At 36.6% G+C, this 116,446-nt stretch overlaps 14 protein-coding genes and 1 long non-coding RNA gene across 20 annotated transcripts; 9 read left to right on the plus strand and 6 right to left on the minus strand.

Moving 5' to 3' along the window:
- Positions 1 to 8,032: 8,032 nt before the first annotated feature.
- LOC149588157 (uncharacterized) lies at positions 8,033 to 12,858 on the plus strand. The gene is made up of 6 exons (XM_089862994.1): positions 8,033 to 8,263; positions 8,747 to 8,950; positions 9,284 to 9,358; positions 10,764 to 10,802; positions 10,876 to 10,998; positions 11,568 to 12,858. Exons 1-6 carry the CDS (start codon positions 8,204 to 8,206, stop codon positions 12,762 to 12,764), a joined length of 1,698 nt encoding a protein of 565 aa, XP_089719120.1. The 5' UTR covers positions 8,033 to 8,203; the 3' UTR covers positions 12,765 to 12,858.
- Positions 12,859 to 33,311: 20,453 nt separating this feature from the next.
- LOC149588158 (uncharacterized) lies at positions 33,312 to 37,537 on the minus strand. The gene is made up of 3 exons (XR_016380020.1): positions 35,344 to 37,537; positions 34,717 to 34,996; positions 33,312 to 34,577 (listed from the first exon to the last, which is right to left on the minus strand). It is a non-coding gene; the product is annotated as an uncharacterized LOC149588158 (long non-coding RNA).
- Positions 37,538 to 37,673: 136 nt separating this feature from the next.
- Positions 37,674 to 40,030, plus strand: LOC149588159 (uncharacterized). 2 transcript variants are annotated; one of them, XM_089862999.1, is made up of 7 exons: positions 37,674 to 37,810; positions 37,869 to 37,965; positions 38,046 to 38,193; positions 39,071 to 39,150; positions 39,232 to 39,370; positions 39,432 to 39,521; positions 39,941 to 40,030. In XM_089862999.1, the coding sequence occupies exons 2-7, from the start codon at positions 37,891 to 37,893 to the stop codon at positions 39,943 to 39,945; spliced, it is 537 nt and encodes a 178-aa protein (XP_089719125.1). In that variant the 5' UTR covers positions 37,674 to 37,810; positions 37,869 to 37,890; the 3' UTR covers positions 39,946 to 40,030. The 2 variants fall into 2 exon arrangements, with proteins under 2 accessions (XP_089719125.1, XP_089719126.1); XM_089863000.1 differs by lacking the exon at positions 37,674 to 37,810 and having other exon boundaries at positions 37,817 to 37,965; positions 38,046 to 38,179; positions 39,069 to 39,150.
- A 199-nt stretch (positions 40,031 to 40,229) lies between these two features.
- Positions 40,230 to 44,123, minus strand: LOC149588160 (deoxyribodipyrimidine photo-lyase-like). Of its 2 annotated transcripts, XM_089862997.1 has the most exons (8): positions 43,965 to 44,123; positions 43,439 to 43,748; positions 42,140 to 42,468; positions 41,545 to 41,703; positions 41,278 to 41,482; positions 40,903 to 41,177; positions 40,591 to 40,750; positions 40,230 to 40,529 (listed from the first exon to the last, which is right to left on the minus strand). In XM_089862997.1, the coding sequence occupies exons 1-8, from the start codon at positions 44,007 to 44,009 to the stop codon at positions 40,384 to 40,386; spliced, it is 1,629 nt and encodes a 542-aa protein (XP_089719123.1). In that variant the 5' UTR covers positions 44,010 to 44,123; the 3' UTR covers positions 40,230 to 40,383. The 2 variants fall into 2 exon arrangements, with proteins under 2 accessions (XP_089719123.1, XP_089719124.1); XM_089862998.1 differs by lacking the exon at positions 43,439 to 43,748 and having other exon boundaries at positions 43,965 to 44,085.
- Positions 44,124 to 44,447: 324 nt separating this feature from the next.
- Positions 44,448 to 59,982, plus strand: LOC149588161 (uncharacterized). Its single transcript, XM_089862995.1, has 18 exons — positions 44,448 to 44,605; positions 44,789 to 44,946; positions 47,201 to 47,449; positions 48,043 to 48,271; positions 48,337 to 48,567; positions 48,640 to 48,850; positions 49,280 to 49,432; positions 51,413 to 51,529; positions 51,598 to 51,811; positions 51,873 to 52,049; positions 52,120 to 52,227; positions 52,344 to 52,463; positions 52,522 to 52,743; positions 53,598 to 53,779; positions 53,878 to 54,040; positions 54,921 to 55,121; positions 55,194 to 57,911; positions 59,713 to 59,982. The coding sequence occupies exons 2-18, from the start codon at positions 44,794 to 44,796 to the stop codon at positions 59,752 to 59,754; spliced, it is 5,490 nt and encodes a 1,829-aa protein (XP_089719121.1). The 5' UTR covers positions 44,448 to 44,605; positions 44,789 to 44,793; the 3' UTR covers positions 59,755 to 59,982.
- Positions 59,983 to 60,489: 507 nt separating this feature from the next.
- On the minus strand, positions 60,490 to 63,433 carry LOC149588162 (FIGNL1-interacting regulator of recombination and mitosis-like). Its single transcript, XM_089862996.1, has 2 exons — positions 63,296 to 63,433; positions 60,490 to 63,206 (listed from the first exon to the last, which is right to left on the minus strand). Exon 2 carries the CDS (start codon positions 63,170 to 63,172, stop codon positions 60,536 to 60,538), a length of 2,637 nt encoding a protein of 878 aa, XP_089719122.1. The 5' UTR covers positions 63,173 to 63,206; positions 63,296 to 63,433; the 3' UTR covers positions 60,490 to 60,535.
- Positions 63,434 to 63,946: 513 nt separating this feature from the next.
- Positions 63,947 to 64,634, plus strand: Polr2H (DNA-directed RNA polymerases I, II, and III subunit Rpb8). Its single transcript, XM_089863001.1, has one exon. It carries the CDS (start codon positions 64,086 to 64,088, stop codon positions 64,533 to 64,535), a length of 450 nt encoding a protein of 149 aa, XP_089719127.1. The 5' UTR covers positions 63,947 to 64,085; the 3' UTR covers positions 64,536 to 64,634.
- A 638-nt stretch (positions 64,635 to 65,272) lies between these two features.
- On the minus strand, positions 65,273 to 69,135 carry LOC149588164 (uncharacterized). Of its 2 annotated transcripts, none has more exons than XM_089863027.1 (9): positions 68,927 to 69,135; positions 68,335 to 68,641; positions 67,342 to 67,504; positions 66,867 to 66,981; positions 66,717 to 66,786; positions 66,463 to 66,648; positions 66,300 to 66,404; positions 66,019 to 66,130; positions 65,273 to 65,705 (listed from the first exon to the last, which is right to left on the minus strand). In XM_089863027.1, the coding sequence occupies exons 1-9, from the start codon at positions 69,016 to 69,018 to the stop codon at positions 65,413 to 65,415; spliced, it is 1,443 nt and encodes a 480-aa protein (XP_089719153.1). In that variant the 5' UTR covers positions 69,019 to 69,135; the 3' UTR covers positions 65,273 to 65,412. The 2 variants fall into 2 exon arrangements, with proteins under 2 accessions (XP_089719153.1, XP_089719154.1); XM_089863028.1 differs by lacking the exon at positions 68,927 to 69,135 and adding an exon at positions 68,760 to 68,871.
- Positions 69,136 to 70,087: 952 nt separating this feature from the next.
- LOC149588165 (uncharacterized) lies at positions 70,088 to 79,458 on the plus strand. Its single transcript, XM_089863012.1, has 14 exons — positions 70,088 to 70,322; positions 72,132 to 72,174; positions 72,330 to 72,424; positions 73,550 to 73,593; positions 74,094 to 74,142; positions 74,774 to 74,859; positions 74,929 to 77,735; positions 77,792 to 77,864; positions 78,060 to 78,093; positions 78,163 to 78,329; positions 78,389 to 78,489; positions 78,670 to 78,782; positions 78,852 to 78,977; positions 79,044 to 79,458. The coding sequence occupies exons 1-14, from the start codon at positions 70,294 to 70,296 to the stop codon at positions 79,201 to 79,203; spliced, it is 3,927 nt and encodes a 1,308-aa protein (XP_089719138.1). The 5' UTR covers positions 70,088 to 70,293; the 3' UTR covers positions 79,204 to 79,458.
- Positions 79,459 to 81,522: 2,064 nt separating this feature from the next.
- Positions 81,523 to 91,828, plus strand: eas (ethanolamine kinase 1). 2 transcript variants are annotated; one of them, XM_089863015.1, is made up of 9 exons: positions 81,523 to 81,700; positions 83,167 to 83,277; positions 83,347 to 83,606; positions 84,183 to 84,326; positions 84,421 to 84,563; positions 84,868 to 84,951; positions 85,602 to 85,762; positions 85,836 to 85,909; positions 86,406 to 91,828. In XM_089863015.1, the coding sequence occupies exons 1-9, from the start codon at positions 81,698 to 81,700 to the stop codon at positions 86,521 to 86,523; spliced, it is 1,098 nt and encodes a 365-aa protein (XP_089719141.1). In that variant the 5' UTR covers positions 81,523 to 81,697; the 3' UTR covers positions 86,524 to 91,828. The 2 variants fall into 2 exon arrangements, with proteins under 2 accessions (XP_089719141.1, XP_089719139.1); XM_089863013.1 differs by having other exon boundaries at positions 81,524 to 81,843.
- A 629-nt stretch (positions 91,829 to 92,457) lies between these two features.
- LOC149588167 (uncharacterized) lies at positions 92,458 to 95,462 on the minus strand. 2 transcript variants are annotated; one of them, XM_089862989.1, is made up of 7 exons: positions 94,707 to 95,462; positions 93,877 to 93,981; positions 93,593 to 93,748; positions 93,411 to 93,532; positions 93,201 to 93,339; positions 93,004 to 93,139; positions 92,458 to 92,653 (listed from the first exon to the last, which is right to left on the minus strand). In XM_089862989.1, the coding sequence occupies exons 1-7, from the start codon at positions 94,974 to 94,976 to the stop codon at positions 92,559 to 92,561; spliced, it is 1,023 nt and encodes a 340-aa protein (XP_089719115.1). In that variant the 5' UTR covers positions 94,977 to 95,462; the 3' UTR covers positions 92,458 to 92,558. The 2 variants fall into 2 exon arrangements, with proteins under 2 accessions (XP_089719115.1, XP_089719113.1); XM_089862987.1 differs by having other exon boundaries at positions 93,399 to 93,532; positions 94,707 to 95,457.
- A 530-nt stretch (positions 95,463 to 95,992) lies between these two features.
- LOC149588168 (uncharacterized) lies at positions 95,993 to 98,353 on the plus strand. Its single transcript, XM_089862986.1, has one exon. The coding sequence runs from the start codon at positions 96,334 to 96,336 to the stop codon at positions 97,414 to 97,416; it is 1,083 nt and encodes a 360-aa protein (XP_089719112.1). The 5' UTR covers positions 95,993 to 96,333; the 3' UTR covers positions 97,417 to 98,353.
- A 256-nt stretch (positions 98,354 to 98,609) lies between these two features.
- Positions 98,610 to 100,479, plus strand: LOC149588169 (speckle-type POZ protein-like). The gene has a single exon (XM_089862990.1). The coding sequence runs from the start codon at positions 98,817 to 98,819 to the stop codon at positions 99,849 to 99,851; it is 1,035 nt and encodes a 344-aa protein (XP_089719116.1). The 5' UTR covers positions 98,610 to 98,816; the 3' UTR covers positions 99,852 to 100,479.
- LOC149588170 (uncharacterized) lies at positions 100,297 to 106,451 on the plus strand. Its single transcript, XM_089862881.1, has 2 exons — positions 100,297 to 100,870; positions 105,852 to 106,451. The coding sequence occupies exons 1-2, from the start codon at positions 100,297 to 100,299 to the stop codon at positions 106,448 to 106,450; spliced, it is 1,173 nt and encodes a 390-aa protein (XP_089719007.1). The 3' UTR covers position 106,451.
- A 1,576-nt stretch (positions 106,452 to 108,027) lies between these two features.
- LOC149588171 (peroxidase-like) lies at positions 108,028 to 110,545 on the minus strand. Its single transcript, XM_089863046.1, has 8 exons — positions 110,295 to 110,545; positions 109,941 to 110,063; positions 109,666 to 109,883; positions 109,349 to 109,606; positions 109,084 to 109,283; positions 108,841 to 109,025; positions 108,688 to 108,778; positions 108,028 to 108,194 (listed from the first exon to the last, which is right to left on the minus strand). The coding sequence occupies exons 1-8, from the start codon at positions 110,509 to 110,511 to the stop codon at positions 108,092 to 108,094; spliced, it is 1,395 nt and encodes a 464-aa protein (XP_089719172.1). The 5' UTR covers positions 110,512 to 110,545; the 3' UTR covers positions 108,028 to 108,091.
- Positions 110,546 to 116,446: the final 5,901 nt, after the last annotated feature.

Raw genomic sequence — 116,446 nt, forward strand, 5'->3', positions numbered from 1 at the left:
ACGATTGGAAAGTTGTAAGACATTGGCTCTGAGGTTGCCCACCGCAATCGCTATCATTGTTTGAACGAAGGCATCCAGCAGAAAGGACAAATGCAATATTCTAATAGTAGCTAAAATCGTGTTAGCTAAAAACATATGTCGTTTCAAGAAACCCGAGTTAAAAAGGAACCATTTGATCATGGAATTTTGGATTTGGGCTTGTTTAAGTAAATCGATTACAACTATTAATACACTCAAAGGTATAATAATCATAATGAATGCTTGAAATACCAAAGGTCTTACTTTAGGCCTTGGACGAAACATCAACGCGTCTAATATTGAATTGATAAAAGTATCGTTAAATTGCGCCAAGTAAACTACGTAAGTCATCAAACAAAATGTGAAGTTTCTATAAGTTTCGCGCAGTATGTCTCTGAGTAGGATGTTTTTGTACGCGTATCCAAAACGATACACCGATAAGCACATGGAGTAAACGCACAACGTGACAAGAAAGAAATGCGTTATAAATTTCCCGGCGTGTAATCGTTTCTTGTTAAAAAGACCGAATTGGTTCATCAATTTGAAAATAAATTTCAACAATCGGCACACGGAAATATAATCTTCAGTTTTAATTTGTTTCTTCTTCCATTTCACACTCGTCTTAAATGCGCTGAACGTTTTGAAATTGTTCAATCTGTTCATGTTTCACTCCTCACGTGCAAATGGTAAAATGGCAAATTAAAAAGCTGGAAAAGGAAAAACAATTGTAAGTATTGTATAAAATGTTCTTAAAAACGATGTGTTATCAAAGAACGGTATTAAACTTACTGTCATTCTTATTGGCTCTTCATGGTAAACGTGTATATTTATAAACTTTTCATGGCGAAAATACATGCATTGTTTACTTTTAATTACAATGATGGACAATTAAAACTACTTTAATTCAAGCAATAAAACTTTTGAATTACAGAAAGTAAACGTAAAAATTTTAAATTTTAACGCGAGACTATTATCGTTTCAATAAATTATAATTAAAGTAGTTTTAAATGTTTATCAACGTAATCTTTCGTTTTAAATTATTAGAACATTATTTTATCACGTAGTAGACATTTTAAGAATCGATAAAATTAAAACTGGGAGAAAGTAAGTACTTTGATAAAATACCTCTAATATCAGAAACAAATCATCCGAAGTTGAAACAAAGAAAGAAATATTTCCCAGAGAAATGTTTGTATCAAGATTAAGCCAGGACTACGCGAATTATGACCATATTTCGTGAAAGAGCAGAGCTCATGTACGCCGATCTTCCTTATTGAGTGACCACATCTGGTGTTCAACGCTTCTTCTCGTAAAAAGGACATGACATGCACAGTACGCGTGCTTTAATTACATAAATATGTTATATTGACCAAGAAAGAAACAAAAAGATTTATTTTTCGAATTTATGTGTTTTAATTAACATGAATGTGTGACATCTTACAGCAGGAACAATATCTAAAGATTTACGTTCTCTTTACACGCAACAATTAATATTTTCTTAGCGTTTTGGTTCAGATACAGAATTCTTCAACAGTCGATATTTTAATATAATATTCTTTAGTTTATATACTTTATAAAGCATAAACGTCTTTAAAATACACTGTCGATTGTGAATGAGAAGTATATATATACGTTATATTTGTGTGGAAAAGCCAAAGATATATTTGTAAGATTAAGTACACCAAAAAAATTACTTATTGTTACGTAATGCATCAAATAGTTTGATCAAACTTTTGTGACGGAGCATCCGGTCTGTGGATCCAAAGACTGTAGAGAGGGCTTTAACATTGCCAGTCCACAAAAGTATTTTTGTTTGAAGCCATATACCTAGTCTTTTGATCCCCATAAGTTGTGTTCAGTCTAACAAATCAAAGTGGTCAAACACCACACTTTATTTTAACTACAATAAAGTATTGAAAATTATACATTTTTTATACCAAAAACTTCATAGAGGACTAAATATGTTTGTTAAGCCATTGGCCATAATATGCTCAGACTACGATTAATTACAGTCGAGAAAAATTGCACAAGGGATGCATTGGGGACTGCCTGATAACTGCTATAGTTACTTTAAGAATTATCAAGTTAGGGTACAATTGTTCAAAGCTGGCAACGCCTTTCTCTCAATCTTTACCATGGTATTAACAAATAACAAATAGGAAACGGCGCCCATAAAAACACTGCCAAGAAAACTTGCGTTAATCGGGAAACATTTCAAGAACAAAAATTCGATCTTAACACAGTTCAGTTTCATCAGCAAATACATCCATTCCGTTTGTTTCTTACTGGATATTTGGTTCAGTCTCGTTAATCGAAGGTGACAAGCTGTTAAGAGACAATCCTGACAATTGCATAACAGAAAAATACACGTAAACAAAACGACCCCACTAAGCACTGGTTGAAGAAACAATATTGGTTCTGATAAATTCCTTTCAGCACTAATGCTGATAAGAATCCGATTAAACCTGTGGCAGAAATGGAGTACTAACCCAACAAGCCACACGCAAAGTACTGGACGAATGTTCCTGTCAATTTCGTAGACCCTTTCAACGATTTCAGTGTGCCTTTTCCAAATAAAACCGGTATCAATTTCGATATTCGAAATATCAACTGCTAGCTTTTTAACTTTAACCCTTAACCTCTCTACTGCGAAAATTATAGTTAGTTGAATCAATGGGTAAAGGCTTATGATAAATGCAATATTTACTATGATAAAAATAAACAAAATGCGAACTAAATATGGATGTGTTTTGGTGAAGGGTAAGTTGAATAGGAAAACCGCTGCAGCATTTTCCCCTCCATAAAATGAGGAAAATGTTAATAATATCAGGCAGAACATGTTAAACGGTACGATTAAAGCTAAGCAAACGGGAAACGTCGAAGGCATGGTTTGACGCGACAACGGTCTTATTACACTCATTATGGAGTCGATAAATTCTCTCGAAAAAAGGCTCAAGTTAACCACGTAAGCTGTAGAGATGAAGTTGTAATTTAAATAAACCGTACTTAGTACTTTATCAATTATATCTTTCCTGTCGGAACTGAAGAGATAAATAGATATGGAAACACTGTACACGCATAAAATGTGGACGATTGCAAATGTTACAAACTTTCCAGGAAAACACCTATTTCGAACTGGGTGGAACAGGCCTATGATATATAACCACTTGAACAATATCAAACTAAAACATCTTCTATTCTTGCCGCGAGAAATTCCAGCTTCGACACTGTCATTCACTGGATTAGTTTTTAAATCAGATGAGCAGTGAACTTTTCTACTCTTAAACATGTTTTTAACAATTGAATACCGAATTACTGGAAAATATATAGCGATATTCGAAAATGCAAGTCAGCGAAAATATAGTCTAACAGCGAAGCTTGCTCTTCACTTTATGTTTTCCACTTGCACTTAACTGTAACTGCCAATTGCGTGTAGAAAAATGTATTGATCCTTCCTTCTGTTTTGTATAATGGTAATTACCAATAAAATAATGATAATGACCGAAGATTTCTTTATAAAGGGTTGTCCACACTAAACCCGTGGCTTTTTTTACAGGTGGGCCCCTTTACAATTTAAAGGAAAAGGCTACCATTATTTAAAACCTTCTTAAACAAATAGTATTACACGTAAAAATACGAAAATAGTAACGTAAAATAATAATTTGTATTATTATTCACATTGATATATTATTATTTATACATACATAATAACCCATTAACGCCATTATTTTAATAATTTAACGAGATTGTGATGTCACATGTGTAATTCGTTTTGATTAGCTAGCACAACGTCCAATGACAAAACAAAAAGGGGCAAACCGCTAAATTCTACGTCAGAGCCATTGGCTATGTCTCGATTTCCGGCTTTTCTTGGGTATACTCCGGTTCAAGTTCATATCCCTGTACTCTCCAATCTCGATAATGCAGCTTCAAAAATCATCTGAAATATTACACTATGGGGCGCGTATTGCCGACATTTCTAAATATACCAATAATAATAGCGCTATCACGTGACAGCGAAAAACGTTGACGAATCAACCGCCAAATCGCGTAAAACGTCACCGTTTAAAAACAGCAATGGCGCCTCATATCTTTCCATTATAAAGTTATAATTAAATGATTCTAATTCAGAAACACAAACTGCTAGCAAATTTTAGACCCTCATATCATGGAATTTGATATAATATTAATTTGCTAAAGTGGTGGTCCTTTCCTTTAACATTATCAACTGTCAACTCCAGAAACGCTCGATATATTTAAACTTAACTCTGACATCATGCCACGTATAATTTTTTGGTTAAAGTAAATAACAAAGAAATAATATAATTGTATTTTCGATTGGCAGCTGGCTTATTTCACGTCAATTTTAGTATTTTTACAAACGAATATTGCGTGTGCAAAGCTAAGAGTTAAATCTATATACGTTTGGTTGAATTGTAAAAGTCAACTGTGTACTGTTCGTGTTAAACTTGATTCCTTGTTTCTAGCAGATATCAGTACGCCAAGTGACTAAATAATTACAATCTCAGACCTACAAACAGAGAAACCAACACAAGGGGGTGAGGTCGCCATTGCGGTATTCTTTCTCTAGCTAAGAAACACCACCAGAGGTAGTGCGAGACGGTTAGCATCCTGCGTTTAGTGTTCATCTGGCGTTGCTTCTTGATACAAATTAGAATACCCCAATGACGGTCTCGCCATTGTGTATCTGTTTCTCTGATTGCAATTACATAACTTGAGCAGTCTAGCAAAATTACACAAGGGATGCATTAGAGACTGCATGACAACTGCTATAGTTACTTTAAGAATTATCACGTTAGGGTGCAATTGTTCAAACCTGGCAACGTCTTTCTCTCCATCTCTACCATGGTATTAACAAATAACAAATAGGAAACGGCGCCCATAAAAACACTACCAAGAAAACTTGCGTTAATCGGGAAACATTTCAAGAATAAAAATTCGATCTTAACACAGTTCAGTTTCATCAGCAAATACATCGATTCCGTTTGCTTCTCACTGGATATTTGGTTCAGTCTCGTTAAACGAAGGTGACAAGCTGTTAAGAGACAATCCTGACAATTGCATAACAGAAAAATACACGTAAACAAAACGACCCCACTAAGCACTGGTTGAAGAAACAATATTGGTTCTGATAAATTCCTTTCAGCACTAATACTGATAAGAATCCGATTAAACCTGTGGCAGAAATGGAGTACTAACCCAACAAGCCACACGCAAAGTACTGGACGAATGTTCCTGTCAATTTCGTAGACCCTTTCAACGATTTCAGTGTGCCTTTTCCAAATAAAACCGGTATCAATTTCGATATTCGAAATATCAACTGCTAGCTTTTTAACTTTAACCCTTAACCTCTCTACTGCAAAAATTATAGTTAGTTGAATCAAAGGGTAAAGGCTTACAGTAAATACAACATTAACTGTAATAAAAATAACCAAAATGCGAACTAAATATGGATGTGTTTTGGTGAAGGGCAAGTTAAATAAGAAAGCCGCTGCAGCATTTTCACCTCCATAAAATGAGGAAAGTGTTAATAATATCAGGCATAACATGTTAAACGGCACGATTAAAGCTACACAAACGGGAAACGTCGAAGGCATGGTTTGACGCGACAACGGTCTTATTACACTCATTATGGAGTCGATAAATTCTCTCGAAAAAAGGCTCAAGTTCACCACGTAAGCTATAGAGATGTAGTTGTAATTTAAATAAACCGTACTTAGTACTCTATCAATTATATCTTTCCTGTAGGGACCGAAGTAATAAATAAATAAGGACACGTTGTACACGCATAAAATGTGGACGATTGCAAATGTTACAAACTTTCCAGGAAAACACCTATTTCGAACTGGGTGGAACAGGCCTATGATATATAACCACTTGAACAATAACAAACTTAAACATCTTCTATTCTTGCCGCGAGAAATTCCAGCTTCGACAGTGTCATTCACGGGATTAGTTTTTAAATCAGATGAGCAGTGAACTTTTCTACTCTTAAACATGTTTTTAACAATTGAATACCGAATTACTGAAAAATATAGCGATATTCGTAAATGCAGGTCAGCGAAAGTATAGTCTAACAGCGAGACTCGCTTTTCACGTAATATTTTCCACCCGCACTCAACTATAACTTCCAATTGCGTTTAGGAAAATGAATCGATCCTTCCTTCTGTAACTTGTTTTTAAAATCTTAGACCGATGCTGATAATGCAGTTTCAAAAATCATCTCAAATCAGGGGCGTGTATCGCCTACCTTTCTAAAAAGACCAATAATACTGCGATGACGCCATCACATGACAGCGAAAAAACGTTGAAGAATCAACCGCCAAATCACGTTAAACGTCACAGTTTGAAAAAAAGCAATGGCGCCTCATATCTTTCCATTATAAAGTTATAATTAAATGATTCTAATTCAGAAACACAAACTGCTAGCAAATTTTAGACCCTCATATCATGGAATTTGATATAATATTAATTTGCTAAAGAGGTGGTCCTTTCCTTTAACATTATCAACTGTCAACTCCAGAAACGCTCGATATATTTAAACTTAACTCTGACATTATGCCACGCATTATTTTTGGGTTAAAGTAAATAACAAAGAAAGGATATAATTGCATTTTCGATTGGCAGCTGGCTTATTTCACGTCAATTTTAGTATTTTTACGAACGAATATTGCGTGTGCAAAGTTAAGAGTGAACTCTATACAGGGTGTTTGTGAAAGGTCCATCAATAATGAAAGGGCGTATTTATTGGGCCATTTTGAGTCGAAAATGTTCTATGACATTTTTCCGTTCGGGCCACTGTTTTCAAGTTATGATTGGAGTAATTTACGGATGACCCCTTAAATTTAATTAAGAAATTGAAAGACAGCGCTAATTTAATGAAGGGGTCATCCCTAAAATATTCAAATCATAACTCGAAAACCGTGGCTCGGACGGCAAAATGTCATAGAACATTTTCGACTCAAAATGGCCCAATAAATACGCCCTTTCATTATTGATGGACTTTTCACAAACACCCTGTATACGTGTGGTTGATTTGTGTAAAAGTCAACTGTGTACTGTTCGTGTTAAACTAGTTTCCATGTACTATTTTTCTAGCAGGTATTACTACGCCAAGTGACTTAATAATTACAATTTCCCATAGATCAATTCGTAAAATACAAACAGAGAAACCAACACAAGGGGTGAGTTTGCCGTTGGGGTATTCTTTCTCTAGCTAAGAAATACCACCAGAGTCAGTGCGAGACGGTTAGCCTCCTGCGTTTAGTGTTCGTCTGACGTTGCTTCTTCATGCAAATTTTGTGTATCTGTTTCTCTGATTGTAATTTCCGAATTGGTCTATTTCAATCAATGCTATGCTGGTTGAGTCTGTATTTCACGTTCCTATCACCTTACGGTGTTATTTAGGCTTGCAAACAACTATCGTATGTGTCACAAGAAATAGCCTACCTACTTCTAATATCGTCAGCGAGTGTAAATGTTAAATAAACCTATTTGCTCATGGAATTAGACATGCTATTTAATATTATACTTCTATCAAAGAGTGTAGAAAGAAGGGGAGTTGAAGCTAGCAACTTTGGCAAAGCATTTTGGGAGTTTTCTTTTTTAATTGTTTGTAATATTAAATAATATTAATATTATAATACCCGATTCACCTTATTTCAACCACTAAGAGTGCAGAGAAAAATGCGCGCACCGGAAGCTTAGGGGGAAAATTTCATAGAGCAAACACTCCAGCCAAGCCTTCTACTCCCCATCTTTATACTCTCTTTGCTTCTATGAAATGCTTTATTTTACTGGCCAATAAATAGGTATCATTTTTTAATATGATTGGGCCATTCTGGCTTAGTGCCTTATTTTTAGAAAAGCATCTCAGAGCAGCGTTCCACGACGTTTAAAATTAAAAAAATCATTTACTTCGTGATATAAAAAATTAAAATTATATCAAGTGCTTTCACAAGACAAAAAAATGAAAAAAAAAACCCCTGAAAATCTAGTCTATTTTGATATATTTCATTTTTTAGTCAAATAAACCGTTGATAAGGAAAATTTATATTAAGGATTGATATTTTTAGCACGCTTTAGTTTGCATGCTTGAGGTAAGTCCGTCATTTTTGAGGACTCGTATTTAGCTTAGCTTTCATCAGTGTTAGGGTATGCTAGAATGGTCAAGTGTTTCTGTTCAGCGAGAGCGGTTATTTACGCTTCTGGAGTTTTGAGGGAAGTAAGTATTTGAAAATCTTTATTAATTTGAGTATCCAGCTTTGAAACCTCGCGGTGTAGGAGTAATGTAAGCATTATTATAAGTTACGTGGCATTACAAGGCGACTTGAATAAGATATTGCGGGTTGTTTCTAGAAGGGTGATAGGACTGAAGTACATTAGGTTTTCTGGACGATCTTGAGTTGAAAATGTAAATAGGTACGATTGAAATAATTTAAGGAAGACCCCTTATACTTAAGTAAGGAACTGAAAGACAATGCTAATTTAATTAGGGGGTCATCCTTAAACCATTCAAATCATAATTTGTAAATGGAGGTCTACCAGACTTTTTGGGAAACCGTATATATATAATGTATAATTACGTTCAATGAGGAATGTTTTTGGTAAAAAAATCAACTTATTGCAACAGTTGCCATGCTTATTATTAAATTTCGTGTGGAATCAGATTATAACTGAACATTCATTGTGTTATAATAATTTCCAGCTAGTGTGCGCTGGAGTTGTTGTCATGATGGCTTTGTCAATCCTGGATTACATCGAGGAATCAATCCATACCAATCAACTCTTGTACGTCTGGAACTTTACCATTCTGGCCTTAATTAATGCCATAGTCGCTTTAATTCACACTGCCGTGGTCCTAGCTCTCCACTACAGCAAAGTATGCAAATATAAGTGGCAATTTAGGATTGTAAGTACCAAAAATTTATTTATACCATGGATTCACCATAAGTTTCTCACTGGTTACTGAGAGCTTGTCATGAAGTGAGGCAGACGAAAAGTTATAGATTCTTATGAAGTGACGCCTGGGCCTGGTAAGGCGCTGTTAAAGGCTTAGTATAAACTAAATGGGAAGGGCTGCAATTTAACCGAGTGTAGTCAATTCTCGCATCATTTTCGAACTAGCTCTAAGTAAGCCTCTAGTATTAAGAAATATAGGAAGTGTCATACTTATAGAACATATAAACTTATGGTATCACTTATTGGTAGACTAAAACTCATCTTAAATACATGATACTTTTAGATATTGATAAGTATTGCCATCGCTGGATTGTCTACGCTAGTCATTGGAGCAGTTACAACGTTATTGCCCACTAAGGTTAGTGACTGGATCGTTAGGGTAGTTCCCTGAAGTTACGCGACAATGGAGGCTACCTGTGTAGGCAGCACACCTCAACAAGGCTTTGATTAAATATCGGGGAATCATTTAAAATCTCACTGTAATCCAAAAATAGCCGTGCGCTTGGGAAATGTTTTTGTGGTGTACTGTCTGCAAAGATATCCTTCATTCGCAATGCCTTTGTTAACCTAAACAATGGTTTAGACTTCAACCCGCAGAGTTTAGAGATTTTTACGCACTTTCCATGTAGGCCTAGTACAAACATCAGAGTTTAATTTGCGTTTTAAGCTCATAAGATTCCAAACACATCGTTATAGTTTTTCATAAGTGCACTTAAAAAAGTAGTAAATTACTGAGTTTCAAAATGGTGTCAAGAACGAATTCGGGATATCCTGAATTCGTTCTTGATGGTGTCTATGAAGTGAATCTGAACTATACTATAAACCCATTAGAAATAGATTGTCCTGGTACATGAATTGTCTAGAACACTCTGTATCGGGCCTGAGAATTTGGAAACAGAAATAGATGAAGTCATGAGTGAATCATATACTAGCTCCCTATAAGTTACTCAGTCACAATGGCCTAATGTATCCAGCATTTTCTTCCGAATAGTCGAGAAGAGGGGAGGCGGGTGAAAGTGGTAGTAGACGGCGCCCTCTCTTAGAGCTTTGAAATTAATATATGGAGAAAGTTTTTCTATTCGTTCTTCTAGACGCATTATTAAATATAAATAGTTTAGTAAGGTTTTCGAGATAACTATTAAGTTTTTGTTAGCTCTTATTTTTTGATAAAGTTTGGTTCTCTCACTATAAATAGTTCCTGCCTCTGAACGTTTCCTACGGAATAAAAATTGTTATTCCGTAGGCAACGCTCTGAATTCAAAGGAGTTTCTTTCACTTGGGCTTTGTCAAAAAATATCCAAAATTTTGCCATATTAAGGCGAAAAAAAACTTCCTATTGCGCCAACCTTAACCCATTAAAATAATTTCAAAGATAAAATACGACTGTGACCCGCAAACAATCACAACATTTCTGAAACGTCGTCTGCTTATACTAACTACCTTCCAGTTCAAAGTTTCATTGGTTGATCCCCTTTTCCGGTTTTTCACCGGAAATACGTAAACGCCGAGAGTAGTGTTATTTTCTCTCACTGGGGGTCGCATATAGGTAACACTTTTTTGGCGGGAAGAAAGTGCTGGATACATTAGGCCAGTGTGGCTGAGTAACTTATAGGGAGCTAGTATATGATTCACTCATGATGAAGTATGATATTGGGGAAAAACTTCCCCTTTATTATTACGGGCTGTAAATTGTGAATTATTAACAAATAGTACGAGGTTTTGCTACAGGCTTAAATTGTGAATTAATAGCACCCCATTTTTAGGACCCTGCCCGAAAGGATCATTACATGGAAATTTGCAGTGTATGTCATATCTACAACTCCCTTATACATCCTATTAAAATGAAACTGAATCATACATTTCTCCCTTATTTAGAAAGCCGAATGTGGAGAACATCCCAGTACAAAATGCCAAAGCTTAAGAGAAATATGTAACAAATGGTTTATCGATTACGTAATGGGTACTGGATTTTCGCTGATGATAATCTTCTTTTTCTACGTAAGTGGTCACAGATACTTAAATTATTGCTTAGTCAGGTAGCGTAAAATATATCTTTAAACAATTATGGAGAACGGGAGTATTTTCATTTTTGAGATAGATTAATTCTGTATAAGAAGAAATTACACATTTTTTTTTGTTCTTCAGATAGGCTTTATAATCAAGAAGTGATATCTAGTATATTAGGGAGAAGGTATAAATTCGCCACATTTCCAGCTTTATCGCCAGTCCAAACGTAGGTCCGGAGTTAATCCCCGCCTCTGAATTACAACCAGCACCTCATTGGTTCTTGAGAACTCTCGTCAGCGCGATGCGAATGACTAAAATTACCTATTTTCCGACCGAGGAGAGGCGAAATAGCCCGGCCTACTTTTACGTCCCCCTTTGTATTTTGAAATGGGGAGTAGGACTGGCGCGCGAATACTTGGGTATCTGATACCTTCTCCCTAATAAACTAGATATCACTTCTTGCCCATATGTTTGCCGGATATTCCCCCACAGTTGACGTGGTCAAAGAATATATTGGGAAATTCACTTGTCTCACTATACTAAACGGCGTTTTTTAACAGGGCATTGACTTTTTGGCATTTTATGAAAAATATCGAAGTGCTTCTAGTACGACGACTGATAATGTGCAACGAGATCATTCAGTGGATGAAGACTTCCAGTTTACTACGGGGGCTTCCAACGCCGTTTTCGCGGACCCTGTCTCAGGCATTAAAGGTCGAAGACAATCCATTGAGGCATTGGCAGAGGACAGTGAACTAGAATTCGATGACGATTACTTAATGGAAATGGATTTTAGCCGACGACGAACACTTCCTTCCGCTAACACTTTCACGAACACAGATTTCAGTTATCCTCCACGCCAACGGGAACCTGATTTACCTTCATCACACTCTGACACGAGATTGAACCATTTGGCGTCCATAGGCAGACAAAGAGGAGCAGATTCCTCGTGGGACTATCTAAATACGAAATACGGCTACTCTGATAGTCCACGAGGACACCGTTCCGCTTCAGAAGGACACCGTACTGCTTCAGAATTCTCGTTTTCGGACTACCGCGATGAACTAGGTGCTTCCCCCGCTTCTGCGTTGGATAATCGTGTAAAACCAGGTGCTTCGTTGGATAATCGCAAAAAAATGGGTACCTCAGCCTTTGATTTGGACAGTCGCCAAAAATTGGATGCTTCTGCCTCGTCATTGGGTAATCGCAGAAAATCTGATTCTGCCTATTCGTTGGATAATCGAAAAAAATATGGTGCTTCTGCCTCATCGAAGGATAATCGCTTAAAACCAGGTTCTTCGTTGGATATTCGTAAAAAACCTGTTGCTTCCTCTGCCTCTGCTTTGGATTATCGCAAAGAACCACGTGCCTCTTTCGCCTCTGCGTTGGACATTCACGAAGAATCGGATGCTTCCTCAGCTTCCGAGTTGGACTATCGCAATGGACGTGATGCCTCCTACGCCTCATCGTGGGAATCCCTCCAAGTTTCGATGCCTCGAGGACGTCAACGAGTAGCTGGAACTACCATGGACTACCAGAAGAATGTATCGAATACGATGCCTCGCAGTCGTCAACGAGAAACCTCCCCTATAGACTACAAAGACGATGACGACGACGATGATTGGGCTTTAATTCCGAAGAGCGGCATTCCACGACCCATTTTGACGCGTGCTGAACGTCTGAGAAACTTAGAACGGGAAATGCAAGACATTCACGAAGTTAGCGAGGGATGGTCATCGAATTCAAGCGAGAAATAACCGTTTTTACAGCCGTTTTTAAAATGATCCCTCTTTATTGTTAATTACTTTGTACGTAATCGAAAGTAACCTAGAATAAATTTTTAAAACCATTTTCGTTGCTCATTTTTCTTCCGTTGTTTGCTGTTGAATTTGTCTCAGTGTGTTGGTGTCTGTTTGGAATGTATTTCCCCGAATACATTTTCCTACTTCATTTAATCAGATGAATGTCGTTACATTATTAGTAATTGATATGACGTTATTGTAAACTTTGTGACTTCGACATTTCCACAATTCTTGCTTCATAAGCTAACAAAAATGAATAAAGATGGAGTCCGACAACTGAACATTGGGAAAATTTCCTTTTCATACAGCAATTAGTCTCCGGCACGTGCTCAACAGAGAAGTAAGCCTAAAATTTGTATCAGCAGACACTCGTCAAAAAGCATTCACGCCTGTAATCTCCACCTGCTTGCATTGAGAATATACTGGAACATAGCAGCGGATGGTAATGAAAAGACTACGATCTGAACTAAATAGTCAATTTTATTTTAATATTATAAAGTACATTATACATGATTAGTTATTCGTTCAACAACTAGAAACTAAATGTTAAAAATTAACAAGGTTCAGAAAATTTGGGGTAACAAAACAATTTTCATAATCATGGAATTAGGTTAACTAAAACTGGTTCATGGGCTTCAGGAATTTAGCTATAAATTTATTATCATTATAGAAATAAAAATCGGGAATGAAGGAAATATCAGGAATTGTTAAACTGAAACAATTATAATTCTGGTTTTTATTACAATTGTTATAAAATGTTATCAGGTTATAGATTACATTTTATTAAAATTATACACGTCGGTAAAAGTTTAAGTTATCGAAAAGCCTTTAAGTAATTAAATTGTGTCCTAATTTATAAAGTTAAACTTAAACAGGCAATAAAAGGGATAACAATCACAAAAAATTGTTCATATTGCTAGTTGTTGAAAAGCTAGCTCAATTACAATTAGTTTGATTGGGAACAGAATTTTCAAAAGCAATCATAGTCTGAACAAATATCACGTATGAAATGGCCGAAATGATAACGCTACCAATAAAACTAAAGTTAATAGCGGAACATTTAAAAAATCTCAATTCCAATGAACCGTTAGCAATTTTGGAACAAAAGAACGTTTCCAACGCTTGTTCAACAGCCGAAACTCTCTCTAACGACAAGGCCCGAATATGACACGATGTAATCAGTGATTCTCGGCAGTTACTTAACAAACAAATAGTCGAGAATAACACGATACATGACAACATGGGCAGGAAAAGAACCAAGGCTTTGGGTATCTGCCAGTTTATAAACTGAAATTCGTCGCTTAAAATACGATTACAGTTAAAACAAAAGTAAACAACAGAATCTACCAGAAACAAACACAAAATATGTCGGAGTTCCGAGTCGAGATGGTATATTTTTGCCATCAGTTCAGTATGTAAAGTACAAAGTTCTTGCAAATTTTCTTGCTTGTTCTTGATACGAATTACTAAACTTCTGATATCAACTCTTATATTTTCCACTACTGAGGCCACTATGATTTGAATTAATAGGAATAATAGACTAGAATAGGTGTAGAGAAAATATATGGGAAAACACAATGTTTTGGCCAAACCTGGGTGCATTTTTAGAAACGAAGAGTTGAACAATATTTGAGTGACGTAGTTCGAAAAATTTTGTTCAGTATAAAGAACCCTATCAACAAATCCCGATACAAATTCAATAATATTGCACGGTATACTTAGCAAAATGCCGATTTTAAAAATCAATTTAATGCGCAATTCCAGATTTGATGAAACAGTCAACGCGTTCAAAATACACCTTTTAAATGTTTCACTGAAGATCGACAAGTTAACGACGTACATTATGGAAAACACTCGGAAGCCGTAGTATAAGCGACCCAATAAACTACCAATACAAACACCGTCTTCCAATATAGTTAAGCTGTATAATGTTCTACATACCACGTAAGTGCTATATAAGTATACAATTAGTATCGTTAAGTACTTTCTTACGCAAAAACCATTCTCGTGAAATAATCCTAAGTAGTTCGCGAATTTGAAAACGAAGTTGATATAATGATTTGCGGATGAATTTTTAATTACCGAAGTGCGAAATTCTGAACCCAATTTTATAAACATTTTATTGATACTCTTGAAAATACTCTTAAATCGGTCACCGAACGCTCGAAACACGAATAATTATTTAAAAACGAACTTCTAACTCATCGTTTCTGAAAATACAGGCGAGTAAACATTGCAATAACGAAGGGCGTTTCCTTCAAAAACAAATTGGAACGGAGAAATAGAAATAGTATTTTGTCAATGTCATAAAAAGCATCAGTGATAACGCGTGTTAAAGGCAATGAATGACACATTAAATGTTACACCCAACACCCTTTTTTACAAATATCGCGCAATTTTGATTAATGCAAACTTATTTTTAACACAACATTGAAAATCAATTAAGACTGATGTACAGTACTTCTGATCATCGAACGCTCAAAACACAATTATTTAAAAACGAGTTAATGATAATAGAGTCGAATAAACATTGCAACAACAAAGAGAGTTTCCTTAAAAACAAATTTGAAAGAAGAAATAGAACTAGCCTAGTATTTTGCCAAAGTCATATGAGGCATTAGTGATATAGATTAAATATCACACGTTTTTTACAAATATCGCGCAATTTTGATAAATACAAAGTTATTATCAACGCAACATTGAAAATCATTGAAGACTGACGTGTACTTCTGATCACCACATCTTGACGAAAAATTAAATTTTGTTTAACGTTATTAACATTTATCTTTGCGAATGAACTCAAGTTGTTATATTTGGTTTTTTGGTACAACCTTTAACAAAAAATACTAAACCGACCAATTTGACAGCAATGCCAATAGATTTACATTAATAAGACACGTTTAACTTCGATTTTATTTATAATCTCACATTAAAATTAACAACGCATTATTAACCTTATATGGTGATACCGATAACATAGACTATTTTGACGGTTAAAATTAAAGACTATTCACACCGTAGTCAGCATTTATCGGAGAGGCATTTGCAATAGTATTTACATTTTTAAGCTTTTACCCTTATTAATTGACCAGAGATGGTTCTCCCAAGTTCAAAATATTTGAAATAACATTAAATAAATTAATATTTAAAAAGTAATACTTGACCATTTCTGAAAATATTGTCACACATCGTTTCAAATTTTCAATTTTATATTTATACAAATAATTTCACATGGTTTCAATATTTTCTCATCAAATCGTAACTATTAATCACACCACAAACAGCCTTGGTTGTTAAAAATATTTTTTAATTTTTTGGTGTTAGTTTACTTCATAATTTATGATTCTTGATCATATAGCATTTTAAAACAGAATTTAATGAGTAATTCCAGAAAGAAACTATTAGGAAAATGAAAACAACGAGTTGGTTTCCGCCAATGTTATACAGGGTAGAACAGACCAGATTTATTTTTCATATTACCGATGAAAAAATAATTGTTAAGATGTTTGTCAGACCTTTAATGCTAGAAATAAGAGTGACATATCTAACTGCACGAGTAGTTTAGCGACGTTTACTCAAAATAAGTGATCGTCTAGTCTGTTTCACCCTGTATAGCCAAGAGGGACTAAATTACAAAGAAGTGCAATTAGAAGCTACAGAAATAGCGTTATTCTGCACATCAACCATCGTTCTTACGAATATCAAATATGAAATTGCCGCCATGATAACACTACCCATAAAATTTGCGTTAATTGGTCCACATTTCAAAAAGGACATTTCCAGGGGACCGCTATTTATTTTGGCCAATAAGAAGCTCAATTCTTTCGTTTGAGTATATCGCGATGATATCCTCCACAATTTGGACCGAATATGACAAGCGGCAACCAGCGAGCTGGGACAGTTACTTAACAATACTACGCTCGTGAACAAAACTACGCTACTCATCATGGGCTGAAAATACAATACAATATCAAAAAGAACCCTATTTGAGCCAGACATTTTATTACAACTGAAGCAAAAGTTGATAACGGCGTCCATTAGCCACATGCACAATATATTTCTGAGTAGGGAATCTAGTTGTTGAACTTTAGCCATCAACTCCGTGTGTCCAACGCATATGTCTCGCAATCCTTTGCTGTTATTGGCAATCTCAATAGCCAAAAGATTCCCTCTAAACCTTAAATTCTCTACCGCGAACGCTACGGTTATTTGAATCAATGAATATAACAGAAGGCAAAAGGCATAAACTGTGTAAATACAGCAGGCCGAGAAGTACGCCAACGTTACCGGTATCTTTGATATAGAAATATTATAAAAGAATGCGGCGCTTACGAAGCCTGAAATTTTTTCTCGTGGAATTAAACAATACTGTGCATATTGTTGAAGTAAGTTAACAAAGGAAGATATTACCGTTATAGCAACACTGATATTAAAAATCATAGGCAATCTCACGCAAGTTTGGAACTCGAGACAGTTAACGATAGTACGAATAAATCTTTGACTAAAAAGAGACAAGTCCACAACGTAAGCCACGGAATACATCCGACTTAGATAAAATATATATTTTAACAAAATAATTATGTTAACTTCTCCTTTCGCGTTCCTTCCACGCACTGCTAAGTTTTGAAGTGATATTGATGTAAGGTACACTGAAGCGGCTTGAACGATGAAAAAAGTCACGTATTTTTCAACCAAACGGCGTTTATCTCGAAATAAACCGAAAAAATGAATTAACTTGAATACATATTCGAAACAAGAGTTCCTTAACGGAAACGGTTTCCGAAAGGAATAAGGATCGTACATTATTTCAAGAGAGTTAACACGCCTTTTCATATTAAAAACCTGGCTATTGTTCAAACGAAAACCTTGTTACTGTTTCAAACTTTCTAGTATATTATAAAAAGGGAAAAAAAAGACCTGTGTGGTTGAGAAACAGTTGAGGAAGAAGGTTGTTTTTTCTTAGTTGATTTATAAGTTTATCAAAAGAAATTAATAATTAAATATGCAATGATCTTGAGTGGGGGGACGCAATGAGTAATGAAGGACCTCTCGTTTGAACGCAATTGCAAGATGACCGTAGGGATCCCACACCCATACACTACATACTTCAAGGACTGACTGAATTTCATAGTTAACACGGAATGATCGTGACAAAAATAAGAAAACTTACCAAACAATACAAAAGAAAGAATATTAATTTACGGAAAAGGCATTATTATTATTAAGATGTATAACAAATGCCTGAGTCAAAGTATTCTTGTATAATGTATTTACAAAAAGCCCTCTCTGTAATATGTTTCTGACACGTTACTGTTATTATAATGATGGCCCTTTTTTCTCTCATTCAATCTACATTGTTTGCGGACGGCTAGTACATAAAGTTAAACCTGAATGCTAAGCAAAATGATTAATGTCACGTATACAATTGACAACGTAGATCGTGTATGAACTGTTTTTAGAGTATCAGCATAATTTATATAAATACAATAGTTAATGACGTAATGCTATATACCTAAAGGAAAATATAACGGTGATGTTCCGTTAAGTTCTAAACAATGCATTTCTTATTATACACCTATTGTCTCTGCGAAACCAGGGGTCATTTTTACGAATGTTTTGACAGCGGAAATAAATTGTTAATCCAAAAAACCAACTTCGTTATCGTATCTCGTTTAGTGTCACTCTATTTTTGGTATGTTGATAGATACACATTTAAACGTATATCACTTGTATATCTCTAAGATTTACTATTCGTCGAATTAGAGTTCAGATCTTAAAAAGTTAGCCTTTGCACACATTATTGTGGATCACAGATATAATTTATAAAATATTAATTGCTTTCAATTATATTTTCGTTCATGCGAATGAACAACTGTGAAAGTCACAGCCGAAACAGTCACGAAGAGGAAACACACGCGTTTCTTTATTCTTTGTCGACCATTGTTCGCACAAACATCAAATAAGACATTGTGGCCATTATTATGTTACCCATAAAACAGGCGTCAATCGGAAAACATTTCAAAAACGTAAGTTCAAGTAAACCGCTTCTCATCTTCGAAAACAAGTAAATTTCTTTTGCTTGAATGTTGCGTGAAGTTTCCTTGGACGATTGCGCGCGCGTGTGACAAGCGGTGACTAATTGACTTTGTACATTACTCAAAAGAGTGATGGTAGTGAACAAAATAACCGAGCTTTGCATTGGCTGGAAGTACACGGTCATCCAATAGATGAAAAGCGCTTTATCTTTTGATTTATATTTTAATAACCAGTTCCAATTGCAACAAAATTGAACGATAGAGTCCATAAGCCACAAGCACACAATGTGACGAAGTTGTGAGTCCAGAAGTTGAACCTTATCCATAAGTTCAGTGTGAATATTGAATATTTCTTGTAAGTCATTTTCTCGGTTAGATATTTGTACAGTGACTTCATTGGCTTTCGCTCTTATAACTTCCAAAACAAATGCTACGGTTAATTGTACCATCGAATACAGAAGAAGACAAATTCTGTAGATTAAACCATCCGCAAAAATTATAGAGTAAGTGACGAAAATCGGAGCTTCAGATAAAGATACGTTAAATAAAAATCTTTTCGCTGTATTCAACACATCTTTATGCCCAAACGTAAATATTTCGATTTCATGGCATACAATGTTATAAATACCAAAAGGTATGACTGAATAAACGGACCAATTAAATATGACTGAAAGTTTTACACGTGATTGCAGTTTTGATGAAAATTCAAGACAGTCCAGAATATTGCGTATAAATGTTTGATTAAATATAGCCAATCTAACAACATACGCCACGGAGTAGAGGCGACTTATAAAGTACACTCTACTCAATATAAATGACACAGTAATAGCGGGTTCAATATAAATTGCTGAATAGACGGATAAAGCCGTTATATGAAAGAAGAATGAATGGACCAGAAATATTGTCAAGTATTTACCGAAATAAATGCGACCATCACGGAATAGACCACATAGATTGATCAGTTTAAAAACGAATTTAAAGTAGAAGTTGTCTTCAATTGCTTGAGGAAATGCAGCTTTATCACGTCGTTTAAAAATTAACTTCATATTATCCGTAAAATCTTTCTGATACGGCAACATTGTAGTTCGCGTTACAGCAACTCAATGTTTTCTCTGTTCGGAGCATTTTTACTTACGTTGCTGATGGGTTATAGATTTTTGTTTTTGTCTCTTATATTTGCTAATAAAACTTTATTTCGCTACAAACATTGTATCCTCAGACCTCAGGGCGTGACTTCATTTCAGCTTTAACAATGGAACTGTTTCCTCGTACGCTCCTGTCACTCGTATTCAATTTAAATTCAAAAGTTACCTAAATTTGTGATGTTTTAAAGGTGGTGGTATATTAGTTGAAACATTCTACATCCAACCGTAAATAATTACACTTATGCTAATTTCAACTATGAGTTTATAGTTTACAAATCTCTCCTCTATTAACCTAACCCAACTTTTCCGGTCTTAATGTTAAATTAATCATTATATATATAAATACTAGCTTAACTCAGATATTTAAGACACTTAATTTTCCTTAGGATTTGAACCCGAGTCTCTGAATCGGAAGCTTTACACTCTACCTTGGTACTGTGGTGATTCGAAATTCCAAAAAATACAACAAGTCTTGTTTCTGTCCATTTGGAAGTTTCGTCTTAATGGGATTGCTGTAAATGGGAATGTTCGTCCTAATGGGATATCTGTCCGTTGGGAAAGTTCGTCCTAATGAGATTGCTATCGACTGGGAATTTTAGCAAATGGGATTTATATCCCATGGAATTCAAGAGAACAGGATTTCTATCCAATGGGTTCCTGTTCAATGGGAGTGTGCTATTTACAATTGACGAAATAGAAAGTTTATGTATGCATATTGGTGTGAAGTTACAAAATTACTAACTTGAAAGTATTTTTAAATTTTAATCAGTTTAATTATTCTTTCTCTGCTGATCCGCCATTGTTTCCACAAAAGCCAAATATGACAAGGTCGCCATGATAACGCTACCCATGAAACTGGCATCAAACGGGCAGCATTTCAAGAACGTTAATTCGAGTAAGCCGCTTTTCATTTTGGCAAACAAGTAAGTCTCTTCAGATTGAACGTTGCGAGACGTTTCCTTGAACGATCGAGCTCGAATGTGGCAAGCAGTGACAAGATTATTTCGACAATTACTCATAAGGGTAATGGAGGTGAACAGAACGGCACAACTGTGTAATGGCTGCAAGTGCAAGACCATCCAATATATGAAAGAGCCTTGTTCCAAGTTTGGTGATAATAGAGAGTTCCAACTGAAGCAAAAATGAACAACGAAGTCCATAAGCCACAAGCACAGAATTTTGCGAAGGTGCCAGTCCAGAGTTTGAATCTTAGACATAAGTTCAGTGTGAAGTTTGAGTAGTTCTTGCAAATTATGTTCTCGGCTTGATATTTTTACCGCCAATTGATTTGCTTTTGCTCTTAAAACTTCCATGACAAAGGCCACTGTAATTTGAATCAACGAGTAAAGAAGGAGACTAAATCGAAATACGAAATCGTGTAGAATTGTCAGAAAGTAGACGAAAAAAATTGGAACCTCGGATAAAGATGCTTTGAACGAAATAGCTTTCGCAAAATTCAACACTTTTTCACGATCATACATAGTTTGCTCAACCACACGACATACTATGATATGAATACCGTATGGGATGACAGTAACAACGCATAAATTAAATATAATTGACATTTTAACGCCAGCTGATTCTGAGTTGCTTGCAAATTTAATAGAGTCCAAAATCGCTTGTATAAAAGTTTTTTTAAACGTAGCCAAATAAATCACATACGCAATGGAATACAAGCGACTAACGTAATACACTCCACTCATTATGACCTCAACTTTAATACCGTTTTTAAGTTGAGTGCATTCATTTGTCATTATACCAGTTACATAAACACTGAATCCTAGGACCGTCAAGAACGTCAAGTATTTACCGATATAAAAGCGACTTCCACGGAAAATACCAATTAAATTCATAAACTTGAAAACCACCCTAAAACAGAAATTATCTAAAATTGGTTGAGGAAATACTTCAATATCAGATTGTGTAAAAGCGCTGCTCCTTTTATGGAACATGTTCATTTTGTTAGAATTCTTTCGAACTGAAATTGCGCAGACCTGGTTACGGTGTGTTTCGAAGTACTTAAAATGGTTTCGTAACATTTCTTAGGGGAGGAGTTAAAGAGCTATTGATGTTCCTTTCACGTCTTCAAACAAAAAGAAAACGTTTGCGTCAAAAGTTAGCTTTGGGCGAGACTTTAATAACAAAACAATGGATAAATAATAATAATAATCATTCATTTTAGGCACCGCCTATATCGACACCATTTTCGATTATTTTCTGTCATTATTTGAAAGGAAAATGGAAGATTTCCGTTTTGTTATGTTAAAGATCAATGCGATGTTGTCTAAACTCAATAATTTAAGGTTCACGCTACCTTCACATTATTGAGAAAACATAGTTTATTATACATGGTATGCATATGATGATAAAATTATCAGTTTAATTAGCTTTTCTCTCTTTTTAATTTTCATCTAGATTAATTGTATCCTTAGCGCCCAGGGTGACGTTTTCAATGGCGTGGCTGGACCCGCTGACACAGCTAACCGATAGCGTCCTGTACTAAAAACTACCGTTAATGTTTTGATGGCAAGGAGAAAGCGGGTGGTACAGCGTAGAAAATTTCCTTTAATCAATGGGAAAAGAAAATGCTAACTCTACTCAGAAAGGTTTGATGATCCCATGTATCTAACCCGGTGCAACATATATAAACAGAAACACTTGAATGTTTTCCTTTACTATTAAATATGATACATCTTACATTAGAAACCATTAGCACTTGAATAACAATTTTTTTACATATTTGTAACTGATTTCGAAGTGAATATTAATTTTTTCAAAAATATCTCTCTTCGTTGTTCATACTAATTAATCAGCAATCATTATAACATAGTTATTTCGCAGTTCTGTTTTTTCATCTCTTGGTCCGTCATTGTTTGCACAAATATCAAATAAGACAATGTGGCCATAATTACGTTACCCATAAAACAAACGTCAATTGGATAACATTTTAGAAAGGTCAGTTCCAATAAACCGCTTTTCATCTTCGAAAACAAGTAAATCTCTTTTGCTTGAATGTTTCGTGAAGTTTCGTTGGACGATTGCGCACGCGTGTGACAAGCGGTGACTAGATTACTTCGCATATTACTGAAAAGAGCAATGGACGTGAACAAAATAACAGAGCTTTGCATTGGCTGGAAGTAGAAAACAATCCAATAGATGAAAGATCCTTCTTTCAACTTAGATGATAGCAGGTAATTCCAATTGAAGCAAAATTGTATAACGGAATCCATAAGCCACAAGCAAACAATATTGCGAAGCTGCGAGTCCAGAATTCGAACCTTATCTATGAGTTCAGTGTGAGTTTTAAATATATCTTGTAAATTATAGTCACGATTTGATATTCGCACCGCGAGTTGTTCGACTCTCTTCCTTAAAACTTCTAAAACAAATGCCACTGTAATTTGAATCAACGAATAAAGAAGAAGACAAATATTGTATACTAAATCGTTCATAACTGCCAGAAAATAAGCAAAAAACACTGGAGCTTCGGATAAAGATACATTAAACAAAATACTTTTAACAAAATTCAACACTTCTTCACGATCGTACATAATTTGGTTAACCGCGCAACATACTATGATATAAATAGCATACGGTATGACTGTAATGACGCAGAAATTAAATATTGGTGAGAGTTTTATGCCTGATCTTGAGTCCTTGGAAAACGTAAGAGAGTCCAAAATGGTGCGAATAAATTTCCGATTAAACAGAGCCTTGTGAACCACATACGCGACGGAATACATGCGAGTAACAAAGAACACTCGACCTAAGATAAATTCAACGGTAACACCGTGTTCAAGTTTAATCGCGCGATATACCGACAAAACCGTCATATAAATGCAGAATATCTGCACCATAAAGAACGTCAAGTATTTTCCGATATAAAAGCGACAATCTCGGAAAAGACCACATAAATTCATCACTTTAAAAACTAATTTGAAATAGAAGTTGTCTTTAATTGGTTGAGGAGACACTACCATTTCACTGATCAAAAATATGCGCCGTTTGAAAAATAATTTCATATTGGAAAACTCTAATGCTTAAGCGTTAACAAACGGTGACTACTTTGCAATGACGCGAGTTTTAAGATGGTATTCAGAAAAGCAGTTTCTTAGTCCGAAGGTCGTCTTACAGGGTGTGGTCAGTAATTCTATTGTTCTCCAAGTGAATAACTTTTTCGAAGTGAAAAAAAAACTATTTGAGAAAATATTTTTGGCTTTGGGCGTGAGGTCAACATGAAGAAAAGTTGCGTAATATTTATTCGATTTTCGTGCACACACAATATTCAGGTATTGCTTATTGTTTGCCAAGGTAATGGAAAAGTAACATTGATTCATTGTAAAGGTCAAGGAAATATTCCGTAGACACTTCTTCTTGTATGTACGTAATGGAAGTTAGTGTCCGCTTTGTCCTTACCTACACACGAAACATGTTTGGTTATAAAGGAAAAGTTGTTAAGTTACAACAGAAATAAAACAGATAGATGTAACTTATCACAATTTAATTAATATATTCAATAGCGTGAAATAATTTTTTAACAGTAGCAAACTGAGCAAATTGATCCAAAGTGGCCGTAGGATATTTTTATTGCGTTCGAAACCCAAACATCTTACTGAAGAATATGGGGCGAAACATGTACCAGACCCCTGTAAAGACTGTATGGTAAATTCAAAACCTCATTCTTTTAACGAGCATGTAGTATTTCGAGTCGAGTCTTGAGTACTGAAAATTTCTCTTATCGAGTATCGAGTAGTTGAAAAATTGGTTTCGAGTATTTATCAAGTAATTGGGAGTTGGTTTTCTAGTATTATCACACTTTCTGTTAATTGATCACTCTCATAATAGACATGTGTAGCAATTTTGATCATCGACAACTACTTCAAATAATTCCCAGACGGTATTAGTCTCGTTCCCTTTAAATTCAACAAGCTAATTCCTCATGAATATCTTTTTCGGAATGTCATTCCTCGCCAAAGTCACTGCAAGCCATTTTTATACTTCGCGCAAAGTCCCAAACGAAAATTACTTTTCTGAACTAAAAAATAATAGCGCCTTTAACTGTATTTTATTACTTTTACTTCCACTATTGAACCAGCTAGGAGCTACTACCCTACTATATTACACTGGTATTATGGTTTAAAGACTTAACTACGCAATCAGCACTAGCTCGGGCTCGTGACGAGTGCGCCGAGCCGAGCCGACTCTTTGGTATTTTTCGGATAGATTCAATGCCACTTAACTTGGAATGCTTCTTCTGGTTTAAGTTTCAAGGAAAGTCAAACTGGCATAAAGAGCTTTTTAAACAGATTTACGAAATTGCTTGTAAGATTCAAAAGGAAAACGTTTATTAAGTAAATTAATTATGTATGAAGGGGAAAGACAATAATATATTGAACGGTTTTTGAAAGAAAATTCGTCTGTCCTACGGAAAAAAACTAAGGTTTTCCAATGGAGTGGTCTCAGATATCAAGGATTAATGTATGGAATTGTTGAATCTTTCTGTTCTTTAGCCAATAATAAATAGCAAAACGTTTAAAGTTACAGAGCTTGTATTATATTTTTTGAGTCGATTTTAAGTGCTGGCAACAATAGCTTATATGGAAACAAACTGAATATTTTATGTACAAATAGAATGACGTTGAACAGAATTCGATACTCAAATGTCGCTAAACCATGGATATGTATAAATACTACGTAATATGAATTCCCATCTCTTGCCTTCCACAATGCATTTCGCTTTTTCAACTGTTCAGCAGAGAAAAAAATCTGACTTCCACCCCCTACACTGTAATGAGAGGAAAATTCGTATTTTCTCTCTTTTTGCCCATGGTCGATTTTTCAAACTCACGAATAAGAATTTTCGGGAGAGCTATAGTTCCCTTTCCCCCACGAGACCTAGCTACTTCCGACTCAATTTAGAGCCACCTCACATCCCTGAGTGTATCGCGTACTTGGTGGCCAGCTATTGACCTAGTTAGGGATCCAAAATACGTATTATTTATACATATCCATGGCTTAACAAACAAAAATCTCTTTCTGTGTGTAGAAGAGAAAAGGAACTATTTCACGTGAGGCGTGAGAAGTTTCAAAACTTGAAGAGAGACTGATCTTATTCGAATCCACGTCGTAGGAATGAGGATCATCTTAACTAGTTTATCTATATGAGATGTACATTTTGCAGTTAAATAATTAATCGCAGTTGATTTTTTAGAAATCGTTTAAAATTATAGTTGATTTATATTACATTCAATACATTTTAATAAACTATGAAACATTTTACGAAATTAGCACTATATTAAATAATTTATACTAATACAAATTTTATCTATAAAAACGTTTTAACTTCCGTGCTTGAAGGTTGAAGACATTAACTCAACGATGACACGAACAATAGAGTTGCGCACAGTCTTGTGGATATAATTTATTTCATCTATCCATAATGGTGTTTAAAATAATTCAAGAAACAGGTGTCTTTTTTCCCGACTATACTTTCGATCAAGAAACCTGCATTTGCGTTGTTTCCTCAAGTAACGGCGTGTTCGAAATAATCAATTTTTGAAAACGTTTCCAAATACCGGTGGACGTACAAGAAGATGTAAGGAAAGATATTTCATTGTGTAAGGTAGCTTCATGAGAATTTGAAACTATTTTGTATGGTTTAGAACGTTCTTTTAACATCAACCAAGTTTAAAATGAAATTCTGTAGACCTGAAAGACAAAGAAGGATTACTGTTCAAGAAATAGACAGAGCGTTCAAGAATGTCCCTGAAGAAAGTGTACCACGTTGCATCAAGGATAATCTTTGCTTCAATGTGGTTTTCAAATTCATGAATCTCCTGGGTCTTTTTCGAAAGGACAAGTTTTATAGAGGAAAATACGTAACTTTTTGTGTCATTCTGATTTATTGTATTTATAAAACGTGCATAGAAATATACCTTGTAGCGAAGCAAAAACAGAGCATTAAGGTGTTATTGAGTAAAGCGTATTACGTTAGTCGAATAAACGCCATTACGTACATGCTCTATTTAGTCATAATTAATCAGAAGTTTATCGAAGATCTATTGAATTCACTGATTTTCGTGACGGATCAAAAATTAACGAAAACTTCTAAGTTATCCAAGACATTTAGTTTTTTAACGGCTCTCGTTATACCCTACAGTATGTTTTACTTTATCTTTTTAACAGTAGAGACAATTTTTAAATCACAAGACGATATTTTAAACTTAATCAGTGAACGGTTGTTTAACATTGAGTTTGAAAATTATTCCTTGGCATTAGCTTTCGAGATTATTTTTAATCTGTTGTATTCGTATTCAAATCTTTTGTGTTCATTAATTCAAATAACAATGGCATTTGTAGTTGAGCATTTACGAGCCAAAGCGAAAAGGTTGGTTATTCAGTTATCAACAATCGAAAGTAATATAGAAGACCTCTACAAAATTCACACGGAATTAACGGAAAAAATTCAAACTCTTGACGTAAAAATTAGAGGTGTTACGTGCACGTGGATCATTCTTTTAGTTGTATTTTTTTGTTCGTTTTTGAATTATCTTCTTAATAGTAATTTAGCTCCCCGAGAAGTAGTACTTCAGTTAGCCGTGAATTTTCAAGTTATAATCAGTAATGTTGTTTTAACCGTTTGCATTTGTATGTTGAGTAACGCTCGTAACTTACTTATTACCGCTTGCCATATTCGCGCCAGTTCATTTACTAAACCATTATGCCACGTTAGTCTAGCGAAAGAAAACTACTTATGTTGTAAGATAAATAATGGTTCTCTGGAGTTAACATTATTGAATTGCTTCCCGATTAACTTCGGTTTTATTGGAAATGTACTTATGGCTGTGATTTCGTATTTAATGTTCGTGCAAACTATGATGGAGGGAGAACAGTCACATACGAAGAATTGCATTGCAGGGTTAAAGACTTAAAATACTCGCAGTGACTCCAATATCAATGGATTAACACCATTGATTAACAACGGTTATTGTTCCATAAAAACCGCGAACAAATCTATTTATTGATGTATGTTTTATATTAGTGAAATCCATCCACTGTATCTCTAGATTATCTTTAGCTAGATACGAGAAGTTTTACCGTGACTTCATTTTGCTCGTCTTTTTATCTTGCTCTAAAACATCACCCATACTAAACTGTATAGAGTTAAAAAGCTTCGTTGGTTGATGTAAACTTTCTGATGTAATCATATTTAGTACAACTAAATGTATACTCTTGTATCTGTATGTTTAAAATCAATGACCATGAAAGTAAAACTTCTGAAACCGCTGTTTATATTTTGCCTGTTTTGTTTAAAAACAAGTTGGGAAACCAAGCCAATACCTCTCCGACTCAAGAAGGGGATTACCTACAAACTTATTTACCTAGATATGTAATTATTCCTCTTAATTGACAAGCAAATGCTAATGTTAAAATTAACAAAATACTCTTGTTTTGAAACATATATATATGCAACTAGATTATATACTACAAGCAATATTTTTGAATGTGACAAAGCTTTTAAGGAAATTATTTTTAATTTTTCATAAGTCAAACGGGCATAAAGAGATTTTTAAATATATTGATGGCAAACAGTTGGACGAAACTGCCTGTAAGATTCAAAAGGACAACAATACGTAAATTAGTTCTGTATCAAGAGGTAAGACATTAATACCCTGAAAGTTTTTTGAAAGAAACTTCGACTGTCCTACGGGAAAAGCTAAGGTATTTCCAATGGTTTTTTCAAATATTAAAGAATAAAGTGTGGGGTTTATGAAAATAAAAATGGCCAACCTCTCCATATGAGGTTTATAAATCATAGATTCTATCCTATTCTTTTCTTGAGGTGTTATTGATCAGGTTCTAACAGTTGGTAGTCTCTTAGCTCTATGTTATAACTCCGAACGTTCGTCGTGTGTGGAGGAATCATTTTCCAGAATGGATACGGTATAGGGAACGTTTTTAATTGTTCAATATAAATAAATTCAGTTTCCTCGGTTAAACTTTCTAATCTGGTCGTAGATGAATCAGTCACAATTTTTATTTATAATTAGTCTATGAGACGTCTAGCCTGCATGCATTCCAAGATGATAAAATACTATAGTGAAAAGCTATACATTCTGTAGTAAATAATAAATAGCGTAATGTTTAGTGCTACTGAGCGTGTATTATATTTTTCGTGTCGATTTTAAGTGCTGGCAACAATGGTCTCTAAAGATACAAACTGAATTTTTAATGTATAAAAGAATGACGTTGAACAGAATTCGATTCTCAAATATCGCTTTCAAAACTAGAATTTCCCATTGTAAATGGAGAAAAAAGATCTATTTCACGTGAGGTGTGAGAAGTTTCAGGTCTAATGCCCCTAGAGGAAGACTGACATAATCCGTATCCACGTCGTAGGAGTGAGGATCTTCTTAACACGTTTATCTAAAGCGTAAAATTGGAATTAAATAAGTAATCGCGTTTGATTTTTTGAGAAATCAATCCACTTTATTGTTGTTTTAAAACCGAGAAAAGTAGAATTTCCCTATTATTTTAATAAACAAATTTTTCGCCTTCACAATGTATAAAAACATTTCGGGAAATTAGCGCCATAGCAAGGAATTTATACGATTTTTTTTCAGTAAGAACGTTTGACCTTTGGTCGTCGAAGGTTGAAGACATAAACTCAACTCTGACACGAACAGTACAATTTCGCACATAATTTATTTCATCTAAACATAATGGTGTATAAAATCATTCAAGAAACAGGTGTCTTTTTTCCGACTATACTTTTGTTAAGAAACACGCATTAGCATTGTCCACAAGTAAAGGCGAACCCGAAATAATCAATTCTTGAAAATCATTTCCAAATACCAGTGGACGAGAAAGGACACATAAGAAAAGATTTTTCCTAGTGCTGGGTGGCTTCCTGAGAATTTGAAACTATTTTGTTTAGTTTAAGACGTTCTTGTATTCAACATAAACCATGTTTAAAATGAAGTTCTGTAAACCGGAAAAACAAAGAAGAATCACTGTTCAAGAAATAGATAGAGCGTTCAAGAATGTCTATGAAGAAAAGGAACAAAGTTGCATCAAGGATAACTTTTGCTTCAATATGGTTTTCAAATTCATGAATCTCTTGGGTCTTTTTCGAAATGATAAGTTTTATAGAAGAAAATACGTAAATTTTTTTGTCATTCTGGTTTATTCTATTTACAAAACGTGCATAGAAATATACCTTGTAGCGAAGCAAAAACAGAGCATTAAGGTGTTATTGAGTAAAGCGTATTACGTTAGTCGAATAAACGCCATTACGTACATGCTCTATTTAGTCATAATTAATCAGGATTTTATCGAAGCTGTATTGAATTCGCTAATTTTCGTGACCGATCAAAAGTTTTTAAAAACGTCTAAATTATCAAAGACATTTAGTTTTTTAACCGCTCTCGTTATACCCTACAATATATTTTACTTTATCTGTATAACAGTAGACTCTGTTAGTAAATCACAAAACGAGACTCTAATATTATTCAGTGAACGGTTTTTTGACCTTAATACTGAATATTATCCCTTGGCTTTAGCTTCGGAGGTTGTGTTTAATCTTTTATATTCGTATTCAAATCTTTTATGTTCATTAATTCAAATAACAATGGCATTTGTAGTTGAGCATTTACGATCCAAAGCGAAAAGGTTGGTTATTCAGTTATCAACAATCGAAAATAATTTCGTAGACCTCTACAAAATTCACACGGAATTAACGGAAAAAATTCAAACTCTTGACGTAAAAATTAGAGGTGTTACGTGTACGTGGATTATTCTTTTGGTTGTATTTTTTTGTTCGTTTTTGAATTATCTTCTTAATAGTAATTTAGCTCCCGGAGAAGTAGTACTTCAGTTAGCCGTGAATTTTCAAGTTATAATCAGTAATGTTGTTTTAACCGTTTGCATTTGTATGTTGAGTAACGCTCGTAACTTACTTATTACCGCTTGTCACATTCGGGCCAGTTCATTTACCAAACCATTATGCCACGTAAGTCTAGCAAATGAAAACTACTTGTGTTGTAAAATATGTAATGGTTCTCTGGAGTTAACTTTTTTGAATTGTTTCCCGATTAACTTCAGTTTTATTGGAAATGTACTTATGGCCATAATTTCTTATCTATTGTTCGTGCAAACTATGATGGAGGGAGAACAGCCGCATCCGAAGAACTGCATTGACTTAAAGGCTTAAAAATGGATAAACACCATTGATGAATGATCGGTACTGTTCCTTAAAACTGCGAACAAATCTATTTATAGATGTATAAGAAAATTTATGTTTTTACAATATGTGAAATACATTCACTGTCTCTCCAGATTCTCTTGACCTAGATTGGTATAATTTTTGTAGGCAGGTTAATCTGAAGTGCTAGGTAAATGGTCTCTAAGAAGTCTTTCGTAAATTCGAAGCCATATTGGAAAATGGCGGAAGGATAAGTTAACTAAAACTTCCTAACGCTATAACAGCAGTAAATGTTTTGACTTTACTATCTATTAACTTTGCTTACATAGCTTAAAGTACACAAACAAAGTTTTTTGACTATGTAATGTTTGTAAATATGAAACGGCTTCACATTGTCTTTGCCTTTAAATGTGAGAAATGTTATCATGACTACATTTTCCTCGTTTTTTACAATCTAGCGCTAAAAAATCTGAATAAATCGGTTCGTATTAACTTCCTGATGTAATCATATTTGGTGCACCTAAGTGTAGCTAGTATCTGTATGTTTTAAATCATTAACCATGGCAATAAAACTTCAGTAACCGCGATTTATATTGTGTCAGCTTTAATTAAAAATAAAATAATTTACTCGACTAGAATTTAGTTCAATACGCTATGCGACTTCGAGCGATAAAGACGTATTTTAGGAAAAAAAACAAGATAAAAGCTTTAATTCCGTCTTTCAATTAGTAACCTTAATTGTAACATTGACGTTAACACGTTAGGCTTAACGCTTCCCGATTGTGCTAATTTTTAAATCCAAGTAATCACCCTAAATACGTAAAATTCCAAAATATAAAAACTTATTAAGTTTTCTCTCATCTTGATTCAGGCATAGACGGTGAATTATAAAAGACCAGCAAAGCAGTACGGCAAATCGATCAGGAAATTTCCTCGTACAAGGTCACCAAACAAATTGTACAATGGTGGACGTATATATGATTCTAAGGGTTGAAGAGAGCACGCAAAGATCCAAACATAACGTGGTACCAACGACCTTGGACCTTTACCCCAAACCCCGTACCTAACCTCCCTCGAGTTGATTTTTGTTCGAGATAGAAAGTTTTGTACTATTAAAGGCTAGTGAGTTCTGGTTCCCTAATAATTCATCGTCCATGAAATATGTGAAACATAAAACAAAATTCTAAAAGCCCAAAACCTTTTCCCCTGTCTTGTCTTTGGCCTCCCCCCTTTTAGTTTAGCCATGGAAGCAGCCTGCAGTCGCGACGCCAAGGGGTAGGCTGAGTAGGCAATAGCCTAGGTAGAAAAGTTCAGTCTACTCTACTACCAAATTTGGTCCAAGGGAGCCTCCTGTTTTTAGGTAGGCGAGCACCTCCATGGGAGCCCGAAGTGTTTAGCCTACTGGTCCTCGGGACAAGTCTATCAATTTCAAGTCTATAGAAAAAAATAAGGGGGTCAAGTCCTAAGGACCAGTTCACTATTGTGGACGCTAAGAGGATAACTGGTCCCAAGGACTATAGTTTAAAAAGTATTCTTATTTTCAAGGTTGAATAGAAGTACTAGGGGAGATAAAAAGGCGGCCTAATGTTGAAACGTTCGTCGCCCAAAAGTCAATATTGAACAGATGTTTTAGTTTCTGTCTTTGGCACACTGAACATATTTTTTTAATATTTTTATTGAATATTATATAGTTTCACTTTATACGTGAGAGCCTTGCGGTCGATTCCTGCTGTTCTATTTAAGTCTATTTAACTAAAACACCCGAGTTTTGTGGATACGCTAGCTGGAAGATGTGTAAAATAGTTTATCTTTACCTTATGGGATCTCTTCCAAGTTTATTTACGCAATTACTAAACTTCAACCATACCAGGCAATCAACTCACTTGTTGCCGTATTTCATGGAAAACCAAATTTAGTTTACGTCGATAAATTATCGATGGCTGACGAGAAAGGTGACGTAAAAAAGAGACTCTCACATAGTTACGGAATAGTAACGGTTTAAAGGTAAACGCAACAAGGTATGATAATGAAAATGCACGACGAACACGAAATATCCGTTAATGTTCAAGATTTATTACAAAATTTCATCAGTAATTAATTGCATGATGATGAGCTTTGTTCGAGTTAGAAGACGAACTATTGCGCGTGAATTAACGCTTGGACAAGTAAATGTACAAGTGGGTTTCAAAAACGAAACCTCTTTGCCTAAGTGCATTAAGGATAACTTATATTTCAAAATGGTTTTTAAATTCATGAATATCATGGGACTTTTCCGAGATGATAAGTTTTACGTGGGTAAATACGTGACTTTCTTAGTCGTTCAAGTATATTGCATTTACTTGACATGTACGGATGTGTACAACTCATCGAAGCAAAAAGAAGGCATCGCTATGATACTGAGCCGTGGCTACTACATAATTCGTATGCACGCTGTAACTTACGTCATTTACCTATCAATATTTGACAAAACGTTTAAAAAGACTGTAATGAAATCACTCGAGTTTTCGCAAGAATCAAGTTTTAAGGCAAAATTGCCATTGCTATTTAACGTACTGGTGGCGACTGTTATACCGTATAGTGTGTTCTACTTAGCTAGCATTACCGTTCAATATAATTACTTTACTACTCAAGAAGATGTTATATTGTTTGCGAGTCAGAAACTGTTTGACCTATCTATTTCAAAATCGCAAATCTCCTTAGCTCTTTTATGGACATTTTGGAATTATTTTTTCTACACATTTTCAACTATGCTTTTTTCCCTGACTGAAATAACGTTGGCGTTTGTGGTGGAAAATCTACGAGCTAGAGCGAAATATTTAATTTGTCAATTATCAACGACAGCAAATATTGATGAAATATGCAATACGCATACAGATTTAATGGAAAAGATTCAGGAACTAGATTCTAGAATTCGTAATATTGCTGTTATAATGCTGGGCTGTTTAACCGTTTACTTTTGTCATATTTTGAATTGGTTGCTTAATGACTTTGAAGGTGGTCCATTTATATTTAGAGTCTTGGTATACTTCCAGCCAATGTTAAGTACTTTGATGTTATTCATGTCCATATGCCTTTTGAGCAATTGCCGGAGCGCCATTATCACTAGTTGTCACATAAGAGCTCGATCTTCAATTAAACCACTAACCCAGATGAATCAAGCGGAAGAAACATATTTGTGCGCAAAGGCTACGAGTGGTCCATTAGAATTGACATTTTTTAAATGTTTACCCATTAACTTCAGTTGTATCGCGAGTGTATTCATGATAGCGACTTCTTATTTTGTTTTTGTGCAAACAATGATGATGGGGGAAAAATCCCCAGGGTTTTCCAATACCAATTGCACTTGCAAAGAAACTTAGAAGTGTACGGGGTTATCCGGCCTCCACTGTTGTAAATAAGATTAGTATCAATTCAAAAGTCATAGAAGAAAACAATGCAATATTTGTAGTTCTATTGACCACTGGGACCGTGAAGTAATAAACAAATCGTTTTAGTATCACATCGAGAGCTTTTCACATACATACCATTTGCGTAAATTCGACCAAAGAGGGTTCAATAAAGAGAAAGGGAGTAGAAGCTAGAGGCTTTGGCGAAGCATTTTAAGAGTTATCGATTTGTTTTTCATTTAATTTTCCTCATAATAGACGATTCACTATATTTTAACCAATAAGTGATAAAGATGCGGCCGCATACAGGAAGCCGAGAGGAAAACTTTCAAAGCGAGAACTGTACAGCCCCGCTTCCTGTTACTCCTTTGATCGGAGATAACTGTACAAACCGTACGTAGACGCACGCACGTATGAACTAAAGGAAATTAACATATAGATAGCATCATAGGCTTAGCATCATAGGCTTAGCATCATAGGTTTATAAGATATGTTCCATAAGTATGACACTACCTATACTTCGTAATGCTAGAGACTTACTGAACACGATAATTGATTACACTCCATCTTCCTATTTAGTCTGTACCAAGCCTTTGACTACGCCTCACCAGGCGTCGCTTTACGAGAATCTATGACGCTTCATCTACGTCACTTCATGATTAGCTCTCAGTTACCAGATCAGTGACAAACTTATGGAACATATCTTATGAGCTTATGATAGCATCATCAACGCTTTGTATAACCTGTAACAGCTTCTGAGCTTACCATTAAAATCCTCAAGCATCTAGTAAAATTAGCGTCTTAAAATGTATTCAAAAATTGATAGTTTCATAATAAATATTTAATTTTTCTGTAAAATGTGTATTTTTGTATTATATTTCATATTAAAAATTATAGCCGTTAGACACTGTGTTTTCTGAACCTTATGGAAAGCGTATCCAAAATATGGCCTGTTAAGGGTTAACTAATTCTCAACCAATAGTACCTCCACGGCCAAACTCCCTCGAACAAAATTACCTTAAAATTTCATACTCAATGGCGTCCAACAGAGAAAGGGAAGATTTTTTCCATTCTTGTATCAGAGTCACTATTTAGTAAAGGGCTATCATTATAGAGGTAAATAAAAATCGTTTCCAGCAGTGCAATTGTAAATTATCTTGAAAATAAAACTAGATGAATTTAAGTGTTGTCAAAAATGTGATAATGCTTGAATAATAACTCAAAATACGACTTGTTTTAAAACTCTTACCTCAACGACAGCATGAAATAGAACAATGGTTCCATTTATCCCAACATATACAGGGTGTTGCGCGCGAATTTGAGTGGAAAGTGTTCTACGACATTTTATTCTAACAGCTACCTTTTACAAGTCACCCTTCGAATGTTTTATGGGTTACCCTTTAAAATTAATTCAGAAAGACAATACTAATTTAATTAAGGAATCATCCGAAAAACACTTGATTAGGGTTGGGCCGGACGGCGAAATGTCATAGAACATTTTCAACCCAAAATAGCCAATAGAACCCACCCTTTTTGAAAAACACCCTGTATTTTTATAGAGATAAATATGTATCAATATTAAACCTTAAAATTGCAACGGTTTAGATTTGATAATTTAGAAAGTTTTCTAGAGTGCTTCCCTAACTCGATTGCGGGCCCTCTTCAATTAGTAAAAAGCCTATACGTAAAAATCTAAATAAAATATTCAGTCTTTCTTAATTAACGACCTTAATTTGGAATGGAAAGTGAGGAAAAGGGAGTCGAGGCTAAAAGGGAGCTATGAATTATGATCAGGCCAAACAAAAGATTCAATTTAAGGCACCGCCCTTAAAGAGGCTGTTGAAAATTGAGACATAAAATAAATAGCCCAATTTTAGGGGAATCACAAAGAGCGTGGGAGCCCGAGCCGCTCATTAGTCGCTCGTTTCTCATCTTTAGAAACCTCGAGTTCCGAACTCCGGCCGAAAGCCAAACGGAGCTCATCGTACCCCTTTTCTTCCTCGGCCACTTGGAAAGGAACTAGACTTTTGGATCAATACCTCCCTGGAGGAACCTTATAATAGGGAAATCAATTCTTGCGCCAAATGTATATTGTTTTTCAACCCTCCAATGGTTTCTACAGATTGCTTCTCTCGGTTTATTTTCGGAAAGAAAAGTCACCGAGCGAGCAAAAGTTGAATCGATAATGAAGTTCCGAGCGTCCAATTTACTTTTCAGTTCCACTTTTTTTTCATTAAAGGGATATTAAATAGGACCCGAGAATTCTGTGGATTCCACAAATATTCAGGATTGAGCATTTTTGCTCTGGAGTGCTCAAATGTATTGTTTTAGTACGTTTACAATTCGTATATGAAAAGTAGACTGTGAACATTTTAGGTTTCTTTAGTATTTAAAGACTAGAATATACCCTTTTGGTACTTTTTTTTCAACACCCAAATAAGCTTAACCATGACGTCAGGGATGACGTTTTTCACACGTCCGCCCCTTTAATTCAAGCAGAAAAACCCAGAAAATTTTCGTTAAACATTCCAAATAGAATAAATCTATGCGTTCCTGCGCGAAACTATGATATGAAGTTCAGATACGTACTACATTCTGAATGAGTAATATTCCCTTGCTACAACTATTCATAAAATAGCCTATTTTCAAGGTCGAATTCTTGACAGAAACCCTTTCTTGGAAAAAATAAATTATCTAGACCAAAGTTTGAAGGACAAATTCAGCTATCAGTACCGAGGGGCAAATCACTTCTAAAAAAAATCTGCCACTTTAATTCTGATTTAAATAATTTTTGCTGTCAAGACGATTTCAAAAACTTCAGCAATTTCCAAAAAATTAAATATTTTAAATGATGTTTCTAAAGATTTCAATATTTTAAATTATATTTCTAAAGATTTCAATATTTTAACTGAGATTAACAAAGATATCACCAAATGTTACGATTTTAAGTCAGACTTAACAAGCGATATTTTCAAAATTTAGAAGATATTTGAAATTGACTTTATATTTCAACAAATATTCCCAAAAATTTCAAAGGGAGCCTTGTACACTTGCATTTGCAAGTGATTGACCCCTCGATCAGTACTATCAGGCACATAACTATTAACACGTACGTGTAGAGCTTCGATCACGTGCTGCATTAATACGTCATAAGGGAATACTTTTAGTTTTGGTTTATGATCCTCCGAATTAGAGATAAGATAACAGACCTGTCGCCATCGCCATTATATAAGTAAATTAATTTGGGTGTTAGCTTGGGTTTGTCAAAAACTTAAATTAGTATTATTTAGGGGTTAATTGTTGTTTACAAAAATGGAAGCTACTCGCTTAAAAATGCAACAGGAACATAACAAACGCCTTGAGGAGGAGAAGAAAAAAATTAAGGAGGTACTTAACTTTAATCGCAATTTAATTTAAATTATTGGTATCTTTTGCAAAAATGATTCTACTCATCAATTGAATTACAGCGTGAACAACAGAAAAGACTGGAAAAAATTGAAAGATATGAACGGTTTCATAAACCTGGGCCATTTTATTCTGCCAACCGACTGGGAAGTCTACCTTTAGAATCGAAATCTGACGAAATTCACAGTTTTTCCCATAATAACCACGCAGGTTAGGAAAGGTTTTACATTATAAATTATCATAGGTGTAAACCCTAATCGCCCTACTGGCCAATTTGCGTGTTATTCAATCAGGGAGAAAAGAGGTAAGGTGGCGCGGTAATGATGGTGGGCGATCTGCGGCAATGGAAGCCTCCCAGTGTACCTTGCGGACACCCCTACCATTTGGCGATTGTTAAATGCTGCCGCGTAGCGCCATTGTATTTGTATAAGGACTAGCTTCCTTTTTAGACAGGGGACATCCCATAGATGGGGGTACAGACTGCAATGTTACAGTAGTTAGTTAAGGCTTTATCCCTCTATCCTTTAAGCTTTAATTGTAGTGCTTTGGCGATTGCGGGCATACATGAAATTATCCAATCTCTGCAGTAAAAAATCACTATTGAAGTCAAATGATTAAGAACCTGTCAACCTGAGAAAGCTTGCTAGAAATTCGAAATGAACATACTCTGAACATTCTCGACGTCGTGTATATTTGTTAAAACAAATGTCGCTACCTGAAGCGCCCCTAACATGCTGGCCAATCTTCTACACCCCTGAATACCAAGAACCAATCAGAACTCCTAAGGCGGGCCATTTAACTCCACCCCTCGATTATGGGAGCATCTAGCGGCATTTGTTTAAACGAAACCACAGCAGGACTTGCTTTAAATGGAGCATAATAAGAACCCTAAAAGACACACCAAAGTGTGATAGATGCAGTGATATGCTTAAGATTTCCGCAAAAAGCGCCTCATTAATTAGTAAATTAAAAGCAGTGTTATTGATAATGGTAGCATTGTCGAAGGTTTTTATTTAGGCACAGTGATAAGTAGGATTGTGAGTCTGAAAATTGTTGTAAATAATTTTTTTTTTCAATAATTTTTTAGAACCTATTAAATATACTCGGGACAATTTTCAAAATAGACACAATCGGTTGCTGGAACAAGAAAGTTTGAAAATCAAACAGGTTACAATGTTTCTTTTTTTGGTGTCACACGCATTTCCGAATAAACAGCCCAACGCATTTTGACTAGGATTTCGTTTTCAGAGAGAGCAAGAAAGAAGAGCTGAAAAGATAGCTCGGTTTGAAAAGTTGAATTCTTATAGAACAAATGGTTGCAAATTGATGGAAAACGCGGAAAAACCTGCAAGCTCTACACCAGAAACCTCGTTCACATCACAAAGTGGTAAAATACGAAGTCATAAATTATTATTGTGAATGTCGTGAAAACATACCTTGTAACATAGAGACAAACTACGCGGAAGAACTTAGGCGTGCCCGTTTAAGAATGCAAGAAGAGTACAACATGCGAGTTCAACAAGAACGCTTAAAAAATGGTAATCAACTCATCACCAATACACTGCTGATGTTCATTACAAGCAGTACGATAAATAAACTGCCATCGTTAAATATAATACACTATATGTACCCTGATATCTAGTGGAGCTTAAATGTCAAAGCAATATGTTTTAGATGCGTGTTTCCTGTAATGAACGTCTGATAGCACGTTAAAGCATGTCTCGGCTGTGGCTAATGCAAGTAGACACTCCCATAGTGGAGGTGTGGAGTTGATTGACTAGCAAAGGCTAGTTTTAGCTCCTCCCCCCCCCGAACGAATTTTGTTTGGTTCCTGCCTTTGACAAGGTAATATTGGAGTGCTGAAGATTAGCCAGAATGTTAGGGATGCCACAGGAGCCGACATTTGCTTTAAATTCGGTGAAATTTCGAATTAATCTTTTACTATGAAACTTTTCAGAGTGAAAATGAACACGCATGTCAAAAATTCACTGTTGACCCTCCAAAATTAATATTTACCAATTATTAGTAATAAAAACTGTAACTTCAACCCCCCCCCCAAATGAGGAGTGACCCCCTTGCAGGAAATCAGTATTTAATATATCTCTACGAGCTAATAAAATTTCCGTCAGTGGAAATTCAAGCTCTGTGTTTAAGCAGCGAAAGTTCAGCTCGTACAAAATTTTTTTTCGAGTTTATTCACTTTGTTCCTAATATGTTGCCAGTCCCGTTAATAATGACTTAAAGAGTGCACAGTGTGGTAAAAAGTTTATTTTTTATAAAAAGTACAAACCGAAATTGCAAGAAGTAATTGACACTCCGTTTAAAAAAATTTAAAACTCAACAAATGAATGTATGGTATTGCAACAATGTTTTTGGTGTTTTTTTTTATGATAAAATGTACTATTTATATTTTCGGTACTTCATAACAAAAGCTTCGACATTGAATTTTCTTTGACATCCTTTAAAGTTCATGTAACGTATCTTCCCAAACACTGGCCTTTCAGCCCAGCCTTGATCGTGAAGGCCACAGATTGACCACATGCAGCCTGCAAGAACAAAATTGACAATTTTAATCGTGGTTTAATTTAAAGTTGTATTTCAACTTACCAACATAACCGTTGGGATCTCTGCCATCTAGTTCGTATTTATCATTCAAGTATATCGCTGTTGACAAAGCTTCTTCGGGAGATTTGGTCCATTCCAAGATTTTCTTTGCCCAGTACATTCGTAGAAAACCGTGCATTTTACCTTCGTGCACCATTTGTCTCTGAATTTGTAAAATGTGTTAAATGCCTGACTACAAATGACGGGTAACCCTCATGCCCAGCCCAGCCCACATAATTCAAACTTTAATTAACACGGGGGATATGAAGCGCATTGAATCACATTATTCCTGGTGTAAGAAAGTATTTGACATACTTGAGCGGCATTCCACAGCGTATCGTGAGTTTTTGCATTCTCCAGAGCATCACGCGAGTACAAATAATCCCTTTTATCTTTAGCATGATCTCTCAGGGTTTTACGAGCCCATTCCCAGGCACCTTCCATATTATCATAATTTGGGCAGTAGTAACAAAAGTTGTCAGCGAGTTCTCGCCTAACCACCGCTTCTTCGATGTAAGCTTCCACAGATTTTGCGTATTTACTCTTGAAAGGTTGGACGCTTAGAATGCAGCGTTGAACTGATAATTGCCCTTAACATTTGAATTAAAACAGCGTGTTAGACTTTACACCTAAATTAACATAAGTCACATCGATAGTAATTAATATAAACAATAAGAAAACATTTTTCACCAAAGTGAATCCACGGTGAAAGGTTACTGAGATTATCTTTAGTTGGATCATTTCGCAAGTCCGCGAAACTTCTAAGTCGCTTATTTATGAAGTTGTTCAACTCCTTTAAGCCTTCGGAAGTTCCAGGTTTCGCCCATTCCACTTCACCAACACTTCTGTCGATTTCCAAAGAATCAAAAGCCGCTTGCCAATCAATCTTTGGGGACTAAAATCAATGGACTATAGTCAATTAATTAATTGATTGATTATATTTCGTGACAATTATACCCGCAGTTTATCGGGTGCTTTATGAGGGTGCGTAATAACTGGTGGAAACTCGGTTAAGTACTCGGGAAGTTTATCCATGATCTTTCTACGAATTGTTCGAGCTCCATATTCAAGCTTATCAGAGGCAATCCAACATGGTACGAGATTGTGACTGTCTACCTACAAATTAAACGATACCTTGAAAATAAGCTTTAATCTTGACTAAAATCACTTCAAATCCACTAAATTCCAGTAGGTTTCCATAAGGTTATTTTGTTTAGCTTGGTGAAGGCTAGTGGGCGGGATTTTTAAAGGGGCTAACCGGCGCTGTTGGGGTGAAGTCCTCCCTTAGTTCAGGGGGAAAACACCCAGCTCTTTGGCCATAAGGAATGGCGCCACCGTCGCTGTGGTCGGGTAAGCAATATGCTAACCAACAGTTTGACCCCCCCTTCACCCCAACAGCTCCGGCCAGCCCCTTTAAGTGCACTTATAAATATCGCCCAAAAATGCCTTCGCCAAGACAAAACTGGAGTTTGTAAGGAAAGTCACCTTGGACCTGAGCTTTGCTTTAAACAAAAGTCACCTAGGGGTCAAAAAAAAAACACCCTACATGTACCTGACACAGAGGTACATTAGAAGGCAGAGCCTTCTTGACATCTTGAACCCATTGCTGCGGAACTCTCAAAGGGGCAAAATCTGTGATTACACCACCAATACCGTGCTCCTTAACAAACTTTGGTAAAACATCTTTGGCATATCCAATTAAAAGATGAAACTGTATATCGAGGGTTTCGCATTCAGTCTCTACTTCTTGAAGACCTTTTAACATGAAGGAATAATGGCGAAGAGTTGCTTCCAAAAATTTCGGGACCAGACAAAAACAAACAACCAATGGGCAACCCACTTTTAGAGCTAGTCTTTGCGCGTATAGCAAGGCCCAATTATCTATGGATAAAAAACAAACAAATGTTTTGTAAAAAATTTGATTTTATTTTAATACAAGAAAAAGCTACGGCAATTAATTGTTTAAGTTTAGGGACATTAGATTAGGTGTTAAACCAACATTTTAATGAAAGCAACTTCTGGGCTATAAATTTAGTTTAAAGCATAGCGCGGCTCCTGTGGAACCCCTAAAAGTTGACTTTCCTTACGAACTCCAGTTTTGGCTTGGCGAAGCTAGAGGCATTTGTGGGCGGGATTTATACGTGCATGTATAAATCCCGCCCACTAGCCTTTGCCAAGCCAAACCCGGAGCTCAGGAGGAAAGTCCCCTTGTAGGGGATCCACAGGAGCCGCGCTATGCTTTAAACAAATGCCACTAGATGCTCCCATAGTCGAGGGGTGGAGTTGACAAGCTGAGCTTAGCAAAGGCTAGTTTTAGCTCCGCCCTCATGGACGAGTTCTGATTGGTTTCAACTTTCTGCCTTTGGTAAGGCAAAATTTGTGGGTAGCACATTTGGGACACCACAGGAGCCAAAATTTGCTTTAAAAATCATTTTCATAATTTCTCACTCAAGATTCATCCACTAGGGGTCCAAAACTTAAAGTTCTCTAACCGGGGTAGGGGTCAATAGGGAGCTAACAGCTCTCTAGGGGGAAGAGATAGTCTGACGTCACGCCGCCCCCCTCTGGTTATCATTTTCGCGCGTAGAATACTGTTTCCAACTGTTAAGGGGGATGAAACTCCAGTAAGAGATAGAAGCTAGGGTGTGACGTTTCATGGTCAGAACTCTTAAATCCCTATTACCAAATATGATGTCCCTTTCAAGGAAGGGAACATAATTGTCACTACAATCTTTTATATTTTTGACACTTGCATGGAGGTTAATTTTGAGTGTAGGAAATTAGCGGCCAGCATGCGTTGCTTCAATTATATTCCCTTAAACAGCGAAATAATTATAACTGTTTAGAAGACCTTGGACTCTTTGGTCTCTTGACATCCAATAAACAATGGCACTGCAATCATCTGGCACATCTTCATTCTTCGAGATGATTCTGACTCTTTTCTTGTTAAATTTAAATTCCTTTATAGATGGGCTGACGCCCTCTCTTTTTGCCTTAATACTTTGAAGAAAATTTTCATGGCTACCAGAATCAGTCGCGCTCGAACTTCCTGAAGCTACAGGGTTTTTTGCCTTTTTAATCTGCTGACCAATCTCTGTTTGAACTAATGGTCGTTTTGTGTTCTTAGACATATTTTGACTTGAATGCCTCCGTTGAAGAAGCTGAATTTATAGGACAAAGAATTTAATTCAAGTACTTAGGCTTAACTAGCCCATTATTTTCCCAGCTCTCGGATATGCTTGACCAACTAAAGCTTTTTATATGGTTATGTAACACGCATTTTAATGACCCATATTACGTAACACAGTGCACCGGATAATACATGCTTTAAGTGAGGTTAATTAAGAATAAAATAAATCAAATTCGCGCACGACAACCTGATATATTCTTCTATAAATTTCGATTTCTTTAACTTCTTTCATGAAACGAAAATACACGTGTTACGTCCGCATTCCAAATTTTAATTTAAATACCGTGTCACTGTGACGCCGCGACTTTGCAGCAAGGAACTATAAAGCTACCTACAAACCACATAAAAGAGAAAACTAACAACCGCAGCGCAGTTGGTGTTGTGGAGGTTTCAATGTAAGTAGGGCACATACGTCCGCGAGGACCGCGACAAGGATGCGATTTGGTCAGGGTTCAGTATGTGTTTAAGCAGGGAAGGAAATGAGGTTTACTTGGGAGGTGACGGAAGGGGTGTGGGGTCAAGTCACCTCCGGCGGACACGGGGCAGTCGGCACCTATAGGGTAGGATCGCCGACATGTGTATATTCCCTCAAACTTTGCCACCCAGAAGCTTGGCTTACAGGAGTTGCGCCACACTCCCGGCTGCACAGTTGGTGCTGTGGATAAGGAAATTGTGGACTGGCAGTTCTGTTCCTCTTCCCTTTAAAGAGAACCGTTTTGAAAATAATCGCGAGTGAAAAGCGCGGGAAAGAATTTGAAACTTTAGTTAAGTGGTGCTAACGGTTGGACTTTGCATTTCGTGGACGAAGGTTCATTAATGGAATATATAGTAATTGTTTTATTCTTCTATTTTCTTTTAATCGATTTATTTCAGATGTTGAAAGTTAATATTTTAAAGTAGCGTCGTATAGCGAATCTAATATAGTATAAGCGTAACCATAACGGCATTGTTTCAAATAAGCCTAACATTAGTGCGTGTAATGTTGAATCATGGTAATGTTGGTAATTTCAGGTTTCATGGTTGAATTAACTAATATGGAAGGCGCCACGAGAACAAGATCAACAGCCAGTTCTGGAAACCTTACGTTGAAGGATATTTTCACTCAATGCCAGGAAAAGAAGCAATCCCATAATAGACTTTTGGAGCATACTAAGAAACTCTACCAGTCTGTGAGTATTATTTGCATCATCACCCTAAATTAAGACAGACAATTTAAATGTAGAAATACGCGTACTTAATTGAGATCAATGTAGCCAATGTAAATTTAATCTTAAATTGGTTAAATAAGGCCTAAAATCAAAACACATGCACCTGCTGATTTGAACATGTTAAACTTAAAGTATCTGAATGGATAGTTAAAAATCAGAGTATCTATACAAATAACCATAAGTTTATATGTTCCATAAGTATGACTCTTTCTATATTTCATAATGCTAGAGACTTACAGCTCGAGCTAGTTCGAGAATGACGCGTGAATTCGCTAAACCCGGTTTTGCAGTCCATCGTCCTATTTAGTCTGTACTAAGCCTTTGACATCGCCTCACCAGGTGTCGCTTTACGAGAATCAATGACGTTTCACCCACGTCACTGCATGACAAGGTCTCAGTAACCAGTGACAAACTTATGGAACATACTTATGAACTTATGAAATGATTAAAGGGTGTATAAGTCCCTTCCCAAGAAAAACTTGGCAAAGGATGGTTACAGATACATTATCTAGCTTTAGCCTTCTCTTAGGAAGGTTTAACTACATCGTCTTGCAATACTATATTGCGCTACACAACTCTAGCGTCCACCAGGGATAGATTTAATTTTAGAAGCAGGAATGGAGAACGGTTTGTATTTACTTCAGTCCGACTCATAGACCACCCAGTATAGAGCCCCTCCCTCCAAGACGTAACGATAAGTTTAAATTATCTTATTGGCTCACTTAAACTACGTTTTGATGACGTTGCTCATTCATGGGGATGGCGAAAAATACGTAATACCCGGCTCTTCTTTCATACCCCCCCCCCGTTCTGGGGAAAGGGGGTCCTGGACTTTGATGCGCGCCCAGATTACTCTATTTTCCATTCCTACTTCCAACATTAAATCTTTCCCTGCGTCCACTTACGCAGCAAAGACCTGCAATAGACTCCATTTTGTAAGAAACATAAACAGACAGGGGGTTGAGCTACCCCTAAATTTTGAAGTCCCTATAGAGTAATTTCGGTAGAGAGGGGGAGGGAACTGTGTATCCCCAACGCTGGGGGCAACTTTTTAAGAGAGAATACTATTTTCCCCCAGAAGGGGGATATCACTAAGGGTTATGATGATGCCATATTATCAAAAGTAGATAGGGGGGAAAGTAAAGCACTTGGAAGATCCCCCGCGCCATGAAAACCTAGAAACCCCCTTTCCTCTCTCTCACAGTTCCTACCCCCTCGCGTAGGAGAGGCATTGCACATTGCCAGTGCCTATTTGCAACTGAAAATAGTTCTGTAAACAGTTTTAAAAGGACTCCTACTAGCCAAGGCTTAACAAGATTGCATACGGATATACGGTAAAGCAACATCTGTGAGTGGATACGTTAAAATTAATAAATGATCTTTTTACCACGGACGATACTGGAAGTAGAATTAGAATATTTAACTGTATGAAAGGTAATGGATCCATGAATGAACTGTTATATGATATGATTTGTGATCTTCTTAAGTCAAAACATGAAGAAGATAGTGGTGGTTATTCTGCATTTCTTTTTGCCTGGACTATTAAAGGATAAAAATCAGCGCCCCGAATTTTTAAACGATGTAACACTTGGTCGATTTGAATTTTCCTTTAGAGCAGACAATTTCACCGGCTACTGTCCCGGGGCGCTGCCGTCGCTATGAACTGCCTCTCAAAAAAAATCGATAAGGAGTTGGGGTGTTTTCTCAAACGTCATTGGCTAACTCGCATAGGGGGTAAGGGAGAGGAGAGAGAGCTTCTAAACTTAGAGGAAACCCACAGTCAAAGGTGGGGGACCATCCTCGAGCTTTACTTTCCCCCTATCTACTTTTGATATTATGGGAAAGAATTTACTCTTTAGAAAAGAGTTGGTTAAGGGGTGGAATTATCCCCCAGTAAACACCAGGCCTCTGCTTAGCCAATCAGACATATTCTGCCACTAGCCTTACACTATGTGAAGTCTGTGGCTATTTTGGAAGGAAGCGGAGGAACCATACTAAACCACATCCCTCCTACCCACCCTGCGGAGAACTTTCAGTTAGTAGAGGGACTAAGACTCATGACGTAATTTACACGCCATACTGGTGCGACGAATGCAGGGGCTTTAGCCTTGATTATCATGTTCTGTCCCAGTAAAGTGAAATAGAAGCCCCCCCCCCCTTTAGTCCTTTGACTGTTACGTTTATTAAAAACCCCTTAACTAAATATATCTTTCAGACACCATTCGCAGACTTTTGTGATGAGTTTGAAAGTTATCTTCTTCTGGCTCTTCAAGCTCAAGAAGATCATCACGCAAATATTGTTCTGGAGTTTGTGGCCAAGTTTGCCATAGGTCTTTATGTACCGCCTGAAAATAAAGAAAATGACGTGAATGGAAGTATTAATAGCGCTTGCAGTGATTTGGATGAAAGTGCTCGGGTTATAGAAAATCCTTTTCTCGTCAGGCTCATGAAGTATTTGCTTCAGGTATATTCTTCTTTATCAAAGACATTGCGATTATTCTACAGGGTTCATACAAACCTGGAAAAATCAGGGAAATAAATAGTTGACAAAAACCTCAGGGAAATCAGGGAAATTTGCGACAAACGGGCTGAATAATTAAGCAAAATGTTCATAAACATACCCCCCTCCATAGGATTAACATTACACTAAACTTTGGAGGCTCATAACTCTGGTTCTGCTAGAGATACGGGGAAGTCCTTCGAGTATCTTATAGTCCTATATGTCCCCCATCCAACCATACTAAAAACATAGGGCTACGGCAAACAGGGGCCGAGTAATTAAGCAAATTGTTCACCATAGGATTAACATTACACTATACTTTGGGGGCTTATAACCCTGGTTATATTAGAGGTACGGGGATGCCCTTTGATTATTTCCCCCCCCCCAACCTTCGTTAACATTTGCTCGTAGGATACTCCATATACGGGAAAAACCTGGAAAACTCAGGGAAGTATATGGGGGTAAAACCTGGAAATCTCAGGGAAATTTGTTTTCCAAAAGTTGTATGAACCCTGTTCTAGTGCAAGTTCCAGTTTTTAAAAAGTTTTTGTTTCTAGTACTACGATGTTGTCAATGTGCCTTTCCGTTTACACGCGGTTAAATTGTTACATCTTTTATTAACTGACATGAATACCGACTCTTCAATTGACGATGAGTTGTTTGAAAGTCTTACCGAGGCCTTACTCGTTTGCTTGAAAGATAAAGTCTCCGCAATAAGAGTCGCGGCTGTTTTGGCCTTATTTAGATTACAAGATCCCACGAATAAAGAATGTCCAGTCACCAAACGTAATTCTTTAATACGGAAAAGAAAGGCTACGTTATTCGTTTATTTACGAAACATTTCTTCGCAGAATACCTCCAGCACTTGAAATTAGATCCTAATTCTCAAGTAAGAGAGGCGGTCTTGAGTGTAATCGGCGCGACTACAATTACTCTCGAGTCGGTTATTGACCGTACGAGGGATGAAAAAGATAAAGTTCGCAAACGAGCTTACGAATATCTTGCTGAAAAAGTTCATATTAAAGCGCTAACTATATCCAGAAGAGTTCGGCTCTTAAAAGAAGGACTTCAAGATCGTTCCGGTCAGTAGCTATCTCTTAGAAACGTTTAATGTTACAATTGTAATCTTTATGGTTAATATTTTTACAAAACAGAACTTGTAAAGACTTGCGTTGCTAGCACTCTTGTTCCAACATGGTTGAAAATGTGCGGTGGAAGCATCGTCACCTTTCTTCGATGCTTGGATGTGGGTATTCAGGAGACCGAAGAGTCGCTGAATGTTACTAAATTGGCCCTGGATGCCATTCTGGATAATATAACGATGGAAAAAGCCGTTAATGATTTTATTAAAACTTTGACTGCCGAGTGAGTTTCTTAGGAAATATCATCTCGTAAAAGGACCGGGAAGGGTTCAAACTAAGACCATTAAACACGGATGGACTGGAATTGAGATACAGCGCGTGATTCTTATAGGGCAGCGCCACGCCGCGACCACTATTGAAACTTTACCGATTCAAAGCGTAGCCATTGAGTCAAATGGTTTATGAACTCTCCCTCTAGGGGCAACGACAGGCGATGCCATTAGGAGAACAGGGTTGTAGTCCTTCCGTGTTTAATGGTCTTAGGTTCAAACAAGTTGATTCTATTTGGTTTGAAAAGATGTAATAGGCACTTTGAAAATCAGTTAGATATCAATGATGATTAATTTGACGTTTTTAAGCCTATTTTATCATTCAAAAGCTATTAAAATCAACTCTTTTATTTTTCTGATATTTTGAACTTTGAATCTTGCAGGAAACAAATTCCACCTGAGGAGTTGAGTTGTGAAAATGCGTTTTACTGGCTTTACTTAATCAAACATTTGAAGAAACAAGATGCGGAAGATGGTGAAAGGTTTTTAGAACAGATGCAACCGGAGCTGATACAGTATTGCCAATATATCAAAAGGTTCATTCTATTTCGAGGGTGTAATAATCCCTACTTCTCTAGTTTATTTGTGTCTTCGGTCATCAAACGAACCTAAAATGGCGGCTTTTGCAGCAGAACTTTTATCTATATGCCCAGTAGATTAGAAGTGCATAGTTTCAGTAAGAAGTACATACGTTTTTGGCTGTTTTTCAAAAGAATATGATATGAGGCACTCCATGAGTTACAATTGCCCATATAGGCATAATTAAAATCGCTAGATTCACAATAGTCAAGAGAGAGAAAATAGTTCTACGGCAGCTCTTGTCTCTGCATTTGTATTGCTAGAGGCTTATTATTTTTTGTTAGATCACGCAGTGACTATGCGTATAGTTAATTCTGTATTTAATCTGAAACTTGAACTGTTTCCCATGGTTGTGTGGGTAGTGATTTTTGGCGGTCGGGTACTGGTACTCTTGAGAATTCCCTATTGTGTGACGTCGTGTATCCGGATTGTTGGCAGGTACTCGAATAATTAGGCCTAGCAAAAGTTCCAATTGTTGTGTGCATGGATTAACTAACGCTAGGGATTGTTCACTAACTGGGTTTCCCATGTAATTCTATCGCCAACTACATGTTCCGAATTATTCCTTGATTCCCCTCTTCATTCCCCCAATTTATTGCAGAGACCTGCACGGGCCGAGTTTTCCAGGCCCGACCCAAGCCCGGCCCGGTTTTAGAATTTTGAATAAGCCCGAAACCCGGCCCGAGTCCGAGTACATAGTTGGTTTTTCGGCCCGGTCCGGCCCGGCCCGTTACATGCATTAACCAAGCCCGGTCCGGCCCGGCCCGACACATTGCATGAATTGAACAGGCCCGGCCCGGCCCGGCCCGTTACACGTAGTTCAGTTGTAATTTTCATATTTTTTTTCCATAAAATCAATGATTTGAATTCATATTTGCTTTAGCGTCGTGTATTTTTCATTTCTTTTGATAATTGTTCGTTACATTTGTCCTTAGAAGCGTATACTCATTTAAATTATCTTTCATTTCAACTTTGGATTAAATGATAATCAAGTTCGGCCCGGGCCGAATTTTGAAAAATGAACAAAAGCCCGGCCCGGCCCGGACCGTTAATTTCCAAAATTTTAAAAGCCCGACCCGGCCCGGCCCGTTAATTTCCAAAATTTTAAAAGCCCGACCCGGCCCGGCCCGATACAATTTTCAAAAGTGGAAAGCCCGGCTCGGCCCGACCCGATCGGGCCGGGCCTCGGGCCGGACCGGGCTTGAGCCCGGCCCGTGCAGGACTCTGATTTATTGGACCAAAACGGATGTAGATATAGCGCCATCTCTAGGCTAAATAAATCGTTTTGCCCAATTTAGGCAGTATTTCAATTTTGACGTCATAGACCACGTAATATTTGGTCCAATTTTCTTATAACTTCCTGTTAGGGATAGTAGCTGCTGCTAGGGGGCGTTTGGAACATGTATGCGTTATCTTTTTGGGGGAACGAACTATCCCTAGCGTTAGTTTATCCATGTTGTGTGCCTTTGGGGTAGGAAAAATATCGGGTACTTGCTAGGTCAAAGTATTATTTGTGGCAAAATACGCAAGTAAAAACTAAAGATTTAATCTTTTAAAATTTTTACAAAACTGATTTGAATATGCGCATCCCTTTGAGTGCTTAACCAAATACCTTATTGATCTAAGCCATGTCTTGGCTAATGGGCGGGAAAATTTGTAATATTTTCGGGTAATTGCCGGGTATTCGCACAGGGCTAGTGAAATAAGTGAATACTAGAAATGAGACTTAGAAATCTGTGGAATGGGGTGTTTGGAAACGGACCTTGATATGTGGGGAAACATGGAACAGGCATTTTTTGGGAGTATAGTACTCCACATACTTAGCTAATTTAGAATGCTTGCTATGTTATGATATTACGAAAAGAACCCGTACAAGTAGCAATATTGTATTTTATTACAATAACGCTATCTAACATTATACCACTTAACACTTAAAGTTACATCACTACTGTTCATTCAACATGGGATTTAAATCAAAAGCTCGATCATCAGTTTATCTGCGAGCAACTTTTAGAGATAGCTAGCAATTATGATCTGGCTGATATGGCTGGAAGGTATGACGTCCTTCATAGTACTGATCAGTATTCGTGATTTCTTACTATAAATATGTATTAACCTATAGTCAAAGACTAAATGCAGTCGTGAATGATATCCTCGTCTCAAGTAGCTGTTCGGCATCCCTCGTCAAGCCGTTAATCTCTTGCATCATCAAAACTAAGCTCGACCCTGAAGAGAGGCTTGTAATGGTCGCTGAAATGATTTCAAATATTAAAGAGCCCATTCTTACCATGGAATTTGAGGTTTCCGAAGAAGAAAGGAAACAAGCGAGACTTAAGGTAAGTTTATAATATCCGACGTGACACTTAACCACCAGTTGAATCTCCCGATTTACTGTAGATTGCGAAGATTCGCGTCGAACTTAATGAACTTAACGAGAATCTGAAAAATTACGCTGAAAATGAAGAGTTTGCTAAAGCTCAAGAAACTAAAGATCAAATTCAACATCTGGAAGCTGAAAAAGTAACTTTAGAAAAAAGTCTTATGCCGAGCACTAGAGAAGTTAGGACTGAGAAGGTTGGTCACAATAATGAAAATTTTTATATATATATACTAAAGGTTTCTAAGAGTTAATTTAACTTTGTAGAATGATACCGATACTTTACTAAAATGTATGACTATGATTACTGAGCTGATGCTGCAAGCTCCTTTGAAGAAAATGTCTCCGACTCTGGAAAATCTCTTGACAACCTTGGTAAAACTAATTTATTTTTTCTTGGCTATTGTGTTTTAGCGAATGCCTGTTAAAGGTGTATGGATTTTATTCAGAGTTGCCCCGTGAATTGGTTTCTAACTGATTTTAAATTTTAGTTGATGCCTGGCGTACAACATCCTGATCCAGCTGTTAGAAGACAAGGAGTCCTTGGAGTTGGCCTGTGTTCCATTATCAGCGTTGCAATAGCCAACCAGAATTTCTCATTATATTTGCAGGTTGGTACTGATTGTAATAGGGAGTTATAAAAAAGCGTTGATCGATAATTGTCTTTAGATATCGCAAATGGACCATCCTATGATACAATTAATGGCTTTGAAAGTTATATTTGATTTGCTTCACATGCATGGTTTGGAGATGTTTCAACCACCCGAAACTGCCGATGATAGCAATGACGCTTTGGATCTAATGAATGCCGAGAGCTCGCCACATGGAGAAGGCAGAGCCCAAACTGTAACCAATGTCGTTACTATATTAAAGTCTCATTTAGATAGCAAAGTAAGTATCGTACAACATTTTTACGCTTGTAGAACTTTCTACCTTAGCCTCATAAGCATCTCTTTGATACTGAAAGATAATTTTTATTGACTTGTTAATTGGTGCCTTAAGAGTAGTTTTAATACGATTAGTCGAGTCTACAGTGCCACTATTTGGCATTGAAGCTAATGGCCGCGTTCAGCAGAGCTCACCACTTAGTCTGCTAAGTCACCACTGTTAGGAGTGTCTTACTGAACGAAATTTTTATTTTGGATTTTAAATTGACGCTGCTCACCAATGAGCCTACGATGTCAACCAAGAAAATAGTCTGTTTTTTTGGATCGCGTGACGTAAAACGCGTAGTTCCTAGTTTAGAGAAATATAAAGTGGAGGAATTATTGCAAATAGCCCTTGCTGATTCTGATGGGACTACCTATTTAATTTCCGTGAAATCTGCTGACAACGCGAGACTTAATTATTAAAGCTATTCTTTTTAATTTCTACAAATATGTATTCATCAAAGTTTTGTTAAGCCTTGGTACCTTGCCCTCTTTTTTTTGCGCCGCTTTCATTTTTAAAACATCGGATGACTGGGGAAAAGCGTTCAGCAAGGCTATGACGACATAGCTCGCTGTTTAAAATTTTGTACAATCCGGTTTTTTGCTTCCTGAGACCTGAGCTCTGGTGAACGCAGCCCATGTGTCTTCAAATATTTCCTTTTGGCTTTTAAAGCTGGGGAGGGGGGTGAATTGTTCTACCTGCCAGATGTAATTGTGTTGGCTTATATTCCAAGAAATGAAAGGAATATTTCCCAGCTGAAGTCTCCCTTAAAATTAAATTGGGGTTTAACAGTATTTTTTATGGTATAACCTTAGATTGATGATATTCGCGCTGTCACTGCGCAAGGCCTCGGGAAACTGTTACTTTTAGGGCATATCTACTCATCGGAACTTCTCAGTCACATGATTCTGCTTTGGTTTAATCCCACAACTGATTCAAATTCTCTTCTGCTGCATTTTCTGGGAGTCTTCATTCCAACTTACGCTGCACGTGGAAGGTTTGTTTATTTTTACGAAGACTAACGCTGGCTAGCGAAGAATATCATTCCGAAGAACTCAATCAAGTAAATTTCGGGGGTTTTTCTTTACTTTTCAGGCGCGGAAAGCAGTGTTTCGAAGAAGCCTTTTTGCCTACCATTAAAACAGTTTTGGATGCTCCGCATACCAGCCCACTTTCCAGGATTAATGTGGTCCACATGGCCAAGCTGATCTTACAGTTGATACAGCCCATAAATAATGGAGACGAAACTACTATTAGGGTTTGTTTTATGACTTCTTTCACCTTCGTAAGATATTCCACTAGATCGACTGCGTTTGTCTTCCTAAGATTCTTTATTGAAATAAAGTGATGGGCGCAAATAGCCTATTGTGAATTTTGACTTAAGTTTTTTCATCAAAGATAGTATAGAGGGGGTGTGGAAAGTGGGGCAGTAGTTGTTTCCCTTTTCTATCGCGCATCTTCAGCGCGCAGTACAGAGGAGTTTAAGTTTATGACGTCACACGTTGATAGTATATTGTAGGTGGCGCTATGCTAGGCCAATCAAAATCGAGCAAGCCAGGAACTCTCTCGTGCCTCTAGTTATATTTAGGGGCAACAAGTATTTTAGGCTTCCACTCCTCCCCTTTATTCTCTTTGAATACACGTAGCTAATAGCGAAAGTTTATACGGTATGTTACGTAAGTTTGACACTACCTGTACTAAGTAATGCTATAGACTTACTGACGTGAGAATTGCAGTCCATCTTCTCGTTAGTTTGTACTAAGCCTTTGACAGTGGCTTTAAGAGAATCTATGACGTTTCACCTATGTCACTTTATGACAAGCTCTCAGTAACCAGTGACAAACTTGTGGAACGTATCTTTTGAACTTACTCCCAATAGGAATCATTGTATAGCTATTTTCTCAACGTATCTAGGCGGATTTTGAGGGAAGAGTTAGACTAATCATTATGTATGACGTATTTTACCTTGGAAATGTTGGACCTCGCGCGCCTGACCTCGCGTTTCTACCAACCAATGAAATAACAGATAGAGCTCATTGGACACAAAACCCGTATAGAAATTTACACGGGATACTATGATTCCTTTTAACTGTACGTGTTCCTGTTTTTTCTAATAAGCCAATTATGTCTATTTTCAGAGCAATGAGCCCGAACTTGATGTACAAGAATCGAAGCCTCATGATAGACTGGCTGAGAAAATCTGTATTGAGATATTGAAAGATCCTGACAATTCCCTTTCTAATCAAAAGCTAAGCCAGATCATGACGACTTTATATTTGTCATCCACTTGTCTTCCTGTACATAAAAATATTAGTACACTGGTGACCAAACTCAAGAAGGTATTCTACTTTGTAATGTAATTGTTTTTTCCTTTACTGAAAATTCTCAAAATGTTTCATTGACATTTTCAGAGAGTTCGTGACAGACTGACCTTGCGAAATATCGATACTTTTACAAATATCATTAAAGCTATAATAGACTCGGAGCTTACCATCAATGGTGATAACACCCAAGGTTCTCAAAATGATATTGAAAGTGTCGACTCTCAGTCCATTGTAGAAGCTAATACCATTGTTCCTGAGAGCGACTTATCGACTGAATCGAGTCAACCATCGCCGGCTAAGCAAATGAGACTTCAAGAAGATCGTAACTTAGACAACGGAACTTCGAAAAAGAAAGAAGAAACTGTTAAAAAAGGTAGGCCCGAACGAAATGAGCTTCCTCAGTCGCATCCTAAATCCAAAGAAACTGCGGTGAGCGATTTGATGCTAACTCGATCGCAGAGAAAAATATTCGAAAAAGAAGCGACAGTCAAATTGGTTAGGTTGCCACAGAGGAAAAGTAAAAGAACCGCATTATCTTTCACGACTACCGATTCGGATAGCGATGTCACTCTGATTCAAAAAGGAGCCTCGAATAAACATAAAAACACTGGTGCGAGTTCTTTGACCAATGTGGATGGAGAAATTGAAGCCCCAAGTAAACCATCAAAACCAAGTGGCGCGAACAAAGATCAACAACTAGGTTCGAAGGAACTTCCGACTTCGACTGAAAGAAGGACTCGTCCTAGAAGTTCAAAAGGTAGTAGCAGTGAATCTTTGACAAGATTGCTTAATAAAAGCCAAGAGAGGGCAACTGGAGCCGCAACCAGAAGCCACGCAGGGCCTACCACTAAGAGAAACAAAGATCGCGCGATTAGAGTTGCTAATAGAAGCCACGATGGGCCTCCCAGAGCAACTAATAGAAGCCAAGAGCGAGCACGTAGAACTGCTAATAGAAGCCACGCTGGACCTCCCAGTGCAACAAATAGAAGCCTAGAACGGGCACGAAGAGCTGCGAATAGAAGCCACGATGGGCCTCCCAGAGCGACAAATAAAAGCCTAGAACGGGCACGTAGAGCTGCTAATAGAAGCCACGATGGGTCTCCCAGAGCAACTAATAGAAGCCAAGAACGGGCACGTAGAGCTGCGAATAGAAGCCACGATGGGCCTCCCAGAGCGACAAATAGAAGCCTAGAACGGGCACGTAGAGCTGCCAATAGAAGCCACGATGGGCCTCCGAGAACAACAAATAAAAGCCTAGAACGGGCACGTAGAGCTGCCAATAGAAGCCATGAAGGGTCTACCAAAGCGACTAATAGAAACCAAGAAGGACATACCAAAGCGACTAATAGAAGCCATGAAGGGTCTACCAAAGCGACTAATAGAAACCAAGGGTCTAATGTAAACCATGATCGAAATACCAATGAAAGCCAAGATGAACGTAGTACTAGCATGGTTAATAGGAACCAAGGTGTACAAACTATTAGAGCGAGTAATAAAAGTCAAGGAAAGACACCTGGAGGTAAAAGTCCAAGCGTGGTTAGAACGCCAACCAAAACCCCAGTGAGGCGCCAGAAAAGGGTCAGCGGATTAAATGATAAAACTGATAATGAAAGCGCGGATGAATCATCTTCTGGCGGTGATGATTCGAGAGTTCTAACTAGATCCAATAACAAAAGACCAGAAATGAAATCCCCGACAAGATCATCCGCGAGAAGGAATTCAAAGTCGTTACGAAACCAAAGTAATAAATCCGCAAATAATATCGTAGAATCAACAGTTAACCAAAGAAGTGTCAGAGCCGCTGTTGATTCGCACCTCCATGGAATGATCAAAGGCGCGTTAAATAGATTGAAGTCGCGCTCGTCGCAAAGGCTTAGAACTGACAGCGAAAGTAACGGCTCTCAATCAAGTTCACGTCCTAGCAGTGCGAGAAGAATTCCATCGCCAACCAAGCTTTTGAAAGTTCCAATTGTAAACTTGGAAAAAGTCGCTGGAAACCAAGAATCGGTCAACAGGAAGACCCGGTATGGAAATAAGGATGACCACCATAAATCGGAATCAACTCCGAAACACGCAAACTCAAACGAAAATTACGCTAAGCATCGAAGAATGAGAAAACCAAATGAATCTCCAATAGGCGATACGTCTCGTGATTCAGAATCCGCTTCACCAAGACCAAAAAGATCGTTTTTAAGTAATTCGGATAAAGAAATTCGAACATCGAAGAGGACCATACACAAGCCCGCTAGATACGTAGAGTTCAGTGATGATTCAATTTCCGCGAAATCACCGGGGAGATCGAGTTCAACTTCCCAGAGTTCAACCCCGAAAAGAATGTCAACTCGCTCTAATAATAGAAAAGCCTCGCTGACAGAACTTGAATCCGATTCCAGCAAGAGTTCTCCGACAAGATTACAGAAATCGAAAATGTCCACCGTTGACGGAAAAGCCGAAAAGCCTCGAAGAAGAATACCACCTTCTCAAACAGAATCTGATTCTTCTAGCCCAAAGACGAAAACGAGACTATCGCTTAGCCGTAATGCAGAAAGTAGCGCTGTTTCAAAATCTACTTCGGTTTCGCGGCAGGGACGTAAAAGTGATTCGAGCCCTGTATCACCTACTTCACCTCGTAAAACCCGATCACAGTGGAGTAGCGCTTCTAAAAGTATACCACCCAGTGAAAGAAGGTCCAAAGAACTTAGCCCATTGAGAAGCGGATCAAAATCTAGAAAAAATACGAAGCTTGTAGCAACCAACCAATCGACTGATGATGACAGTAGTAGATTGCGCCTTAGCTCTTCTGATGTAAGAACTATTATACTCGTGTTCAGGCACACTTGATCAACATTAATATTTTACCCGATATTTTTACATTATCAAGTGCTCTTGAACTTGAATATAGTAACTCCTATAATTTTAGATTGTAAAATTCATCCGAAATTAATGTAGTTTTAGCAGCTATTCTAGAATAATTCTTAATAGTTGAATGATTCAGTTTTATTGGTCTTAGTCTGACCTATAGGAAGCTAACAGTTCTGCATGGCCCTGAAACGTCACACCCTTCTATCTCTTACTGGAGTTTCATCCCCCCTGACGGTTGGAAATAGTATTCTACGCGCAAAAATGCCAACCAGAGGGAGGCTGCGTGACGTCAGACTATCTCTTCCCCCTAGCCAGTTGTTAGCTCCCTATTTAAGCTTGGAGGATAGGATCTGAATGAGATCAACGGAAATATTTGAAACGCGTCACCACATGTAGTAGGCAGCCTGAGATCGCTCCATATTTTCGTGTTACATCATCGCTCTAGCTCGGAGGACCGAATGTAGTTGCTCCCAATGAAAGAGAGCAGTTTTTCAGAGCGGTTTTGTGACGTCATCAGGCGCTCCATTTTGGTCGCTCCGTCTCTAGAGTCAGAGCGGTTGGGATCAATCCGGGAGGAAGCGACTGGGTTCGTCTTTCATTGTAGAAAAAAAAACGAGCGGCTCCGAGACGGAGGTGCGTCTTCCATTGTCCCAGTCCCCAACCACTGTGACGCGAGAGACCAAAATAGAGCGCCTGATGACGTTACCAAACTGCTTTGAAAAAACTTTGGTCTTTCATTGGGAGCAACTAGATGCGGTTCTCCCCCTTTGAGAGGCTTGTTCTGAAAAGGCTATTAATACCAATAGCATAAGTTCGTAAGATTGTTCCTTAAGTTTGTCACTGGTTACAAACTGGTGCTTGTCATGAAGTGACGTAAGTGAAACGTCCTAGATTCTCATAAAGCGATGCATGGTGAGGCGATGTCAAAGTCTAAATAGCAAGATGGACTGCAAAATCGAGTGTAGTCTGCAATTCTCGCTTGTCGTTCTCCAACTAGCTCTCATTAAGTCTCTAGCATTACGAAAGTAGTGTCATACTTATGGAACATATCTTATAAACTTATGCCAATAGGGAATGTCAGCCATATGGGGCGTTGATTGCTTTGTTCATCACTCACTGAAGTACCTCTCATAAATTCCGTATATTATAAGGTCCTAATTAATTCCGTGCCAAAAACACGTGAAACAAGTGGCAGTGCACTTTAAAGCAAATCGCCACCCGAAGTAAATAGCAGCGAATTTTTACAGAACAGTTGTGGGGATGTTTCAAGCTTGAGAACAGGGTTCATACAAACCTGGGAAAATCAAGGGAATAAATAGTTGACAAAAACCTCATGGAAAATTCAGGGAAATTTGCGTCTAACAGGGGCCGAATAATTAAGCAAAATGTTCATAAACATACCCTCCATAGGTTTAACATTACACTTTGGAGGCTCATAAGTGTGGTTATATTAGAGATACGGGGATGTCCTTTGATTATGTAATAGTCATATTTGCCCCCCCCCCTCCTTCGTTAACATTTGCTCCATAGGATACTCCATAAAGGGGAAAAACCTGGAAAATTCAGGGAAGTATATGGGGAAAAACCCGGAAATCTCAGGGAAATTTGTTTTCCAAAAGTTGTATGAACCCTGGAGTATAATGAACAAATTGAGTGCCCCTAAATTTTATTTCTTAGTGTATCACGTATAATTTTTTAAATTTGGCCCTACCGTAGTTTAAAGAGGTTTTGTTTCTACTTTCAGGAATCCGATACTGAATGGTCTATAACTAGACGCGGATTTTGAGGTGATTGTACGCCTTTCATCTTTGTTCTTATAGGATTAAGAGCTAACACATAGTATCCATTTCATATCGACCTAAAGACAAGGTTATAAATTCAACCACTTTGTGAAATATTTTATTATATAACAACATTTTTATTCATACGTCATTCGTAACTTCGTTGGGGGGGGGGTCTGACCCCATTTTTATGCTGTAACTATAAATAAATAAAGTACGTTCAAGAATAATAACTATATAGTTTAATAAAGAGAATTAAATCGTCGTCACGTGAGGATGGAAACTTAACTAGTAGATCTTGGAGCGCCTTGTACCATCAAAAGATAATGAAGACCTCTTTTTCTAGAAATATTTACGATGCACCATCAATAATAATAGCGTTTTCCATTTGGGGTGATCCGAGCGCTCCGAAAAAAAAATCTTCTTTCATTGGGAAAAAACGAGCAGCTACGTGACGGAGGCGCGTCTTCCATTGGCCCAGTCGCTCCCTCCCGGATTGAACCCAACCGCTCCGACGCCAGAGACAGAGATACCAAAATCGAGCGTCACAAAAGCGCTCTGAAAAAACTTCCATCTTTTATTGGAGCAACTAGATTTGGTCCTCCGAGCTAGAGCGATGACGTAGCACGAAACTATGGAGCGATCTCGGACAAAATACCGAGTGCACTTGATCGACCTCAATGGAAAACGCTATAAGACTATTTTACATAAGATTCAATAATGGACCCAGTGAAGCAATATTAAATTACGAAAGTTTAATGCTTAAGATAATAAGTAACACATTTTTTAAACATATTCCAACATTTTTTCCGCAATAACCCTTATTTTTTTACAGTCTGAGGATGATAAATTGTTTTCCAACCAAGTTTTTTCAACAGTTTTCATAACTTCTTCTAACTGGGCTATTGTATTATTAATGACGCTTGAACTAGTGGATATATTATCCATTTTCTGTTTCTTAAACGGCTGATCACACTTTTCTTCATCCTCATCATTTTCATACACGTACAAGTAAGATTTTTTGTTAAACATGAACGACGCGACGCTTTCAACCTCTTCAAGACTTAAAACTTTCTTACTGGGTATCTGTTGAAGGAACCTCGCGAAATTAGCCTTCAAATCGGGATTTAAAATGCTCTTAACTAACATTTTATGCGGCGTTACGCGAGCAAATAACGACAAAACCTCAAAACAAATTAACTTTAACACACGGTTATCACTTTGTAAAGTCCAGGTGAAAAATGAAGGTATTTCACTAAGTAACGTTTGAGGTAGTGATTTTGAACTTAAATTCTTCAGCAATAACAGTACAATTAAATCTAAACAGCTTTTTCTCGAATTTACGTGCATGTCCAAGTTTGTTACTGTACAATCCTTCAAAGACAGTAAAATCTGTCCAATATTTTGCGTGGTAGCGTTGAACTCCACATTTTTGATCATGATATAGACGCAAGAAGCTATCTTACGTAAAAACCATTCTTGAAAAGTGTTTTTATAGGTCAGTATATCTGACAAGCAGTTGGATAAAAATTTCGACGCGTTACTCGATACTAATGTATTAGGTAGATGAGCTTGAAATAACTGAATTAAATCGAGCTTCGATGAAATGGTCATTTCATTATCGGACGCGAAGGATTCACTTTGAAAATGCGTTTTGACTCGCGAGTAATATTTTTGCACTGCAATTTTAATATCGTCACTTGTAGTTAAAACTGAGAATAACTTCGGGTATATCTCGACAGGATAGTCCTTTATAAATTGTAATTGGTGCGATTTTGACAAAAAACTAAAAAGCTTGCCTAATAAATTTACTATGTTATAATCGTCTGGAAACTCTAAATGAAGTTTCAGCAAAACCCTGCAATGTTCAAGGCATAAATTTGACGTGGAGTATCTAGATACGAAACACCAAACGTCACTTGCTAAAATGTTCAGCCAAACGCAATTTGAGAGTAAAGCGTATATAAGAGTATCTTCAATTATCGAGGAATATTTGGCAGGGATACTCGCAAAAAATGCGCAAATGTGTGTACATAAATGTTGATATAGACTGTTAAAAATGGGCGGTTTCCCGTTTAACATAATTGCAGGCACATAAACGGGGTATATTAATTGGAAATACAGGTTTTCAATTAATTTAAACAAGAATGTTATAATATTATCACCTTCATCCGTTGCGTATTTTAACCACATCTCAAAGAGATCGTACTCCAAGTCGGGTATTTTATCTAAAATATGCGCAATTAGGAGGCAATGTGAAATTGAGTTGTCTTGGTGTTTCAGTACAAAATGTACAAATTCCCTTTGGGAAATTATACGCGTTAAAAGCGGCTCCATTCCAACTGTAACATTTTCATTAATAATTTTTTGTTCGTCATTAACACCTTCAAGGTTAAAACTAACGCGACTGTTATCAATCTCGTATAAAACGCGTCTTTTAGGTGTTAATTCTATCAAATACATTAAAAATATAACTAGATTAGGCCAAGCCTTATCTAGATTATCGCTCATTTTATCACATGTTAATATTAATATTTTCATTTGATAGTTACAAATTCGCATAATATGGGCTTTGTTTGATTTGCTTAAACTAGCCTCGCTAGATGTTAAAACGCGCGTATTGAATTTCGTCGTTGAGTTACATAAGTACTCTACAAAGCTACTAACGTCTAAGTCATCCTTTATATAATCACTAGAGTCTTTTAGTAAAACACCAAAAACTCTCAATATTGGGACAGTTTCTTTGGGGTTTACATCGCTAACTAAAATTAATAATTTGATCAAAAGGTTGCTACAGGTAACGAGCGAGTTTCGAACTTCATCTTCGTTTGAAATGGCGCTTAAATTAGTGTGCTCGAGAAAGTATAAAATACAGCGTTGCAAATTTTTACATTCTTGAAATAGTTTTCCGAGTTTATCTTTTAAATTCCGCTGTTTAAATTCGTTCAGTGATATAAAGTGGTTGTAACAATTTTCCACCGTTGTTAAACCAATTGTAGATACAGTAAGGTTTTTACGTAAGGGAATGTCAAACGATGATTTTCCAACGTAACAAAGAAAGCTTGTCATAGCCGAGATGCAAGTTGATGCATTTTCAGGATTTATTTCAAGGCACTGTTCATCGGAAGAAATTTCTATGTTTTGTAGGAATGTCTTCACAATTTTATAGTACCATGAAGGTATGACAATAAATAGTTCAGTAAATATGTCTTCCGACAGACTTGAGAGAAACTCTTGTCCCGCTAAGAGTTGAATGGCATCTGATTTTTGGTTAATAATATTCAAAGTTAGGGTCTCGGTAATGATATTTTTTAATCTTATGGATTTGGGATTGTTTTCAGGCAACTTGAGTTTCTCCGTGAATTCTTCCAATATTCCTGAAACTATTTCTTCACAATCGTATTTTAAATTTTGGCTTCCCATTTTAAGTTAAGTGTTTAATTAGAGGTTTTATAACCTGGAAATAAATACAGATATAAACAAATGAATTAATGAGAATTTCAGCGCGAAATACATATTATTATTAAGAAAAAGTCACAAACTCACAACTTGTTACTAAACTATTCTGAATATTCTCAATTTCTCATTCACTTTATTCCTTGTAAATCATAATTTGAATAATTTCCCACTTTTCTTGAAATTATGATTTAGTTCTATTCAGTTCATTTTGAGTCGCAGCTTTTAAATCAGGGATCAGGCTGAGAAATAAGGCGGTGGCCTAGCCTAGGAGCACTGCCTGCACGATTTTGACCAGGGATAAGGGAGTCAGATGGATTGGAAATGATGATGGGCGACCTGCGGCACCATATCTCTCCCAGTGTACCTCGCGCACGCCCCTACCCTTCCGTAGGCGATTGCCAAGTGCTGCCGCGTAGCGCCATTTTATTTGAATGAGAACTAGCTTCTATTTTTGAGATAGAGGGAGCGTCCTTTACGATTTCGTCCGGCACGACCCTACCTAACCGCTGGGGATGATGGGAGGACTATGGTGCCGTAGGTGGGGGTACAAAGGCAACGCTTAAGGTATGGGGGTTTCCACTCCATTACTCTCTCCTTCAAGTTTTGACCGACCACATAGAAGCTCCGTGGACCGCCCTTGGCCTAGGACTCTAGGAGGCGCTTGAGTTGATGAGTGCGTGATCGAGTAGGCTATGTCCGTATTCCCGGAGCGGCATACGGCTGGTGCCTTAGCCCATAGATAAATCGTCTGCTACTGCAGTTTCTGAAATTCGTGATCCAGGTATCGTGGCACGGTTATTCTTGAACTTTTAATGTCAAAAAATTAATTTATAATTAAGTTTTCGAAGTAATATTGAACTGTGAAAAATCTAAGACAATGGCAGGCTGTTTATTTGAAGATATATTCGATGTGAAAGACATTGATCCGGAAGGTAAAAAGTTCGACAGATCAAGTCGCTTACATTGCGAAAGTGAATCTTTCAAAATGGACTTGATTTTGGATGTTAACACCCAACTATACCCCGTTGATTTGGGTGACAAGTTCAGATTGGTTATCGCGTCTACTTTAAGAGAAGATGGTTTTCCCGATGATGGTGAATGGAATCCCGTTGATACTGGGCCTTCAAGGGCGGATAGTTTTGAGTATGTTATGTATGGTAAAATCTACAAAATTGAAGGAGAGGACACTGCTGGAGAGACTACTAAACTCTCCGCGTACGTCTCTTTTGGTGGTCTATTGATGAGATTACAAGGTGATCCGAACAATTTACACGGATTCGAAGTTGATAATCACGTTTACTTGCTAATGAAAAAACTCGCTTTTTGAGTTTTTATCACAAATAATGTTTGTTAATTGAACTTCATTACATCATCATTCATGAAAAAGAATTTATTTGATAAATAAAGACGCTACTTTACTACTATCGCTGACATGCCTAATTTTCAATTTAAATCAGGCAATTATATATCAGCAAAAGGGGATAATAGAAGAAGGATGACACTCTGTATCCTCTTAATGCTTTAGTTATGAAACGTCATTCTTCCCAGGCTCAGGCACCTTTTTGTTTGCTCTTCCGCTCATCCAACTCCAGAGGGGCATCGCACCGGAAGGTGAACTTTATAATTGTTTGGCACTAAATCCCCACCAATCATCCCACAAACCTTGATTGTCTTGACGTGGGACAAAAATGCACAAGCGCGTCTTGCCAAATATTTAAACGCTAATAGAGTAATGATGAGGGAACTATTTATCGCGCATGTGATTCGTTTTAGTAACCTTGCTCTAAATGTTCCAATGTTGGGAAGAGTGACGTTACACTTACCCCGCTTTGTGGTACACTTCTCTTGAAGAGAAGTATTATATACTTCTGATATCAGTGAATAATACATAGTTTACAGGCGTGGAGGATTCATACCATTTGCACAAGGAGACCGGGTAACTTAAGAGTGTAAAATAGCAGACGATTTTACGCTCCAAGTCGCTTGGTCTCCTTGTGTTAATGGTAGGAATCCTCCATGCCTGTAAACTATGTACTAAGTCTTTTTAAATATAAAATGATATACTAAAGATGTAAAAAATCTTTATTTCACTGGACTTAAAACAGAAAACTAACAAAAAAACTAAAATTACATAAATATTTTAACATATATTAAATTAAAAATTAACTAAACTAACTAGGTATACAATTGCTAATGCGCCTTTTTTAATTAGGTTTCTTACTTGGAGTTTTTTCAGTTTGAAATTTAGGAGATTTAGGGACAGTTGGCGAGTTCGGACATGGTTCTATGTAAATGGGAGGATAAACTGTGATGGGATTGGCTTTGTGCACTAGCCGTTTCCTTATTTCAATTTCTTCTAAGCGAAGCTCTTCTTGTCTCTGTTGTTCTTTTTGAAGTTTCAGAGCTTCCAATTTTTCGGCGACTTCTTTTACGTGATTGTCGTAGGCTTCTCTTTCCACAGACCTCTTCTCGGTTTCCAAATGCATTTCTATGGGTACTGTGAAGGAGCGCTTAATTTAATTTAAAGGACAGACAAACCCGAATACTTTTAGTTATTGCGCTTAAAGGGCGCCACTTGAGGATTACGGGGCTGTATGCCTACACTAAGACAATAGTATTCTCGCAGTTTTTGTGAAGACCTATTATGCCACTTTACATTGGCACTTTGTGTGGCGAGAGGTGCACATTGTTAATGCGGTGTGATATAGTTTAGCGTGTATTGGCCTTGTAGACAATTAGTAGCGTCCTAGCTTACCCAGACATTTTAAGATATTTTTTGGTACTGGTACTTAATATCGCTAAGGTTTTACCTGTGGGCGGTTTGTCACTTTTGGCCGGCTCAAAGGGAAGCTTGTAAAGAACGTCGCACGGTTGAGCATTGAAAACCCTAGCTTCCTCTTCCCTTCTCAATTGCTCGTCAACCTGGAATGCGCGATCAAGTTTATCAGAAAAATTTTTAGACAGTTTTTTTATGGTCCCTAAATGTTTCCAATAGGGATGAACCGGTACCGATACCATAGGACATGAGCTAAACCATAGTCGCGCTTTGCTTCGACTGTCATTCATTTCCACTTTTAAATTTTACGCTCACCTCTTTCTGAAATTTTTCAGCCATGATCTGCCTTTGTTGTTCACCTGGCAAGTGAAAGGGTTGTGGCTGGGTAGGTTTCAGTGGCTGAGCATTAAAATGAGGAATCTAAAATGTAATCATGATTAATCGTATTGTGTAGACGCGCTTTTTAGTTATTATCTACCTTCCCAGCAAATTCCCTTTCCCTTTCTAGGCGTTCATCTCGCAGGGCAAACCTTCTCACATCTTTGTCATGGAAACTGAAGGGTTTGGGCACCGTAAAATTCCTGCGTTCCGTTGGAAATATCGGTGACTTGTCCGACTTTTTAGGTTGATCTTTTTCTTGGTTAGCCATTTGCAGGGTGTCCTTCTGTATGGAATTTATATGGCTATTTTTTAGAAATGACTTCACTGGCTACTCAAAAATAGCGTACTTACCACAGCTCCCAAGTCCGATTCACAATCAGACTTCGGCAATTTTTTATGTTTCACGCACAAATTTTGTGAGCTTTAAAAAAAATAGAATGAAATTTATTTATAGAATCTGCGCCTTCAATAGGAATCTCTGTAGACCGACTGTAAACTTACTCTTTGCCGTTTTTCTCTTTTAACGCGCATGTGCAAGAGGATCTGCACGTTCGAGATTTTGTAATAAGCCTCGGTGTGACTGGTAAAGTTGGCTTATAATGTGAATCGGAGCTTTCTGAAATTCGTTAAACAATTATTTTTTCAACATTTGTTACAAGCACGCAATCCTTAGCGCAATAATATAATAATAGGAATCATTGCGTAGCCATTTCCTCGAATTATGCGATTGAATTATATAGGAGGAGCTAGAATAATCATGCATGATGAATTTCACATAATTCCTGGGTGCAGCATAAACGTATTTAACATTGCTCGCAAACTACGTCCCAGCCAAGGAAATCACAGTACGAAAGATTTAAGAACACGAAATACTAGCCTAAAGGCCGGCCCACAAAATTCAAACAGATATTAACAATGGGATACGAATGCATGATGATTCCTATTAGCTGTATGAATTCCTGGTGCTAAATATTACTTTTTATTGGTTTTCTGAGTCTTCTAGGCGACATATTAAATGATCTGGTTTTTTCGAACTTCTTTACGATCTCTGCCGTGGAAACGAATGGAGGACGGTTTTCTTCCAATTTTCGTTTCTTGTTTTCCAAACCGACTGATTTTACGTTTCCTTCAACAGTGTGCTAAAACACATCAATTCAATCAAAGGTACTAGCAAGAGACATACGATTTAAACAAGTTGGGAAACCAAAATAAACCTCTCCAAGTCGAGACTCAATTACGAGGGTTTTTCTTAAATAATTAAATATAATTGATATTAATTAATTTAACTTAATTCGAGTTAAATCGTTTTAAGATACTTTATTCCTAAAATAATTTTAAACATAGCATTTGTTGACGTTTAATTCAAGCGTATGCCTCTTTAACAATTTTTGAAAATTTAGGGTATAGGGTCTTTGCGCGTGACGTCAAGTTACCTACCCCCTTTCCTCTCCCCTTGCCGGCTGCCCGCTCTGGCCACGTTAGGACGCCATATTGACATCCCCTGAAAACCGGTTTTCGCCCCCTATTTCTTCTCCCTTTTTACTCTCGCGGAAACACCCTATATAAGGCGATTGATTCACAAATGATAAGAAAACGCGCAATAGCGTGAACCTTTGGTGGAAGGCTAGACGTTTCTCGTAACCCTAGCCGATCGTCGGGTACTTATTAATCCTAACAATTGGGAGTAGAAGCCAAAAAATTGCTTTCTGCGAACACGTTTGCTCCGATTTGCTATGTACGAACGCAGTGACAGACACACACGTCCAGTGTAATACCTCTCCGTGACGTTATCGTCACTCGGAGAGGTAAAAACGCACTGTTGGTATAAAAGCTATGAGGGTGTTTTAACGAGACCATCGATTGAGGGCCTATTTCATTTATCGTTTTAGAAATGTCTATACTAATTTATAAGACACAGTTCTCCCATTTTCAAGTATTAAAAACTGTCATTTACAATGGAGTTACTTACCGATTTGGGTGAAGCCTTAACTCCAACTGCGGCATTACTTTTTTCCTTCAAATGCACGGGGCTTATTAAGCTACAAGTATATTCTCCAAGTTTTATAACCTCGGGCTTGAGCAATGATGAAATTATCCTTTCAGGGACGCGAGACTTAGTCAATTCCTCTGATGAGGGAACGTCCAGATTTTGTCTTGGTCTCTTGACGACCGGGGGGCTTGACTCTGAACAATACCTCACCGGGTAATGTTGAAGCATCAGGGCTTTCATATGCAAGGGTTTAACCTTTCTCGAACTCGAATGAGTGGACGTTGACCTTAGAAAAAAAAGAGAGAATAAGGGGTTACAAACCCCTAGTTGTTATGCAAAAAAGAGTATAAAATTTCTCTTTCTGGATCAAGATTTAAGCGTTCATTTTAAAAATACGTGTTTACCGCGTCAAGCGCGAACAAAATTGTTTTCTTAAAGACCGAACGTTCATAGCAATTACCCAAAGAACTTAAACTTTCACTTTAATTTTAGTATCGAATGGAAATACTTCAGAACACTACTTCGTTGGGTCTTAGTACTTAATAGGCCTACTTAACCTATTTATTTTTACCTCTGTGATGGCTTCGACAGCGTTTCCCCTCCCTTGGCTTCGAAGATGAAGGGAGTGTTGCAGGTTGAGGGATTTCGAATTTGCCGTTGCATTGCAATCTATTTGGTTAAATAAATCATGATTAGATGCAATGCCTTCACCTTCACTGCCATTCATGACTGGAATAATCTCCCATCTAATTTAGTTCAAATTCAAAATCGTCATACGTTTCGTCAAAAACTACCTATTCTTTATAAATTAAGTTCTTAAAATTTTTGTTCTCCCACTCCCCTTCCCCCCCCCTTTTTGCTACTTAAATACATGTTTTTCATTCATAACTTTTTTTTTGTATTTGCATAGAAGCCTAGACATAAAAAGGCTTAGCGAATATGTCTACTTCAATAAATAAATAAATAAATAAATAAATAAACAAAGCAATAGCCTTTCGCTATAAACCATCAATTTGGAAACGATTAACATTTAAATAACCTCCTTCCTTTTACTTAATTACCTAGTTGTTTAAAGAGATGGTCTCTCGGGATTTGATTAAAATGAAATGAAGCGGTAGATTTTAAAATTTTAAAATAACTTATATGAAAACCTAAACTTAATTTGGTTGAAGGCAAAACCGAAAACGTTGAAGCAACCGAACGCGGAGTTACAATACAGAATGAAATGAAAAGCTTTTCAGTCACGCTCACGAAAGGTTTTCAAGTTGTGGCGCGCTTTCAAGCTGACGCCGCCTGGCGGGCTTTAACTGTGTAAGAAAGAACAACAACAACAACAAAAAACCCCCTATAAGTTGGACATTGGCCTATGCCACAGTGTTTTTTACTTTTTCTTACTGTATTAGTGCAATTAATAAACCTTTTTGACCTGAGGAAGTGTGCTATTTCCGGGACTGCCCTATAGACTCTTCGATGTAAAAAATGGGGTGGGCAACAGCGTGGGAAATAAGGCGGTGGTACAGAGCAAATGGCAATTTCAAATACAGCCTGGTCCCGTTTAAAAGTGAAATCAGAAGGGGGACAGTGGTCTACGAGGCCACACAGAAAATTCAAGGATTTTTCAAACCCCCACTACGACACCGAAGTCCTCTACTCATGCTCTACTCTAGTCTTCGCGTGATCGAGTGTGCTATGGCCGTTTTATGGTAATTTCCTTCCATCTAGCAGACGACACTCAAGGTTTACTTTATTTTCAAATTTCAGCGCGTTTTTTTACAACGGTTGTTGACACCAGTTATTTGGGTTACTTTACTTGACTAACTTGACTGTATTATTATTTTTCGAAAAATATTTTATTCATAACAAATGAATTATGAAAATATTCTATAATCAGAGCATTAAAATAACGAGTTTCGTAGTCTTTTTTAAAATCTGTGCGTAATGGATCCTCCAGTCCCACAATCTACAGCGTAAGTATGAATTTTTAATCTGAGAATGTGATGTGATGTGGTCTATCGTTAGACGTCGCTCGTGCCTTGTCGCGTTTAAAGACTGGTTCTGCTTGTGGACCAGATGGCATCACTCCTCGACTTCTCCAGGCGATGGCGCCGGCTATAATCGACCCCTTGGTGCAATTTTACAATAAATCTCTTTCGTTATCGGCTCTTCCTTCGGGATGGAAGCTTGCGAACGTTGTTCCGGTTTTTAAAGGATCAGGAAAGAGAAATAATATTTCGAACTATCGTCCGATATCTCTTACATCGGTAATTGGGAAGCTCTTGGAGGCGATAATAGCGGAGAAACTGAGCGGTTATCTTGAAGAGAACAATTTAATTCCTGCTTCCCAGTTTGGATTCAGGCAGGGACGATCTTGCACTCAACAGCTTTTGCAATCCTTTCATAACTGGGCCTCCACGTTGGATGAACGTAACCCCCCAGACATACACGTTGTGTCTTTCGACTGGTCAAAAGCTTTCGATTCAGTGTGTCACAAGAGATTGATTTTCAAGCTGGAGAAGGCTGGGGTATCTGGTGTGGTTCTTCGCTTACTCCGGTTACTCCAAAGCGTCTATCACCCTTTATCGATCTATGTGCCTACCTGTGCTAACCGCTCTCAACATGTCGTCTACCGTGGCGAATTTAGTCAGTGTCGCCCTGTCCTCTCTGGGGTTCCACAGGGTTCCATTCTTGGACCTCTGTTGTTCAACCTATTTGTGTCAGACTTGCCGGGTGCACTCTCCGAGGACTGTTCCTTGTATCAATATGCCGATGATAGTTACATATCTCTAGCTATACGATCCCCGGCGGACCAACTGACATTGCAAAATAACATTAACAATATCTTCACGTGGGGCCTTGCTAACAACATCTCCCTTAACATCAATAAGTGTTGTTTTATGGTCATCTCTCGACGGAGCCCAAGGGATAACGTTCACTATTTTATACAGAGCGTTCCATTAAATCGCGTTGTCTCCATGAAACTCCTAGGTGTCCAGATATCAAGCGATTTAAGTTGGTCCTCTAATGTCACTCGCGCTAGAAATCGAGCGCAACGTCTGTGTGGTCTGATTCGTCGAACCTCCGGTTACTCCAAAGCGTCTATCACCCTTTATCGATCTATGTGCCTACCTGTCCTAGAGTATGCTACTCCGGTGTGGAACCCTTACTTAAAGAAGGACATTGCTTCTCTTGAGGGTGTCCAGCGCCGTTTCACGAGTTTCTACTTGAAGTCACCCAGACCAGGAAAACCAAATCACATCCCGTATGCTAGGCGTCTACAGAATCTCCATCTCTTACCATTAACGACTCGCCGCGACGTGTCTGACTTAGTGACGTTTCTTAGGCTTGCGCGATCTCCGTTCTTTGATCTAGATGATTTTGTCCGAGTTAGCTCGAGGCATTCTGTCCCCACCTACTTCGTCCCATACGCAAGATGTCTGGCCTTAAAGAACTCGTATTTCTACCGAATAGTACGATTGTGGAATAGCCTGCCCTGCGACATTCGTCAAAATTGTACACTTTCAATACCACGATTTCGGTCTCTAGTGTCTAATTTTGTCTTCAATAATTGGTTACGTGAAAATTTGTAATTTTATTTATATATTTAATTTTTTTTTTTCTGTATAGTTCTCTTTATTGTTGTCTCGTTTTGTCCCGGTAACCACCACATATAGGCTTGCCTCTGTGGTTGCCAGCGAATTATTTTTGCGAAATAAATATTATTATTATTATTATTATTATTATTATTATGCTGAACTTTAAAATTTGTGTATTTCTAGGTACGTTCAAAAGAAAAAGAATGAAAAGGAACGGAGGTCATCGGTGAGTGTTGACTGTGTTAAATTAAAATTTATCCATTGGCCCATGGAAAATATGGTGTCAAAGTTAAGGGAGCTAAATGATCCATCCGCCAGAGAACTGACAGTTGCCATATGATGAGACCCATTTCTGTAAAATTTTATTTTATTTACTTATAGATACTCAAACCTTGTAAATTGGATGATGATTATGCAACCACTCAAACGGCGAATTTTGGCCGAAGAGTCAGTTTTGCTGACACTCACCAAGTTCAGTAAGGTCTTCGTAATAGAAAATATGTGTGAAAACTCGTGTCTTTAATAGGGATTTGGCAATTTGGGCTTAACTCCTCCCCCAGCGCCATTATGGTATGTTTTTTTAACAGAATAAAAGCTATATAAGCCCCTCCTCCTGGTATGTTTTTTAGCACTAGTGGAAGGTAGCGTGACGTAGTACTGCCAAGTCCCTATATGGCTAAAGATGGCCCCTCCCCTTTCCACCAAAATGGCGTAGATTGCTTGAAAAATGTCTGATAACTATAAAAAAATTTGGACATAAAAGATATGAGAATTCATTTTAAATTTGGAATTTTTATTCCATTTAAATTACCACTTTTCCAATTTTAAGGAAATCTCTATTTTGAAATTTTTCTTCTCTAAATTCATAAGAACATTGAAATATTTGTAACAGAGGTCAAAAGGTAGCGCCTCCTATCGGTCAGAGGCGGAGATTCGTGTGGGGCGACCTCTACCGTTACATATTTAATATTTCAAATTGGAACCATTTATATGTCTAAGACCATTAAAGACAGATGAACTGGACGCCTGTCATCGCCCCTAGCGGGAGAGTCCCGAAACTTTTCGACTCATAGATCATGTTAATTGCTATGGTTTGAGTCGAAAAAGTAACAATAATGGTCGCAGAATGGCGCTAGAGAGGCGCTGCTCTAAAAGAACCACACGCCAGCCGTATCTCCATTCTAGTCCATCTGTGTTTAATGGTCTTAGATATTATTGAAGAAACTATCGACTACAGTTAAGTTCAAACAAATAGCTCCCATAGTCGAAGGGGGTTGACTGTCCCGCTAAGCTTAGAATTGCGGCTCTGCAGGACTAGTTACGATTGGTTCCTCTCTTTGGCAAGGTAAAATTATTGTCTAAAAGATTAGCCAAAACCTTAGGCCAAAGAAAATATGTGAAATAAACTAAAATTCAAGGTGCTGCCACCTTATGTCCTACCTTAATTGATATAAAAAAATAATTCTGTACACAAACTGATATGGTATCGGTTACCGTCTAGGCATACCTCTAGAATTTATATTTTGGGTGATTTTGGCCCAATTTATGAGTAAATTTATTTTTCCATTCTTGTTCAGTTATATTTTTTTTTATTTGTTTAGGGAGTTTGTGTTGTGTGACTCTGGAAATTCTGAAAACTCATCTGGTAAGAATTTACCCGAGAAATTGGCCATAGTTTGATCCAATCGCCAGTTATCTTTCACCACACATAAAACAAATTGCATGAAGGGTTCATAAAATCCTGGAAAACAGGCAAAACTCGGGGAAATAAATATTTGACAAAAAAACTCAGGGAAATATTTAGTAAAATTCAATGAAATATGTGTAGTTTGAGTAAGTTTGCTTATAAAAAATCACTCCCGTTGTTACTCCATATATGGGGGGGGGGGAACTGGAAAACTCAGGGAAACTGGTTTTCCAAAAATTGTATACTATGAACCCTATTATTATATTATAAGTTTTTTTTTTTGAGTGTGTGATAATATTCTACTATTGCACAACAGAAAATCTTTCAAATATTTCTGTTATCCATTTAAAGTTTAATTTTAAACCCATAATTTTAATTTATGCCAGAGGCTGATTCTATATTATAAATTCTATAATAATATTTCGTCAAAAATCAAGTATTATAATTCGTATCTTTAGATTTTAAAGAGCCATGCCCTGTTGGAGAATATCCTGTCAGGTTCGACTCGTAAGTATCCCAACATGAAATTTATTTAAATCTGCAATGCGTGAAACGTGAAAAATAGGCTAGTGAATGGCTACACTGGGCTAGATCCTTCAATTTTGATCGAAAAAGTAAAATAAAAGAGTGAATATATCAATTGTAACCATAATTCTATCTACAATATTAAAGAAGATACAACCGTTAAATTTTAGTAATGGCGCGAAATGGGCACTACACATTGGGCTTCCACGCGAAGCACTGGGAAGTAGCCCTATTGGACACCTAGTACCACCTGACGGATTCGTTCTATAGGGGAACTCCCGGTGCTTTCCTGGATAGCGTAACGCGTATTGTCCATTACGCGTCATCACGGAAACTTAATTGCTTGTATCGTCTTTAATATTCTAGATATAAGCATGGTTCCAATTGATGATATTCATTATTTTAATCGCTCTTTCGATTAAAAAAAGTTGAGAAAACTAGCCCGGAGTATCTTTCTAAACAAATCTTCGATTTGAATCTCAAAGTTCAAAGCGCGAAAAAAAAACAAAAAACCCCCCAATGCTCTACCGAATTGCGTACTCACATGTGCAGAATTTAGCTACGTCCTTTGGTCGAAAGCTTCGTGTAACAAGCATTATTTGATTAAATTCAGGGTACTTACACCAAACTCGAGTTCATACAATGCAACTGAATTGAACAGCGAATTTCGTGCAGTTCCAGTAAAACCGACTTCGATTGGTAAATTTTATATAGGTCAATAAACCCGCCGCTTTACTTAAAGCATCTTAACCTTTCTAACTAATACAGATGATAATTCAGCGGAAATGTCACTGACACAGACCATCGACAACACAATACATTGTCCGAAAGGCATTACAATTACCCAAACTATTAACAAACCAAAACAAAGTAAATCGACTGATAATTATAGATTGGAGAATATGGATTTGTCGCAGGATATTGCTGTAAAAGATATGACCCTAACCCGGGTCATCAAAACTGTCTTAAGTAAAGATGATCTAGCGGTAGACGGGAGACATTCTAGATACAATGATACTAAAAATCAAACCCAGTATTCAAGAGATATGTCACTAGATGGAGCCATCAATAAAACTATAATAAGCAATGATATAAATGACGAAAATATCCCGTCAGATATGTATTCTGAAAAGGAAAATGTTAACATTAACCAGCTACCGGAAGTAATGCTTATTCATGAATCGAATAAAAGCACCAATATGGATTTAACCAGATTTATAAACCAAAATATTTATGAATCAAGTTACCATAATGATAATGATTTAGAGAAAACCAATGACTCTACGAAATACGGTGAAAACATGTCACTCGCGAGTCATTTCGACAAATCCATATACCAGCTTGATTACCCGGACAATGACGAGTGCTTTGAGGACCCACGAGTTTTAAATACGTCAATTACAAGCCAGCGGAATAACCAAGACAATGCTGTGTCCACGGAGAACTTTCAAGGATTGGGAATTGATGATAGTATCAAATACGAGGCTGATATGTCACTTACGAGGCATACCGACCACCCTAATCATCAAGATGATGTTGACTCTATGGTTAACTCCTCTCCAATTACGGAGATTGGAGGTACCACTAAATATTCGACTGATATGTCAATCACGAGACATATCAATAAAACCATTTTTATACCAAATAATCCTGAAAATGTTTTGGGATATTTGAAAGATCCTGTCAATGACAGCACACCATTGGTGATTGAGGAATCAAGAGCCAATGTTAGCGAAGATAAGGATAGCAATTTATTAATACCAAAATCAGACGCGACTGAAAGTAAATTTTGTCAATATGCCGAATTATCTAAACCCGTTTCTCTCAAGAAAAGGGTTAAAGTTGTTAAAGAGGTTCCTCGCGTTGAGGATCAAAGAAGAAACCCAAATGGGAATTCTATGGGTATTGGAATTGGCTTATTTTCAAAACAAAACCAAAATCTACGCGTTTATAAGCCTGGAAGTAGCGTAGCATCTAAGCTCGGACACAAATTAGTAGAACCCAAACGTGATTTGCCTCCTGAGGAAGTAGACGATGGTCAGCCGCCTGAAATGACAAACAGTGATGAAGACCCCGCTGTAGGGAATATTTACGGGCATGTGATAGCGGATAACGTTAAACCTATTGGTACTCCCAATAACAAGAATGGTAACGCTCCTAAACCAAATCGAAAGCTTTTTAAAATGCCACCACATATTTTAACATCAAACGTGGATCGGGCCAAAAAATTAGATCAGAAAATTCAGCAAAAGCAGAAGGAAATTATTAATTTGGAAACGGGTGTTAAAATTGATCAGGACAAGTTTATTTCACACGTTAATGAAGAAAATTATAGTGAAATATTGTTGAACACTAGCATGCCCGTTTGTAGTTTCCTAAATGAGTCTATTGAAATTGGTAGGTCCAAGCAATTATTTGATGAAGGTGACGATAAAAAAGAGGATTTAGTAAATGCTACAGCCGAGAATTGTAACCCACATTTGCAGACTGATTTAAAGTTGCTTCAAAGCCCTACCAAAGTTGGTAATGATAGTGTCCGTAATGAAAAGCGCGAAATTTGCGATTCCACGAAACTAGCCTGTAAAAACCCAAAAAATAGTGAAACAAATTCTCGTGTCATCGAAGAATTCCTCGCTTCATTTAGTGCCGAGGATGATGTTTCATGTAAAACTATAAAAACTGACATAGTATCGAAAACGGTCGACCACCCTTCTAAAATCGTCGCAACGTCGTCTACGAAGCCCAAAACGGTCAAACCGTCTTCCACTAAACCCAAAACGGTCGACACGTCTTCCACTAAGCCCAAAACAGTCGACACATCTGGCACTAAACCCAAAGCGATCGACACATCAGGCACTAAACTCAAAGCGATCGACACAGCAGGCACTAAACCCAAAGCGATCGACACAGCAGGCACTAAACCCAAAGCGATCGACACAGCAGGCACTAAACCCAAAGCGATCGACACAGCAGGCACTAAACTCAAAGCGATCGACACAGCAGGCACTAAACCCAAAGCGATCGACACAGCAGGCACTAAACCCAAAGCGATCGACACAGCAGGCACTAAACCCAAAGCGATCGACACAGCAGGCACTAAACTCAAAGCGATCGACACATCAGGCACTAAACCCAAAGCGATCGACTCATCTGCCACTAAACCCAAAGCGATCGACGCGTCTGCCACTAAACCCACAGCGATCGACTCATCTGCCACTAAACCCAAAGCGATCGACGCGTCTGCCACTAAACCCATAGCGGTCGATACATCGGGCACTAAACCCATAGCGGTTGATACATCAGGCACTAAACATAAAGCTGATGACTCTTCGTCCTTGAAAACGTCGAAACCAAAATTCAAATCAAAAAATTCCAAATGCGAATCTAAGAATGAAGTTGCAAAACGTAAGAACAAATTCGCAGTTCCTGGAAATAACGAACAGAGCGAAAAATATCCCCGCAAGCAGTTAAAATCGGAAGACCTTAACAAGCCAGAAAGTTCCGTGTTAGAGGATTTTAAAGATGATGACCTTTCTCTAGTGTCTAAATTCCACTGTATTGATGATGGCGACAAGGTAAGTAACTGCAAATAGGCTTTATAACGTCCGCGGTCAACAATAAATCATTTTAGGCTGAGTTTTCCGAAATTACTCTGGGAGATTTTAAACCATCTACTTCATCGACCGTAGTCATTCCAATGAAGGGTACCAGTAGTTTTACGAAGTTCTTTACCTTGAAATGCCAGTACATTCAACGATAGCCTCGTTTTTATCTCTAGCCTTAAGTGTGAGCTAGGTTAAAAAGGTCCTAGCTTTTCATATGCTGACATCTCAAAGTGAAATTGTCCATTTACCGCTGAATAATTCACTAACTAATAAATTTTACAACATTTGTAACAGATTTGAAAACTTGTATGAAACATATAATGGAGAGGTATTTTTAACAAATTATAAAAAAGAATGGAATTGCAGGTTATTTTATACAATGATATTGAATTTGCAGCAACAATGTTAAAAAATTGGCTTTTGTAAAAGAATATCTTGAAGGGGGCTGTGTAATATTTGGTTTTTTCGAACACCCATATGAGGTGCGCCTTACGTTTTTGGTTGTTAACAACGAATGGTTCAATACCTCAATATTAGCCGTTAATCTTCAAGAACCCCCTCACAGTAATGACTTCCATTTCATACATTGAACTTTCTTGAGGATATAACTATTAAAATTTCAGAATTGGATAAGTTCGAGGCGCTGGCATTTTCTATGATGAAATATCAAATGAAGCGGTTTAATTTCGAAAAGGAGAATTACAAAATAAATGAATTACCCAAGGTAACTTATCAATACATAGAAATTCGGTATTTGAAATCGTGGTTAAAGTGTAATGATATCATAGTGCAAAAGTGACCACCGTGTGCCACTAGTGTAAACGAAAGTTTTCGTCTACTTTTACGCTGATAGTTAGGCCAACTTCTTGAGCAGGACATAATTTAGCTTTCTTATCTTTCATAGTGTTTATGGAAAGTAAATGACGTCATGATTGTTGGCAGTAAACTTTTGAGAGATTGCAAGAAAATGGACGCGCATTACGAAGTTTTAATTAACGAAAAAGAAGACCATGCTGAGTAAGCAAATGCCTTTTATCAAAGCAACATCGCAATTTTGAATCGGAAATCATTTCTGATTTTTCATAGGATGATTGAAGAAATGCACAGCATATCGCACAGAATTATATATGACGTCATTTATACCATCAGTTACGAAAACTACTCTGTAAAACCCATAATACCAATATTTGTTGATAAAATGGGAGATTTCAGGTATCATAGTTATACCATAGGGTATGAAATAGAAACCCACTGCTTAACACTTTTTTTAATTTTCAGCCATGAACTGAAAGCCAATCTTTTGAAAGCGATTGAGAGTGAACAAATTGGTGACAACTGTATTTACAGTGTATCTCAAATCATTAAACAGTACCTTCGCAACAACCCAGTGTACAATAAACCACCGCCAAATAAACAGTTACTTTCCTGGTTGTATTAACGTCATCGTAGATAAATTTTCAAAATTAAAACCAGAATATTTTGTACGAATTTTCATCAGTACGAGTTTTAACTTTACATTTTTACAAAATTCAAATGATTTCCTCGAGTTTGTTCTCACAAAGCATGCATCTTATATTTTACAACATTTTCAAAATTTCAAGTTTTCAGACATTTTTTTTACAAATTTTATACATTTTCATAAATTTTATGTTTTGAAGTATTTTGAAAATAAAGAAATACATTTCGTGTTCGATGTTGTCGTAGGATTATCTATTGGGTTTAAGGGATTTAAACAGCGGTGAAAAACGGGATAGCTATGATCCTTCAACACCGCTAACACGTAAAGTTTATGGAGTTCCTCAATTTCTAGTTTCATCTCATGTTCATAGACGGTGGTAGAACAATCTGAGGTTTCTATTTTCGTTTGAGTGGCAACAGACCTATTAAGTGGATTCGAACTTTGAGTCGCAACAGACTTCAAACTTTCAGTCTGAGTTCCTTGGCTTATTTGAGCATGTGACAGTCGAGGAATAGCTTCCGTTGTAAAACGAGTTCCTTCATTCACACAATTTTCTTGAAAGGTTTTGTCAGTGTCTTTGAGGATGGTTGTAGGAAACGCGTGAGGGTAGAGTTTGTTTCGATTAATGAATGTTGGTTTAACCGGCTCAAAATCATGTTCAGCAAAATGTTTTACGCACACTCTGTATAAATATCGAGAATTTATATTTCTCAAGGAAATAATTTGTTCCTTTTCATCACCTTGAAAACATTCAGCATATAAAGCCTTAACGCGAGGCTTAGCGTACTTCACCCACTTTTTAGTCACTTCGGGATGTTTGTAAGGTATGTTAATAAAACTAATACCATACCGGGAGTGACTATTACAGCCCTGAATAGCGCAAACTACCATTTTCGGGTTTTTATTTTAATAAGGCCGTTATTTTAGGGTATAATGTTATGGTGCCTGAACGTTTCCTTTAACATTGCATTTTTACAAAATTCAAATGATTGTCTGAATATTTTTTTCCTCAAGTTTATTCTTACAAAGCATCTTATATTTTTTACACATTTTCCAAATTTCAAGTTTTCAGACTTTTTTTTACAAATTTTATACATTATCTGATTGTAATAACAAATTTTATGTTTTGAAGTATTTTGAAAATAAAGAAATACATTTCGTGTTCGATGTTGTCGTAGGATTATCTATTGGGTTTAAGGGATTTAAACAGCGATGAAAAATGGGATAGCTATGATCCTTCAAGACCTCTAATACGTAAAGTTTATGTAGTTCCTCAATTTCTAGTTTTATCGTATTCTCACAGACGATGGTAGAACAGTCTGAGGTTTCTATTTTCGTTTGTGTGGCAACAGACCTATTAAGTGGCTTTAAACTTTCAGTCTGAGTTTCTTGGCTTATTTGAGTATTTGGCAATATAGCTTCCGCCGCAAAACGAGTTCCTTCATTTACGCAATTTTCTCGAGTGATTTTGTCAGTGTCTATGCGGCAGGTAGCGTTAAATAGTGTGGGAATTGCGCCTTTACGAAGTTTTTTCTTGACAACTTTGTTCAGGAGCTTAGACTTTATATCAACTTCGATACAATCATCGGTAAAATGTACTTCACACACTTTATGTGGCCTGTTCTTTAGCACGTAACCTTGTTCAAACTCAAATTGCCTATCCTCTTGCGGACAAGAGTTAGGTGGTCTGGGTCTACTAGCCTTTTCGTAAAACGTTTTCACTTTATCATTCGCGTTTTGGGTCCATTTCAGCGCAATGTCAGGGTCTACAAGAAAACTCGGAACATTAAAGAATTTAAGGTTTTTATTTGAGGTATTATTCCGACAATTTTTAATAACGCAGTATGACATTCTGTAATACGCAATCCGAAAGGACCGAGGCTACACTCCGAGCGGTCGCGTCTAGTAGCTGTCATTAAAGGAAATACTACTAGCCAATCAAAACGCGACTCTATTGTGACGTCAATTTTCGAAAAATGGCGCTAAGCTAGACGGGTGGTTTAATATGTAAAAAAATATTAATATCAATTATGAAACACTATTGTTTAAACAACTTAGTTTTCATTAAGTGAATGATTATTTTCAATTAAGTTGCATGATATTTTTTCACTTATTTTTCCCACTCGCACGTGTCTCGCCAGGGAGGTCTGTGGAGGAGACATAAAGCTCAGACCAGAGACCACCTACCTACGACCAATATTGACGTCACGTCCACGCAGCCTCCTTTCTCACTACCACTCCATAGCGCGTGAAGCGAAAGCCTGATCGACTGGTTGTGTAACTTGTGTTCGTGGGTGGTCTACGGGCTTTTATAGCGCGTGCAGCAAAGCGTGATGGAGTGGGCTGTGCGCCAAGTAACTGTAGAGAAAAAAGAAACGTCGTCTGTCAAAACTTTATCTTGGAAGAGCGAGACTGCAAGGCTTAACGTAAAAGTTGAATCCGTACTCTCTTCAGTTGGGTTCTATTTTCTAAAATGGTATAATCCAAACATATTTTAGAAGTTGCTTAAATTCATTCATATTCATAAGCTTTGGAAGTCGTTGATGCTTAATTAAAGAAGCTTTCGTTTTAATTACGAATGAAATGTCGGGTTTTGAACCTAAGAGAACCTTAGGGAAGGTTGGTTGGTGTCATTTGGGTCATTGTGATATTAGTTCTTAATTTATTGCATCCTTGTAATTGAGTTCAATTTTGTTAATAGCGGCTTTAATGTGGAATCTCCTTTATTTTGCCATATTTGAGTTTCATTCGTGAACTAAATATTTTAATATAGTTGAAATGTATTGTAACATCTGGTAGTTGCCAAAATGGGAAAGCCATTTAGAAATTTACTATGAAAATCGGCCCTCGTGTATTTCGGGCACTTTGATTGTTATTTCCTGAAACTACGGCTCACCCAGTCATGTTTAAAAGACAAAAAAGTGCATGATCAAGTTGTCTAATCCTAAGCAAATTGAGCTTTCATGTCATTTGGATAAAGCTTGGAACATAGTAAGCTGCCAGAGAGGTGTGGCTTAAGAATGGCTCCTCCCATTTTCACCAAAATGGCGGCAAACTTCACAGAGTGAAAGGCTAGTGGGGGAAGGCTCCTGATTGGCTAAGTGAAGGTTTGACGCTTAGTAGGATAGATTTTCACCCCTTTGCCCACTCCTTTTGTGTACACTTTTTTGAGGAAGTAAATGCTTGCAGTCAGTACTATCCCATTTGTTGATATTTGAGGCTATTTTGAACCATACGTCCTTGTGCCTAATTTCACCAATGATAGGTTGGGTTCGAGACCTTTTCTACATACACTGCACATGAAACAAAAAAATAATTGCAAATCAGATTAGCCAAACTCTTTAGCATCTTGCAAGCTTTGTACAAGTGGCACAAAACCTTTGATCAGGATTAGCCACATTGTTCATGAACTTTTGCAAGTGCTGACTGTTCTTTAGAAGAAAAGTCAGGACGTAGCGTAACATTATACCTTGAAAGAATGGCCTTTTTCGAAATATAAAAGGAAAAATATCTCTTACTATAAAATAATTACCATTTAATTAGTCTTAAAAACGAGGACTACTGTGCCGCCATTTGTTTAGTGGCGTCTGCTAAATCGAACCACTTACCCCAAACAGGATTGGTTAAATTCTTACAGGCTGAGTCAACTGAAATTTACGTTCAAGCAGTAAAAATTTTAATCAGATTGAGAAGTAAATAGCAATCGCCCATTTCTTTAAAATTGATGTTGATAGATGCTTTTCGGTTGATGTTTGGGGCGGCTACTTTAATTTGCTTTAGTTCATTCTTCAACCATTAATGTCGTAATACTTCTTGGTAGATTTTGCACGACGTAAAATGTTGCTTAATTGCTAGTGCAACTATTATTTTGGAATATTTTTCAATTGCGAATGTTATGTGAATAATTCATATTCACAAGTATTTTCTTATACTAATTTATAGCGCCTGAATATCGTAGTACCGAGTGAACCGTTTGAAGAACTGTGTGATAGCGCCAAAAAAGTCCTACAACACGTGAAGACAGATTGGAATTCGAGCTTAATAAAATTTAAGGTAAAAATAATCATCAAAAAATATTCATCATCTATTGCTAAATAGCTAATATTAATTTAATTATTACAGCTTTTTACTGATGGGCACACAAATCGTTTGGTTGGCTGCTACCTGGAAAGTGCTCCCGATGACCTAGTGCTAATTAGAGTGTATGGCAAAAGTACGGAACTTTTCATTGACCGTAACCTCGAGGTGGCCAACATGAAATTTATGGAAAGGGCCGGTCTCGGTTCTCCCGTTTACTGTGGTTTCGCGAATGGATTGTGCTACGGATATTCGCCCGGTGAAGTTCTTGATGAAAATAGTGTCAGAGATCCTCTCATTTCCAAGTTAGTGAACTCGTATTTTACTTTTTTTTCCTTGCAAAATTATAACGCCAGAGGGTGCCGCATCTACAAAACGTTGCCTACGTTAATCAAGGCCTGTGCGCGAAAAAAAATCGGCGGCGCGCACAGGCAACGTACAAAATGAAGGGGTTTTCAATCAAGATAGCAAGGTTTTACTCCCCCCCCCCCCCCAAGCAAATTTCAGATCGCCTATGTCGCGCCTAACATGCTGCCTAATCTTCTACGCTGCAATTTTAGCTTACCAAAGGCAGGGAGCAATAATACACCAAGCTTAGCACATTATGTCGAATAAAAGCTATCTTAATTAAAGGAGCGCCAACTGACATTTCGAAATCTTACAACAAATCACGATATTTTTTGAAGATTTTAAAAGAAATGGCCAAAAAAAAGCCATATTGATACAAAATTTGGAACAGTTGGGCTAAATTTTTCTCATTGTCGCTAAACTAGGATTACTTGGTTTAGGCTTATGCAAACCCTTTAAAAAAAATTGAATACAAATTTCTCATTTCTATTAAAATATTGAGGGGTTTTTTGTTGCCAATATTTGTGTTGCAGGTTGATAGCGGAGGAGATGGCAAAAATGCACAGTGTAAGCCTAGACGAAGAATACAAACAACACGTGGATTTAAAAGCATGTATTTTCCCATTACTAAGGAAATATGTAGCGTTAGTACCAGAATACTTACCAGTGAGAAATAGGTTGTTATTATTCACCAAACACGTTTATATATATATAAGCCAATTTTAAGCATCTTACTAATATCGCAGTATTTTTAACGTTACACTCTTCCAGTTTCAAAACTGATATTTTACAAAAGTCTGTCTTGGAAGAAGAAATTACTATTCTCGAAGCTCAATTAACGAGTTTAAACTCTCCCATTGTCTTCTGTCACAATGATTTGCTCCTAAAAAACATTTTGTACCATGAGAAAACAGGTAAACCATGCTTTTGGTGTCTCAGGGGGAAGCTAGACATCACCAACTGAAATATTGTTTCGCGACTACGTTTGTCGTCCCGGTATTAGTAAATAGCGAAGTATTTTAAGAGACTATTAGCGTTTAATTTTGACTATCATATTGCTTTAAATAGTGGAAAATGTGAAAAGCGAGCTTAGTTAGTTTAAGGAGAATTTCAGGTGAATATAAAATAGGTGCAGTTTGATTGAGTGATGATGCAGTGTTTTGTTCTATCTTCAGTGTAATATGATCCGTATTTAATATCTATCACTGCACTTGTTAGGCAAAGTTTCTTTCATTGATTACGAGTATGCGGCGCCCAATTTCCAAGCCTTTGATATTGGTAATCATTTCTGCGAATATGCAGGTAAGCTAATGGGTAAAACAACAATGGTATGGACCATACTTTTAAAGCGAATTGCATTGGCGCACATTAAGTTTTTTTTTCCTGCTTGGAAAAGGCTAGTGACTTTTGTTAAAGTTCATTTCATTGGGTTCTTCTATTAGTTATCAGTCAGTCAGCAAGCGAGAGACGTCAATTAATTTTATACTGTTTCTTGATGTTAATGTTGATATTCTGCGCTTTAGAAGTTAATTTTATAAAATTGCAGTTTGGTATAGACCCAGATAGTTTAGAAGATTAAAATTCGTGGTAATTTCAGGTACCAAAATCTATAAATGGGTGGAGTGCGCGAGAGGTATGGTAATAATTTCTAATAAGATTGAAGTCGTTAAAGGGAGGGTGAAGTAGAAAATCAAGTGATTTTTTTATCGATTCTTCTACTAAATATAAGACCAGTCTGCATAGTGAAACATTCAGGATATACCAGCCTCGAATGATTTTAAAATTCAAATTGGGTTCAGATTTTAGGGATAATTTGAAATAAGGACCTCTGACCGATCGCGTAACGCCCTGCCTTCCGGTTAACAAAATTCTCGTGGCACATTTTGACGACGCCAATGGATTTGGCTGCACTATTCGAGCCTTCGGTTTTACATATTGGTATTGTTTATTAGGATTAGACACTTATATGCCGGATCTTTATCCGGACTGTGAATTCCAAAAAGTGTGGCTGAAAACTTATTTAGAAGCCAAAAGGAGGTGCGAAGGTAGCTCTAGTGACGTAACAGATCGTGATGTTCAAGTGCTTTACGTCCAAGTCAATAAGTTTACATTGGTAAATGTTAACTGATTGCATTCATTATATAAAAATAGTCTGAATTTAACGACATTGCATTCTCTTTGTTAAGGCATCACACTTAATGTGGGGAATTTGGGCTATAATTCAGGCTGCGCATTCAGCTCTGGACTTTGACTTTTTGAAGTAAGTGCCACTTATGCTGTTGGTAAATCATTAGCCTAGAAAAGACACACACACCCCCTCACTGAATTGGTTGAATCCGAATTGAGTAAAGTTCTTGAAAGTAACGAAGATGTTCAATTATCTTATATCTAATTAGTTTAAAAGATTGTTAGTGATCAATTTAACATTAAACAGGTTATTTTCAAAATCAATGCTTATGAGCGCATCATATGCTAAAGTTATGAGCCTCGGATTCTAGTATTTGTCGAGTATTTAAAAAGTTATAAAAAGCTACTCGAACCCTTCTTGTTGTTATTGAGTATCGAGTCGAGTACTCAGCTCGATACTCGAACCGAGTACTCGCGCAATATTGGAATTTTGCCTTTTGGGCTTCGATGTAATGATATTATATCATTACAAAGTTCGTTGTTGTCTTGTAGTAGAAACTAAACAATTTCCCGCGTAGTACTGAAACCAAGGCTTAGAATAATTATTTTCCCATCACCACCTCTAAAAGGTACGCGTATGGAAGAATCAGCGAATATCATAAGCAGAAGCATAAGGTTTTGTCTTTGAACTTCCCCGATGATGACCAAGTCCTCGTGAACGGCGGCGGCGACGGCATTGAAGCGTGAAAAGATGTTTACTACCTTATTTTTTATATTCCAAACAAACTATAATATGAAATTATTTTTTAAGAAAACCAAGAAAAAAAACCAAACAAACAAACAAACAAACTAAAGCACCCTAGATGAAATTTATAGCAATGTTTATATAAAGATTTAATGGTAAAAACTATTATTATTATTATTATTATTATTATTATTATTATAGGATATGAAATCATTAATTGTTATTACGAGTACTTAATTTACACGGCGATGAAATTATGTCATATTGGTATATATTTTAATTTAGAATGTGATATATTTGAAAAAACGTGTGTTAAGATTAAGAACGTATTAAGGAAGGTGAAGCCCTGGACTCGCAAAGGCCTAATTTGAAACTCGTTTCATTCAACTTGTAAAAGACGCCATTGCTTTCATATAGTTAACCTAGTTCTTTTGCCAATTTTCCAATTTGTTTTGAACAGATGCAATATTGCAAACTTGCAATTACAACCGCGTGGCGATAGCGTACTTTGCAAGTTGAAACTAACCGAGTTTTATAAAACAGATTTTTCAAAATTGTTTCCAGCTTCATCTTAAAGGAAAGTTTAAAATTGTTTTTTGTTGATTACATTTTTTTAGGGGGGGGGGGGGCGGGGGGGGCGAATTTACCGTAAATTGTTTTAGAATTAGGTTTGAAATTTTTTTCCCCTTTAATTATATATAAAAACACAAAATTTAAATTAAAGGTAATTGGCAAGAATTTAATTTAAGATATTAAATTTTTATCATTGTTATGAATTTATACACCCCTTATAGTCACTAGTTTATACAATGTTTGGTTATTGTGATTTTTTTTCTATGAAATAGTTTAGTTTTAAATAATAGTCAAGAAACATTTTAGTTTTAAATAATAGTCAAGAAACATTTTAGTTTTAAATAATAGTCAAGAAACATTTTAGTTTTAAATAATAGTCAAGAAACATTTTAGTTTTAAATAATAGTCAAGAAACATTTTTTTTTTGGGGGTAATTACTAATTATTCTTTTGAACCAAATATTTTTATTTTTGTACCATGCACGAATACCGGCCGTGTTTGTACTGTTTTGCATTTTTACACGCTTTGTTAGCTATACCAAAAAAAAAAACTTGGAGGATTACGATACTTGTAGCAACTGATCAAAGCTTCAGCTTGAAACGTGAGACGAGTTGTGTGAAGCTAGTGTGAGAAGTGGGGGATATCTATGCTTTCAGTTATACAATCTTTATAGACTAATCAGAGGCCAGTGTTGCCAGTCATTTATGAGTGCAATTCAACCGCTGAAAAGCTTGTAGTTCTGTTCAATTCAGATAATTCTGTTCCAAACCTGAGATGCTCTCACAAATTACTGGCAACGCTGAAGCTCAGCAAACACACAGGGAGAGCCCGCCATCAGAGGTATTTTTCTATTGCGACAAGAAGCACCGCTGAAGGCAGTGCGAGTTGGATAACCTCCCTCTGCCTGTGGTGAACTCTGGCTTCGTCTGGCATTGCCTCTCTTGCGGTTGGTTTTAACTGCATGCAATTTATGGAATGGTCTATGATAACGCACCGCTTGCCTAATAGTTTCGTTAAATCAATGCTGAGCATACACGTTCATTAGCTCTAGCTAACTTCAAATTTGTGCCAGTTACGATTTAGTTTAACCCTCGGGGTTTAATTTTAATATGAATGGCGATACTATTGCAATTACTCGCCCTTCGAATGGGCGCTTTTCACCTAATTTATATTAGTTTTGACAGTGCTAAAAATTCTCTACATCGCTGATAAGGTACTGCTTCTATCAAGCATGCTTGTTATATCACGGTTTTTCTTTTCTTTCTGTTGAATTTATTTTACTTACTTACTTTATGTATGTCAATTGATACATTGACATGCGCTTGCGGGTCTTATTAGGGGAACATGCGTCTTTTTCTTTATAGAGACGTGGCAATACGGAATAAACCCCTCCCTAAAAACGTCAGACCTCCTCTTACCCAATCATCTTTACTCCCAAACTAACCACCTACTTCTTAAAATCCCCCACCGTGTGGATGTAATTGGGAGGAGCTTTCTGAAGCTCCGCCCCTTACGCTGTTTCCCTATAATGCCTGCAACCAGTTGTCTAGTTCACTAGTAAAGTAGACCGTCGTGGGTGTCAGTTGCTACTTGCGATTTGTTACCCCCAATTATTCCAGGTTGTCAACCAATTAATTTCCTTTTCTTTTTTCCATATATTTCCGGTACATTTATTTGTGTTTGTAATTTTGGTTACTACATGGGACCACCGCTATAATATAACATTTTCAACTCCATATTTAACGTACCTAACTTTTTTTTAAAGTGGTATTGTACCATTATCTCGTACCATTGCGGCTCAAGCTAGCGCAATATAGAGCACACTACAGATTAGAGTCGCGGATTGTAAATGAAGTTTGTTGTTTGACTGATTCATAGCTTTAATTTTAAAATCAGTAGTTTTATGAAGTTCATTATTTCTCTTTGCAAGAAGTCAATATATTTCCCGAATACCTTTACTAGTCTTTTTTTATGTTCTTAATTATTGCTTACAAATACCGCATTGACCAAAGAAATACCTTTGAAGCAGTTAATTATAAATAAACAATAATTCAATAGCTGAATTCTACTACCTTGGCTAAGAAGTGTTAGAACATTACTCGTGATTACAAATCTGACGCTGTTTCTTAAGAACTTGTGTTTGTTCTCATTTCTTCCGTCTTATTTATATATTAGCTCTTCTTAGACAATGGCCGTTAAGCATTGCTCTTTATTTTCCTAATCGAGTAATGAAAACTAGATCAGAAATTGACCCTATCAAGTTTTTGGAGATAACTTTTATATCAACTAGAAGTCACGTCTCGGCTCGCATCCCTATCAGAATTGATATCAGTTTTATTTTAAATAACAAATACCTTGCAAGGGGAATTAAACCATAAACTTCATGTGTTTTACCAGGGATCCATGGAATTTTAGAAGTAGGAATGGAGAACGGTTAGTATTTAATTCAGTCCGACTCATAGCCTAGTATAGAGAGCCCTCCCTTCAACACGTAACTGAAATTTTAAATTATCTAATTGGCTCACTTAAACTAAGTTTTGATGACGTTGCTGACGGGACGGAGAAAAATACGTATTTCCTTTTTACCTCTGTAGCTCGCTATGACCCGCCTCTTCTTTCATACACCCCCCCCTCCCTCCGTTCCGGGGAAGGGGGTTCGGGACTTTGACGCGCGCCCAGAATCGCAGATATTACTCTGTTATCCATTCCTGCTTATAAAATTACATGGATCCCTGGCTGGTTTTTACGCAATATTTTCTAACCCTATTTAATGCAAGGAAATTTTTGGATTTTGCAATGACCAAACATTTTCATACTTTATAAAATTATATCTACTCTAATGTGGAAAATATTTTTAACAAATATTTTCTTAGCAATATACTTAGCTGTATTCTTAAATTTTATAGATTTTTTTACTTGATTTAGTAACGAAAAAACACAGTTTAAAACGTTTTTTAATACAAACCAAAGATAGCTGATTCAATATAAAGTTTGTGACAAGTCAGCTTTTTTTTTTGTTGATGTTATAACTAGTCCACGTTGTCAGTGATCCTTCAGCACTCGCAGCTCAACATACAGCGTAGAGTTTGTATCTTTTAATACCCCAAAAACCAAAAAGTAATTATTGAACTGCACATAAATATGTTATTACAAAAAAGTTGTAATTTACTGAGTGATTTTCTTCCAGCCATATAGAATGATTCTGATACGATTTTGCACACAAAAATAAGTAACTCCCCACCTAGGCCTAAATAACAAAATTTTAAATATTAAGTTCCCGAAATATATATAAAGAAATTCCTTGGACCTTTAAATCAAATAGTTTCATTCGTTCAATTAAATCGGGAGTTTGTGAATTTTTAAACAAGAAGGAATGAATAACAACCCTCTTTAGGGGCGGGACTTATTTTCCAAGGCGACCTATCTGACAAGTGCAGGACAATACGGGATAATCCCCAATTACCAAACGTCAGACTTCCGTTTACCCAATCATCTTTAGTCCCCACTAACCTTCTACTTCATAAAGTCCTCCACCATTTAAACCTAAATAGAAATCTTCCTGAATGTTCGCCCCCTTTTGCTGTTTCCCTAAACGTATTTTTCGCTACCCCTACGTCTAAAGCTATACAAACGTAGACTTTAAAGGGTCTGTAAAGCAGGTATCGGTGGGTGGGTAAATATTATTTGAATTACGTCATAGGCACGTGACTGAAGAAAGGCGTGGTTCGTTTTATTTCTAAAACTAACGCTTCGGGGAATTGGCGCTGCAATCTAGCGAAATACACGGACTAGGTGGTGCCTGTGACGTATTTCAAATAATTTTTACCCACCCGCCTATGCCACTTTACAGTCCCTTTAAGAGAGTAAATGAGGTATAGGTAGTGGGCTACTAAGCGTCAAACCTTCACTTAGCAAATCAGGAACCTTCCCCCAATAGCCTTTCACTCTGTTAAGTATGCCGCCATTTTGATGGAAAGAGGAGGAGCCATTTTAAGCCACACCTCTCTTGCATTTCGATACGTGTTTTTTTAGAGGTGAAGCTATTCATGAGGGCTATGATTTGGACTAAAGGCAAAGTTAACTGTTATTCATTCCCGCTCTTTTTAAAATACACGCATTCCTGGTTTAGCATATTTTTACAATATTATGTAACAAATATTTTAAACTAATAGGCCAGAATATTTTGAGTTAAATACAAAGAAGCTTTAAATTAATGTAGTGTTTATAAATGAAAAGATTGAACTGTAAAACTGCTCTGGTACAGGGCCGGATTAACAGAGTGCAATGGGTTCTGCCTTTCAGGGCGTTGGACTGTGTTAGTTAGGCACTGAGTCAAGGCCTGGCAAACTAGACAGAGAGAGGCGCTCATTTTTACGCTCATTGAGCGCTTTTCATTTTAATCCGCTCCTGCACCCGTTTTGTAGTATATAGTGAACCTATTTGTATTGTTACATTCGTGTATTGTATAATGTACCAAAGCCAAATAAGAGATTACTAAAATGATAAGATATAACCCTAAATTAATTAAGTCAAATATTGAAGAAGAAAAATTTATTCAATGCATAATGAAATTTAAGAAGAAGAAGAAAATTGTATTTAAATTAGTGTATTTCATGATTCTAATTTTGTTTGTTATAATTGATTATTTAATTTTTGGTTGATATTTGCTGCAAAATAATGTTATATACTTAGGTCAGCATACAGTTGGACTTGTATAAAATGATTTTCTGTTTATTTCATGCGTATATATTTTTAACCATGGTTTTTACTAGAATTTTAGACAATTCCTGGAGGTTGGAAATTATGGTAGAAAAAACTCCGGAATCTCGTAATGTTCATCGAAAATTAGCGCCGTAACCTCACGATAAGCAAGGACTAAGTGTCCAGTCCCACAGCGTGCGGAGTCTTTGTAGGCTGTAGCTTGACGTCACGCATTTAAAATAATTTTTACCCACCCGCCGGTTCCTTTAAACCGTACCAAATATAAACGCCCACTGCCAAAGCTAAGACCGTGACGTTTCACCTATGTAATTTTACAATTTTTTAACCGCACAAAACGGTTGAAGTTTAAAATTATTTTTTTTACATGTAGTTTTCATCATCTGCCCCTTTACTAATACCGTTTTCCTTTGGGTCCTCGCGGATCGCTCCCAAGGAGCAATAAAAATGGTAGTAGTAGTTTCCAGCTTCGTTAAAGACTGTTTTTGAAGAATAGGATCTCCTAGTTTTATTCCTCCATGGGAGCGCTCCGCGAGGACACAAAGGAAAACGCTATTAGTCTTCAAAACTGCGCCACATAATTTGGCTTCATGGTATGTATGTATGTATGATTTACATTTAGGGAATAATGAATTCAGAATGCGTTTGCCATTGATTTTCTTTATCAATATTCATCAATACATTAATTGTTCTACATTGTCAGTGGTATATTTTATTATGACGCGAAAAAGTAATTAATGACCATTCACGAGTTTAAGTAGCCAGTTGCGGCGATAGCCATGTTAGTTGAATTTGTTCCTGGACCATATTTCAAAATCCATATCCTTAATGGTACTAACACTAAAATGTAATATTACAATGTCACTATTACGTTTTTATATAGGGTGTTCAAAAAAGGGTCGCGGAACAGAAGTACAGTGCGTTCATTGGGCAATTTTGAGTCGAAAATGTACAACAGCAATTTTTCCTAAGGGCCACCATTTATAAGTTAAAATGGCCCCTTAAATTTAATTAAGAAACTGAAAGACTGCTAATTTAATTAAGGGGTAATCCGTTAAACACTCTAACCATAACGCCATTTGGGAAATATGTTACAGAACATTTTCGACTTAAAATCGAATAAACTTTGGTTCCCCTAACCCTTTTGAATCACCCTTATTATGAAATTATTTAAAAAGTTTTGTTTGAACCTATTTGGCCTTCTTCCAAAGTGAAATTTATATCGCTACAAGTTGATTTACACACGTCACGTGGTTGAAGTTGTATACGATTTTGCCCTACAGCTTGACCCATCCAAATGACATTAGTGCCTTCCTCAGTATCAACCTAAATTAATGTGTTCGAAATACTCGGACTCAAATGAAAAAAACCTTTCGAATGAAATTACCAATTTAAAATGTTGTCCTTTGTAATGGGACGAAATAAAAATCCAGTTGCTTCTGGTCATTTCAAGTCCAGCTGGTAAAAAGTATGGTCGTTGATAGAATCTTCTCAAATATTTTTGACTCACCGAGTCGCAGTTTTCCCTATGTTGGTGGTGTAATTGTGTTAAAATGTCACATGCTTGGATTAAAACGCGTCTTACCAGTGAGTATACCACTTTATAGGCCACGAACTTTGAGAAACTTTTGTGATTAAGTTTATGTGGTTCGAAACTCTCAAGTTGGTTTCAAACATGCAAATGGTCTCCTCGGTAATTGCATTGTTTTTCAAATAACCCTTAATTTTTTTTTATTATTCAAACATTTGTATTTTAATAGGTTGTGATTAGGATATTACTTTAGTTATGGTTTCTATGGCGTTATGGTCTGAAATTTGCCAGTTCGTCATTGCATCTGTTATGATTACTGGAATGTCATATTCTAGATATCGCTCGAGAACCACAGTTGGAGACACGTTCTTTCTAACATCTAGTTTTACTAAGTCTTCGCATGCCTAAAAAGAGTTACTTTATTTAGAAATTTTGGAACATAATGTGATTCGCTTTCTTTTGGTGTTTATAATGTTTGGTTTTTGTAGTTCTATCATTAACACCGTCTTTGGATCAAAATTAAACTTATTACTTCGCATTCTTTGGCCGTCACTTCATTCCTCTTGTTCTCGTATAGAGGGTTGTCGACAGCGCATGAGCTGTGATATAATGGTTGCCAGTCAAAATACGGCAGAACCTAATTTAAAAAGATGTAACTTTAACCTAACCCCAAAGTCGCAAGACCCGTCTATATGATTTTGGGAACCAGTGTGCCAAGTATTAATGAAATCGGTTGAAAGGCGCGGACGTTACGCCGTAAAGAAGGTTTTTCCCTTTCGGGTCGCCATTTTAAAAGATGGCGGCCAATCGAAACCAAGCCCGTCTACAGGATCAAAGAGGGTAGAAAGAGGGGGAGTTGAAACCAGGGGCTTTGGTCTTTGGATAGGCATTTTGGGTGTTCTCGCTTTTCTTTTTATTTATTTGTTATATTTTTCTCCTAATATCCGGTTCACCGTATTTCAACCAATAAGAGAGCAGAGAAAGATGCTCGCGCACACCGGAAGCTTAGAGGAAAACTTTCAAAGCGAGAACACTCCAGCCAACCTTCTACTCCCCCTCTTTCTACCCTCTTTGATAGTATAGTATAGGCAACCAGAATAATAAATATTATAGAAATTTGTTGAAAAGCGCGAACGTTATTCCATAAAAAAGGTTTTGACCGGCATTTTTCGAGATGGCGGCGTATTGGAAAAACCATTCTTAGTGTGTGACTACTGCTTAATAGTAACGTCCCTGCAATATTTTCAGTAGTTTGATTATCAGTCAGTCAGAACTTTGACTAGATTGTTTATTATTTATGCTTGATGCATTTGAAAAAAATTTTAGGTTTAATTTTTTCTGTAATTATAAATTAAACAGTACCTTGATGGCTCCAATACGACCATAAACGTAAACCATATCCTGAAAATACGCCTGCCGCGCCACGAAACCTACTACAAAGCATACCACGAATACTTGGACAATCTTTCTCCATCTAGCCTTATGCACGTTTATTTCAAAAGGAAGTAATAGTGGTTTGGCTAATCTTTTGATGTCTTCATCAGATAACCCGATATTTTTGCAATGGTTGTAAAGATCGGTTATTTCGTTCTCCAAAGCGGAAAGAGCCACAACATCCGCGGTTGAAGGCATCGTGTTTAATATTTGTGCTTGTTGGCTTCGCAAGCCAGGGTTTACGTGATATTGATTTTTTGCGAGGGAGTTCAGTGCTTTCGTATCGATTTAGTTCGTCGTAAGCAGCTACTACCCGCTGGAGAGAGATAAGTTAATCCTCAAGCTTATACTTAATTACACAGACGTGTTTTAGAGCCCACTAAAAGGGATGTTTATTATTTTGGTAACACTTGAAAAATGGTCACTATCAACCATGGAAAAATGTGATGGATGTTTCTATATCTATTGTGAAAAAATGGTATTCATCGATTCTAGCAACTTAATTTCTTGGTATTAAGAAACTGGAGAATGGCATATATGAAAGAATTGTTAGAGTTCACCGTTTTACGAGCTACAGTGCTTTCTTCTTATGGACGTGTCGATATACATGGTGCTTTGAAAATTGGGGCTGCAGTTCTTTTGGACGATTTTGAGTTGAAAATGATCTGTGATATTTTGCCGTCCGAGCCACCGTTTTCAAGATATTTGGAATGTTTTACGGATGACCACTTAATTAAATTAGAAATCATTGTCTTTCGGTTTCTTAATTAAATTTAAGGGATCATCCGTAAAATACTCCAATCGTAACTTGAAAATGGTGGTTCTGACGGAAAATGTCGTAGAACATTTTCGACTCAAAATCGTCCGAAGAACACCCTCTGACAGACCCTCAGAAAGACCCTGTATCTGGCAGGAATAATTAGGCCTATAAATGTGCTGCGGAACGGGATTAGTATTGAATATTCCTGTAACCATTTCGTGTAAAGCACTGAAATTATTATTTTTGATTGATTAGGTTAAATGAAATTTTATTTGATTAGGTTAAGTGAAATTTTATTTGATTAGGTTAAATGAAATTTTATTTGATCAGGTTAAATGAAATTTTATTTGATCAGGTTAAATGAAATTTTATTTGATCAGGTTAAATGAAATTTTATTTGATCAGGTTAAATGAAATTTTATTTGATCAGGTTAAATGAAATTTTATTTGATTATGTTAAATGAAATTTTACTTGACTAGGCTGATTAAATTTTATTAAAAAAAAACTCGCTGACACTCTAGTTAAAAAACCCTTCTGTTTCATATTTTTTTTCAAATGCCAAAAATATTAAAGGGGGCGTTTTAGTCTACTAGTTTCCCCAAAAGAAAACGGAGTCTATTTTTTTCCACCCACCTTAGAGTTCAAAGTTCTACCGAAACCCCTTTTTTTGAGTAGATGAATTTCTAGACGGGAGCGGGACGTCAAATCGTTCTCAACTCTGCCAATAGTCACTTAACAGTAAAATTCAGTTGTGTTCCGTTCTATAGCCAAAATACGGTGATAACCTTCCTTAGATGGCCATTAACAATGCTGCAGTGTCGAAAACTACTTTGAGAATACCCGGAAAACTTTTCATCGTCAATGGCGATGATGGTTTGGCTCTGGTTCAAGATGTGCGCTACTTTGAAATGGATTGGCAAGTTGAAATTCGTTTTGATAGGAGTAAACCTAATCCACAACATCCACCACCCGGGCAAATGTTCTTCGATCCCAGAGTGAAACAACAAGTAGACTCTTGCTGCTATTTGTCATTATTAGCGAAAACATCTGTTCAGTTAGATACGCGAAAAGCTGAAGAATATCAAGCTTTAGCTCCAATGGCAAAAATTGATATTCTCAACTCGAATGAAATACCAATTTTTACCTTTATTGGTCAATGGAAATATTCGAATCTTCAAAAGCTTGAAAAATTCTGCAACTGGACTGAAATTTCACGTCATCATACTGACCTGTACGTTAACGATAAATCTGGAAATACATTCTCCCAGAATAATTATTTTAACATGGTTTTGAGTATTGGACCCCTTCTTTCCCTTACACAATCGAATACTGGTAAATCACTCTTGCACTCGTTAAAAACCATGTGCGAAAAGGCGGTTTTAACGGACGCAGTTATAAAGACCGAAACCAAGACGTTTCCCTGTCATAAGGTTGTTTTGGCCGCAGCGTCTGATGTCTTTAAGACCATGTTCGACATTGACACGAAGGAAAGTACTGATAATGCCGTCCACTTAGAAGGGGTTTTCGAAGCTGATACCGTTCAGGATCTCTTGCACTACGTCTACACCATGCAAGTGCCTCCCAATATCGAGAGTACGTGTTCGTCTGTGTTTGTCGCCGCGGATTACTTCCAACTGCCTGTGTTGAAAGAACTTTGCGAAACAGAATTATGTAAAGCGGTAAAGGTAGAAAATGCCGCGAGTATTCTTCAATTGGCCGAGAAGTATAACGCGGGTGAGGTGAAAAGAGCTACCGTCAAGTTCATAGTCAGTAATTATAAAGAAGTGATGGCAACTTCCGGTTGGAATGACATTACTCCGGATATGGCTAAGTCCTTATTGTCAACCGTTTTGGTAACCGTGGCTGAAAAAAATTAAGCTTACTTACCGAGCATCGAGACTAACAATGGCGCAACCACGCCGATTTTCGAATCCCCGCTGGGGCAAAAGTTGAAAGGGTTCTCACTAACTGAAACCCGAAAATCGGCACGGTCGCTCCATTGTTAGTCTCGATGCTCGGTTTTCAGTTCGCTAGAACCCTTTTCGTTGGAAGTCGGCCTTTGAAATGAACATTGTTTTGCGCATAGTGTAGCTTCGTGCTTAGGCATATAAATACGCGTTGATAATTCTCATAACGAAATAAAAAGTAATTTTGATCAATACAGCTTGCACATGAGTAATATAAAAAAAAATTAACCGAATATAGACATAAAATCGTATTACAAGTTAAATATCGTTCAATCTAAAGAAAATATTACTATCAAAAACCAAGTTACAAGTAATAAAATGCTATCGCGCCAAGCGAGTTACAGATTTCTGGGTATTATTTTTTTATGTAGATGAACTACTAGATCTCTATTGAATTACAAAGTCATGTAATTTAACCGTTTTGCGAGCTATATGTGAATTTCATTGAAAAAAACAAAAAAAAATTATAATAAAATCAGGCATGATCTAAAGATGCTGTTAAAACTGTAAGCTAAAGCCATTGAAAAATTAGTCATGCCATTTTCGAATGACTGATTGCTATCTGCCACCAGGTGTAGTACTAGCTGCAGCGTAATAAAGTATTTTGAGTAAATAAAGTATTTTGAGTAAGCTTTCATTGTCATCTATATAAGAGCCAAAAACATATCTCGTTGTGTAGGTGTAGAAAGTAGCAACTCAATCTACTATTGTTTCGAGTCTCTGATTTCGTAAGCTTTATAATCTAGTACCGTTTATCATGGAGTAGTTTTTATCGAAGTGATAGTGAATGTTTTATTTGAAGTGCTTTGAACGGCAGCGCGGTATCATTAAATAATACTGCATGGTGGAAGACATCTGGCTGGTAATGGAAAACATATCGATATTATTTGCTTAAGGTTGTGTCACGTGTTAGATAGTATGGGTGCGTTGTGAACAAAGCAAAATTATTCAATAAAAATAAGCGTCATTTAAACCTTAAATCACAGTTTAATCAAAATCAACCAGATCTAAACAATCTAATTTAGATTTAAAAGATGCAACAAAATATAAATGATCTAACTAAACTATCAAAATATATTTAAACATGATTTATTCATTTCTAAGCGTAATTAAATCGTGTCGTTAAAGTGATTTGCCCCTCGTTTGAGAGTAAGCTGATAAAGCCATTAAAAATTGTACCTAAATAACATTGAAAAGATAAAGCTGTAAGCACCTAAACCAAAAGTAAAACTAAACTATATCGTTCAATAACTATGCCTTGTAACTTTTGTAGTAGCATTCATAATTTGTTTTTTAACTGGTAGAGTGAGATGGCTAGTAACAACGCTGAAGTGTTGAAGACGACTTTGAGAATACCCAAGGATTATATAACGCCTAGTTATGTTTATTCCCTGGCTCGCCCAGTGCGCTACTTTGAAATGGATTGGCACCTTAAAATCCGATTCGAACGATATGTAATAGTTTACAATAATAGTCATTACGGAACAAGTTATGCGCAGCAGCAAGAAGACCCGAATACCTTTATGACATTAGTAAAGGAAACCGGAGAGTTGGATTCCACAAAATCTGAACAACACCGAGCATCAACAACAATTGCAAAAATTGATATACTTAACTCGAATGAAATACCAATTTTTACCTTTATTGGACAATGGGGATATTTGAAACAACAAACATTTGAAAAATTCTGCAACTGGACCGAAATTTCACGGCAACATACTGACCTATTCAGTAACGATAATACTTTGAACATGGTTTTGAGTGTTGGACACCTTCAATGCCTAGCACAACCGTATACGGATAAGTCTCTCGTGCTCTCGTTAAAAACCATGTTTGAAAAAGGGATTTTAACGGACGCAGTTATTAAGACTGAAACCAAGACGTTTCCCTGTCACAAGGCTGTATTGGCCGCAGCCTCGGATGTCTTTAAGACCATGTTCGAGATTGACATGAAGGAAAGTGCGGACAATGCCGTTCACTTAGAAGAAGTTTTCGAAGCTGATACCATTCAGGATCTCTTGCACTACATCTACACCATGCAAGTGCCTCCCAATATCGAGAGTACGTGTTCGACTTTGTTTGTCGCCGCTGATTACTTCCAACTGCCTGTGTTAAAAGAGTTTTGCGAAAAAAAATTATGTGAAGTGATAGAGGTTGAAAACGCCGCGAGTATTCTTCAATTGGGCCAGAACCACAAATCGGATGAATTGAAAAAAACTGCCGTCAAGTTCATAGTCACTAACTATGAAGAAGTAATGGCAACTTCTGGTTGGAATGACATTTCGCCTGATATGGCTAAGCACTTGTTGGCAACCTTTTTGGTAACCGTAGCTCAAAAAAAATAATTACGTTTTATTATTATTTTTAATTTTTAATTTATCATGCGATTTAATAATTTTTCACGAACTTAAAATTAACGTAAGGTTGTTTACGATTGTAATTAGGGAATTGATGATTAGAGTTAATACATTTTTACAATTTGCACATTATGTAAGTTTATGGTACGCCGTGTTAAATCTCAAAAGTAAGAGATTTAAGTAAGAGATGGGTAGCGGCGTTCAAATGGACAAGTACTATATACACAGGATGAAATATTTCCCACGGTGGTATATTTAAGCTTTATTTGGCACGTAAAGTGTTGTTGTTAAAAATTTTCGTGAGATAAAAGCCATATGCCGATTTCAATATAAATATTTTAGTCCATAGATTCGCGATAGATATTTAGTCGCCAAGTTTAAGGACGATGTTTGTCATAAACGAAGTTAGTGGAGTTATTATTCTATTGTGAAAATGGAAGACTTTCGTGAATTACGGCCTATAGTTTACTCTTTTCACTTGATGGGTTTTTTGAGTGATTACACGAAATCTAACAGTCGTTTGACGAGAAAAGTTAGCGGTTTGCAATCGAGGAAGTTCTCGTGTAAAACAGTTTTGATACTCTTATTAATGCACGTGTATTTCGTTCACATGGTATTGGGAACGGTGTTATACGCTATGAAGAAACGTAAATTCATTATTATTTTTGATAATTTAACCGATTTGGTTCATTGTTTCGTGTCGATATGCACTTACGACTATTTCATGCTTAATGAAAGGAAAATATTTGATTCCGCTTTGAAAATTGTTCGACTCGAAACTACGGAGAATAATGAAGAAAAACGTGAAGCCGATCACCGTGAAAAGAGGTTTTGCGTTTTCATGACTGTACTAGCTTGGGTGTACTTCATCTTGCGCGGTTGTACAAGTTTCATCGAAAATTTCTTTAACATTGATATTGTTAAGGAAGTTGAGAAGTATTTTTATGACTGGGATATTCTACGACAATATTCATGGGCTGCCTACGTTTGTTGGATTATCGATTTAGGTTTGTATTTTATAAGCGTGGCTTTGTATAGAATACTTCCAGGCTCAGCTTATTTTGCAAAAGTACGGTATTCCAAAGAATGTATCTATAGTTTACGCCATCTGTAGATAGTCCCGGGTGAAACACGTTAAATAATCCAATGCAATGGTACCTAACAGTTTATCGAAATTTTTTATATCATTACCGTTTTTCCATATCGTATATACTGCATATAGCAGTCAGGAAGTTGCTTCTTGGGCCGCCATTTTAAAAGATGGTGGAGCCCCTAGTGGAAAAAATGATTGGAAACCAATTGGGAAAACGCAGTTCAGAAACCAATTGGGAACCAATAGGAAACCAATAGTGTTTTCGTCACATTTCCGATAGGATATACCAATTACTGACCGATAAGATTGACCAATTACCGACCGATAAGATTGACCAATTACCGACCGATAAGATTGACCAATTACCGACCGATAAGATTGACCAATTACCGACCGATAAGATCGACCAATTACCGACCGATAAGATTTACCAATTACCGACCCATTAGAATGACCAATTACCGACCCATAAGACTGACCAATTACCGACCCATAAGACTGACCAATTACCGACCCATTAGAATGACCAATTACCGACCCATTAGAATGACCAATTACCGACCCATAAGACTGACCAATTACCGACCCATAAGACTGACCAATTACCGACCCATAAGACTGACCAATTACCGACCCATAAGACTGACCAATTACCGACCCATAAGACTGACCAATTACCGACCCATAGGCTCACACAGAACATATGAAAATTAATTAATAATATGGCGAACAAACTAATTACTAGGCATGTGCGAGTACTCGAAAAGGTTCGAGTACTCGATCGAGCTTCGAGCCGAGTACTCGGCTCGAAGCTCGATAAGCGATTTTTGAAAAGCTCGATACGTTTTCGAGCCTTGACCCAAAGCTCGATTAAAGCTCGATAGCCAAAATTGAGTTCCCAACCATCTCTCAAAAACCCTGGATGCGCGAAATACTACTTTTTCGATCTGCGCAGGGGTTTATGTAAGCTTAATTCTTATTGGCTTTTGAAATGGTGTGACACAGAACCAGGTCCGATAAATAAGACGACTTTTGATTGGCTCTTATAGTTTGAGTTTGAGTTATTCGTAGCATGAACCATCAATATAGAAAGTTCATGCTCTGTTCGTAGCATGCATGATAAACATGATGCCAGACAAAGAAATTATTTCATCATCCTACGTTAGCCGCGTTGTTGGAGGAAATTGGCGCCATTTTTCCCGCCGAAAACAAGTATCAAATAATCAAACAGTCTTTAGTTTTTTAAAAACTTAAGGCTGTTTGATACTTGTTTTTATTTACTTTCGTGATACTGTCTTAGCAAACTTAGCTTAAGGTTAATGCCAATTAGTTCCTTCTGAAACAAGCTAGAATAATCAAAAGTCGTCTTATCTAAAAAGAAGAACATTCTTAAGGCTCGAAATCCGATTTTTCACTAACTTGAAAGCTCGATAAGGCTCGAAACCCAATTTTTGACTAAACCTTAAAGCTCGAGAGCTCGATAAGAAAATCAAAGCTCGGCTCGAAGCTCGATAAGAAAAATTTTCAAGGCTCAAGCTCGGCTCGAAACTGAAAATTCAGGGCTCGCACACCCCTACTAATTACCACAGGCTCCACAATACTAATAAAACCTTCACAATTGAAATATTTTATTTTAAAAAGGAATTTTTTTTTTTTTTTGGTTTTTTCAATTTGGCGCGGCAATAATTTTTTTTCGCAAATCGGAAATTTTTTGGGTCAGGGCGTGGTTCACTGCCTTAGCCGCCATCTCCTGGGCAGACTGATCTTTCCCCTTTTTCTTGGCGTAGTAGCGAACACTACCTGCAATAATAACAGTTACTATTGTATGATTGATACAAATTTTTAAGCTTTCATTTTTTTAAACTTACTCTTAATAGCCGAAACCTTTTGTGGAGTAAGAGATGGCCTCGCTTCTAACGCCTTAGTTGCCTCGCTTCTAACGCCTTAGTTTTTTTTGAACCTATTTGACGATGTTCCTGTCAAGCTTCTATAATGAAACTCCCCGTTAGATTTATTTGGAACACTTAGGATTGTGCAAAAGAGTTCAATTCATTTACACCTTATAACACTTTGTACATTCTGACATTTCAATATGAATTTGTGAGAAACTGAGAATGACACAAAAGCCTCCCAAAAAAAGCACACACACACCCACACCCACACTTGAAACATTAACATTAAAAATATGGCACAAGCAAAATGGTTTCAATCCACTTTTTTAATCTACAGAGTTTTTGAAAAACTATATGTTAAAGGGAGGGTAAGCGCGTTATGTAGGGGTGGAGCCTTTAATAAGCTTCTCTCTTGCATTTTGATGGAAGATAAAATTCAGAGAGAAGCTTACTATTTTTGACTTGTATATGGATTTAAAAAACAAGTAATTTGATCTAAACAGATCCATGATAATTATGATGTGGAACTCATAATTTTTCCAAAGACCTATTCGCTTTTAAGAATTTAAGAGAAAAAATATCATACTTTTACTGCGCATCTCCTCGTCATCACTAGACATATCATCTGGTAACAATTTAAGAGTTAATTTATTAGAAATTGAGACTATATAGGGAAGTCTACTCTTGTGTGTTAGAAGAAACTTACCGTAATTTACTCTCACTAACCCACCATCTCTCATCATCCCTTGGGGCTCATGATCTCTTATGCCTTTGACTATCTTTTTTTTTTTTTTTTTTTTTGCTCCATTTATTTGACGAGCTAGAACCCTATCAGAAGGTCATACAGCTCCATAGGGAAAAAAAAAAAAAGAAAATATACAGAAATATACAAAAATACAAAATAGAAATGCAAATTTACAGGTTAAGGTACAGTTTTAGTTTATGTTTAAATTCTGGGACTGACGTGACTGAGACCACGTCCTCGGGTAGAGCATCTCTTGAGGTTCATTATCACTAATCATCGTTTTACGTTCATCACTAATCATCGTCAATATAACTTATCAAAAATGTCTCGTTCATTTATAATGAATACGTTTCTAAAGGATATCCACCACTTTTCTAAAGGTAAAAACTACTTTTATGTCGTTTTAGAGATTCTACAAATTCAAACTCTGAAAACAAGGGCCAAGGCTTAGCGAGTAGCAGTACTTTAGAAGCTTCAAAAACGTGATAAAGTTGTTCTTACCATTAGAAAATTGCTGAATATCCTTTAGAAACCTATTTGGAGCAAGATTTAATCGGATTTCATGAATTAGTTCCAATAATAACGCTGAAATTGAGTCGAGTTGAGTTTATCGAGCGTTGTAGCGGGCTAAACCTTGACCAGAGAAACGAGCATGGCCATGGAGGAAGGATACGAGCTATGGGCTCTATAGGAGAGCCTGGAGGGGCCAACTAATAGGCGCGCGAGAAGCCAAAAAGGGTCACGGTGGCGCCGCCAGACGGCGAGTAAAGTAACTAAAGTTTTAATAAAAATTCAAAACCATGTCAAGAACAACAAATCGAAACATGTGGTTAATAATTGATTGCATCGCTCCTAACTCCAAAAATAATAAAGGAAATGCTAGAGATTTGTCTTTTTTCCGATTTCCCAAAAATACCTGTTTTTTCACACGTTATAGAGCCATAATTTGTTTGAACTTTAGTTACTTTACTCGCCGTCTGGCGGCGCCACCGTGACCCTTTTTGGCTTCTCGCGCGCCTACTAGTTGGCCTCTCCTATAGAGTCCAATAGAGTTCCCTGTTGGAAACCAATTGGAAATGAAAAGAGTTCCCTGTTGGAAACCAATTGGAAATGAAAAGGACTTTAATTTGAAAACATGACCAATACATGTCCAATAGAGTTCCCTATTGGAAACCTATTGGGAATTAAAAGGAACTTAATTTGAAAACATGACCAATACATGTCCAATAGAGTTCCCTATTGGAAACCTATTGGGAATTAAAAGGAACTTAATTTGAAAACATGACCAATACATGTCCAATAGAGTTCCCTATTGGAAACCTATTGGGAATTAAAAGGAACTTAATTTGAAAACATGCCCAATACATGTCCAATAGAGTTCCCTATTGGAAACCTATTGGGAATTAAAAGGAACTTAATTTGAAAACATGACCAATACATGTCCAATAGAGTTCCCTATTGGAAACCTATTGGGAATTAAAAGGACCTTAATTTGCAAAAATGACCAATACATGTCCAATAGAGTTCCCTATTGGAAACCTATTGGATATGTAATGGTCTTGAAATGGCAAGAAACCCCAATTCATTCCCAATAGAATTTCCAATCGGATGGTTATCGGAATGAAATGGACTTCTATTGGCAGATCATTTCCTATAGGTCGCCAATAGAAATCTTCAAACACCAATAGGATCGAATTTGTCACCGATTGGTTTCCAATCATTTTTTCCACTAGGGAGCATTGAAACCCAATAGTCATAATGCCAATCTATAAGTTAACAAAAGGAATACATAGATTTCTTCTACTTGGAATCTTTAAGCGACAATAGACACCATAATTATATTTGACTGAATTAGGTAAGGGTAACGGCTTATAACATTGTTAAACCGTCATCTCCTCCTTCTTCACCTTTCATTGGTTATTCACATATATAAGACCACCCACGACCCTACGTTTACTCGTTCAGAACACGCGGAGAGAACATGTTTCGGGTACGGCACACATAGGTCGCTAGCTACCTCAATGCCACGTGACCTCTAAGTTCAAGCCTCCCCTTTAATTCAAGCAGAAAGGCCCAGAAAATAGCGTGTTAAAGATTCCAAGTATAAAAATTCATTCCTAGTTACAGGCAACCAGTGGTTTCACACTTTCCAATTGCTGCTAAAAATATTTAAAAAAATCACAGATAATGCCCAATGCTGATTCTGGAAGCATTTTAAACTCCTAAATACTCAGCTAAGACATTCCTTCAAAATATAGGTTTGTTCAACTGCATTTGCAACATTTCCGTATTGGAATTCGGATTCGTCATGTGCTCTGCCCAGGTTTTGGGTCGGAAATTAAAGGTTTTCCAAAACAGCGCCCGCAATACTCGTTACCCAGTTTCAGATTTGTGCGTAATTCATTCTTGCATATTCGAAGCGACTTATTACTTCGATAAAACGGTTTCCATTTTATATACAATGTGGTTACTGGACTGGATGACCACTTTCTTTACGGAGATACCTAAGATTATCCTAACCATATTCGACGATAATTCTTTCAGTAGTTATTTACTGAAGTTTCAAATCCCAGTCAAACTAATTTATTCCTTGGTGATTTCCATTTTTATGGCTCGTATCAGCTCCCTTAAAAATGAGGTGATAAAATCGTCGCATTACCGAATTTCCAGTGAAAAGAATAAGGACTCTGATATTAGAAGCAATATTGAAAGTACATATTTCTTGTCAAAAATGGCCACTGCAAATTTGCATTTGACTATTTGTAATTGCGTGGTTATTACCAAGGCTGTTATTTTAAATTTGTATCTCTTCATAGTAATTTTCGTCATGTTTGAAATTCAAAAACTGGCTAAATAAATTGGTGGTAATAATTAGTGAAAATATGAACTTAAACGTAACAAAGTGAATTTAGACAAATTTTTTATTGTTCGATAATAATCGCGAGTATTTAGTTAATTATTTCATTTAAGTTCAAAGAAAGAATGTATGTTGTTTTAGAAAACCTGAAATATTTACTACTATATGTTATTTTTTAAGGAAAAGATCCAAGAACGGTATTATTCTAAATATAAAAGGAAAATTATTAAAAAATAAATTATTTATTGTTTCAATTAATTAGCCTTTATAAAAGAAGATAAAAAAATTGCAATACCTTCTTTAAAATCCTGTCATGGTGTCAGTTGAGTAACATATTCAAAGCTAAGCTCGCGTTTATTATTGGTATTGTAACTCTAGATCGAAAATGTTTTCATTGATAGAATTTTGATTGATCTGTATTAATTTTTCAAAGATACTTTTTACATTCTTATTTGATCTGAGAGCAAGACGGTCTCGAATAAAAGTAGCAACGTGATCAAACTAACAAAGTTCTATTTACAATTCGGACGTTTTCTATTTTGCAAGCTTATATTTGACACATTTTATTTAATTTTTCTAGAAAATTTAAGTTGCGGTTGGTCTAGGGGCTTGGGATTATTACTATACTTAAAGTTGTTTTGATCAACAAGAGTTCGGACATTAGAGAAAGTTCGATAAGCAAGCCATGTATTGATAAAGTTTGATAAAAGTAGTTCAAGTATATACACAATATTCTAGATATATAGGTAATGAAGCTACAATAACTATTTAACTCCAACATTGGATAATAAGGAGGGTAGCACGGCCCCGCATGGTATCGAACTAGCTATGGTCGAATTTTTTTGGGTGAGGGAATCACGGATGGGTTAGAATCGCAACCCCTTTTCTTCTCCTCTCTATTTTTCCTTCATGGTATTCAATCCGAAAAAAACAAGTAAAAAATTAAAACCAAAAATTAATAAATATATACAGAAAACTTCAAAAACATTTTATTTTTTAAAGGTTGTGACTAATACCTGTAAAAAATCACGAGAAAAATGACTAATCTTAATTTTTAATGCATGGATTCTCTCATTATTGAAGGTTAACGATGCATCGAAGAAGTTAAAGAGATTCGCTGATCTTTTTGTCATAATCGAGTCTAAAATGTTTATAAAGCGCGAGGTATGAGAGTTGGAAATTTTATACTTAGTACGGTCAGCGATGAACTAACTCTGTTATGACGTGGACCTTCATTACAACGTAGATAATGTAAGCTATTTAACAATTATTATTATTTTTATTGCTAAGAAAGAAACACTCCAGACAGTCAGACAAAGTACTGTTTCTTATTATAATATTAATTTTAAGATTAATCTTTCTATATGTTCATCTAATATTGTTTTGCTTACATAACACTTTTTACGTAACTTGATAGTCAGTTCTTTATTTTCTGCCCTCCGAGGATTCAAGTAAAGGTAGCTATTATGAACTATAAAAATTTATAAAAGGTTTTGGCTCGCAATCAGAAAGTTTTGTAGAAACTAACATTCGCATATCTTGGGTCTGTATAGACAGTTCAAATCAATTATAGTCCATTATCATATAAGACTTTTAATAATAAACACAAGCTACATTGATCTCCGCTGATTTAAATTTCTCTTATTTATACGTTATTGAACTTTCTTGTTGAGAAGGGATAAATTTGGAGACGTCAATATCGCTCTCGGTTATTAGTTTCGAACATGGTCTCTTCTTGCTTGTCCTGCAATTTATATGTTAATGGTTAAACCTTAATTACTTGAAACAAGTTGACCTTGGTTATGTTTAAACTTGTAAAAGGTGAAAGAAAGGTTTTTTTTTCTCACAAGTCTAAGCTATGTTCACATTTTCACGGGAAACGGTTCTGAAGTGGTTCGACCAATAAATTTTTATTACCAGTATCAACAGCCTGGATTCACACTCTAAAACGTTTCTATTAACATTGGCTGCTAATGCTGTAGCTGTCTCACTACAAGTGAAAGTATCCTTAAGACTACACTATATTTTAGGTGAAAACTAGAAACTAGCTTCCAAACCCATATAAAGTCGGTTCGCGAAGCTACTTCAAGAAACCGCGTTTGTAATTAGTTTCTTGATTATTAATTTTGGCTACCCTTAACATTCGAAGAGATTTGAATTCTTTTTGAAGCGGTTTCTCCATCCACTGTACGTGTGAACATGGCTTAATTATTTCGTAATAGGTCTTCAAAACTTACGAGTAAAATCCATTTTCGGGCGCTTCCTGCAGCTTAGTGTTCCTACATACCATTCCACTGATGGTTGTTTTTCTAATCTCTGCTAATTGTTCTGGAAAACCAATTCAGATAATTAAAGTATACCATTTTACAAATATAAGCGAATCCAGTTACCATCTGTGAATGAAAATGGTTGCCCAGCTCTTTCGTACCAATACCGATCACCGAATTTTAGCTTCCTAAACTCTTCTTCTATGATACACTTGTAAGTCTCGCCGAACATAATACCCTTGCAATTGGGTACTTTATACTCTGCCATAGATGCAAGATGTAGATCCAAATTTTCGACGCTATCATCCCTACAGTTAAGAATACAATAAGTTCATGTATTTTAATTAAGACACTACTTCAGTTTACCCATAGTATGTTTTAAAGTCTTCTATGATGTCTTTAGGCATTAATGTAGACAAACCATCGAGGTCTTTGGGTACCAGTAAATTATAATGTCTTCTAACAGCAGCGTATGACGGTACGCCATGCAACCTCCCTCTTTCTACATCAATAGCGGCCAAATCACCGAAAGGCAGATTATTAGAGAACTTAAACTGTTTCACCATCTAAATATAGAAAACGTAATTAAGTTGGAAAGGGGTAAAAAAGGAGTTAAAATTCTAAAACTAGCCTGGTCGTTATAATATTGGTCAGTTAGTTTTGCCCGATCGTTAAACATAGCTTCCATCTCCTTTTCAATGACGTCAGGACCAGCGGTGATGTATGGTATGACGCTGTATAGTTGTCCGAACGGTACTTGATCCGGAACGTCTCCCAAACTTCCATTGTTTTTCGGTTGTGTGTGTCCAAACCTGAACGCACCCGTTATGAATTCTTTCGTGATTGTGGCATCTATGCTGGAATCGTATTGGTAATTTTCACTTGGAACCTGTGTTGTAAAAGATGATTTGAATATTTGTAATATATATTGATGTGTTGTTGACTTACCTTCAAGTCCTGTTTCATGCATTCACCAAGAATACTGGGTAAATACTCGTTGTAGACAATATGTTGCATAAAAGCAATGTTAAGTCTTCGAGCTTCCTCAAACATTGTGTCTTCATCCTCGTAATGGTCTTTTAGTTTGTCGACTAGTCTGTTATGCTCTCGGACAAACAGCGTATTAATTGCTTGTAAGAACGGTGCGATATTGCCTTGTCCTTCAGCTACAAGCCAAAATTAATAATTCTATTTAATATTCTTCAAGTCTTAGGACTTAATACCTGACAGTATGCAAGGTCCTGTGTCATTTCTATTTGGTTGTATGCAAGGTGTTGCTGTGTCATTCTCATTTGCGGTTGCGGCTAGTGGTAAAAGATTGTCCTTTGTGATTGCGAACTTGGCCGCTAGTTAACGAGCAAATATTTTGATTAGAAGTCCTCCAAGTGTCAAAATTCCGAGGAACAGATTACTAACGACGCACTAGTCCGCTAATTAAATTCTAGTTAATTAACTCATGGCTTAAGGTTTAAATGACTATTATCCTGATTAAATTACTTTACTCTGTTAATTGCACACCTTAACTAAAAGTGACCTGTCCCTCGTTACGTGTAAGGGAGACTTTAATAATATCTTACTTCCCTTTTCCCTGATGTTCATATTCCTCTCTTTGTTAATGGCATACACGTTGGACAAATCGATGTAGGAAGTCATGAAGTTCAAGTGTTGAAGCTGACCTGCTGGACACGTTGAGCAACCGCAATTTTTAACGTCACTTCGGTCACAGTAACGTCCATAGTTAAACGTAAATTGAAGACATTTTTCATCGTTCTGATTTCCACCAGTGTTCATCATCTTAGTTAGAGGACACTGTAAGGTGCCTGTCGGAAATGTTGAACTTAGCCCAATGAACTTCGTTTGATGATAGGCCCTAATGATACTAACAATCAACTGCACTATTGTCTGAAGGGAAAGACAAGGCCATATCGTGAGCTAGAAACATTCCATAAAAGACGTGAAGCTCATCGATACCGTTGGGGTCATCTGGCTTATCGGACTGGTACATTACGTTCAAACTTAGGACTCTCGCTAAGGGCAGGCTTTTATTAGCAATCATGCTAGCCCTGGGACACTCTTTACCTATTTTGAATCAGAGGTGTATAAACAAAATTGAAGATGAAATTGTGTAAGTTTTAAATATGTATAACCATCTGCGTAAACTTGGGTTATTGAAGTACTGTGGGTTCTAGGTGAACTTCCCCAATACGGATTCTCTAAATTGTTACATTCTCCTGATAAAGTTCTGTACTTGGCATTTGGGTCGCAGTTTTGGGATTCCGCCAATTGAGTTATAGATAACGATATCACTTCAAATATAAATACTTGAAGTAGTCTAATAACGGTATACCGGCATCGTATCATTATTTAGTGCTTGTCAGGGGTTTAAGAGTATTTAAAAGGTTTACCTGGTCCTTCTAATCATTATCTCAACCACTTGAATGTGAAACTCGGTTTTAGTTAATTTTTCTGCGTGTGAAACGCTTTTTATTTCTGAAAATATACTATTAGGTCACACGTATACAGCCTGCGACTGCCGCTTTTGTATAAATCACCTACACTAAAAGTAGTTTTCCACATTCTGAAAACCTACATTTGCGATATGTGATTCACGCATAGCTATCAAGGACTCTCACCTGTATATCAGAATGAGTTTTGATGCGCAGTCCTCAGAAACTGCATTGGTACATATTTCAGGCTAGAAGAGCTTAATATTTCTGTCAAACTTGTACAAACCATAAATAAAAATTTATTACTACAATATTTTATTTGATAGGAAATAAACCGTATTAATTTCAGTTTCATAAAATATTTTTATGATTCAAAATTTATTATGACAACCTTATAATTTTAAATAATCATAGATAATAAAAAGACCAGAATTTAAAATAATTAATAATAATTATTATGGTTCATTCAATTTGTGAGTTAATTTAATAGCCATATAATTGTAAGATAATTAAAAAATTAAATAATAGTCCGTTTTTGGTCTTTTAAAGTAATTCTCATGACTGTCACGTATTTTAGAACAAAATTTTGTCACTTTAATTTAATAATCCTTTAATTGTGCAGTATTTTAGGGATTAATGGAAAAGTTCAGGTAACATATCATTATACCTTAATTGAACGGCCTTTTTCTAAAAATAAAAGTAAAAATTTAAAAAAAAATGATCTGTTATTACAAAATAGTTAGCATTTAATTAGTTTTAAGAACGAGGACTACTGTGCCATTCTGGTGCCAATGGTTTAGTGGCGTCCGCTAAACCGAACCCCTTACCCCTACGGGATTGATTGAATTCTCACAGGCTGAGATAGATAAGGGTAAGAGGTTTGGTTTAGCAGACGCCACTAAAGCAATGGCACCATTTCTCGTTTTTAAGACTAATTAAATGGTAATTATTTTGTAATTAGAGATCATTTATATATTTTTTAATATTTTTTCCTTTATATTTAGAAAAAGGCCGTTCATTTAAGGTATAATGAAATTTTTCTTTAATTGTACGGTAATTAAGGGATTAAATAATTAACATTTTTTTATCTTTTAAAGTAATTCTGATGTCAGTCACGTTTTTGAAAACAATATTTTTTTCACTTAATTTAATAATCAATTTATTGTACCTGAGCTTATAATATAAAAAACTGTTCGTTTATTGACTTTTTAAACAAATTGTTATGAGAGTCACGTACTAAAGTCGATTTAATTCTTACCCGCGGCTATTTTGCGGGAAACACTTTAGCGGGATATCCCTGTTTTCCTACGAATCAAACATTGTGAGGGTAATTCCCCAAAACCTTACCAAAAATGTCGACATCGGTTTATGTCGATAGACAGGAGCGTGTAAAGATGTAAATTTATGCAAGTAGTTAGTTCGAAATTTGTTTTCATTTTAATTTTACATCACATATTATCGGTCGCGAAAAGTGATTTGTTTACCTCTAAAGTTTGCAACGATCGCGTTGAAGTGTAACCGTTTAGTTTCTGAGCTTAGTTTATAACTGATCATTTGAACAGGGACGGTTTCAAAAACAACACAAATTGGATTACAGTGTATTTCTGAACTGTTATCGCGAACAATTTCGTTAACCGACGAAATAACATATGATCTGTCGAGGATTCTATGATAAGTCATCCTAAATATTCTCAATATCAAGTACGCTAAACACAGGTGGAAAATTCAACTCTGAAATACTGTTCAGGTAACCATAATTTTATGCCCAAACAATTTTAAAACACTATCGATGGGTAGATAAAATAGTTCGAAAACCATTGACAAAACAAATCTTGCCAACTAAATTTTTTATTTATATTTTATTTTATATGCTCTTTTAAAATGTTCAAATGTCTAACGATGATTTTTGATTAAGAAGCGGGAACTCTTGAGTCTTTTTATTCTCATTTCGTTAATCGTGTATTTTGTTTTTATTAAAATCAGAAGTAAGATGAGACTAGAAGTACTGAGCTAACCATATTCTTCACTAGGCGAAAGTGAATATTCTTGATGACGCACCAACGGTTGGCCCTCTGGTAGCGGTTTCTGAATTTTCCCTCCAAAACGTGAGACGCTCGCGGCGGTAGACGGCCGAACTAGATTCAAGCACCCGCGTCCGTGTTCCGCAGCTTTAGGTTGAGGGGAAGGGGGTAGGAAATGTTTCTGGAACTCGACCAATTTTTTTCTCTGTAGTGCAGGCGCGATGGAAGCGGCATAAAATCCTCAAATTTGTTCACTAGTGCCAGGATCTACTACCAATGCTAGAGCTCTTTACTTCTAGTCTCATCTTACTTCTGTTAAAACTCAATATTTTTATGTAAAAACTGCTTCAAAAATACATGCAAAATGTCAGTGATTTTGGTACAATCCTCCTGTTATATGTAGATTAAAATAGACCATTGAATAACAAATTGCAAAAGAAAACAAACACACATGTGCCCTCTTTGGTTATATTCCTTGCTTAAAGAGGCAACGCGAGTCGTAGTCAGAGTTCACTTCTGTAACACACTGGTAGCTAGCCAACTCACCTAACCCCTTTTGGTGGTTCTTAGCACTAGGGAAATAACCCAAGAAGACGGCCCCTCTCCTAGGGCGTTTGTTACTCTTCAGGAATTAATGGATGGTGTCGTTATTTCGGTTTTAATATTAAATTTTCTGATAATGTTTACTACTTCATGTTTTGTTTAGGCTTGGAAAGAAAGATAAACAAGACATTAAAATCTTAAATAACAGCTTTAAGATTAAAAATAAGAAATTGGATTAGGGCCTATTAATTGATGTCAAGGTTTGACCATAATACGACGTGAAAAAATGGGGTAAGGGCATGATGTATATAAAATCAAATTTACTTCCTCCAAATATTCATTAAACCTTTTATTATAATTTGAAATTTATATTTTGTCAAAACTAAAAGTTGTTTATTTCAATTGAAAGTTTTATCAAACCGGTTAGTATTACAAATGTTGTAATGGGAAAATCTGGTATAATCCCTTTCGGATAGCCCCGCTTAATACGTAACACCATTAGAGAAATTCATTGTAAATGACGCAGTTGAGTTTTATTGGCTTTATTCTAGTTAAATTTGTGGGAAACACTGAAAATTGTTATTAAACGGAGAATACATTATTATACAGACGGTATCATTAGGAATCACCTTGAAACAAACCTATTTGACGTATATCGAAGGCACGCATCTCTTTTTATCCGGAATAAGTGTAATTCACCTCTAGGCGAAATTGTGCAACACATTTTAAGGCGTGTAAAACTTTTAATGAAAACAAAATTTTTAAAATTTGCTAAGCGATTATATTACATTGTGTTTTAGCGCATGTTCGATGGTGCTTGGTTTTTAACGGAGGAAATATTTTTTTTATTTAGTTACAAAGGTACGTTCATTATTTATTTTTATTTATTTATTTGTTTGTTTATTATATTTAATCATTTAGTTTACTTAACCACTGGTTATTTATTAAGGTAACAATACAGGGCTGTTAGAAGGCTTTACTAATCGCGAGAAAATGAATTTCGGTTTTTAAACCGTACTTTCGCAAAAAAAAAAATTATATTTCAGTATTTTATATAATATTATTTTTTAATACCGTGTTATTAAAAGAAATTCGGACTGATTACCTTTTTTCGTTCAATCAAAACCGTATTATAAATCTGTATGTCGGTTAGCATTAGTATGTAGTTCTATTTCAATTTCATTAGAGGTCGGCGTTATTTATTCATTATGCACAAATCCGGGTTTTATAGATTACTTTTCCATAAATAGGTGTATTATCGATTATTTATCCACAAATCAATTTATAATCGAGTAACTATCCATAAATCGGTGGGTAATCGATTAACTGTGCATAAATATGTAATTAATCGATTAATTATGCATAAATTGGTTTAAAATAGATTAATTATTCCTAAATCGGTGGATAATCGAATAATTTACCATAGATCGATGGACGACCTGTAGTTTAAGTAGAAGGCTAGTTTTTCGATTTTGACAGTACATTTGTCACTATAATATAACTTATCGCTTCTCCCATCGTTTATTATTATGAAAACAGGCGTTTTTTGTGGATTGGCATTGATTTAAGAAAATAGGAATACTAACAGCACATATGACTTCAATCTAGTTAAATTTTATCGCGTCGTAAGGAAAATAGGCGTGCGATAAGTAGCTATTCTTCAGCCACGTGAGTTCGTAAGCCATGGCAATGAATATATTACGAGTGGTTTTGGCAATTCTTCAAATGTCTATAACTATTTTTTTTAATTAAAAATTTTGAAGGGACATTTTTTTTAATTATTATTATTAGAGACAATTCTACGAGAAACGCTTGAAATATTTAGAAATGTTAATCATTTTCATTGATTGAGATTGATTAGTCAGTCATTTTAGCTACCTGTGTTATAAAACACAACTAGCTATTCCACAGTTGACAAGCTATTCCGGTTGTTGACAAGACCGTTTGTAATGTTAAACGGTTCTTAAAGGGAAATTAGACAAGCGTTAGTGAAAAAGTACAGCGCAGTTAGTTTTCGGAATACTCTTAAATTAATACTTATTTATTAAATGAGAGACTTACGAAGTTTTTTTTTTCAATCAAAGAAGTCCGTATTGTTTTTTAATTATAAAGAAAGTATGTCATAAAATTACTTTTGTGTCAGAAGTCAACCTAACCTGTTAGCGCACTTAAACATATTTCTCCATTTTCGTTCTGGTTGATAACTAGAAGATGATTTTTAATTATTTAACGAATTATGTCAAAAAATTACTTATGTGTCAGAAGTCAACCTAACCTGTTAGCGCGCTTAAATCAATCTGTCCATTTTCGTTCTGTTCTAATTGGTAATTAGAAGAGCCAGCTTTTTTCGTACTAACAAGTTACGTTGGTAAATTCAAACATGCTGATCATTGGAAGATAACATATTTCTCAGCAGTCGACAGGAAATTAATGCTACTTTGGTATTTCATCGGCTTAAAATGTTAATTTTCATTTTTATACATTTGTGTATGTGTGTTTGTGGTCCCGGTGCACACCAAAAACAAGCGTGTCTAGAAGTGGGTTTTGAAAATATTCGTCTTTCTTAAAGCTAGCTTTAAATATTGTTAGAAACACAGGAGTTCTCACATTCGACGTTAACGATTTAAATCTAAAGTAAAAATAAAATTGTTTACTGTGTTTTATCCCTGATTACGTTCGTCATATTAATTTAAGCATCTGTAGTAAAAAGCCATGCCC

Source organism: Phalangium opilio, unplaced genomic scaffold (genome assembly GCF_054372755.1).
Source record: "Phalangium opilio isolate 3A_F unplaced genomic scaffold, DU_Popi_V2 ptg000662l_1, whole genome shotgun sequence".
NCBI lineage: Eukaryota > Metazoa > Arthropoda > Arachnida > Opiliones > Phalangiidae > Phalangium > Phalangium opilio.

Excerpts from the sequence above, each read along its gene's own strand:
- LOC149588159 (XM_089862999.1), top strand. The coding sequence starts at position 37,891 with ATGGAAGCTACTCGCTTAAAAATGCAACAGGAACATAACAAACGCCTT. Across the intron at positions 38,194-39,070 it reads TTCCCATAATAACCACGCAG|AACCTATTAAATATACTCGG; the intron begins GTTAGGAAAGGT and ends ATAATTTTTTAG. Across the intron at positions 39,371-39,431 it reads CTCGTTCACATCACAAAGTG|AGACAAACTACGCGGAAGAA; the intron begins GTAAAATACGAA and ends CTTGTAACATAG.
- LOC149588168 (XM_089862986.1), top strand. The coding sequence starts at position 96,334 with ATGGCCATTAACAATGCTGCAGTGTCGAAAACTACTTTGAGAATACCC.
- LOC149588171 (XM_089863046.1), bottom strand. The coding sequence starts at position 110,511 with ATGATGAACACTGGTGGAAATCAGAACGATGAAAAATGTCTTCAATTT. Across the intron at positions 110,064-110,294 it reads GAACATCAGGGAAAAGGGAA|CGGCCAAGTTCGCAATCACA; the intron begins GTAAGATATTAT and ends CTCGTTAACTAG. Across the intron at positions 108,195-108,687 it reads CCCGAAAATGGATTTTACTC|GACAAGCAAGAAGAGACCAT; the intron begins GTAAGTTTTGAA and ends TATAAATTGCAG.
- LOC149588157 (XM_089862994.1), top strand. The coding sequence starts at position 8,204 with ATGGTCAAGTGTTTCTGTTCAGCGAGAGCGGTTATTTACGCTTCTGGA. Across the intron at positions 8,951-9,283 it reads ATAAGTGGCAATTTAGGATT|ATATTGATAAGTATTGCCAT; the intron begins GTAAGTACCAAA and ends TGATACTTTTAG. Across the intron at positions 9,359-10,763 it reads CAACGTTATTGCCCACTAAG|GACCCTGCCCGAAAGGATCA; the intron begins GTTAGTGACTGG and ends CCCCATTTTTAG.
- LOC149588164 (XM_089863027.1), bottom strand. The coding sequence starts at position 69,018 with ATGCAACGGCAAATTCGAAATCCCTCAACCTGCAACACTCCCTTCATC. Across the intron at positions 68,642-68,926 it reads CTGTCGAAGCCATCACAGAG|GTCAACGTCCACTCATTCGA; the intron begins GTAAAAATAAAT and ends TTTTTTTCTAAG. Across the intron at positions 66,787-66,866 it reads AAAGAGAAAAACGGCAAAGA|CTCACAAAATTTGTGCGTGA; the intron begins GTAAGTTTACAG and ends TTTTTTTTAAAG.
- LOC149588161 (XM_089862995.1), top strand. The coding sequence starts at position 44,794 with ATGGTTGAATTAACTAATATGGAAGGCGCCACGAGAACAAGATCAACA. Across the intron at positions 48,851-49,279 it reads ATTAAAACTTTGACTGCCGA|GAAACAAATTCCACCTGAGG; the intron begins GTGAGTTTCTTA and ends TGAATCTTGCAG. Across the intron at positions 51,812-51,872 it reads GGAAACAAGCGAGACTTAAG|ATTGCGAAGATTCGCGTCGA; the intron begins GTAAGTTTATAA and ends GATTTACTGTAG.
- LOC149588162 (XM_089862996.1), bottom strand. The coding sequence starts at position 63,172 with ATGGGAAGCCAAAATTTAAAATACGATTGTGAAGAAATAGTTTCAGGA.
- LOC149588169 (XM_089862990.1), top strand. The coding sequence starts at position 98,817 with ATGGCTAGTAACAACGCTGAAGTGTTGAAGACGACTTTGAGAATACCC.
- LOC149588167 (XM_089862987.1), bottom strand. The coding sequence starts at position 94,976 with ATGCCTTCAACCGCGGATGTTGTGGCTCTTTCCGCTTTGGAGAACGAA. Across the intron at positions 93,140-93,200 it reads AAGGACAACATTTTAAATTG|GTTGATACTGAGGAAGGCAC; the intron begins GTAATTTCATTC and ends ACATTAATTTAG. Across the intron at positions 92,654-93,003 it reads TTTGGAAGAAGGCCAAATAG|TGTTAGTACCATTAAGGATA; the intron begins GTTCAAACAAAA and ends ATTACATTTTAG.
- eas (XM_089863013.1), top strand. The coding sequence starts at position 81,808 with ATGTCGGGTTTTGAACCTAAGAGAACCTTAGGGAAG. Across the intron at positions 84,327-84,420 it reads TACTTACCAGTGAGAAATAG|TTTCAAAACTGATATTTTAC; the intron begins GTTGTTATTATT and ends ACACTCTTCCAG. Across the intron at positions 84,564-84,867 it reads TTTGTACCATGAGAAAACAG|GCAAAGTTTCTTTCATTGAT; the intron begins GTAAACCATGCT and ends TGCACTTGTTAG.
- Polr2H (XM_089863001.1), top strand. The coding sequence starts at position 64,086 with ATGGCAGGCTGTTTATTTGAAGATATATTCGATGTGAAAGACATTGAT.
- LOC149588165 (XM_089863012.1), top strand. The coding sequence starts at position 70,294 with ATGGATCCTCCAGTCCCACAATCTACAGC. Across the intron at positions 74,143-74,773 it reads TATCCTGTCAGGTTCGACTC|GGTACTTACACCAAACTCGA; the intron begins GTAAGTATCCCA and ends GATTAAATTCAG. Across the intron at positions 78,094-78,162 it reads ATGAAACATATAATGGAGAG|CAACAATGTTAAAAAATTGG; the intron begins GTATTTTTAACA and ends TTGAATTTGCAG.
- LOC149588170 (XM_089862881.1), top strand. The coding sequence starts at position 100,297 with ATGGAAGACTTTCGTGAATTACGGCCTATAGTTTACTCTTTTCACTTG. Across the intron at positions 100,871-105,851 it reads TTGTTGGATTATCGATTTAG|GTTTGTTCAACTGCATTTGC; the intron begins GTTTGTATTTTA and ends TTCAAAATATAG.
- LOC149588160 (XM_089862997.1), bottom strand. The coding sequence starts at position 44,009 with ATGAAAGAAGTTAAAGAAATCGAAATTTATAGAAGAATATATCAG. Across the intron at positions 43,749-43,964 it reads TTTATAGAAGAATATATCAG|CTTCTTCAACGGAGGCATTC; the intron begins GTTGTCGTGCGC and ends CTATAAATTCAG. Across the intron at positions 40,751-40,902 it reads CGCTGTGGAATGCCGCTCAA|AGACAAATGGTGCACGAAGG; the intron begins GTATGTCAAATA and ends TTACAAATTCAG.